Raw genomic sequence first — 119,622 nt, 5'->3', positions numbered from 1 at the left:
AGGGGTGCCTTAGTCCTCAAAATGACATCTTTGCTTTGCAACACTTTAAAGAGGTCTTTTGCAGCAGATTTGCCCAATGCAATACTTCGATTGATTTCTCGACTACTATTTCCATGGATGTTGATTGCAGATCCAGGTAAATGAAATCCTTGACAACTTCAATCTTTTCTCCATTTATCATGATGGTGTTTATTGGTCCAGGTGTGAGGATTTTTGTTTTCTTTATGATGAGGTATAGTAATGCAACCAAGGAGGAAAGCTTTACCATCCAAGTTCACAGAACCCAGGTTAAGAACAACTGCTCCAAAGTAAATAGAAATAACGAACCTATTTGGTCCAAGGCAACACAGCAAGTTTGACTCCAAAATGACCTGTTGTTTAATACATTAACCAGTCTGTGATATCTCTTCCTTGTTAGCCTTCAGTCTTAAAATGAATACTAATCCAAAGATTTCATCCTAAAAGTCTTCCAAAACAACTAGTTGACTATGTTTGCTATGCAAATCCACCACTCATCTGTCAGTTTGTTGTACTGTGCTGGCTTGAATGTTGCTGTGTTGCTGGAAGTTTACCACTGGTATTTCAAAGACCAGCAAGGTCACCCTTGGTGGAGAGATTTCAGCAGAGCTTTCAGACTAAGACAGACTAGAAAGAAGGACCTTGCAATTTACTTCTTAAAAAATTGGCCAGTGAAAACCTTATGAAAAGCAGTGGAACACTGTCTGATACAGTGCCGGGAGATAAGCCCCTCAGGTTGGAAGGCACTCAAAATACAACCAGGGAAGAGCCACCTCCTCAAAGTAGAGTTGACCTTAATGACATGGATGGAGTAAGATTTCAGGACCTTCATTTACTGATATGGCACTACTCAAAATGAGAAGAAACAGCTGCAAAGATCCATTAATAATCGGAACATGGAATATACGAAGTGTGAATCTAGGGAAATTGGAAGTTGTCAAAAATGTAATGGAATGCTTGAAGATAGATATCCTAGGCATTAGTGAGATGAAATGGACTAGTATTGGACATTTTCAATTGGACAATAAGGTGGTCTACTATGCTAAGACCGAAAAATTGAAGAGAAATGGTGTCACATTATTGTCTAAAAGAACATTTCAAGATCTATCCTGAAGTACAACACTATCAGTGGTAGGATAATATCCATACACCTACAAGGAAGACCAGTTAATATGACTACTATTCAAATTTACACACAAACTACTAATGCGAAAGATGAAGAAATTAAAGATTTTACCAACTTCTGCAGTCTGAAATCGATCAAACATGAAATCAAGATGCATTGATAATTACTGGTGATTGGAATGCAAAAGTTGGAAACAAAGAAGGATTGGTAGTTGGAAAATACGGCCTTGATGATAAAAACAACACCAGAGATCATGATAGAATTTTGCAAGACCGACAACCTATTCATTGGAAAATACCTTTTTTCAACAACATAAATGGCAACTATACATGTGGACCTCACCAGATGGAATACATGGGAATCAAATAGACTACATCTGTGGAAGGAGCTCTTCAGCCAGAACAAGGCTATGGGCTGACTGCAGAACAGACCATCAATTGCTCATATGTAAGTTCAAATCGAAGCTGAAGAAAACTAAAACTAGTCCACAGGAGCCAATATACGACCTTGAGTATATTCCACCTGAATTTAGAGATCATCTTAAGAATAGATTTGACAAGTTGAACACTAGTGACCAAAGACCAGATGAGCTGTGGGATGATATCAAGGGCATCATACATGAAAATAAAAATAAACATGAAGAAAGCAAAAAATCATTAAAAAGACAGGAAAGAAAGAAAAGACCAAAATGAATGTCAGAAGAGACTCTGAAACTTGCTCTGGAACTTAGAGTAGCTAAAGTGAATGGAAGAAATGATGAAGTAAAAGAGCTGAACAAAAGATTTCAAAGGGTAGCTCAAGAGGACAATGTAAAGTATTATAATTAAATGTGCAAAGACCTGGAATTAGAAAAGCAAAAGGGAAGAACATGCTCAGCATTTCTCAAACTGAAAGAACTGAAGAAAACATTCAAGCCTCGAGTTGCAATATTGAAGGATTCTATGGGGAAAATATTGAACGACACAGGAAGCATCAAAAGCAGCTGAAAGGAATGCACAGAGTCACTGTACCAAAAAGCAGTGGTTTATGTTCAACCATTTCAAGAAGTAGTATATGATCAAGAACTGATGGTACTGAAAGACGAAGTCCAAACTGCTCTGAAGACACTGGCAAGAAACAAGGCTCCAGGAATTGACAGAATACAAACTGATACGTTTCAACAAATGGATGCAACCCTGGAAGCCCTCACTCATCTATGCCAAGAATTTTGGAAGACAGCTACCTGGCCAACTGACTGGATCCATATTTGTGCCCATTCCAAGGAAAGTTGATCTAACAGAATGCAGAAATTATCGAACAATATCATTCATATCACATGCAAGTAAAATTTTACTGAAGATAATTCAAAAATGGTTGCAGCAGCGCATTGACAGAGAATTGCCAGAAATTCAAGGTGAATTCAGAAGAGGACGTGCAACTAGGGATATCATTGCTAATGCCAGATGCATCTCGGCTGAAAGCAAAGAGCACTAGAGATATGTTTACCTGTGTTTAACTGACTATGTAAAAACATTCAACTGAGTGGATCATAACGAATTATAGATAATATTGAGGAGAATGGGAATTCCACTGTGCTCATGAGGAACCTGTACATAAGACCAAGAGGCGGTCTTTCAGACAGAACAAGGGGATGCTGAGTGGTTTAAAGTTAGGAAAGGTGTGCATCAGGGTTGTATCCTTTCACCAGAATAATCAATCAGAATAATCAGTCTGTATGCTGAGCAAATAATCTGAGAAGCTGGACTATGAGAAGAATGTAGCATCAAGATTGAAGGAAAACTCATTGACAACCTGCAATGACTCAACTTTGCTTGCCGAAAGGGAAGACTTGAAGCACTTACTGATGAAGATCAAAGACCACAGCCTTCATTATGGATTACACCTCAACATAAAGAGGTCACTTTGAGGACGAAGGTGTGCCTGACCCGACCCATGTGTTTTTAATCGCCTCATGTGCATGGGAAAGCTGGATGATGAATAAGGAAGACTGAAGAAGAATTGACACCTTTGAATTGTGGTGTTGGAGAAGAATATTGAAGATACCTTGGACTGCCAACAGAATGAACAAATCTGTCTTGACAGAGCTACAGCCAGAATGTTCCTTAGAAGCAAGAATAGTGAGACTTCGTCTTACATACTTCGGACATGTTATCAGGAGGAATCAGTACCTGGAGAAGGACACAGTGGTTAGTAAAGTAGGGGGTCGGTGATAAATAGAAAGACCCTCAACGAGATGGATTGACACAGTGACTACGACGATCATGAGGATGGTGCAGGACTGGGCAGTGTCTGTTCTGTTGTACCACGGGTCGCTATGAGTCGGATCTGACTCGATGGCACCCAACAACAACAACAACTGAAATAGCAACTCTTTTAACTTTGATGTAGGTTTCAAACCAGAGCAGCATTTGCGATAGTGCTCAACAAAAGCCAGACATTTTCTAATCACATTGTAGTTGTTGCAGATATTTCAACACGTCATTATTTGTTCATCACAGCTTCGAAATTAGTTATCAGACCTGCTGTTAGAGCTTGTTATTTCACATAGTAGTGAAGCAATACGTATCAAGTTAAAATACATCTTATAACTCTATTTTAATATAATTGGTTTCCTTGTAATCTGGTGTATTTTACTTTATGCATTTAAGTATATTAGCCTAAGAAAGGACCCATAGGCTTCAGAAACAAGGCTGCCAAAGGGATCCACGGTGTTTTTTAAAAAAATGGTTAAGAGGGTCTCCCTTCGAGGAACGCTGTAAGGTTAAGTGAACATTTACAAAGGACTGTGGGGCCTTGAGGACAAGAAAAGCAGAAAGGTGAGCTCAAGGAGCAGCGTTATGACCACGATGGGGAACGACTGACAAAGTAGCTATGGGGAGCTTAAAGGGCTTGATCTTGTGGTGAAACCCTAAAATTATGTATATTCAAAGCAGCGGTGCACCAGCTGTAAATAAGTCCCCCGCTGGCTCTGCTGGAGTCCCTGAGTGGCACAAACAGTTAAGTCCTGGGCTACTAACCAAAAGGTTGGAGGTTTGCATCCACCCAGAATTGCCTCTGAAGAAAGGCCTGGCATCTACTTCTGAAAGATCACAGCCTTGAAAACCCTATGGAGCACAGTTCTCCTCTGACACACATCCGGTCACCATGAGTCATAGTCGGCTCAACTGCAACTGTTTTTTTGCCTTTGCTGGCAGACCTGGATGTCATGTCGGTCCCCTACTCAGTGACTCTGAATGCCTCAGCCCGTTCCACAAGGTCACAGGAAGTCAGCTTTTGTGCAGCCCCTTCCTGATCCTCACCCCTAAACACACTTAGGCTCCTGGTTCTTGTTGCTGTGTCTTGCTGCCTGTCGTGCACATACATTTTCATTTTGTGATCTTTAAGAGAGATGTCACCTCGTGGACAAGTCCGTGTAGGACCTATTTTAATGAAAAGCACCAGGGCTGCCTTGAAAGGCCTGTGTCTCGTGAAGTTCACTGAGGGCGTGTGAAGGAAACGCTTCACGGCCTGAGAAGGCAGTCTTTACAGCACTAAGGACGTGGAGCCTAACGGCCCGGTGCTTGTGACATGCTACTCCTGGGTGAGAACAGATGGGCCGTGGGGACCACCCTGTTCAAATAGTTCATGTACAGAGGGCTAGCAGGGAAACCCTGGTGATGTAGTGGTTAAGTGCTACAGCTGCTAATCAAAAGGTTGGCAGTTCAAATCCACCAGGTGCTCCTCAGAAACCCTATGGGCCAGTTCTACTCTGTCCTATAGGTCACTATGAGTCGGAATTGACTCCATGACAACAGGTTTGGTTTTGGTTTAGCAGCCCCTGGGTGGTGTAAACAGTGAACATGCTTGGCTGCATGGTCTACTCTGAGGCTACACAGAAGAAAGACCTGGAAATCTACTTCCAAAACATCAGCCGATGAAAACCCGACAGAGCACAATTCAACCCTGACACACTTGTGGCTTTAGAGAAGTTCAGGGATTTGCTCCCAGTCCCTACTGGCAAGGAGGACAGAAATCCAAGCCTCCTTCCTCTCAGGCACAGGGGCTTTTCCTTAACTTCTGGCAGCCTTTGGAGGGTGTCTCCTGTGGCGTTTTGGTGGTGTGGAGTCTGGAGACTGGGCCCCTGATCTTGGTCACGGATTTTTCTCCAAACCCTGGTTTCTTCATCTAGAAGATGGAGATATAATTGTATTTCTGTACAAAGTTGTCAGGAAGATTAAGTAAAATGATGCCTGTTGACAGGGCTTGTAAACTAAAGCTCACCATCATCACTGTGCTCACACACACACACAGAGGCCCAGGCTCCCACTGGCAGCAGACACAGCACGGTCCTCCTTGGCAGAGGGAGCCCTGCCTGAGGGACTTCGGACCGCTGCCCGTACCTCTGCATCTGCTACAGGCCCCGGCTCTGGACTAGCGGAGTTTCCATGGACTGAAGTTGGTACTTGGACTGAAGACAAGGAAATTCTCCGAATGGGACAGGACTTTTCTGGAGTCCTCACTTATAAGGGGTATCCAATCACCCTACAACTGACAGATGTCAGAATGGCGGGCACCATTGCAGACTCTGACACTGTTGCTAATAATGATCTACTTTGGCCTGAGACCTTCTGAGAACCCAGCTGAGAAGGGTGGGAGCTGAAACCGTAACACGCTGCCAAGTTCACAATACGTTCCCAACGCTGATATCACATACAAGATCCCACTATAGAAACTCATCACGGGTGGAAGCCGAAACCGTAACACGCTGGCAAGTTCACAATACGTTCCCAACGCTGATATCACATACAAGATCCCACTATAGAAACTCATCACAGTATTGTCTACAATAATAAAAAAATTAGAAATAATCTAAATGACCTAATATACGGTGTTAAGTAAATTGGACGTAATACATGAAAGAAAGACGTTGCAGCCGTGAAAATCTGTGTTGTAGAAAAATACTGAATGGCATGAAAACAAACTCACAATACGTTAAGTAAAAGGGCAACTCATATACAGCAGGGAAGTATAGTCTAATTTTTATTAAAAATATGTAAATATCTCTGGGTGAAGGGATTCGGGAAAATTTTTATTTTATTTTTAAATCCGGATTTTCTAAATATACATCTTTCTTTTTATTTTTAAGAAAAATGTAGTTAAAAAAAAATCCCAGCTATAGAGGCTGCATCGCCCGTTTCCTGGGTGGGGACAGACTGAAGGGGCTAAGGGTCACCACGGCCCTCTCAGCCTGGGCTTTCTCTGGAATGAAGTGGATGGAGGACCGAGAGTTTCCGGCAACGTCCCGCCATGGGCCCAACATCACCCTGCTACATACAGGAAGAGTGGGGGACAAGGGGTGAGGAAAGAGCCACGGAGAATGTCCTAGCAGCTTACATCTCCAGCCACTGGAGTAGGGAGATTCTCAGATGATCCTGAACGTGGGTCTTCTGGTGTGAACGGGGAAGAAGAATCAGAAATGCCCACACAGTGGACACGAGGCTTACAAACCCAGCCAACTTATACACCCACAGGCCAAGATGACAAGCTCCATGCAGCGAAATCTTGATACAATAAAATCCAGCTGACCAAGGACATTGATGATCAGTTCAATGTTGAAAAACAAAGTGACAGAAGTGCAACCTGGCCACGACCATTTAATTTGATACACACACATACCTAAATACAGAAAAATTCCTAAACTGGTCAAGGAGATTTGTTATGCCCTGTTCGCCTGCAGCAGTGTAAGAATCTAAGTCAGCAGATTCAAATGAAGCGATTTCCTCTCTGCTGAAAATTAGCAAAAATAGATTTAAAAAGTTTACAGTGAGGGTTTATGTTTAGCTTGAAATTCAGTGAATCCCCACTCTCCAAGCATTGCGGGCAGTTTTACTACGGCCCAAACAGCGTTTCCTCTGGCGTGTCCAGATCTGTTTAGTCGCCATCCAGCTCCGAGAGTGGCCCCTCAGAGTGCAGACAGTGGAAGGACCAAGGAGGGCTGGGGGCTCCCAACAGTCTTGCCAGTCTGAGATCAGGAAAATTCTTCTGTCAGAGGCACAAGAAAACACATAGTAACTTTTGGCCCAGGACAAAGCGGAACTGGGGAGGAGCATTTCACAAAGGCATTCAGGATCTTAAGTAAGTGGCTTGGAGGGAGGATCCCACCTCGGTCAAGACCCAGCACTCCCAGCAGGTGCAGTGTCTTTCTGATCTCACCACTCCATGATCTCCACTTCTTAGTTCCGAGAATGAGAGGGGCCGAGAGTTTTCTTTATTTTTCTTATAGCATTAGATTTCTCAGCGTGTGTTCCTTCCTTCATTCCAACCAAAGATCACTGACCAGAGAACAAATTCTACAAATTAAAAATCTCTTCTCGGCCGTGTTTTGTGTAGCATTTCTTTCTTACCAACAGCACGTGTCTTATCTCTGCTATTCTCAGCACTGAAAACTGGTTTCAAAGGGAGGCGTTACACACAGGAAGAGTTGGCACGTCTAACAAACATAAGGAGAGCACCATCTTTTACCTTAAAAACCCTTGCCGTGTCCTTCTCTCTCCAAGGCTCTCTCCCCTCCCACTGCAGATTTCGTTTGACAGATGTGTCGCATCCACTCTGAACTGGAAGGTTCCTCTGCCCCACAATCCCCACCTCGTGTTCCCGCTCCCATTCCTCATACCCCTCAGCACCCACCACAGGGCTTCACAATAAAGAGGTGTTTAATGAGTATTTGCTCATTTGATTTGTACCCTGAGCACATAACCAAACAGAATAACTGCAGGTTGGTGGCAAATCCACGTGTTTTAACAAAAGTGTGCACTTCAGCTCTCTTAGGCAGCTGGGCATTTGTGAGGGGTCAGGGGGTTCTGTGTGGGAAGGATTTAAAAAGGAAGAAAATGTAAAAAGGGGGCCACGGTTACTGTAAAACCATCAGCTGCTACCAAACACAGCCATGCGAGATCCCAGATACTCTGTCGTCATCTAAAGACTGGTGGCGAGGCTGCCGGCTGAGACCACCTTGAGCTTTCTACCAGCCTTTTCTCATGATTCGGCAAGACTGGTTCTATTAAGATAACTTGGAGGGGGACACGTTTTTCCAGTTGGGCACATTGATAACTGAGATCTGAATATGAAGCTCAGATTCAACCAGCCTACCCAAGAGAAGAGCCCTGAGCAAAGCTTTCTGAGGTACAAATCAATTTTAAAACAAATGAAAAGGGAAGGCAGTCAGCCCATCCCCTCCTCCCTTAGATAATGCTTCGTCTGAGCCTCACTGGCCAGTGAGGTGTTTGCTCCTCTGGGATCCATATTCACCAAGATAAGTGGAAGGGCGGCCTGTGCTCAAGGGCAGGGGCTGATCGAAGCAGGGACTCGAGCAGCGCAGGGATCCAAACACCAAAGAAATGAACAAAGAGACTGCCAACCTGGGCGGTGCTCTCACCTGACATGCCAGCTCTAGTGGGAGTGCCGGCTGCCCTGGGGCTCTGCCCATGCCAGCAGAGCGTGGGGTGGGACCATGTGACTGCTCTTCCCAAAGGAAGGGGCACCCTAGAGTGGTGAGTGACCTCATCCCACTGCTTTCTGCCCCGAGTGAGGGGGCATGACTACCGGTGCTCAACAGTGTGTCAGTGCGAGGGCAAACTTCCATTGCTCGAGAATAAGTCACCAGAAACTAGAAGGGAAGCACACGAACAGAGAAACTAAGATTTGCAGGATTTGAGGCTGAGCCATCAGGTAGAAGAAGCATTTCATATATACACACGCACACACAACAGAACATGTTATTTTCTTTCTTAAGCCTCAAGTATATCATACCCATTAGTACGGAAAACCAGCATCTTTCACTTGACTTTATTGTAAGTGTTTTATTTTGACACCAGTGTGGCTCAGAATTACCTAGCCCTTTCTTCTGATGCTGTTGTGTGAACCTCTCTGCAGAAGGCTCTTTATACAGCATTAGTGGTGATCACAATGACCGTTGAGCGTTTTGTGGTTTAGCAAGAGGGAATCACACCCACCTACAGGCATAGGTGGTCTGAGCCCAGGCACGGTTATTCAGATCCTTGGCATCAAGCAGGGTTTTCAATGGGGCTTTCACTCTCAAAATTGGTTGAGGTTTTAGCATCCACAAAGCAAACAAAGTGTAGCTAACCGGCAACATCTCCTGTTCAATACTTAGGGGTATTGCTTTTAAAACACACACACACACACATTCAAGTGACCCTTTAATCTTAAGGTGTTAATATTTAATCATGGATTTGATTGCATATGAAGGCAATTCAAGAGTATATTTTCACCTAAAGGTCTAATAATTTAATAACATTTATTGAGCCTGCATTTGTATTAGATTTTGCTCTATTTTAATACCACGTTGCTTTAAATAGGGACCATTTTAATGGGGACCAAATAGTCTATTTTTTGGTTCTCTGCTTTCTTCTACAAATCACAGGGCATGAAGGTGCTTAATCAGTGCTCTTTGATGAAGAACAACAAAGCCATAAAGATTTATTTCTATCAGACAATGAAAACCACCTGATTGAAATCTTCTCTCCCTCTGTTGACAATGGTGTCATCTCAAGGATTACCATCATCCTTTGTAGGCTGATATCAGAGAATATGCTGCAGGAAAAGTCCCAGCTGTTCAGAAAGCTGCTGTAAGGCAAACCCTTAACATGAAATGTCAGGAGTGCATTCCAACTCTTCAGGTGCCAACCCAGCTATTCATAAAGTTCAAAATTGGTATTAATATTTTAACTTATCACTTACAGGATCTCTGAGTTTCAGCCATGTTTAATTAGCTGACATCGGGCATCCAATGTTCCATTATAGAACTTGCATTCCTTAGACATTGGTTTATTAATATTCTCAAAAGGAAAAGGAAGTTACTAGAGTCTTTGTCAGCTCTAAGGTAAGGTTAACTACACCTCTGAGTAGCATTATAGGTCAAACAAGGTTGCAATTCAGGAGTTGGGTTTGGGAGACAAGATTCTATCTACTTGATACCTAGCCTTGCTCTGCTGAGCTTGTATATGGTGCTGTTATGTTTTAGGGGACACGGTTTGACCTGCGGTTTCTTGAAATCTACATTCCAGAATAATAAGCCATAGTATGCTAAGATTCTAATACATGTCCGACGTAACCACATACCATTTCTGTTTTCCAGTAACTTTTTAACAGATTAAATGTTTTGTGAATATCTTGCTATTGTGGGGTAAATTTTTTCCATGTGTGTTGTAATTTAAAGTATTTTTTCATTTCTTGAAAATCTTGAGATTATATGAACGATTTTTTTTTCTATAAGGAATGAACTTACTTCCAGATACTCTCTTCTGAAATCTCCACCCTTGAGCAAAGCTTCAGCTGACTTCTTTACATCCCGATTTTACTTACAGCTACGCACATATGCTTGTATGTATGTATGTACGTATCTATCTATCTATCATTTATCCATCCGTCCATCTCCTGGCTTTCCCAGAGAACCCAGAAAGTCTGGAGGGCTGTATCTGACTTTGCAGACCCCACTTCCACAAACTGTCTTTCTGAAGCAGAGCTTCATTTTTCTGGTAATTGCCCCTGCAGGCAAATGAACTAATATTACATTAAATAGAATCGCTATTTCCTTCACTCAGGGCAGAGCCTGAGGAACTGAGTGTAAGAGTGGGCCCTTCCTTTGCAGTAAATATACTTTTAGGGGGACAGACAACAAGTAACTTTTCAAGAGAGCAGCAGCAATCACCACGTGGTTTAAAGACAACGAGTTTTTACAACTTCTACATTGCATTTTCATTTTCTGTATTCGATATTTTTTCTATTTAATTTCTTGTTCTAAAAGCAAATAATCTGAGGAATTTCAGATACTTTTAAAGAGGAATTAAATGATAAAGAACCACAGTAAAAATGCTCTGTATCTAGCAGGTATATTTTTATTGTTCTCATTGAATATCATTGTTAATTGCATTTTGTTATGAAACTACAGAATATGCTATAGAATTTGCTTCGAGGCATTTAAGATTAGTTCACAAATTTGTATCAAATTTAAAACCACATGAAAGAATGTCTTTTTCTCATATTCCATTATAATCTGAATTGTAAGGTGACAGTTTAAAACTTTTTATTTAGATAAAGCTATTACATATATAAATAAATATCAACCTAGGCAGAGAAATAGGCATAAAAATTATGACCAGCTATTGACTTTTCTTTTGGTTAGGGCTTGTCTTAGTAAATAAAGTATTGATCTTTCCCATTTGGGACTGACTCAATTCCACTCTCCGCTCCTCAGTGAAATGGATTCATTGGTCTTGGCTTATTCTTAGAAAATAGTAATTCACATAACAAAAATAAACTGCTCATCGCAGCTTATTTGGTCTTTTCTTTATGAGAACCGGTTCATGCAAGTCTTCCATGGAGACCCAAATAAACCATCTCATAAAAGTGTAATTTGAACCCATCCACTCCAAACATGGTTTCTCTGCATTATTTTAATACGCATTACATTCTGGCCCCGCTCCTCCAATGTTACTCCAGGAATTTTTTTGACTTAGAATTAAGTCACCTTTCACTTTACTCTGCTCAGGTTTTCTTTCACACCCCAAGTGTTTTTGTTTTATTTGGTTTTTTTTTTTTTTTTTTTGCTTTCCTTTGTTTTTGGTCAATATATGTCATTAAAAAGGCAGAAAAGTGGTTAGGAAGAATGCTAACGAGAGTGGCTACTTGTCCCATTATCGTTCATGAGCAAAAGCAGAGCAGCCTCACAATGACCCAGATGGAAACTTAAGAGTCACTGTAGCCACAAGAAACACAGTGCTTTGTGTATTGTCACTTAACTGTAATTTTAATCACTAATTTGGTAGCTACACATATTTACATGAGTTTAACAAGTTTGATCTGGAAAATTTTTCTGAAGAGAAAAAAATATGCGAGTCATGCGATATCAAAAATCTTGTAAGATACAAAGCCATCTTTACTGGGACACCCAAAAATAAACTGAAAAGTTATATTTAGCAAAACTTAACATATTAGGTATAAGAGTCAAGATCTGTGGTCCTCCCCTTTCAAAGCAAAAATCATCCACACCAATGAAAAACATCCATCCATTCATGCGAACAAGGCGTAACTCTCCCTGTTCATTTAGGCTACAGACAAGAGCCTAAATTTTCTTAAATTCTGTGTTTAGCATTAGAATTGATTCTATTTCAGACTTTTTAATAATTACGCATTAGGGTGAGAAAACAACTGCCATAACACTTGTACAACTTACAGACGCTACATTTTCAGTGGAAGTTTATTTACTACCGCGGTCTCCACCCTCTCCTCGTGAAAGACACTTAGGTTTTAAGAAATAATATTCCTGTTTAGTGCATTTACTAAGAAAGACTAATTTAGGAAAATGTTGATGACTTTCTACTTTAAATGCTACATTAATTTTAAACAGACAAGTTTCTAAAAAGATACAGGGATCATGTTTTAAGTAACAATTTTACTATCCTACTAGAAAATGGTGTTACCAAAAACCAACCAAATACATTCCTGTGGAGTTGATTGCAACTCATAGTGACCTTATAGGACAGAGTAGAACTGCCCCATATGGCTTCCAAGGCTGTAGTCTTTATAGAAGCAGACTGCCGCATCTTCCTCCTCCGGAGCGGCTAGCGGGTTCGAACCTACGGCCTTTCTTTACCAGTCAAGCTGTTTAACCACTGCACCACTGGGGCTCCTTGAGAATAGTGTCAATTACTCTTTAATCCTATTTCCATTTTATATCAACTATAGTGCAGGTTCACTGAGTCACACTGTAGTACCCATACTACTTAACTGGCTATAAAACCCAAAACCAAACCCAGTGCCATCCAGTCGATTCCGACTCATAGTGACCCTATAGGACAGAGTAGAACTGCCCCATAGAGTTTCCAAGGAGCACCTGGTGGATTCGAACTGCAGACCCTTTGGTTAGCAGCCGTAGCACTTAACCACTACGCCACCAGGGTTTTCAACCGGCTATAGACCCCCCCAAAAAGCACACATGATGTTTTCCCAAATAAATAAAAGACATTAACTTAGAAATCTGACTCTTAATAAGAGCTGGGGTAAGGAGAAGAAAATGGCAGTCTCATCCTCTTAATTTTGGTAAATTTTCCTGAATTTAAGAATGGTTTAAATAGTGTGCTTTCTAAGCAATTAGATAACATGGCAAAAAGTTTTGTCTCAGCTCTTTGGGGGCAGGCTGCGCATTATCTTGCCACTAAATTCTCACCAACAACGAGTTTCCTTTTTTAAACCAGTATAGAATATGCCCTGACGTTTTAAATAATTAAGGTCAGATTCCGCTGAATGCCAAAGCAACTAAAACAATGGAATATCCATGAGTGATAATGGGACCACGCTCCAGCATTAAGTGTGGCCAAAGGTAGTTTCTCACCAGGTCCCCAACTCCTCTTCCACCTCCATGCCTCCAAAATACACTCAGGTAGAAGAATGGTTGTAACCAAATCCACACACTAAATGTCAGCTGAAAAATCTTTTTTAAAAAATAGGAGAATTTTCAGTAAAACAGAACATCACCACTGATATCATCTTTTAAGAACATGTGATGTAATAAAAAAAAATCGACTTCCAAAATCCTTTGACTCCAGAATGTATTTTTCATAAAGGCCAATATAATTATTGTTCACTATAAAAAGTATCTGTTATTTTTTGTGCATTCAACCAAATTTTAGAGATTTAAAACTTCTAAATATATGACTTCTAAGGATTTAAATCTCATTTCTGACAAAAAGTGGTTTGTTTCGCCAATAACCATTTATAAGCCCAAAGACCTAATTCAGAATTTGTTGCAATATCTCCTTAACTCTGTGACCACTCAAGTATTTAAGAAATCAAATCAAGTCCTTGTCAAGTAGAAGACTTTACACATGTATAGATATTTGTTACAGAATATATAGTACACATTATTAAATCCCTGCTTCTTTATAAAATGTCTTCACTTTTTTTCCCTATTACTGAATTGAATGTTTTATTGCCAAGTCTGTTTATATCAAAACCTGCGAAAGTAATTTAAAAGTTTTTTGGACTCCTCAACTTTACCTACAGAAAAAGTAAGCGTTTGTCATGATGCCAAACAACAGATTTTCAATAAAAAACAAACATTAGACAAACAGTATACACAAGAAACATACAATTTCTTATCACAAAAGGCAGCACGCGAACAGAGCGTGTGGGCATTGACCTTGTGGGGAGCTGGCTTTACTCCTCTTTATTACTAGTAGCACAGTCACTCCTAGAGTTCAGTGTGATTCGTGGAAGGAGGTTCACACAGACCTGGGGAAAAAAGTTAGAGGACATCACGATCACATTAAATACTGGCCGGTTAAGTCATTCCCATAAAGTACGTTCCTGCGGAAGGACATTTTCTAAACTTTTAATTATAGAAAATTTCAAGTAGACACAAAAGGAGAAAGAAAGGCATAACCTGTGCCCATGCACCCTGCACCCCGGCTCAACAACGATCAACATTGTGTTGTTCCTGTTTTATCTTCTGCTCTTCTTTGGCTGGAGTATCTTAAAACAAATCCAAGGTTTGGATCATTTACCCACAGACACGGAAGCATTTAGAAATGATCCACGCTGAACCATTTCCCAGCTTACTAAAGGGTACAGTACACTGGGCACTTAAGCCAAGGAGCAGAGAGGCAACTAGATACTTTGATATATACTACTGTTCCAGCTGGAAGCAATTAATGCAACTCTATTGAGAAAGGCTATGGATTGTTTTATTTGAAATAGGCAATATGCTAGTCTCTGAAAGTAATGACTTTGTGTATGAGAAATTAACACCTCTATTAGAATTGGGAAGTCTACACAGAAAGCGAAAAGTGCTTTTACCGTGCACGTAGGCTAAACATTCCTAGATACTTGATGCCTCGCTCCATATGCTGCATTCAAAATCTTTACATGACAAATTTATCCGTCATGATGGTTTTAAATGAGATCTGTATCAAAGCAGAGTGATATGTATACAGGAGATATCTGTATATTTACATCTACACCCCCACACACTCTGCCACAAGTACCTCCGTGGACATAAGCGTATCCGTTCATCCCTCATCTGCAGCAATATGCTCCCTACCTTTAAGTGGAACATTCCTGTACTTTTAATCATGTCCCTAAGCCATATTATTGCCGTCATATATACTCATTCATTTTTTTTTTCAAGATTTTTAAGATTTGAAAAGGTCATTTTGACCTCCAGACATCAAAATAACAATCTGGAGAAGCCTAGGTTATATGCCACAAAATATCCCACCAGGAAAATTTCATAAACTTACTTTTATTTTTTCTTAGGAAAAAAACCAGAAAAATGTGAGGAATAAACTCCGTACTGCTCTGTCTCACACTCAGAGAATGGGTTTATTTGATAACTTTAATTCTATCAGTGAATGAAAGTGTACTGGCATCCATGGACCCATCCGCACTGAGATTTTTCCTGGCGATTTTTTCACACATCCGAAAGATGGCACGTAATATTTATGAAAATCTCACTGATGTTAATCCAAACACAGTCAGATTAAATCTGACATAAGATATAGTTTCTCTCTTATTCTCCATTTATTTTTATGGGAGTGAGCCTAAGAAACTTAATATTTTAAGAGTCTATGAATGTACCATCGTCTGCTCATGTGGAATTATCAAAAATAAAGTGAAATGATCTACCTGAAGTAGAAAAAATAAAATTCATATATATGTACTGTGTATATAAAGTACAGAGACTGACTAACCTTTCAATCAAATCTCTAGCTATAGAAATATCTGTTTTTAAGTAATTATTTATCTGTCTAAAAGTGACATGTAGACATTTTTAACAGTTCTCAGTTCAGTGTCCTGTACATAGTATATGCTCAGTAAATAGTTTTGGGTTTATGTATAGTTTCATAACCTCCAATACACACACACACACACACACAATCATATTGCTTAGATCACGGAGATCACGTCTTAGCAACGCTGTCGCGTAATAGAACAAGCTCAAGTAGTGCTTGCACAAATGAGTATGAAGGTCATGCTATGGTGGGATGCTTACTGCACTTGTATTTTAGATTGTATTTGACAGCTTCTGGAGTTCTACGACATGAGAGTCTCACGTTTTACACAGTTGTCTGAAACTATCTCACTATGTTGAAACGTACTACTTCTTTGTTGCTACACTCATTAATTAGAATTTTTCTTATTAATGTTTTGTTTGAGCTTCTTCTGGCATTAATGTTTAAGTCTGAAAAGTCTCTGCCTCACCACTGTGGTGCTAACTTATCTCAATAATAGGGTGTGGGGAATTCTTTTGGGAGGGGGTATTTAATCTCTTTTTAAATTTATGTTATTCTCGGTTCTTAATTTATGAATATTTTAGGATATCCATAAAAATGTTTCATAGAGAAACATAACCTGGAAAAAAAATCATACAACTTCACCATGTAAGCAGCCACATGTAAGCTGACTCTTTTGAGAGATTACCTTTTACTCTCAATAGCTCTGAGGCGCTCATATTTATGTTTATAGTGGTAAATCAATCTATTTTTTAGTCAAATTTTATTAATAATTATCTAAGCATGTTTCATTTTATTTCAGTAATATTGCACATCCTTATCCTTCAAGCTTGCATCTTCTCAAGTTTAACGCTTAATTTTTATTTCCAATTATAAATATCTAAAAGAAATGAAAAGGTGATGGTTAATATCACTGAAATTAAATCAAATTGCTCAACCTCGGAGTAGACTCTTAGCCCAGAATCTTACTTGGTGGAGACAGTGGTGGGAAACAGGTGGTAAAACTTTCTCAAGTCGTTCTGCAATATCTGAACAAGTCTTCATATAGCTAAGTGTTTAAATGGGTCACAGACAGTTATAACTACAAACCCTTTACCCACAAAAAATAGGAGAACCAATATTTCAAATATTGTTCATCATGATTTTGCTTATATTTTAATGCACACATGTATCTCTGAATTATTTGAAAAATTTCAAAAATACTTTCTTTGGGAAGTTGCAGCTATGAACTTATTTCTGTGAATTTCACAGATTACACTATCCAAAATCAATGACAAAAAATTTTCAAACTCCTTAACAATCCTGACTATGTAATTTCACTGCACTCTTCTGCAAGCTCCAACACAAACTTGATCTTAAACGGAAAACAACCCAATTAGGTACTTAGAGTAAGAACACTTTGTCTTGTTAATAGAGATTTATAAACTTCTCATTGAATAACTTTTGATGACATAAATATTTATTTAAAAATATTCAGTAACTATTACATTAAGGATTTTGGTACTAAATTTTAAGTACCAAAGTGTATCGTAGTGCACACAGGTGTACTGTACTTTATTATAAACAACTCCCAAGCACTAAATATTTCAAGCCCCCATGTTGCAGAAAAGTACTCTGCTGGCATTAAAAATCATTGTCTTCATAAATCATAAATACTCATTCTTTTTTTTTTTCAGAAGATACCTGAAAAGAAAACACAACTTGTACTACCTTCTTGTAAATGCATTAAGCATGGACCAAAATGATACGTGACTAGAGATGTATGTTCAGTCAACCAGACTGGAGGGCCAGTGGTCGTGTTTCAACTTTGCGTGTAGTAAATAAAGTTCTGGTCATTTTTCCTAGCTTCTGAGGGTATTTAAGAATATGAGTCAAGCATTACTTTTCATCCTCTCCACCAAAAAAAAAATATATATATATATATATTATGTAAGAAGTAGATATTCTGGGGAAAAAACCTGGGGTGGGGGGAATCAAGCAACCCACCCCCAAACACACATACGCGCACACACACAAAAAAAAATTGGAGAATTTTTCCTTAAATAAAGACCCTACCTTCTGCAGGTGTAGCAAAGTAAAGTTACAAAGACTTTTCTCTCACAGTTCAGGATGGAGAATCCAATCTCCAAAAGTTAAGAACAAAACAAAACAAAAACTTGCTCTGGACTCACTAATCCTGATGATTGTGGTCTCTAACATTCAGAATTCAGGTGCTTTTGAACTCATTAAAATGGAGAAGTTAGGTAAGGACAAGAGTCAAACACTAGCCCCGTGGTCTGGTCTGCTGGTCTGCTCTCGCATGGCGTCCTTTCTGACTCGGAGGAGAACCTCTCAGGATGTCTGGTGCAGCCAGGCAGTGAGGCTCCATTTTAAAAAGGGGGGCTGAAGTGCCGAGTGGGAGCAGAGGGGGAGAAGGAGGGAGTGAGCACATGTTACAACACACACTACCTGATTTCTCACTGCACAGCTTGTCAGCTAGATCGTCTGCCTCCTGGGCGATAAGGGAGAATATTTCATCTTCATACTCTTCTATTATCGTTTCACACTGTAGAAATATAATAACAACATATGTGGATATATATACACTCACCGGGTACATTGTTAGGAGGGACTTAATCAAAATTTTATTAGCTAAAAATATAAAATCGTGTTATCAAGGTGGTCCATTTTTCTTAGCCCTTTCAGTTTAATACATCATTGTATGGGATTAACCCTCTTCCCAGAATGTTAATTGCATCATTTTCCTGGGACTTAACTAAATGATTAGCCACGTTGAAAGATGTGGACTGAGGATGAGGAAGGAAGAGGGGCTCTTTGCATTTGTTTCTTTTCCTGAAATTGGAATGCTGAAGTGATAGTAAGAAAAGGGCCAACTACTCACAGAGCTCCAAAGTCTTAATTAAAAAAAAAAAAAAAACTTTTTTAAAGGAGACAACTCCTTGAAATGGTTAAATCAGGTTCCTTCATATTTAACATAATAATCTACTTTATGGTTTTAAAACAATCTGAAGTAGGAAAACAATTAAGCCTTCTTAGCAATCAGAACAAATGCACTTAAATTTCACTGTGGGTAACATGCTTCACAGTTACTTAGCGAAGTTTCTCTTCATAACATGTAGAGATCTATCCAGAATTTCACGTTACAAAACAAGCCAGCATATCAGAGAAGCGGGAGCGCGCGAACTTGCCCCTGCATTTGAAAAGCTTACATGCTAAGCGGAGTACATGAAAGGACTACAGTGGACACTTTCAGGAAATGAGAAGTTGCTCAAGGACGTTCACCAGAGACTTGTAAGTCATCTTCTGAGTTCATTAAGTAGGACTCTAAAATATTTAAATGACATTTAAAAATATTTAAATTCCACTCTTATGTGTTTATGGAAAACCTAAGAAATCCAAGCATACGGTTACTCACTGCCATTCCTATTCCACAGTGCTTTGCTCTTTAATGAAAATGAAATCTTCACATGTCAGCTAAAGTGCTTTCGGAGTTTCAGCATGCCTGACATTTTGGCCAACGCCTAAACATAATACATTTTTTAAACAGACTTCCCCGATCACTTTGATTCAACAGTGTTAAGTAAGGTGAAATAAATAGCAATATATTTTGCCAGACACATTCAAGCAAGACAGAGACCAGCATTCACAGAAATAAAGGCTATGATGGGAAGGAAATGTGGCATTAAGCCAACTACCATACCTAACCTTTGCTTAACTTAGTTTGTGCTAGAAGACTTGAATTGACTCAGGAAGAAATTTCTTTCTATTCCTGAAGCCTTTGGAGGAACCATGATGTACCTCACTTCCCTCCTGTAATTTGGCTATAGGTATTTGAAAACATTAGTTCTAATTTGGGTTTTAGCCTGGCAACTGCAGCCCCTGATTCCTTAAGTGGAAATCTGAGAGGGACCTGCCTTGGTGACTGAGTTCCCTGAAACCATTTCCCAAATGGCCACCCGAACAAAACGATTTGAGCAAAGCAAGGTGCAAACTGTGTCTTAAAGTCCCTGGAATTTGCCAGCAGCACTTTCTGAAAAATACCACCTAAATGTCTCCATCATGAAATATCACAGCCCCTTAGGGGCTCAAAAGGCAAGTTGCTAAATGCATGATTTAACATTTTAAAAGCAACAGGACGACAGTAAATTTCTAAACATTTGAATGTGCATTTTAATATGCAGTTTCTTGAAACCCTACAGCAACCAAAACCAACACACATAAAAGCAGCAGAAAGATTTTCATGGGTCATATGATTCATCCGCCAAGATGAGAGCTTACCGCGAACTTCAAAGGTCTATAGGCATCAGAATAAAAATAGAATTTTTTAAATTCTTTGTATATTTTGTCTCCTTTCCTTGGAGCAAATCTCTTGAAAGTTCTCTCCTTAGTTACAGGGTCTTCTTCAAGTTTGTAGTCATTCATTCGCTCACACACTTTATCCAGAAGGTCTGTTAAGAATGCCTCGGACTGAGCTAAGGAAATCTATTAAGAAACAAATGAGAGGAAAGTTGTCTTAATTTTAGCCTTATTTAAAGATATTCAAATGAATACTGATGGAAACATACACAACCTCCCATTAATGCAACCATGTATTAATTTCCTAATAATAGCAATTTATATAACTATTAACATAATTTCAGAGGTTAGCTTAAATTATAGTAAGAGAAAGTGCACATCTTGAGAGTTGACAGAAAAAAACTTTACATTCAAACCGCAAATCACACATACACATGTAATAATTTTTAAAAGCCATTCCACATGCATAACGAACCACTGAGCGCAGGGAATGGCTGTTACCCGTCCGCGCGCTTCGGAGCCCTCCAGAGGAGACGCTGACTCCCCGAGAACTCAGGGAGGGCCCAAGTTTTGCAAGGTGGCTTCTCCTCGGAGCTTCTCGTCAGCTCCGCTGCAGCCGTGTGATGCCCACGGGAAAGGTGGGGAAGAGGAGGAAGGGTGGCTCACGGAAGTTCACGTCGCCCAGCTCCCATTCGGGCTGCATTTTGGAACAGCTGGCCCACGTCTTTGTGCGGCCCTCTCCCTTCAGAATTCAGCAGCTTCGGCAGGACCGTTTAGACACCACCTCCGCCCCGAGAGAGGGTGTCATCGCCCAAGCGCCAAGGGTCAAAGAGCACCCCTCGCCCTTGGTAACCGAGACAAAAAGGCCCTGTGCAGTCTAGACAGGTCAAGGTGCAGGATGCGGCGTCCCCGGCGCTCCTTCCGGAAGGGGGCGTGAACCCCAGCCAAGTGCAGCGCGCACAGCAGCGCGGCGTCCCTCGGCCTTTAGAAGGTTTTTTTCCTCTCCACCCTCTGCTGATCAAAGTAGGAAGTTTTCATGACAACCATAGTGAAAGGGGCTGAATCACAAATGAACTCGATTTCTGCAATGTTGATATATCCAGTCTCTATTGTCCCTTTTCAGACGCAGTATGAACCCTTCCGGTCCCCACGAGGACATTACAGAAGCGCGTTCGCCTGTGGGCCTCATTGACACAAAGGGTTTCCTTGCTTCGCCGCCATCTGGCCACAAACCAGATAAATAAGAGCTGGAGAATTAAAATTAAAGCTCGGTTTTGTTGTGTGTGCATGTTTTTTTTTCTTCCTGCTTAAATCTAGGTGCCATTATGGACCACCACAATCACCACAACCGCCCCTACCCCCCGTTTCAATAAGAATCAACTTTAAAATTTTTTTTAAGAAACATAGGAAAAGAGTAAATGAAACAGCACTAATTAATTACCAACTGTGCCCCATGACGTGCACATGTGATATTTCTCCCCTTACCCCCCCAAAACTTGATTTGACTTCGTTTGATTTTAAAATGCATTCATTTTGCGGTTAGTTTATGAAGCTAGGATGTACCACAATATTTGTCAAATCACTAAAATATCAAGTTTTTAAAAACTCAAAACTTAATTTTCAAAAAAAATCTACAGTAAAAAGTCGTTTAAAGCATACATTTCCACCATAATTTCATTCTACTTATGCCTTAATGATGCCTTTCAATCACCGCAAGTTGTCTTTTTTTTAAAAAAAAAAAAAAAAACAAGCAATACATAGGTTAACAAGCAAAATTGAAAATGTTTTATTAATTTATAGAAACAAAGAATGAAGTACGTATTAGTCACTGAAAAAAGTTAGGAAATGCAGAGAAAAATTCTTAAATTACAACTCATGAAGGCAGATGAACAGAGTGACTGCGTTTTTTTCTGTGACAGATGCTCCTTAAGTGTTATTTCCCCCTCTGAGACACGTAAAGTATATTCACAGCACTTGCTCAGTGCCGGCAAGGCAGCCTTTTACTTTAAAGTGAAGAGTAGTCTTTCATTTAAAATATGTAACTGTAATTAAGAAATTCATTCTCTCCCTCCCTTCCTGCTTCCCTTGTCTTTCCCCAAACAGAAAAGTAAACATATTTGCATACTTGGGGGCGGGATGGCAGCACAGGGGGCAGGGACCTGAGCCTGGAGAGTGCCTTTGGACACTGAGACCCAGGTACTAGGACGCTGACCTCCTTACCAATACACGGAAGGGTCCCACGTTGGGTAGAGCACTCCCGAAGCCAGGTTTTAAACTGGCCTGTGTGCAAATACTGACCATAATATTAATGTGTGAAAGGCGGTTCATGAGTTACTTTTGAGAGTTATTTTATTCATTTACCGAGTTGCACTTTTTAAAAACTGGCCCCCACATGAAAAGATTCCACCTGGGAGTGGGTTGCTTTTCCCGCTTGGGCAGTGTCATTTTCCGGGCCACATATGGTAGTATTGTGCCTGTTTCAACACGGTTATGTCATAGGAAGGGATCGACCTGCGAATTTTGATTATTTTGTAAGCCTGTGAAGGCTAACCGGCTTTCTGATGTAAGTAGTTGGCCTTTTTTTGGTAAACATTTCTTTGAAAGTAGAGAATATTTGCTGGTAGGTACCTCAGAAGAGGTTACATTATAATGTTGACTAAAAACAGGAATGGAAAAAGCAAAACAAATAAACAAAACCTGAGACTAACAGTTCATTTTACACAGCATAAAGTAGTATTTTGATCTTAAAAACCCAATGAAAGCACCGAATTTTTGCAAACAATAACAAATATGATTATGCACTGCAGTTCTCTCGACACTTATTAAAACTTACGTGATTAGAGTTTATGATTATTTCATTCAGCTGAACGACCCTCAGGAAATCAAAGTGCCGTCCATAGAATAACTGAGCCTTTCCCCCTCCCGATGACCACTCTCTCTTCCCCCCCTCAAACTGTTTTGATAACAACGGTGCCGAACTTACGGGGACAAGTGGACTAAAACGAAGCCTTTCTACCCGGTGAAGGTTTTGAATAGTACGTGTCAAGAAAGCAACTCCTATTGTAACCTTCCGGGAGCCTCGCCTCGCCCTGGGAGGACGGTCTCAGAGATACTAACCTCATTAAAATATGAATGCGCGGGCCGCCATCATTGTATCGGGAGAAAGCCAGTGCACTAGGCCACCATTTTCTTATCTTCCATTGCTTCTGTACGGGGACTCATTGGGGGACAAGTTACACCTACAAACAGGCTCCGTTAGCATTTCATTGCTGTCTTGAAGTCTCGCACTCAGAGTGGGTCCCAACTTTTCCCACTTTTGACATCCGCCTACCACGGTGAAGCACTGTGAGTAGGCAGAGGCTCTCCTCCTCCCCGGGAGCTCCCTTGGGCTGGCCTCTAACCGGGTTTGTTCTGTGAGCGGCCGGCGGGGTGCGGGCAGGGGAGGGCGCAGAGCGCGCCAGACGCCAATTTTAAAAGTAGTTGGAAGTTTTGTCTTTGGTTTCTCCAGAAAACGGGAGCTGGAGAATTTATCCCAGACCGCTACGACGACACTTTAATAAAAGTCAATTACAGGACGCTTCCCGTGTTTGTTCATTACTGTGTCTCTGTTAATCTCGTCGTAAATTTCTTGCTTGATAGCTATCACCATCAGGCGGGAATACAATTATGTTAGAGCGTACAACTGGACCTCGAGCCTGCCAGTGCCGTGTATCCGTCTTCTCCGTACCAGTGCTGACAATCTCAAATCCATTTTAACTCATTTTTAGAGTTATTCTAGTGTGCTTCAGATATGAAACCAGTACTCAACCTGTTTTGTGACCTATAATTAATTTGACATTGTTGCGAAGATTTTCTTTCTAGAGGTTTGGTTACTGTAGAATTTTAATTGCATTATAGCAAATATTACATCTAGTTTAATCATTAACTTTTCACTCATAAAAATGTTAGTTAAAAGTCAATATTTAGACGTGAAAATTCAAACCCCCCTTGCTCTAGGCTACTCAGAGGAAACGTGAATTCAGACACTCTTATAAGTTGATGAAATATATAATTAGCTTTTATGCTAATTGACTATGAGTTTGTTGCATGACACTTCTTCATATAATATGCAAATAGCACTGATTGTTTAGTTTTAATAGACAATATAATTAGAAATCTAAAGAAACTCATTTCAGTGAGGAATACTAAAGGCTGATAAATTTCCAGTGTTCTATATATCAGAAAAAAAAAAAAAAAAAAGAATTCTATCTGGACTTCATCAATAAGAGAGATTTTAGGCAGCCTTTGTTTAAAGATTAAAAACCAGACCACATATCACAGAGTTAGTATTATTGCTTCTAATTACCATAAACTCTATGTTAAAACAGATGAATTTGTGCTATCAATAAAACCCTGGGGACAAAAGTATAAAGGTTTCAGTTTAATTCAATATAAATAACACAGTAAATTCATAAACGTAAAAACTAAGTTTTTCCTCTGTTAATTTGAATAATGGAAATAAGTCATTATTTAAAATAAAGTACTTTGCAATATAGTTTTCTGTTCTTATTATTCAGGGATATATATACCTATAACATGAGGTACATGCTCTGGCTGTAAACAAAAAAATAGCAATAATAAAATAAGAACCATGTGAATTTGGCAAAAATTTTCCCAGGATTTATGTAACACTATTAAAATCTCAATCACAATTTTTAGTTCAGAGCCTATTTTCAACTTAACAGTGGCAAATCAAACTTAGAGAAAACAGCATAATGGATCACCATTAATGGTCTCAGAATGGGGTCACCTAACTCAATTTTTTCTTCTGAAGTTAAAAAACACACATTTTTCTTTCATTACTAAATATAAAACTGGCACTGCCATTTCGTTTCTCATTTTAAAAAGTATTCTGTTTGTCTTAAATTTTTTTTTTCAAAAATTTTAGGTAAAAATAAAAACAACTATCCACATGAATTTTGTTACATTTTTTTCAACCTCTGTTAAAAATCACTATAAGCAAGGACTTTGAGAATCCTTTTCACCCTCTGGCCTGTATACCTCACAAAGGTTTTGTTGGGTCAAAAAAAAACCTCTAAACAAACAAATAACAACAAAAAACAATAGAAAAAGTGAGTGTCTCAAAGAGCAAAGGCAGCACTATTGCAACATTAATACAGTATGACGTGAATTTGTTTATTCATTCAACAAATATTCATTGAACTCCATCTTCATGCCAGATGAATACACTTCTTTAATTCAGACTTTAAAAAAAAAAGATAAAAACTCTTACATGATTCTGAATAAAAATTAAATGAAATTCTTGAAAAAGACCATGTGCCCAGTAGAGGTTCGGTAAATATTATTGATGATAATATGGCCTTTTGTCTATCAATTGAGCTAAAAATTACATAAATACAATGTTTTCTTATTTTACAATTGGCAGCCCAACACAGATCTGTATCTTTCGCCATGTTGTTACCTAAAACATAATGGTAGACTAGTTGTTACCCGGTTATAACCACCTCTGCAAAACACTTTCCCAAACAGAAAAAACTGAATGGTCACAGTTTTAGAATCTGTTATTCCAACTTCACCATCTGTATGCTCGTGGGCAAAGGGTAAGATTTCCTGATAAAACATTAGAGGACTAAGAGGAAAAGGAACAAATGAATTGGATGGTAAGTTAAAAAACTTTTGGTGCTTCTTTTTGACAGATGTGGACACACACACACAAGGATTATGCAGAAGGGACCAGTTGGCCACATAGCTGAGGAGCAAACCAGAAAACTTTGCATGGCTTCTGGGTAAGGACAGACACAAGTTGAAAGCAGAGGGACTGAAAGGTTCCCTGACATTCTCTCAACCTTATGCATTGTTTGTTCGTGAGAAGTAATTCCAGATGCAGTAGCTCTGGATCCCACCTCCTTACAGTCTGATCTCCACCTGAGCTCAGGTGAGGTGTAGTTGTCATGTCCCATCTCTCCCCAGTCTCCCATCACCTTGCCCTTGTCTCTAACCCCAGGGTCCACCGATCCTTTCACATCATTAAGAGCAGGTTTAGGTGACTTGGGGAGTCCCTGCTAATGACTAAGTGTTTGGCTGCTAAATGAAAGGTTGGAGGTTTGAGTTCACACAGAGGTGCCTCAGAAGAAAGGCCTGGTGATCCCCTTCCAAAAAAACCAGCCATTGAAAGTCCTGTGGAGCACAGTTCTACTCTGACACACATGGGGTTGCCATGAGTCTGAGCCAACTCGATGGCAAGTGGTACTGATACTAGGTGACTTGAAGGAGAGGTAGTCCCCCCACCTCCCAGATCACAGAGGCACGGCCTGAAGACTCCCCTGGAGAGTTGGTATAAGGCATTCTGACACCACATCTGTGTGATGTCGACCAAGTCATTGCCCCACTCACTCAAAACGACACCTTTCATCTTCCCAGCTCAAGGTGACACTGCTGCCATGAGCACAAACTCCCCCAGGTAGCCTCGGACTTCCCTAGGATTTTGCCTTTGTACGTTTCAGACACCTGACTTCAGTCCCTGGTGTCACACCACAGGGCGGCTTCCCTGAACAGGCCAGGGACCTGAGGGGGATGGGGATGGGGACCAAAAGGCTTAAGGAGTCAGTTGAAGAAAGGAGGAGATTCCACGATTTCTTCAACATATAGTCTTTCCAGGAAAGTTTGTATCATAACTAATAATGCTAGGAAAAAAGAGAAGAGATCGTGACTCTGTTGAAGAGAGACATTTTCTACAGTGGTGAGGGGTATAGCCTCTATCCCAAGAGATGTTTCCCATTTCCTGGTTCCTACTGGTTATAAAGAAAGTTCTTTCCTTCTATAACATATTTTTTTTATGGAAAAAGTAATATTTTCACTTGATTTTTTAAAAAATCAGGAATTCTGGAAATATGGTGGTGTAAACAAACATTGTTCCCACCCTCCCCCACAAATACAACAAGGAAATAGTGCTCAGCTTTGAGGGATTCTGAATCAGGGAGCAGAGGAAAGCAGCGGGGAACTGCAAACAGGCAAGAAAATCACTTCTCCCACCATCCCTGCCCCTCCCCCAGCTACATGAGCCTCTGGCTGCTGTGAACTGGGGTAGTGGCCACAGAAAAAGAGCCTGCTTCCCTAATCACCACAGCCCCTGCCTGTACAAACATACAGGACCCCAAGCTTCTGCCCTCATTTCAACAAGGCAGACCTCCCTGGGGCCCATTTGGAGTGTGTCAGCACTTCCCTCACCCAGACACTGCTGGTTGCAAGCCTACTGCGAATTGCTACAGAAGGCCCATGCAGTGGAGTCTCTGCTCTCAGAGTCAACACTCTACCTGTCCCCTGCACACCCCATAGCTCAAGCCTCTGAAACCAACAGATCAGACCTCACAGGAAGTCAATTCAGGTATGCCTGCTCCTCCTTTTGGTCAGTGCTGAGGACTGCTGACTGAAGCTGCTGTGTGCTAAGAAGCAGGCATCTTTAGTGGAGGCTACACTCATAGCCAACATACTATGTGGCAGGCTCTGATAACACCAAGGCAGACCTCCCTGGGGATCCATTTAGAGTGTGACTACCCTCCGCCAGCCAGTCACTGTCAGCTGCTGGGCTGAAATGAACTCCTACAGAAGGTTCCCTATAGTGGAGTCAGGAGGTGGGTTACCTAAGTGGAGACTGCTGCCCCAACTACCACAGGGCCACTGGGGCTCTGAAACGAGGAAGAAAACTATCTCAGAGGTGCTTCTGGGGAGTGCCAACCCCTCCTCTTCCTAAAATGGAGGAAAGCCTGCTTATGCTTCTTCGGAAAGCCAGCTCAGATATAAGCAGACCCTACAGAGCAGGCAAAGAAACCTCAGGCAAAACCAGAGGGAAACACCCAGCCCCAAAAGGCACTTGTTGGATATGGGTTTTCCAACTAAAAATGTGACTGCCAAAGCAGAGAAGGGAGTAATAACCAGAGAGAGGGGACTGTGCCCCCTGGTAAAAAAAAAAAAAAAAAAGTAGATTAATTAGTACAAGATATCTTGCCTGAGTCGTGATGCCCACCGGTAGACACACTGACCATAGCTGGTGTGACTGAGAGATACTGAAAGTTGAAATACAAGATCTGGAACTTTTGAATCCCAATTAAACCAGGGAAGGAGAAGGAACTATCACAAAGAGAGAGAGATGAGACAGTAAGCAAAGGCCAAGGGCTCTGCCCACCAAATAGTTTCTTGCAGAAAGTAATACAGGCAAAAACACTAAATACTGGGGGAAACTTAAGAAAGCTAACACCTCTGAAACTTCCAATGCCCCAACAAAAAATCACAAGATGCACAAAGAACATAGAAACTATACCCATCCAAATGAACATGACAAAGGGAGTGAAAGTGCACCTAGGGATGACCAAATAATGAAAAAAAAGAAAGAATATAATACAACATTAAATATAATTAAAGAACTAAGGGAAAACATAAACAAAGAGTTAAAAGAAATAAGGAATGCAATGCAAGAACAAAATGAGGATCTAAAAAAAATATTGCTACTGAAAGGGATAATAAATGAAATGAGGAACACAGTAGAAGCACTTACCAACAGATTTAATCAGGAAAAAGAATCAGAGGATACAATAGTTAAAATTACAGACGCTGAAGAGCAACAAGAACAGAAGCTCAAGAAGGCTGAGCACAGTTTAATGGAATTATAGTACTACAAGAGACCTAATATAGGCATCATGGGAATTCCAGAAGGAGATGAGAGAGAGAAAAGGACAGAAAGAATATTTGAAGAAACAATGACAGAAAATTTCTCCAATCTAATGAAGGATCAAAAAAAAAAAAAACCCATGAATCTACAATTCCAAGAAGCTCAAAGAACCCCAAGCAGGATAAACCCAAAGAGATCTACCCAAGACACATCATGGTTAGGCTTTCAAAAATTAAAGATGAAGAACCCTGAAAGCAGTGAGAGAGAAGCAAACAGTTATATACAAAAGATTCCCAATAAAATTAAGTACTGATTTTTCCTCAGAAACATTGGAGGCCAGAAGTTGATGGAATAATATATTTAAAGTGCTGAAAGAAAAAAAAAAAACTTTTAACCAAGAATACTATACCCAGCAAAACTATCCTTCAAGAATGAGGGTGAAATTAAAACATTCTCAGACAAACAAAAGCCTAGAGAGTTCATATCTACCAGACTAGCCCTACTAAAAATATTAATGGAAGTTCTGTAGATGGAGGAGAAAGGACACTAGAAAGTAATTCAAGCTATACATAAACAGAGAGATCCCTAAAAAAAGGGAAAAGAATGAATAAGTATAAGGACTAGGAATAAAGCATGCATGCTTGATAATTGTAAATGTTTTCTCCTTCATGTCTTTAAGTGACAAACATAAAAGGAAAGGATAAAATTATGTTACAGGCAGATAAAATATAAAGATGTAATTAGTGATAACAACAACAAAACAGGGGAAGAGGAATGGTATATAGAATTCCTTGTATGTTACTGAAGTTAAGTTGGTAGCAATTTATCCTAGAATGCTATAAATACAAGCTCTTAAATGTAATATTCATGGTAACCACTAATAAAATACATTAAAAAACACACAAAAGGAAAGGAAAAGGGAACCAAAAAGGCTCACTATAAAAAAACAACACAACACAAAAGCAACCAGTACTAAAAGACAAAGACAAAGAAGGCTTAAGACACACAAAAAACAACAAAATGACAAGTAAGTAACTTCTTATCTGTAATTACAGTGACCGTAAATGGACTAAATGCTCCAAAGATGGAGAGTGGCAGAATGGATAAAGAAACAAGATCCAACCATGGGCTGTTTATAAGAAACACGCCTTAAACCCAAGGACACAAATAGTGCGGAAGTGAAAGGATGGAAAAAAATATTCCATACAAATAGTAACCAAAGGAGAGCTAGGGTGGCAATCTTAATATCAGACAAAGTAGACTTTAAGACAAAATCTGTCAGAAGAGATAAAGATGGACATTACATAGTGATAAAAGGGTCAATTAATCAAGAAGATTTAACAATCATAAATACATATGCATCCAACATCCTGACACCTAAATATATAAAGCAAACATTGATAGAATTGAAGGGTGAAATAGTACTACGATAATAGTTGGAAACTTCAATACACCACTGTTATGATTGAATTATGTTCCCCAAAAACTGTGTGTATAAATTGGGCTAGGCCATGATTCCCCACATTGCGTGATTTTCCTATATGTTGTAAATCCTGCCCCTATGATGTTAATGAGGAAGGATGGGCAGCAGTTGTGTTAGCGAGGCAGGACTCAACCTACAGGATTGGATTGTGTCTTGAGGCTCTCTCTTGAGATAGAAAAGAGAGAAGCAAGCAGAGAGATATGGGGACCTCCTACCACCAAGAAAGCAGCACCAGGAGCAGAGCATGTCCTTTGGACCCAGGGTCCCTGCGCCTGAGAAGCTCCTCCACCATGGGAAGATTGAGGACAAGGACCTTCTTCCAGAGCCAACAAAGAGAGAAAACCTTCCCCTGGAGCTGACACTTTGAATTTGGACTTTTAGCCTACTTTATTGTGAGTAAATAAATTTTTCTTTGGTATTTCTGTTCTGGCAGCACTAGACGACTAAGATAACCACTTTCACTACTGGACAGAAAATCCAGAAAGAAGATCAATGAGGGAACAGAGAATCTGAATGACACTATAAATCAACTAGACTTAACAGGCATACACAGAACCAAACCCTAAACCCACTGCCGTCAAGTCAATTCCAATTCATAGCAACCCTATAGGGCAGGGTAGAACTGCCCCTTGGAGTTTCCAAGGAGCACCTGGAGAATTTGAACTGCTGACCTTTTGATTAGCAGCTGTAACACTTAACCCCTACATCATCAGGGTTTCCATATACAGAACAGTCCACCTGAAATGAGCACAGTATACATTCTACTCCAGTGCACATGGATCATTCTCCAGGATAAACCACATATTAAGTCACAAAAGCAAGTCTTGATAAATTTTAAAAGGATGAAATCAAACAAAGCATTTTTTCTGACCACAAAAGAGTAAAGCTAGAAATCAATAACAGAAGAAACCTGGAAAATGCACAAACATATGGAAATTAAACAACACACTATTAAACTACCAGTGGGCCAAGGAAGAAATCAAAAGAGAAACTACAAATGTCTTAGAGGCAAATGAAAATGAAATGAATGAATCAAATGAAAGCACAACATACCAAAACTTATGGGATGCAGTAAAGGCAGTACGCAGAGGAAAACTTATAGCAATAAATACCTATATAAAGAAAGAAGATCTCAAGTTAACAGCCTAACTTGACAACTCCAGGAACTAGAAAGAGAAGAGCAAACTAAGCCTAAACCTACCAGAAGAAAGGAAATACAGGCAGTCCCATGGCTATGAAAGAGATCCATTCTTTTTTTTGTTTGTTTGTTTTAATAATTTTTATTGAGCTTTAAGTGAACGTTTACAAATCAAGTCAGTCTAACACATATAAGCTTATATACACCTTACTCCATACTCCGAGATCCATTCTTAACTGTATCTTTAAGTCGAATTTGTAGGTAAGTTGGAACAGGCACATACCGTTTTATTTTACCTTCTTTAGTGCAAGAAAAGACTCGAAGACTTTTCAGTGATTTAAAAACTGCACATGCAGCAAGTGAAGGTGATTGTGAGGAATTTTTTAAAAATTTTATTGTGTTTTTTTTAGGTGAAAGTTTACAGCACAAATAAGTTTCTCATTCAAAAATTCATACACACCACAACTGCTACAGCCACTGAGTCCAGCATAACTAGATGGTGCCCAGCTACCACTGACTGCTCTGACAGGGATCACAACAGAGGGTCCCGAACAGAACTGGAGAAAAATGTAGAACAAAATTCTAATTCACAGAAAAAGACCAGACTTACCGGCCTGATGAAGACTGGAGAAACCCCGAGAGTATGGCCCCAGGATGCTCTTTTAGCTCAGTAATGAAGTCATTCCTGAGGTTCACGCTTCAGCCAAAGATTAGACAGGCCCATAAAACAAAACAAGACTAAAGGGATGCAACAAACCAGGTGCAAGGACTAGAAGGCAGGAGGGGACAGGAAAGCTGTTAATAGTGAACCCAAGGTCGAGAAGGGAGAGTGTTGACACGCCGCGGGGTTGGTAACCAATGTCACAAAATAATATGTATGCTAATTGTTTAATGAGAAACTGTTTTGTTCTGTAAACCTTCATCTAAAGTACAATTAAAAAAAAGGAAAAATACATATATACACAAATTGTTTTGGGACATTGGTTACAGTCCCCGCAATGTGTTAGCACTCCCACCTCTCCCCCTTTTCCTTTCTACCCTGGGTTCTTCATGTACATGCATCCAGTTTTCCTGTCCTTTCCTGGCTTCTTCCCTTCGCTTGTGAGCAGGTGTTAGCCATTTGGACTTGTATACTTGATTACATCAAGAAGCACATTTCTCACATTTGTTATTGTGTGTTTTACAGGCTTGTCTAATCTTTGGTTGAAAGGTAGGCTTTGGGAATGGCTTCAGCTCTAAGTTAGAAGGGTGTCCAGGGAACATAGTCCTGGGGGTTCCTCTAGCCTCTGACAGACCAGTAAGTCTGGTCTTTTTTTGTGAGTTTGAATTTTGTCTTACATTTTTTTCCTGCTCTCCCTGGGACCTTCTATTGCAATCCCTGTCAGATTGGTCAGTGGTGGTAGCTGGGCACTATCTAGTTCTTCTGGGCTCAGGCTTCTGGAGGCTCTGATTCATGTGGTCTATTAGTCCTTTGGACTACTATTTTCCTTGTGTCTTTAGTTTTCTTCATTCTCCTTTGCTCCAAACGTAATGAGACCAAGAGATGTATTTTAGATGGTTGATCAGGAGATTTTAAGACCCCAGATGCCATTCTTCGCTAAAGTAGGATTAGAACATTTTCTTTATGAACTACATTATGCCAGTTGATCTAGATGTTCCCACTACCCCACCCCCCACCCTGCCACCAAGACCATGGTCCCCAGCCCTCAGCCCCAGTAACTCAGTCCCTAAAGGTGTTTGGATATGTCTAGGAAGCTCCTATGGCTTTGCCTTGGTCATGTTGGGCTGACTTCTCTTACATGGTGTGTTATCTTTCCCTTCAAATACCAAAGTTAACAATTCTCTACTATCTAGTTAGTGGTTTCCCATTGCCACCCTTCTTCTCCCTTGTAACCATCAAAGATTTTTTTTTTTCTGTGTGTAAACCTTTTCTTGGGTTTTTATAATACTGGTTTCGTATATTTGCCCTTTTGTGATTGATTTACTTCACTCAACATAATGCTCTCCAGATTCATCCATGTTGTGAGATGTTTCATGGGTTCATCATTGTTGTTTATCATTGAGCAGTACTCCATTGTGTTTATGTACCGTAATTTGTTTACCCATTCATCTGTTGGGGTCCTGGTGGCACAGTGGTTAAGTGTTAGGCTGCTGACCAAAAGGATGGCAGTCAGAATCTACCAGCTGCTCCTTGGAAACACTATGGGGCAGTTCTACTCTGTCCTATAGGGCTGCTATGAGTTGGAATCAACTCTATGGCAATGAGTTTGGTTTTGGTTTTAATCATCCGTTGATGGGCTCTTAGGTTGTTTCCATCTTTTTGCTATTAGGAATAATGCTGCAGTGAACATGGATGTGCACATGTCTATTCATATGACAGCTCTTATTTCTCTAGGATATGTTCCCAGGAGTGGGTTTGCTGATTGTATGGTATTTCCATTTCTAGTTTTTTAAGGAAGTGCCATATCATTTTTCCATTGCAGTTGTACCATTTTACATTCCCGCCAGCAATGCATAAGGGTTCCAATCTCCCCGAAACTGCTCTAACGTTTGTTATTTTCTGTTTTTTTTGATTAATACCAATGATGTTGGGGTGAGATTGTATCTCATTGTAGTCTTGATTTGTATTTCTCTAATGACTAATGATCAAGAGCATTTCCTCATGTGTCTGTTAGCTGCCTGAATATCTTCTTTGGTGAAGTGTCTGTTCATATCCTTTGACCATTTTTTTAAGTGGCTTATTTGTCTTTTCGTTGTTGAGATGCTGAAGTATTCTATACAGTTTAGACCCTTGTCAGATATGTCATAGCTAAAAAGTTTCCCCAGCCTGTAGGCTATCTTTTTACTCTTTTGGTGAAGTCTTTTGACGAAGATACAAGTTTAATTTTTAGAAGCGCCCAGTTATTTATTTTATCTTCTGGTGTCTGTGCATTGTTAGGTATGGTTTGTATTCTCTCTATGCCATGTATTAGGGCCCCTAGTGTTGTCCCTATTTTTCCTTCCATAATCTTAGTTTTAATCTTGATCGCTTTATATTTAGGTCTTTGATCCATTTTGAGATAGCTTTTGTGTATGGTGTGAGGTATGGGTCCTCACAGATGGACATCCAGTTTTGCCAGCACCATTTGTTAAATACTATCTTTCCCCCATTTAATGGAATTTGGTTCTCTGCCAAAGATCAGCTGACCATAAGTAGATGGATTTAAGTCTGAGTTCTCAATTCTGTTCCATTGGTCTATGTGTCTATTATTGTACCAGTACCAGGGTATTTTAACTACCGTGGCTGTATAGTAGGTTCTGAGATTGGGTAGTGTGAGGTCTTGTATTTTGTTCTTTTTCTTCAATAATGCTTTGCTTATCCAGGGCCTTTCCTTTCCATATAATGTTCATGATTAGTTTTTCCATCTCGTTAAAGAATGCCGTTGGTATTTGGATCGGGATTGCATTATGTCTGTAGATAATCTGAGTAGAAGTGACATTTTCCCAATGTTGAATCTTCCTATCCATAAGTGTGGCTTTTTTTTCCATTTATGTAGGTCTATTTTGGTTTCTTGCAATAGTGCTTTGTAGTTTTCTTTGTATAGGGATGAGTCAGAATCGACTCGACAGCAGTGGTTTTTTTTTTTTTTATGTCCCTGGTTAGATTTATTCCTAAGTATTTCATCTTTTTAGAGGCTATTATAAAAAACTCAAGCCTCGAGTTACAATAGTGAAGGATCCTATGGGGAAAATATTAAACGATGCAGGAAGCATCAAAAGAAGATGGAAGGAATACACAGAGTCATTATACCAAAAAGAATTGGTCGATGTTCAACTATTTCAAGAGGTAGCATATGATCAGGAACCGATGGTACTGAAGGAAGAAGTCCAGCCTGCTCTGGAGTCATTCGCAGAAAACAAGGCTTCAGGAATTGACGGAATATCAATTGAGATGTTTTAACAAACGGATGCATCACTGGAGGTGCTCACTCGTCTATGCCAAGAAATGTGGAAGACAGCTTCCTGGCCAACTGACTGGAAGAGATCCATATTTATGGCTATTCCCAAGAAAGGTGATCCAACCGAATGTGGAAATTATAGAACACTGTCATTAATATCACACGCAAGCAAAATTTTGCTGAAGATTATTCAAAAACGGCTGCAGCGGTATATCGACAGGGTACTGCAAGAAATTCAGGCTGGTTTCTGAAGTGGACGTGGAACCAGGGATAGCATTGCTGATGTCAGATGGATCCTGGCTGAAAGCAGAGAATGCCAGAAGGATGTTTACCTGTATTTTAATGACTATTCAAAGGCATTTGACTATGTGGATCATAACAAATTATGGATAACATTTCAAAGAATGGGAATTCCAAAGCACTTAATTGTGCTCATGAGGAAACTTTACATAGATCAAGAGGCAGCTATTCAGACAGAACAAGGAGATACTGATTGGTTTAAACTCAGGAAAGGTGTGTGTCAAGGTTGTGTCCTTTCACCATACCTATTCAATCTATATGCTGAGCAAATAATCCCAGAAGCTGGACTATATGAAGGAGAACGAGGCATCAGGATTGGAAGAAGATTCATTAACAACCTGCTTTATGGAGATGGCACAACCTTGCTTGCTGAAAGTGAAGAGGACTTGAAGCACTTGCTAATGAAGATCAAAGACCACAGCCTTCAGTAAGGATTGCACCTAAACATAAAGAAAACAAAATCCTCACAACTGGACCAATGAGCAACATCATGATAAATGGAGAAAAGATTGAAGTTGTCAAGGATTTCATTTTACTTGGATCCACAATCAACAGCCATGGAAGCAGCAGTCAAGAAATCAAAAGACGCATTACATTGGGTAAATCTGCTGCAAAGGACCTCTTGAAAGTGTTGAAGAGCAAAGATGTCACCTTGAAGACTAAGGTGCACCTGACCCAAGCCATGGCATTTTCAATCGCATCATATGCATGTGAAAGCTGAACAATGAATAAGGAAGACTGAAGAAGAACTGATGCCTTTGAATTGTGGCATTGGTGAAGAATAGTGAATATACCATGGACTGCCAAAAGAACGAACAAGTCTGTCTTGGAAGAAGTACATCCAGAATGCTCCTTAGAAGCAAGAATGGTGAGACTGCATCTTACATACTTTGGACATGTTTTCAGGAGGGATCAGTCCCTGGAGAAGGACATCATGCTTGGCAAAGTACAGGGGCAGAGGAGAAGAGGAAGACCCTCAACGAGTGACACAGTGGCTGCAACAATGAGCACAAGCATAACAACGATTATAAGGATGGTGCAGGACCAGGCAGTGTTTCTTCCTGTTGTGCATAGGGTCGCTATGAGTCAGAGCCAGCTTGACGGCACCTAACAACAACAACATAAATGAGTGCAGAGCCCTGGTGGTGCAGTGGTTAAACATTAGCCTGCTAACCAAAAAGTCAACGGTTTTCCACCAGTGGCTTCTTGGAAACTCTGTGGGGCAGTTCTACTTTGTTCTGTAGGGTCACTATGAGTCAGAATCATTCCAACATAACAAGTTTTTAGTTTTGGTATTATAAATGGTATTGTTTTCCTGGTTTCCTTTTTGAATTTCTTTTTGTTGGTATATAGGAATCCAAATGATTTGTGTATGTTGATGTTGTATCCTGCTACTCCACTGAATCTTTCTATTAGTTCCAGTAGTTTTGTTGTGGAATCTTTGGGGTTCTCTATGTATAGGGTCATATCATCTGTGATTAGAGATAGTTTTATTTCTTACTAATTTGGATGTCACTTATTTCTTTTTCTTGCCTTATTGCTCTAGCTAGGACTTAAAGCACAATGTTAAATAGGAGTGGTGATAAAGAGCATCCTTGTCTTGTTCCTGTTCTCAGGGGGAATGCTTTTAGTCTCTCCATTGCGAATGATGTTGGTTGTTGGTTTTGTATAGATGCCCTTTATTATGTTGAGAAATTTCCCTTCTGTTCCTATTTTATTGAGAGTTTTTATCAGGAATGGGTGTTGTACTTTATCACATGCCTTTTCTACATCAATTGAGATGATCATGTGATTTTTTCTTTTGTTCTCTTTATGTGGTGGATTACATTGATTGATTTTCTCATGTTGGACCATCCTGTGTAGCTGGTATGAATCCTGCTTGGTTGTGATGTATTATTTTTTTTTAATACGATGCTGAATTCTATTGCTAGAATTTTGTTGAGAATTCCCCACAATGTGTCAGCACTCTCCCCATTTCCATCCCAGGTTTCCTATTTCCTTTCCTCCTGATTTTCTATCTCTTCTTGTATTCTCATCTTTGCTTTTGGGCAAATGTTGCCCTTTTGATCCTGTGTTACTGTTATTGTTCATTTTATGGCCCTGTCTATGGTTTGGATGAAAGGCGATCTCCAGGAATGACTTCAGTTCCAGTTCAGAACAGTGTCTTGGGCCATAGTCTTGGGGGTTCCTCCAGCCTCTGTCATACCAGTAAGTCTGGTCTTTGTCATGAATTTGACTTTTTGTTCTACAATTTTTCTCCTGTTCTGTCCAGGACCCTCTGTTGTGATCCCGGTCAGAGTGGTTAGTAGTGGTAGCCAGGCACCATCTAGTTCTTTTGGTCCCGGGGTCGTGTAGGCTGTGGTTCATGTGGTCCATTAGTCCTTTGGACTAATTGCTCCCTTGAGTCTTTGGTTTTCTTCACTCTCCATTGCTTCAGATGGTAAGAGACCAATAGATGTATTTTAGATGGCCTCTCGTAAGCTTTTAAGATCCCAGATGCTACTCACCAAAGTAAGATGCAAAACTTTGTCTTTATGAAATATGTTGTGCCAATTGACATAGATGTCCCCCAAATCTTTGCCTTCTAGCCCAGGAACTTCATCACACAAGGTGTTTGGCTATGTCTAAGAAGTTGCCCTGACTGTGGCCCTTGTGTTCTCTATTGTCTATATTAATATATAAGCAGCATCTACAGTTATGTATGTAGACATATCCACCACCAAACCTGTATCTGCCTTTGGTATGTTCCCTTACACCCTGCCACACCTCTTGGCCTACCTATCTACCTATGTATCCATTTGTAAATTAGTGTTTGTTAATACTATTGTTGGCAAAGAATATTGAATATACCATGGACTGACAAAGAATGAACAAATCTGTCTTTGAAGAAATACAGTCAGAATGTTTCTTAGAAGCAAGGATGGCGAGACTTCGTCTCACATACTTTGGACATGTTATCAGGAGGGACCAGTCCCTGGAGAAGGACATCATGCTTGGCAAAATACAGGGTAAATGAAAGAGAGGAAGACCCTCAATGAGATAGATTGGCACAGCAACTGCAATAATGGGCTCAAGCATAACAACAATTGTGAGCATGGCGCAGGCCAGGGCAGTGTTTTGTTCTGTTGTACATAGGGTCAGTATGATTTGGAATCAACTCAATGGCACCTAACAACAACAGTACTATTGTAGGATTGTCTATGCTATAGTAATTACTGTTGTTGCGCTTTGTTTTTACGTTCTTCTTAATGTCCTCCCATGCCTTAGTCATGTTTTGCTGACTTCCTCCATATTGTGTATTGTTTCCCTTCACCAATATTGGCATGTGTCATCTCTCTATTTTGTAGTTTTCTCTCCCTCTCCCTCCCATCCCTGGTAACCATCAAAGAACTTTTTTTTCTGTGTGTAAACATTTTCTTGTTTCTTTATAACGGTAGTCTCATACAATATTTGCCCAAATGTTTTGAGTGATGGCAGAATATCTCTAGAATATTTATGAAAATTTAATATTGTTGTTTTAGTAACATTTTTCCAAAGGCTTAGGGTCGCTATGAGTCGGAATCGACTCGACGGCACTGGGTTTGGTTTGGTTTTTGGTTTGGATAAACCTTATCTTCTATCCCCAAACATTATTTTTCACTAAGGTAGGGCCAGCATTTTTAGTCCCCACTTCACAGATGAGGAGCCTGGGATGTTAAACGACCTGCCCATGATGGGTAGCACGTTATAAAAGATAGGAGGTTGTCACCTAGGCACCTTGAGATTCTCCCTTCATGTGCTACCTTATGCTACCTTGTGATCTCTCCCTGCATTCTCCTCCATGCCAGTACATGAGGACATAGCAACACAGACACTAAGAGCTAGAAAGAACACTGGAGAACCCATAGTAAAATGCCCTCATTTTCAGACGAGGAGAAGTTGAAACCCAGCATGGTGGGTACCTGGCTCCAGCCTGTGGCTGACCCTGGGGCTCTGGAATGCTTTATCAACCTGGATGATGTGACAACCAGGCAGGGCCCCTTCCTCAAGTCAGAGTGCTCAAACCAAATGTGCCATATCCAGGTACGTCCTGGTCACAGTATGATGGTGTGATCATTATCTTGGTCCTCATTAGCAGCTCTGCTTGCTCTCTTAGAACACCAACAGCCTCCATGGAGGTCCTTAGGGATGGGGTGTCAGCAGGCATCACATCTGTGGCCAAGTTTGAAGATGGGCTGAAACCCTCTGTGAGACCAGGGTGTCCGAGGCCTCCACCATGCACAGGAGGACCTGTCACTCTTGCCTTTAGGTGTGAGACGTAACCTTGACTCCCTGAGACACTTTTTCCTGACCAGCTTCGGCAGCAGCTGCTGCCTGACATATCTTCAATCAAATAACTAGGCAGGGCCACAGAGCACAAAGTCCTACACCCTCAAGTTTTGCTGTTACAACCCAAGCCCATTAGACTGAATATTCACAAAGAGATGATTGTAGGCTGCTAAAGCCCAAAAGGAGCCCTGGTGGCACAACAGGCTTGGCTGCTAACCAAGACTGGTGGTTCTACATGGCAGCCACACACGAGAAAGGCCTGTCAATCTGAGTGACTGGTAGATTCCAACTGCCAGCCTTTTGGTTAGCAGCCACAGCACTTAACTACTGTACCACCAGGGCTCTCCCAAAGGGATTAAAAAACCCAACTCATTGCTATCGAGTCGATTCCAACTCATAGCGACCCCATAGGACAGAGTAGAACGGCCCTAGAGGGTGTCCAAGGAGTGGCCGGTAGATTTGAATGCCAAGCTTTTGGTTAGCAGCCAAGCTCTTAACCATTGCACCGTCAGTGCTCCCTATAGAGATTAAACCTATTGTTTTGAGTTGATTTTCACCTAGGAGATCCTATGGAGCAGTCCTGCTCTCTCACATGGGGCTGCTGTGAGTCAAAATCAACTTGACAGCACCTAACAACAACAACAACAACAGAAGTTCCAAGCATCACAAAGGGGGTGAGTTTAAAAATTAGGTGGCTGGCAAGGCAGATCCCAAACCCCTGAACAGTACAAAGATACTGATCTGAACCAATGCACTGACTTGTACAATGATCTGCTCATGTACATTTTCATGGCAACATGGTTGAGTAGTGACAGCACTGGGCTCAGGGTCTATGCAGAGACCTGCATTCTCGTTCTCACTTCAGTTCCCCACTGACTGTGGACAAAGACAGTCTTCTCAGCCTCTCCACGTCCTGTTCTGTAAAACTGGGGCAAGAATAACCCCAATTCCAGTGACGTTACAAATGTGATCTAATCAATACACAGAAAATACAGGATAAATACATGTAAAGCATTGTTCTTACTTTCTCTCTGATGGGTGTTAATTGTTTTGGGTTTTGTTGTTTTTGTTGTTACGTGCCATTGAGTCAGTTCTAACTCATCGCGGTCCCACGTACAACAGAACAAAACACTGCCTGGTCCTGTGTCATCCTCAAAATCATTGTTATGCCTGAGCTCTGTCTTGGTCATCTAGTGCTGCCGTAACAGAAATACCACAAGTGGATGGCTTTAACAAAGAGAAATTTATTTACTCACAGTATAGTAGGTTAAAAGTCCAAATTCAGGGTGTCAGCTCCAGGGGAAGGCTTTCTCTCTCTGTTGGCTCTGGAGGAATTTCCTTGTCCTCAATCTTCCCCTGGTGGAGGAGCTTCTCAGGCATAGGGACCCCATGTCCAAAGGATGCACTCTGCTCCTGGTGCTGCTTTCTTGGTGGTACGAGGTCCCCTTGTCTCTCTGCTCGCTTCTTTCTGTTATATCTCAAGAGATTGCCTCAAGACACAACCTAATTTTGAGTCCTGCCTCACTAACACAACTGCCGCCTGTCCTCCCTCACTAACATCAAACAGGCAGGATTTACAACATTTAGGAAAATCACACAATACCAGGAATAATGGCCCAGCCCAACTGACACACACATTTTGGGGGGGGACATAATTCAATCCATGACAAGTTCATTGTTGCAGCCACTGTGTCAGTCCACTTCATTAAGGATCTTCCTCTTTTTCACTGACCCTCTACCAAGCATGATGTCCTTCTCCAGGGACTGATCCCTCCTGATAACATGTCCAAAGTATGTGAGACGAAATCTTGCCATCCTTGCTTCTAAGGAGCATTCTGGCTATACTTCTTCAAAGACAGATTTGTTTGTTCTTTTGGCAGTCCATAGTACATTCAATATTCTCCGCCGACACCATAATAGGGTGTCAATTCTTCTTCAGTCTTCCTTATTCAACATCGAGCTTTCACATCCATATGAGGCAATTGAAAACACCATGGCTTGGGTCAGGTGCACCTTAGTCCTTAAAGTGACATCTTCGCTTTTTAACACTTCAAAGAGGTCTTTTCAGGCAGATTTTCCCAATGCAACGTGTTGTTTGATTTCTTGGTTCCTGCTTCCATGAGTGTTGATTGTGGGTCCAAGTAAAATGTAATCCTTGACAACCTCGGCCTTTTCTCTGTTTATCATGATATGCTTATTGATCCAGTTGTGAGGATTTTTGTTTTCTTTATGTTGAGGTGTAATCCATACTGAAGGCTATGGTCTTTGATCTTCATCAGTAAGCGCTTCAACTCCTCTTCACTTTCAGCAAGGAAGGTTGTGTCATCTGCATAACACAGGTTGTTAATGAGTCTTCCTCCAATCCAGACACCTCATTCTTCTTCATGTAGTCCAGCTTCTGGGATTATTTGCTCAGCATACAGATTGAATAAGTATGATGAAAGGATACAACCCTGACACACACCTTTCCTGCCTTTAACCCATGCGATATCCCCTTGTTCTGTTCGAATGACTGCCTCTTGGTCCAGGTCCAGGTCCAGGTTCCTCATGAGCACAATTAAGTGTTCTGGAATTCCCATCCTTCGCAATGTTATCCATAATTTGCTATGATCTACACACTTGAATGCCTTTTTATAGTCACTAAAACACAGGTAAACACCCTTCTGGTATCCTTTGCTTCCAGCCAGGATCTACCTGACATCAGCAATGAAATCCCTCATTCCATGTTCTCTTCTGAATCCTGCTTGAATTTCTGGTAGTACCCTGTCAATGTACTGCTGCAACTGCTTTTGAATGATCTTCAGCAAAATTTTGCTTGTGTATGATATGAATGATATTGTTTGATAATTTCTGCATTTGGTTGGATCATCTTTCTTTGGGATAGGCATAAATATGGTTCTCTTCTAGTCAGTTGACCAGGTATCAGACTTCCGAATTTTTTGGCATAGGCAAGTGAGCACTTCCAGCACTGCACCTGTTTGTTGAAACATCTCAATTGGCATTCCATCAATACCTGGAGCTTTGTTTTTCACTAATGTCTTTAGTGAAGCTTGGACTTCTTCCTTCAGTACCATTGGTTTCTGATCACATGCTACCTTCTGAAATGATTGGACATTGACCAATTCTTTTTGGTACAGAGACTCTGTGTATTCCTTCCATTTTCTTTTGATGCTTCCTCCAAAGTTCAGTATTTTGCCCACAGAATCCTTCACTATTGCAATTTGAGGCTTGAATTTTTTCTTCAGTTCTTTCTGCTTGAGAAATGCAGAGCACTTTCTTCCCTTTTGGTTTTCTAACTCCAGATCTTTGTACATGTCATTATAATACTTTATTTTGTCTTCTCAAGCTACCCTTTGAAGTCTTCTGTTCAGCTCTTTTACTTCATCATTTCTTCCTTTCGCTTTAGGTACTTGATGTTCAATAGCAAGTTTCAGAGCCTCTTTTGACATCCACTTTGGCCTTTTCTTTCTTTCCTGTCTTTTTAATGGCCTCTTGCTTTCTTCATGTGTGGAGTCCTTCCACAACTTGTCTGGTATTAGGTCATTAGTGTTCAGTGCATCATATCTATTCTTGAGATGGTCTCTAAATTCAGGTGGGATATAGTCACAGTCATGCTTTGGCTCTCGTGGACTTGTTCTAATTTTCTTTAGCTTCAATTTGAACTTGTATATGAGCAATTGATGGTCTGTTTTGCAGTCAACCCCTGATCTTGTTCTGACTGAAGATATTGAGCTTCTCCATCATCTCTTTCCACAGATGTAGTCGATTTGATTCCTGTGTATTCCATTCGGAGAGTCCAACCTTGTGTTGTTTATGTTGTTGAAAAAGGTATTTGCAATGAAGTCATTGGTCTTGAAAAATTCTATCATTCAACCTCCAGCAACATTTCTATCGCCAAGGCTGTATTTTCCAACAACTGATTCTTCTTCTTTGTTATCAACTTTCGCATTCCAATCACCAGTCATTATCAATGCATCCTGATTGCATGTTCGACCTATTTCAGACTGCAGAAGTTGGTAAAAATCTTCAGTTTCTTCATCTTTGGCCTTACTGGTTGGTCTTCCTTGTAGGCGTATGGCTATCATCCTATCACTGACAGCGTTGTACTTCAGGATAGATCCTGAAATGTTCTTTTTGACGATGAATGCAATGCAAGTCCTCTTCAAATTTGTCATTCCCGGCATAGTAGACCATATAATTGTTCTATTCAAAATGTCCAATACCAATCCATTTCCAGCTCACTCCTCAAGTGTTCCATTATGTTTTTGACAACTTCCAATTTTCCTAGATTCATATTCCGTACATTCCATGTTCTGATTATCAATGGATGTTTGCAGCTATTTCTTCTCATTTTGAGTCGTGCCACATCAGCAAATGAAGGTCCCAAAAACTTGACTCCATCCATGTCACTAAGGCTGACTCTGCTTTCAGGAAGCAGCTCTTCCCCAATCATTTTTGTGCCTTCCAACCTGGGGGACTCTTCTTCCAGCACTATATCAGACAATGTTCTGCTGCTATTCATAAGGTTTTCACTGGCTAATTTTTTTTCAGAAGTAGACTGCCGGGTCCTTCTTCCTAACCTGTCTTAGTCTGGAAGCTCAGCTGAAACCTGCCAATGATGGGTGACCCTGCTGGTATTTGAATACCAGTGGCATAGCTTCCAGCATCGCAGCAACACACAAGCCCCCACAGTACAACAAACTGACAGATGCGTGGGAGTTTTAGGTTTTAAGCACTTCTAAGGTGAAATAAATTTAACAGGGATAGGCTGGTATTTGTAGTCTCCACATTGATGGGTGAGAGGGAGGGGAGACAACTTCATTTCTATAACTGAGAAGTAAGACAAACAGGAAACCACCACTTACTGTGCTTTGAAAAGTCTGTCTCTGAATCTCTTGCTGTGGTCCCCTGTTCCCCTTCTCATCTTCTCCCAATCTGAGAGCTGCTAGGATGGGTCTCTACATGTTCGGTACTCAAAGTGTGGTCTTGGGACCCAGCAGCATCAGCTTCCCCTAGGAGCTTGTTAGAGGCCCTGGTGGCACAGTAGTTAAGTGCTCGGCTGCTAACCAAAAGGTCGGTGGTTCGAACCCACCAGCTGCTCTGTGGGAGAAGGATGTGGCCATCTGCTTCCATAAAGATTTATAGCCTTGGAAACCCTTTGGGGCAGTTCTACTCTGTCCTATAGGGTCACTATGAATCAGAATCAACTGGTCACAACTGATTTGGAGCTTGGTAGTAATGCAGAATGTAGCCCCACCAGATCTATGGAATCCAAATCTGCATTTTAACAAGATCCCAGGTGATTTGTACGCACAGTAACGTCTGAGCAGTGCTGGCTTAGAATCTAGATGATGATGCTGTGTGTGAATAGCTACCTGAGTTGACTTTTGTTTGTTTGTTTGTTTGTTTTTGCACTCTATCTAGAAAGAGCACACCATTAGAGACAGGAAGAAAGGCCACTTAGTACAGAGTGGTACTGCTTCAAAGGCTTATCCTTAGAAACACCATGTTGGAATGAGCTAGAAAGATGCCTCAGTTCTCAGACCCAAGTGGCACAAACAAACCTTTGGGAGAACTAAACACCCCCAATATCTTGATGAATGCTGAGTTTAAAGAGACCCCATATTGCTAATTAGAAAACAAAGTTCAAGACTAGAGATCTGCCATTGATGCTTAAAGAAAACAGAGAAGCGAAATAAAACGATAAATGGTTATCTCCGCATAGTTCCTCGGCATCTGTCTTAAGAACAAGGCCTTTCATTGCATTACATTTTTAAACATTGTCCAGCTCATTCTCCAAGCCCTTATTTTTCTCTCACACATTTCTGATCTCCCCTCTGTCCTCCAGAACCCACACCAGAGAGTGAGTTGTGACCAAAGTTCAATTATGCTAGGACTGTATTCCATTCCTCAGCAGCTGGAGGGGCTACTCTGAGCTTTGAGACTCCATGTCTGTACACACTCCGACACCAGTCCCTATATGCCTGGGGCATTGGAAAATTAGAAGGATATGAATAGAAAGGGGTAGTATTTTCTCTGATTCGTCAAATCCCAGTCATTCTAGAACCATTTTGATAGTGGCTTTGCAACTGCTATTTAAGATGTTGTATCTCCTGCCTTAGAAGTTTCTTTGTCTCAGATACACCAACTTTTGATCAGATTGAACCTAAACTCACTGAATCATGGTGTGTTGAGCAAACATGTTACAATTTCAAGTGGAAAAGGGATAGGTCATTAGCAAGTTCTTGAAGTGTTCAAGGACATTCTCGTATCTCATGCAACAGAAGGAAAGGGTCATTGTGTCTTCTTTTCTTTCCTAATGACTTCTTGGGTTCCACTTCCATATTTTCTCTTTTAGCCTCAAAAGGGTAAGCTGCAAAAATAACTGACTAAGACCAAAACAACAACAAAAAAACCAAATCTGTTGCCGTCAGATTGATTCTGACTCACGGCGGCCCCATGTGTTAGAGAGTAAAACTGCTCCAAAGGGTTTTCTTAGCTGTGCTCTTTATGGACGGAGATCTCCAAGCCATTCTTCTGCAGTACCACTGGGTGGGTTTGAACTGCCAACCTTTAGGTTAGCAGTCAAGCGTAACATGTTTGCACCACCCAGGGACCTCTATTAAGACTAAATCCAACCTATGTCAGTAACAGAGAAAAACAAACTCTTAATAAATTACCAACTTTGTTCTTGTTAAATAAAAGATTTTTGTTTTACTTTGTTTACCTGATTTAGGGCCATAGTGACCATGAATTTTCATAAGCAAACATGTTCACGAGCTAAGCATTCAACAAAATTCTTTTTTTTTTTCACTCAAGCAATGGAACTCAAAAATGAAGGGGAAAAATCTACTCATAACCTTAGCATCCTGACAAACCAAGCCTCCTGTCTGTGTCCTTCTCCAGTCCTCATCCACACGTAACTCCAATTTTATATCTTCCTCTCCACGTTAGCACTAAATTACAGACGTTTTGCTTGCGTTATGTAGTCTCCTAGTTGATATTTAGTGGTAGCAGAATTGTCCGTAAGAATTTACACTGCATCTTATAGTCCTTGGCTTTTGAACATTTAGGGTGTAACACTCTCGGCTGCTCATGAAAAGGCTGGAGGTTTGAGTCCACCCAGTGGTGCCTCAGAAGAGGCCTGGCGACCTACTACTGAAAAAAATCAGTCACTGAAAACCCTATGGAGCACAGCTCTACTCTGACACACATGGGGTCGCCATGTCAGGGCTCACGCGACAGCCACTGGTTATTACTCTAGCTCTTCTGCAGGTGTCAGGGTGCCTGAGGGAATAAACACCCTCCCAGCCTTGGTGGATGTGCTCTGACCTCTTTGCAGCCTCCATGAGAGATAGGGGCTCTCTCCAGGTGTCTGCACCCCTGTGCACCTCTCTGGGCTCCTCTTTGTGGCACACCAGTCACACCCAGCACCAGGCATGTGCCACTTTTCTCCACAGGATGAAATGCCACCACGGTCATTGTTTGTGCAGTAGTTACAGTCATGGAACTCAGTGACCCTTCTCAAAGACAATCAATGAGCCACTTTCCTCCCTAAGGTTCTATGGGAAGAGCCATTTGGAAGCAGCCCTATGTAGCGCCATAGCGCGTGCAATCTAACTGCCCTCTCAGGAGCAGCTCGCCTCATGCCTATTGTCAGTCTTACCATTCCTTTTGTTCTGGGGGAGAAACAGTGGCAATCCTTTAAATGCATCCACGTTATCCAGCCATTCTTTACCCGATTTGTGGAATTTAAACAATCTTATTCAGTGGAATAAGGAGTAATTAACAGGACTAGGGATTTATTAAGGATAAGTCATGCCAGACAGTTTTGACAGCTTGTTTTGAGTGTAACAGAATTACCAAATCCGAGGGCAGACGCATTTTGTATTTGGACTCTAGTGCAGCATCTCACACCAGGCTTGGGAAATTATTCCTGCCAAATGGTCCGAACCAGTCAGAAGCAGAAAAGTCTCATGGACGTTTTTGGAAGTAGATCACCATCACTTTATACCCTCTGATAATTATTATTTCTATCTGTCCAAGAGTATTAAATCACCTGTTTGATTTCATCTCCCTGAGGACAGTATAGCATTTAATCTTCCTGTTCATCTTAACTGGAATATTTGATTAATCAGAACACTGTGCCTCCACCTCTATTACATACATTATTATCGCTCTTCAAGTTCTTCCCAGCCAGTACAGTAGGCCCACCAGGGTACATGTGGCAGCAGATAGAAGGTGATGCTGGCGAGCACCAGGGCCCAGCACAGGCCCACATTGCAGATAAACATTCCAGATAAAGGGTTTAAGACACTGTTTCTTGTCTATGAAACTCCAAGCCTGATCTCAGATAGGTCTTTTATATCAAACTAGGCTTAATCAGCTAAAACCTGGCATCACAGACACTTCTGTTGTTGTTGTTAGCTGCCATCGAGTTGGCCCCAAACCACTGCCTGGTCCTGCACCATACCCATGTTTGTTTGTGGGTTGGACCATAGTGGTTTTCGTTGTCTGATTTTCAGAAGTAGATCAGCAGGCCTTTCTTCCTAGTCTTAAAAAAAAAAAAATCTAGAAGCTCCACTGAAACCTGCTCAGCATCATAGCAACACGAAAGTCTCCACTGACAGACGGGTGGTGGCTGTACCTGCATTGGTCAGGTATTGTACAAGGGTCTCCAGCATAGAAGGCGAGAATTCTACAACTGAACACCATTGCACTACAGACTCTTATAATGTTATTAAATATCCAGTAGAGAAACAAGTGACTAATTCTTCTTTTTTTCTTAACATTCTGTATCAGTTTCTTATAGCCTTAAGAAATAGTGGAAGTAGCTCCCAAAACACCTCAGAGAACCAATAGAGAAGAAGTGGCACAGCTATAAATCAAACATTTATTCTTTCATTTCACAGAACTGCCGATCATACTATGGGCAAAATGCTGTGCTACGTGTTGCAGGGGGTGGGGGTACAAGATAAAAAGCACAATTCAGGATACAGGTGTATTACGGCCTACAGATAAGAAGAATAAAATGTAGACATTAACAAATAACCTTTAAAAGACACAAAAATACTTTTGATGTTCAGGATCTGTGAGGGAATGTCTGATATTCTGTTTCCCCATAAATTCATTTTTCATATATTCTGGATACTAGACACTTATCAGATATCTGGTTTCCAAATGTTTTCTCCCACTCTGTAGCCTGTTGCTTCATTTTGTTTGATAAAGTTCTTTGATGCACTAAAGTTTTTAATTTTTATGAAGTGTATTTTATCTATTTTTTCTTTTGTTGCTCATGCTTTTGGTGCCCTATCTAAGAATCCACTGTCCAAAACAAGGTCCTGAAGACTTACCCCCATGGTTTCTTCTAAGAGTTTTGTGGTTTTAATTCCTATATTTAAGTCATTGATCAATTTTGAGTTAATTTTCGTACGGTGTGAGGTAAGGATCCAACTCCATTCTTTTGCATGTAAATCCAGTTGTCCCAGCACAATTTGTTAAAGAGCCTATTCATTCCCCATTGAATAGACTTGGCACCCTCGACAAAAATCAATTGGCCATAAATGCATAGGTTTATTTCTGGACTCTGAATTCTATTTCATTGGTCTATATGTCTATGCTTATACCAGCACTAGTCTGTTTTGATCACCTGTAGCTTTATAGTATGCTTTGAAATTGGGAAGTATGAGTCCTCCTTCTTTGTTCTTCTTTTCAAGACTTTTTGCCTATTCAGGGCCCTTATGCAGTGTCATATGAATTTGAGGACTGGCTTTTCCATTTCTGCAACAACAACAACAACAAAAAACCTGTTGGAATTTTGGTAGGTATTGCATTGACTCTGTAGATCATTTGGGGTAATATCGACACCTTAACAGTATGCCCTCCAATTCATGAATACAGCATGCCTTTCCATTATTTAGGTATTCTTTAGTACTTTTCCAGTGTTTTATAGTTTTCAGGGTACATGGATTTCACCTCCCTGGTTAAATTTATTTTATTCTTTTGGATGTACAAACTCATCTTTTAAAACAGCTGACAAAGTGTCATTCCAATTCAGTGGAGGGGTGGAGGATGGTTTCTTTAATAAATGGTCTAGTACATGTGACTTAACTCTTCATCTGGAGGGGAAAAAATCTGAACCCGTATCTCATACCATATTGTAAAAACACATTCTATATAGATTAAATACTTAAACATAAAACTACTGGAAGAAAATTCAGAAGACAATTTGTATAACAAAGGGTGGGGGAGACCTTAAACCAGATAGGACACTCAAAACCATAATGGAAAAGGGACAAAGGGACATCTATGTGGCAAAAGAAACAAAGCCAAAGACATATAATAAAAAATATAATAGCCTAGGAAAATACATTTGCAGAGCACATGCCAGACAGAGGGTTACTAACCTTACAATTGATTTTCAAAAAAGTAACAATATAAAAGATAAGCAGCCCAATAGAAAAATGGGTAAAGGATAAACAGAGGAAATTTAAATGAACAATAAGCTTGTGAAAATATGCTTTAATCACACCAGTAGTCAATGAAAGGGAAATTAAAACAACAATGAAACACCACTTTCCATTTAACAGATTAACAAAAATTGGAAGTGTGCTATTATCCAGTGCTGGCAAGACTGTGAGAAAGCAGGCTCTCTCCTACACAGCCGGTGGGAAATGAAGTGCCGCAACCTTTGAGGAAAGTAATCTGGCAATAGGAATTCACTAAAATGCACATATCCTTTGACCCATGCATTTGGAGGCACCTGTCCTTTTTTTTTTTTTTGTCCTACAGAAAGCAAGTGAACAATACATAAGGACGTATAATCAAAGGGGTTTGTTGCAGCATTGCTCTGCAGTGGTTTAAGCCTGGAAACTACCTGAATGGCCGTCTATAGGAGAATGGCAGAATTAACCATTAAAAAAATAAGTTGTATCTCTGTCCATGGTTTTATTATTCTTTAAAAATGACAAAAAGACAAAACCAAAAAAAAAAAATAAAAATATGTTTATATGAGTTTGAATGAACAAGGAGAAAGGTAGGAAAAATGTGCTTTAACACTGATTATGAGAATGGGGTAGGAATGGAGCAGGGTAGGGGAGGGTGGATTACTAACTTTTCCTCTATGTATCGCTAGTTTAAATGTTATGTACTACTTTTGTAATTTAAAATTTTTAATGAAGAAAATTTTGAAAACCCAAAGTAGGCTCATTAGAAACAGGAGTATTCCACTAGCCCAGCTGTGTACTACCTGGAAATCCCTCAGTATTAATCAAGGGTCCCCGCCCACCATTGTTAGACACTGACTTGGAATTACCCAGAAGCCCACGGTGAGCAGCCTCTCGGCCCTGCCACCACCACCTCTGTCAGGAACTCTGGCTCCTTCCGGAAACATCAGGACAGTTTGAGACCTGTCTTGCTAAATAGACAACCTTATTAGTGGAACCAGAAACCCTCTGAAACATTAGAGAAGACCCCTTAATTCTACATTTTCTTTTAGAAGGGAGAGTAGAACTCCCAGACTGACAAAACTTGGATAATTCCAATGTGGCCAGACAGTCCTTTTTCCCTCTGTGTCTTCAGAAAGTTTAGAAAAAAGGGCACGAGAAGAGCCCAAAGAGCCTAATTATTTTTCAACTTGACTTAAACAATGGTCAGGAGAATAAGACCCCTTATAATATAAATTTTAAAATCTCTCAATTGGAGCTTTGTCCATACAAACACTTCCTTTAATCGGTTTAAAATTCATATGACTGGGCCTTGCAGGATTGCTGAGGTGCCAGGTCCCTGAGCCTCAGACTAAGTTCTTGAACGGTTGGGTTTACACAACTCTCTCAGTCACAAGTCACTTTTCCTTCGCCATGGTACAATAAACTACAGGGGGAGGGCTGGGCAAAGGAGAAAACTCTGGGTGGCTGCGGTAACCAAAGCAGAGGCTGAGTTGTAACTCTTTTCGGTTACTTTCTACTAAGAGAAGGGAGAGAGGGCAGACATGAAAAGTGAATTGGCTCCCTCCTACCTCCACACCAGGCAGTGTAGACTAAGGCAACTCTTCATCTAGAGTCAAACTCTCAAGGTCCTGAGGTTGTCTTTATTGTACAAAGAACCATGCACTTACCCATTTTTCTGGAAACAGGCAGCCATCTTGGCCTTTTTCAATTTACTCTCTTTTGTTAGAGTGCTGGTTATAGAGAAAGATTCTCCACCCATGGCAGGGCAGGGGGGAATCTGTGTACAAGCAAAGAAGACTGGGCCTGGGAACCTGGAGATTATAGGGAGGGCTGTAAACCGTGGAGTACCACAAAGAAAGCACTGGGTCTAAAGGACAAGGCAACACTCAAGTGTCACCAGAAGGATAGGAGAGGCCCAGGATGGCCGGGTGGCCTGGCTTTTTAAGAGAAACCGGAAATACAACCCTTTCAGTGAAGTCTTTTGATACATAACTGGTGGCTCGTGTTTTCTTACATTGCGTGGGCTGGATTTGGCCCTTGAGCTTCTAGTCTTCTGCTGTTGCTTGACTCTCTTGCAGTCTTCCTCTGGAAGGCTCCTGGCAGCATCCAAACCAGATTTAGCTAAAGCTCACCACGCTGGATCTGACTGCAGCCAGAGATTCAGAACTGGCGGCACAGGGTTTCCAGTGTGAGAGACCAACTGCAGCAGTGTCATTCTCTGTACAGTTACAGCCACGACTTCCAAACACTCAGCTCCAGGGCTGAGTCTACAAAGTCTCCGATTTTCACAAAACAGGCTTTCTCAGCCACAGCACTACTGACATTTGGGTTGAATAATTCTTTGTTGCGGGGGACTGTTCTGTAAATTGTAGGATGTTTTGCAGTGTCCCTGGTCTCTACCCACTAGATGCAGCTTCCAAGTTGTGACAATTTAAAATGTCTCCAGACACTGCAAATGTTGCCTGGGGGGCAAAGTTGTCCCCAGTTGAGAAGCACCTTCCGTAGAACTGATTCCAGAGGCATAAACCTCTACTCAGTTACTCTAATAGGGCGGAAGGCTCTCTGGGCACCAAGCTGCTGGCCTCCACTCTACATGGCTTTCTCCATCAAATCCTCTGATCGGTATGTTGTGGCGTCCATGGGTTACAAACCTAGCACAGAACACATCTGACCACCCCCAGGCCCAGCCTCCCTGGCCTCATCAGGCACACACGCCCCGTGTTCTGCCACCCTGAGTTGCTGGCCTCTGCTGGTCTCTGTACTGCAAACTCTGAGGCTGTTTACTCTTCACACTACTTGTTCACAGGCTTTTAGTTCTAGTTAGATTTTTTTTTTAAGGAAAAATTGGATTCATGCTATGCCAAAAATCTTCACAACTTGACAATTTCTCTTCTCCGCCTTCTGTGCTAAATGTTTATTTTTTATAACTGAAGTTCCAAAACTAGGGTCGATATTTGGTGCTAACCCCTGGTGCGCGATCCTCAGCTAAATTAAAGGATTCCTTCTCCCTAAAGCTGTGTGAATTTAACATATAGATAATTGGACCAGCCAGGACATTTAAATTTGGGAGGCTTAGATAGCGTTCAGAAGTTTAAAAAGTGTTCACACAGTCTGAGAGGCCCTCAGATCTTAGACAGAGGATCTGTATACGGTCATACGCTGGGGCACTGGCAGACCTTTAAGTGGCTGGCCCCAATTGTTATCAAGCTGCTTAAATCCTGTCTTTCTCTCTGCTCCCTCGGCAGTGCAGGATGTGGGCGTTCTGGTTGTCAGGCAGAGGTGTGCTGAATGAGACCGCATCCAAAAAAAAGGGATGGGGTAATTCCTCATTTGTATTTCCGCTTCCTAAGAGCTGCTCAGCTGACCCTTTGGGGTTTCTCACTGCTTTCCCCTTCACATGCTCAAAGCCAGCAGGCAGTGAAGAGGAAGTCCCAGGAAGAATGTCAGGCCAAGTGGGGGACAGTCGGGAAAAGAAAGCTGCTAGGGCAAATTTCCAGGGAAACACCCTGACGCATCTTGTTTTATCAGTTCCGTAAGGCCTGAGCCTGGAGCTCCTGACCACTATCCACCTGGAATATCTCGAAACTTTAGAAAGAACCTCAGAGAGAATGAGTCACCTCTGTACGCTGTGCATTTTGGGCTTGAAGTGTAAGGATCCAATCAACTCTGACTCCAAGCTGACAGCATAAGCAAACAAAACAGACCATGTGTAAACATCTGTTCAAAATCATAAATGTGATTTCACTGAGATCAAGGATACTCCATAACTAAAAATGATATTAAAACTTAGAGAGAGGGAAAAGCCACACACACAAATAATTCCAAAAATTCTGCTCCAATTTTTTTGTAATAGCTGATCCATAATGCAGAAAGTTCCATCTGTTGTGCTACAGAAGAGAGCTGTCGCTATGTGTGGTCCTGCCAGGCTGGGTTTCTTTCTCTGCCATTGTCTTTTTCAACTGTCCTTTGATCATGGTTCTCCATCTTTTTGGAATCTGAACACCTTATTACCCCTTGTTTTATTTTATGATACCTACCACCTAACACCTTAAAATGTTGCCAGAATTTTTTTTCAATCAAATCCAACTGAAAAGAATTTGAATTTAAAAATCTCCCAATGCCTCTATAAAAATGATCCCTCCTGTATCATAAATTTTACCACCTAACACCTTAAAATGTTGCCAGAATTTTTTTTCAATCAAATCCAACTGAAAAGAATTTGAATTTAAAAATCTCCCAATGCCTCTATAAAAATGATCCCTCCTGTATCATAAAAATGGGCAAATAGTCATTGCTCCTGGGGTATCTTTCAGTCTGGTGACAAGCAGTTCCTTTATCTTCTCCTGGCTCTGGGTGTTTAGAGTCCTCGGGAAACATTGTAAATAAAATTCAATTTGCAAATCAGATATGAGAATTCATTCCCTCCGAAATGCAAATCAAAACCACAATGAGATAATACTTCACACCCAATAGGGTGGTTAGATTAGCAAAATGGAAAACAACAAGTGTTGGTGAGGATATGAAAAAATTGGAACCCTCATGCGTTGCTGGTTGGAATATAAAATGGTACACACTGTGTGGAGAACATTTTGGCAGTTCCTCAAAAAGTTAAACATAGAATTAACATATATGCCAGCAATTCCACTCTGAGGTGTATACCCAAAGAACTGAAAGGAGGGACTCAAACAGATACCTGTACATCAGTGTTCTTTGCAGCGCTATTTACAATAGCCAAAAGGTGAAAACAACTCAAGTGTCCATCAACAGACGAATGGGTAAGCAAAATGTGATACATACACACAATGGAATATTATTCAGCCATAAAAAGAAAGAAGTTCTGACACATCCACCCACATGGATGAACTTCGAAGTAAAATAATTCAGTCACAAACGAACCAGTACTGTGTGATTCCACTTAAAATAATTCAGTCACAAACGGACCAGTACTGTGTGACTCCACTTACGTACAGTATCTAGAACAGGAAATGCAGAGACAAAGTTTATCAGTCGTCACCGAAGGCTGGGAGCATGGACCAACAGGGAGCCACTGCTTAAGGTACTGGGAGCTAACAACAGCATGGTCAACGTGGTCAATGCCACTGAATTGTATGCTTAAGACTGGTGGAAACAGCAAATTTTTTGTTAAATATATTGCAACACAATTTTTTTTAAAGTATCAAAAAATTATTCAAATACCTCCTGCCTCAGTCTATAGTCAGAAAACAAAATAAACTAATATCTCTTTTATCACTCAATAACAACCAAAACAACAAAAAAATTTTTTCTGGTTGATAGACGCTCAAGCCTGCCTACTTACAGATGAAAGATAGGACATCTCCAGGGAGCCTCCAATTTCAGTTAGTGTACCTAAGAACAAACCCTACCGAGAAAGCCTGTGTGGTGTCTTGAATAAGCTCCCACGCCCAAGTACAGGCAGCTTTGGAAACAAGGCTTTTCGAATGGCTTTGCCTCACTGCAGTCATCCTCAGTTTGAGGACCTGAAAACACGCTAAATCCCAGACAGAACTTCTGGGCTTCTCTTTCCCAGCTTCCCTCCACACCTCTAAGAGAGAAAGTGGTAGGAGGCGAGGGCTGAACTCTCAGCAGTTCCGAACCTGGCGGTTTTCGTTGGCTCTGAGACTGCTCTGATGTTTGACTTGGAATGTGCCCCTCACTCTAAAGGGAAGGGGGAAAACAAGGGCGTTTGAGCCATTTTCAAAAAGATTCTCAGACCAGAGTCAATGTTTGTTCACGTTATTTTTAAGTATATGCCCAGGTGAGGGGATGAGAGGGACGGCAGAATCAAGCAGTAACAACAAAGCAGAGAGGTCCCCAAAGCGTGAGGGTCCCGCTCCAGCGCATGAAGAGACCTTTTAGGAGCACCACTCTGCCGAGGCCCTTGAGGAACCGGAGGCTCACAGCCCTCGGGTCCCAAAGGCCAAAACTGATAGCGTTTGCACCCCACCCTGTTCTGAGCCAAGTGCTACGAAACCCGAGCACCTTTGACCTGAGAAGCAATATCTCTGGGATTAAGGCGATTTTCTTATTCAGACGAGAAAAACAGAGAGTTTACAATTACCTGCTCCCGGTGGCAACGTCTGTCATTCACGCCTCAATCTAATGGAGCAAACTTTTAGCATCTTTGCCCTCCGTCATTGTTTCAACAGCCACCAAGAAGATTAAAATAATCTCTCTTCCTTTTAATTTTCTTTCACCCCTCCTCCCCACATCCTCTGGGGACAGCATGAATTTTTAATCCTCTTCTTGGTTTGTGGTTTGGAGAAGGGGGTGGGCTGGAATCCCAGTCCAGGCAGGTTGTTAACCCCTTGTGGAGGCAGAGGGCCGGGAGAAGGGAAAGCCCTGGGGAAAGGGGCCCCCTGCTGGCCGGGCCTTGAAGAGCACCGAGTCGTCCCGGCTCCAGCAGGGGATGTCCCCCCATCGGTGCACGGGCCCGCAGCAGGTCAGGGGCAAGCCTGCTAAGGGGGAGAAAGTGCCTCTCAGTTTCCCTCTCTCCAGCACCCGTGGCTCTCAAGCAGTCAGCCTCCTGGCTGCACCAGGTAGCTCTGTGTCAAACTTCGTTGGCCTGTGTGTCACGGTCTCTCCCTGCTCTGCGACTGTGAGCCAGTAAGTGTGCGCAGACACATACATGTGGCAAAGCCCTTCCCCTGTCCCCCTGAGCTGCTTCCTTCCCTGGTCTTTCTGGAGATGTGCCAGGTAGATGGAACCCCTGGGTGAGGCAAACAGTTAACACACTTAGCTGCAAACCAAAAGGTTGGAGGGTTAAGTCCACCCAGGGCACCTCGGCAGAAAGGCCTGGTGATCTTACAAAAAAATCAGCCGTTGAAACCCCTGTGGAGCAGTTCCACTCTGACATACACTGGGTCGCCATGAGTCAAGGTCGACTGACAACAACTGGGTGGGCCAGGCAGGTGAGGGATTTGGCTGCAGGGGGAGTGTTTCAGACCTGCTCAAATCAGATCATGTGGGTAGCTGCCAATTGCACTTATACCTGACACAGTGCTGGCGGCCAGTCCTGGGCAAGTCAGAGGGGATGCTCCCTCTAGCAGGACTGGGTGGAAGTGGAAAAGGGGGTGGGGCTCCCACCTCAGGTAAAGAAGAAAGCCACAGGGCCCCACAGGTCACAGGTCACACAGGTCATGGGAACCCCATACAACAAAAATGCCCAGCTTGTCAGGGTGGGTCAGTAACTTAAGCCATACAGACCATGCTAAGGAATCGGAACCTTCAGCCTTTGTCCAAATGTCAGGAGGCCAGGGAAGCTGGATTCTGTCACCTTTATGTGTTCAAGGAGGATGTAACTGAGCATGTTATCACTCAAAGAGGATGACATATTTTTTTGGGTCGGGTGGACAGATAGCAACAGCCTGGTGAAGGGACCCAGATGGCTGGGGTAACACTGGCTGCTGTGCGTAAGATTGGGGCTGTTTTTAAACAAATTGTGGTTGCATAGACAGCACGTATGTGAAAGGTCTCAGGGAGACGCCTCCCACTCAAAAACTAAAAACGGATCAAGTGGAAAAGATCTCCCTACAGCCCACGCTCCCCTACAGCCAAACTCAATGTTTAAAGGGTTCCTGCACCACGCACAGATTCTGGGAAAGACCTACATTTATGACAGGATAAACTACTGAGACACAATCGCACTTTCTTTTCCTGTGTTTCCTCCACTGCTGTCCATTGCCAGTGGCCAGGCCCTTTCGATCTCTCTTCCTGCTTCTAGGTCAACAGCAGAAGTTTCAGGCAAGACCCCTTTCTCTCCTGGCTCCTGTTTGTCAGAGCCCAACCCTTTGGGAGGGGAAAAAGGAAGGCACTTTTGACAAAAGAGGAACAATTATCCAAAGATGGGGCAGAGTTAAAAAGCCCAAAAATTATCAACAATTATCCAACAACTATCCAAAGATGGGAGAAGTCCAAAAATTCAATCACAACAGCAACCAAAAACATACCATGTGTAAAGATGAACTTAAGAAATTTCCAGGATCTTGAGAGAGGCGGAGCCAAGACAGCAGAGTAGTCAGATGCTTCCGGTGGTCCTTCTTACAACAAAGACCCCCCCCCCCAAAAAAAGTGAATCGATTATATATGACAATCTAGGAGCCCTGAACATCAAAGGCAAAGCTGAGGAATTGGACTTAGTGGGAGGAGAAGGGAGAGATGGTTCAGAAGCTGCAAGGGGTTGCCAGACGTGACCCAGTGGGAACCGGCACCCGGCAGGCCAGATCCACTGGCGTGAGCACAGTGAGACAAGCGATGGTGTCCGGGACACATTATCCACATCATGAGACGCTCATGCCTCCAAAATCAGGGAAAAGCAGCACTCAATCAGCAAAAGGTAAGTACCTGCATCTAACCTATCGCACAGATCAAAAAACACCCTTTTAGGAAAAACCTCTCTGGCATTTACCTGCCCCCTTCCCGCTCTGCACGGAGTCTGAGCAGGCTAGAGACTGTCCTGTTCCCTGGGCCGGAAGCAGGACACACCATTGGCCCTGAGCCATTTTCCCAGCCTTGGAGAGGGAACAAATTAACAAACAGGAAGAAACTACCTGCCAGCTCCCCAAGCTTGGAACTTAGGGGAGAAACAGTGCCTTTGCCTGGGCACAGGCACAAGGGATCCAGGGACTTTTTTTTTTTTTGATGGCGGTGCCTTGGAAAAGACTGACCGTTAGTTCCTGCTCCTTAGATTCCCTAACGTTGTCCCGATGGACTGTCCGTTCCAGAGGCCTGCCCTGTGAAATCTTCCTCAGTACCATAAGCTATTCGACACTTTGTTTTCATTTTCTACTCTTTTTAAAATTTAGCGGGAGCCAATTTTTGCCTAAATGGGATTAGTGTATGCACTTTGCTTTCTCGTTCCAACTTCCACCCATAGCGTTAAGGTCCAGGGATGGACAGACTCAAAATGACCATGACTGTGGAAGTCTGTGAGAAGCATGGGTGACATCACTAACGCCTCTCAAAACGCTGGTTTCAGTATATTTGATATCAGAGAAAGGAAAGGTAAACAAAGAGGCCAAGGGAACAATCCTCTCTTAACAGGGAAAGTAAAACAGATTGCTACAGCCGTCGCCATTAAATTTTGGTACCCTGTGTCTCAGGACAAACACCTGCTATTTCCAATTCCACTAACCAAGGAAAAAATCATTCTGCCCCAGAAGTCATGTGTCAGGCTTCTGAGCTGGAAACAAATAAATAGGAGGTATTGCTGTTGTGTGGTTACTTTCTGGATTAGGTAACCAAGAGGACAAAAGCTAGCTGCATTACAGTTCTGAGCCCACTCTCCTCCTCCCATCAACTGATCAAATTGTTCTTCAGTGACAAAGCCTGATGGGCTCTCAACTTCAGGCCATGGATTCTGGGCTTGATATTACAGGCACAGTTGTTGTTGTCCGGTGCCGTCGAGTAAGTTCAGATTCACAGTGACCCTACATGCAACACAACAAAACACTGCCCAGTCCAGTGCCATCCTCACAATTGTTGTTTTGCTTGAGCCCAATGTTGCAGCCATTGTATCAGTCCATATTGTTGAGGGTCTTCCTCTTTTTTTGCTGACCCTCTGCTTTACCAAGCATGATGTCCTTCTCCAGGGGCTGGTTCCTCCTGATAATATGTCCAAAGCACGTGAGATGAAGTATCATCATCCTTGCATCTAAGGAGCATTCTGGCTGTACTTCTTCAGAGACAGATTTGTGTGTTCTTCTGGCAGTCCATGATGTATTCAATATTCTTCACCAACACCATAATTCAAAGGTGGCAATTCTTCTTCAGTCTTCCTAATTCATTATTCAGCTTTCACATGCACACAAGGCTAGAGAAAATACTACGGCTTGGGTCAGCTGCACCTTAGTCCTCAAAACCACATCTTTGCTTTTTAACACTTTAAAGCGGTCTTTGGCAGTAGAATTGCTCAATGCAACACGCTGTTCGATTTCTTGACTGCTGCTTCGATGGATGTTGCTTGTGGATCCAAGTAAAATGAAATCCTTGACAACTTCACTCATTGCCGTGGCGGTTCCCTGTCCATGTACTGCTGCTACGGCTTTTGAATGATCTTTGGCATAATTTTACTTGTGCGTGGTAGCACAGACTTCCTGGAATTTAATTACACAATTCATTAAAAATAGTGTATTATAAAATTCCTTTTTATAAAATCCCAGGTCCTTTACTGGCTCTGAGTCACAGGCACTAGGGAGCCATTGAAGAACTGGGATTTTGTGGTAAGAGGTTTTATAATCCACTGTTTTAAAAAAAATGTGTAAGTAAATCCCAGGAAGTTCGTGTTATCAACAACATCAAATATAGTACAAGGAATCTTGAGAACAGCCCACTGGATTTGATAAGAGAAAAAGCTCTAGTAGAAGGATGGGGACAGAATCACATTTATATGAGCGAAAGGGAAATGGGTGGGTAGAAAACAGAGGTTTCACAGAGAATAGAAGAGTGATGGAAAAGTAACCGAAAGGATCAAGCAAATAGTCTTTTTGTACGCAATCTAGGGAAGATGTTACATGTGTTATGGATTGCATTCTGTCCCCAAAATATGTGTGTCAACTTGGCTAGGCTATGATTCCCAGTATTGTGTGATTGTCCTCCAATTTGTGATAGGCTGTATTGTAAATCCTAACCTTTATGATGTTAATGAGGCAGGATTAGAGGCAGTTATGTTAATGAGGCAGGACACAATTTACAGGGTTAGGATTATTAGGATTATCTCTTTTGAGATATGAAAAAAGTGAGCAGAAAGGAGAGGGATCTCATACTACCAAGAAAGAAGAGCCAGGAGAAGAGTGCATCCTTTGGACCAGGGGTCCCTGCGCTGAGAAGCTCCTAGACCCAAGGGAAGATTGGTGACAAGAATCTTCTCCCACAGCCAACAGAGAGAAAAGGTCTTCCCCTGGTGTTGGTGCCCAGAATTCAGACTTCTAACCTCCTAAACTGTGAGAGAATACATTTCTGTTTGTTAAAGCCAAAAAAAAAACAGAAAGAAATTTACAGAATCCACAGGAATAAGACCAAAAAAAAAAAAAAAACTTGACCAAGAGACAATAAAAAAGACGAATAAACAGAGCCCAAAAAATAGCAGCAATGAGTTGCGTACCCAGTATCTATTCCCTCTTCCTTCCTCGGAAACCCTGGTGGTGTGTGGTTAAGAGCTCCGCCTGCTAGCCAAAAGGTCAGCGGTTTGAATTCACCAGATGTTCCTTGGAAACCCTATGAGGCGGTTCTCCTCTGTTCTATAGGGTCTCTGTGAGTCTGAATTGACTCGAAGGCAACGGATTTTTACTTCCCTCCTTGCAAACAGGCCCAGTTTTAGAAGATGGGTGAAATGGAGGATGGACATTCAACATCCATTCCCTGCCATCCACTGTGTGCTGCAAAGATTGGAACACAAAATCCTACATTTTCAAGACTCATTTGCACAAGGGGCTCTATATGGAATTTAGGTCTTGCCAGTTAGATGCATTCATATGTGATTAGAAAGGCAGAGGAAGGCCGAGGCCATCTTTGTTCTGCTTCTGCCATTTTCTTCCGGTAACCCTGTCTGGAGTCGCTGGGCTTTTCTGGAGCAGCTCCCAGTCCCCAGTTGTGGGTTGTGGGTGTGAAGAGGGTACTTGTGAGTATGGGAAAGCAGGGCACAGGACTTCCAGGTTTTTGCTAGTGCAGCTCCAGCTGGCACATGGGCGGCTCTACAGCCAAAGCTGCAACAACAGCATGTCCTGCCCCCCAATCACAGCAAATGCCGAGTGGTGGTGAACAGTGCCGGCTGTGGCCTCCTGATTTGCCTCTTTGCTGTTGGTGGCAGAGGTAGCTGCTCCCTTGGCAGCCCAGCTGTGCTGGGGTGAAGCATCTTAGTCCCTGTATTAAATGCCTTTCTGTTGAAAACAGCTGGAATGATTCTTATATTTGCAATTGGACCCTGACTGATAGGTTATTTGGTAAAGAATTGGCTGTAGGCAGTAAGCCCCAAAGATGAGAATTTGGGTGAAGTTATTCATACTTGGAGGTGTTTAGAGGCAGTGAGGATCGGGTTACCATTTAAAATGGGACACTGCTAATCCGTGGCATGCAATGGCAAAAAGTGGCTTAAGCGATCATCTGCAGCCACCTGGAAAGAGGTATCTGTGGAAGGAAGGCTTTGGAGGACCAACTGCAATGGACAAGGACTGTGGGCTGGCCTGGCTATTTCTGCTGCACTGGGAGGATAAGAAGCTCATGGGCTGTTCCATACTTGGTATCCAGAGTAAGAGGTTTGAGGATACTTCACTCAGGTCACCAAATGTATGAAATGACACACCGAGGTGACCTTCCTTTGTCTCATGTCACCAAGCTCCTCCCCAGTGACCAGGGAGGCAGAAATTGCTGTATGTTCCTCACACCCCGTTTCTTTCTCTTCTTAGGCTCACACACAGCTGGACTGGTCCCAGTCACACTTGCAGTTAGGTGAGGACATGTGACTGAGAGCCAGCAATGGAATGCGGACAGCTGTAGGGTATCCCACTTTTAGGTCTGCCCATAAAAACTTCCCAAAGACCCCTCCATGCTCTGTCTTCCCCACCCGCTTGCTGAATGAAGAGGGCTCTGAGGACCTGGTGGAGGTGGAGCCACAAGATGGAAGGAGACTGGGTCCCTGAATGACTAAGTAGAACAGACACCCCGCCAACACACAGCGGACTATGACATGAGCAAAAAAATAATCTTTCACTGGGGGAAGCCACTGAAGTTATCGGATCATTACAGCAATTACCTACTCTGATAAATGCGATTAGTAAAGAATTATACTACCATTTTAAATAAAAGCTTGACTGATAATGTTTCTCTTTTCTAATAAGAAGGAAAGATAGTCTAGAAGATGACATACAATAAAAGTCGCTAAACACATTAAATAAAAATGTATAGGACTCCAAGTTTTATGGTCTTGAGGACCAGAACTATTCATTCACTCTTATTTTTCTTCTTTGAGAGGAAAGAAGAGTGTAAGTAAGGGAATCAGGATTATTTACTATTGAACAGACTAATATCTGTTCATTTTCTTGTAGACTGTTAAGAGAGATGAGATCAATTTGTTTCAAAAGAGTAGGTCCTTCGCCAAGCAGAGTTATGGAGAAAAGACAGGGTAGTTTCAGAGACAAAGATGAAAGCCACCTCCCCTCCACCCCCAGCTTCCTATGAATCTTAAAAAATCTAAAGGACGAAAGCATTTTAGCAAAAATAGAATATTGCTCAAGTTATCGATGATGATAAAAGTCTCAGCATGACCACCAGCAATAGAAGTTGAACAAATTAAGAGGGAGCCACTTCACAGCTTTTTGTCAAATATTTTGAACAAAAGAAAATTCCTCATCCATATATGGCTTTCCATCTTATTAAGAGTGAGGAGTCCCTGGGTGGTACTAATGGTTAACCTCTTGAATACTAGCCGAAAGGTGGGTGGTTCGAACCCACCCATAGGTGTCTCAGAAGACAGGCATGGCCATCTGCCTCTGAAAGGTCACAGCCTTGAAAGCCCTATGGGGCAGTTCTACTCTACACACATGGGGTTGCCATGATTGGAGCTGATGGCAACTAACAGCAACAAGTAAGAGCAATGGTATTTATTACAACTGGAATGCTTGCAATAAAATGGAGTTCCTTTGAGCTGTCAAAAAACTTGCTGTGATTATGTTTTTTTATTACATAAGTATATGTTCATTAAAAAAAAATTAAAAGATAAGCAAAAAGAAAAGAAACTCAGTAGTGATATCAGAGACGACCACTATTAACAGTGCAGTGTATATTATGCCAAGTTTATGAGCACATACAGATACATTCAGGGGTCATCTGTACATACGGCTTAACACCTCTTTTTTACACTTGATACTGGGAAACACTTTCAAGATTTTTTTCACATGGCAATGTATACAGGTTCCTGTAAACATAGTTTTATTCACAATGGTTAACAAAGCAATTTATTTATTCAGGTGGCTTCCAGGGACCAACAACCCCCACAAAAAAAAATTGGGGTCAGTCCCTGAAATTCCAGGTTGCAAGGTTTAGTTACCAGCACTGCAACCATCCTTACACGCTCCTTCCTCTGGCTTATTAAAAAAAAAAGGTAAGAGCTGGAGGATGAGGCAATTGACACCAATATAGCTGAAGAAAAATCAGATAAAAGAATTAAAATAAATGAAGAAACCCTAAGAATCATGTGGGACTCTATCAAGAAGAAGAACTTGCGTGTGATTGGAGTTCCAGAACGGGGCGGGGGGGGATAACAGAAAATACAGAGAGAATAGTTGAAGATCTGTTGGCAGAAAACTTCCCTGACATCATGAAAGACGAAAGGATATCTATCCAAGATGCTCATCGAACCCCATATAAGACTGATCCAAAAAGAAAATCACCAAGACATATTATCATCAAACTTGCCAAAACAAAAGATAAAGAGAAAATTTTAAAAGCAGCCAGGGATAAAAGAAAGGTCTCCGACAAAGGAGAATCAATAAGAATAGGTTTGGACTACTCAGCAGAAACCATGCAGTCAAGAAGGGAATGGGACGACATATATAGAGCACTGAAGGAGAAAAACTGCCAGCCAAGGATCATATATCCAGCAAAACTCTCTCTCAAATATGAAGGTGAAATTAAAACATTTACAGATAAACACAAGCTTAGAGAATTTGCAAAAACCAAACCAAAGCTACAAGAAATACTAAAGGAAATTGTTTGGTCAGAAAATCAATAATATCAGATACCAACACAATACAAGGTCACAGAACAGAACATCCTGATTTCAACTCAAATAGAGAAATCACAAAAACAAATTAAGATTAATTTTAAAAAGAAAAAAATGCTCAAAACAGGGAATCACTGAAGTCATTATGTAAAAGATCACAATAATCAAAAAGAAGGACTAAATACAGGAGGCATAGAACTGCCATATGGAGAGGAAAACAAGGCTATATAGGACAATACAAGTTAGGTTTTTACTTAGAAAAATAGGGGTAAATATTAAGGTAACCACAAAGAGGTCTAACAATTCCATAACTCAAAATAAAAACCAAGAAACACATAATGACTCAGCAAACATAAATTCAACTACTATGAAAATGAGGAACACACAATTTACAAAGAAAAACGTCTCAGCACAAAAAAGTAAGTGGAAAAATGAAATTGTCAACACACACAAAAAGGCATCAAAATGACAGCACTAAACTCATACTTATCTATAATTACGCTGAATGTAAATGGACTAAATGCACCAATAAAGAGACAGAGAGTCTCAGACTGGATAAGAAACACGATCCATCTATATGCTGCCTATAAGAGACACACCTTAGACTTAGAGACACAAACTAAAACTCCAAGGATGGAAAAAAAAATCAAGCAAACAACAAGCAAAAAAGAGCATGAGTAGCAATATTAACTTCTGACAAAATAGACTTTAAACTTAAATCCACCACAAAGGATAAAGAAGGACACTACATAATGATTAAAGGCACAATTAACCAGGAAGATATAACCATATTAAATATTTATGCACCCAATGAGGGGCCGCAAGATACATAAAACAAACTTTAACAGAACTGAAAAGTGAGACAGACATCTCCACAATTATAGTAGGAGACTTCAACACACCATGTTCGGACAAGGACAGGACTTCCAGTAAGAAGCTCAACAGAGACACGGAAGACCTAATTGATACAATCAAACAACTTGACCTCATAGACTTATACAGAACACTCCACGCAACTGCTGCAAAGTATACTTTTTTTTCTAGTGCTCATGGAACACTCTCTAGAATAGATCACATATTAGGTCATAAAACAAACCTTTGCAGAATCCAAAACATCGAAATATTACAAAGCATCTTCTCAGACCACAAGGCCATAAAAGTGGAAATCAATAACAGAAAAATCAGGGAAAAGAAATCAAATACTTAGAAAATGAACAATACCCTGCTGAAAAAAGACTGGATTATAGAAGACATTAAGGAGGGAATAAAGAAATTCACAGAATGCAACGAGAATGAAAACACTGCCTATCAAAACCTCTGGGACATAGCAAAAGCAGTGCTCAGAGGTCAATTTACATCGATATATGCACACGTACAAAAAGAAGAAAGAGCCAAAATCAGAGAACTGTCCCTACAACTTGAACAAATAGAAAGTGAGCAACAAAAGAATCCATCAGGCACCAGAAGAAAACAAATAATAAAAATTAGAGCTGGACTAAATGAATTAGAGAACAGAAAAACAATTGAAAGAATTAACAAAGCCAAAGGCTGGTTCTTTGAAAAAATTAATAAAATTGATAAACCATTGGCCAGACTGACTAAAGAAATACAGGAAAGAAAACAAATAACCCAAATAAGAGACGAGATGGGCCATATCACAACAGACCCAACTGAAATTAAAAGAATCATATCCGATTATTATGAAAAATTGTACTCTAACAAATTTGAAAACCTAGAAGAAATGGATGAATTCCTAGGAAAGTACTACCTACCTAAACTAACACAATCAGCAGTAGAACAACTAAATAGACCCATAACAAAAAAAGAGATTGAGAAGGTAATCCAAAAACTCCCAACAAAAAAAAAGCCCCGGCCGGGATGGCTTCACCGCAGAATTCTACCAAACTTTCAGAGAAGAGTTAACACCACTACTACTAAAGGTATTTCAAAGCATAGAAAACCATGGAATACTACCTAACTCATTCTATGAAGCCACCATATCCCTGATACCAAAACCAGGTAAAGACACCACAAAAAAAGAAAATTACAGACCTATATCCCTCATGAACATAGATGCAAAAATCCTCAACAAAATTCTAGCCAATAGAATTCAACAACACATCAAAAAAATAATCCACCACGACCAAGTGCGATTTATACGAGGTATGCAAGGTTGGTTTAATATTAGAAAAACCATTAATGTAATCCACCATATAAATAAAACAAAAGACAAAAACCACAGGATCTTATCAATTGATGCAGAAAAGGCATTTGACAAAGTCCAACACCCATTCATGATAAAAACTCTCAGCAAAATAGGAATTGAAGGAAAATTCCTCAACACAATAAAGGGCATCTATACAAAGCCAACAGCAAACATCATTCTAAATGGAGAGAGCCTGAAAGCACTTCCCTTGAGAACGGGAACCAGACAAGGATGCCCTTTATCACCGCTCTTATTCAACATTGTGCTAGAGGTCCTAGCCAGAGCAATTAGGGTAGACAAAGAAATAAAGGGCATTTGGATTGGCAAAGAAGAAGTAAAATTATCTCTATTTGCAGATGACATGATCTTATACACAGAAAACCCTAAGGAATCCTCCAGAAAACTATTGAAACTAATAGAAGAGTTCAGCAGAGTCTCAGGTTATAAGATAAACATACAAAAATCACTTGGATTCCTCTACATCAACAAAAAGAACATCGAAGAGGAAATCACCAAATCAATACCATTCACAGTAGCCCCCAAGAAGATAAAATACTTAGGAATAAATCTTACCAAGGATGTAAAAGACCTATACAAAGAAAACTACAAAGTACTAGTGCAAGAAACTAAAAGGGACCTACATAAGTGGAAAAACATACCTTGCTCATGGACAGGAAGACTTAACATAGTAAAAATGTCTATTCTACCAAAAGCCATTTATACATACAATGCACTTCCAATCCAAATTCCAATGTCATTTTTTAAGGTGATAGAGAAACAAATCACCAATTTCATATGGAAAGGAAAGAAGCCTCGGATAAGCAAAGCATTACTGAAAAAGAAGAAGAAAGTGGGAGGCCTCACTCTACCTGATTTCAGAAGCTATTATACAGCCACAGTAGTCAAAACAGCCTGGTACTGGTACAACAACAGGCACATAGACCAATGGAACAGAATTGAGAACCCAGATATAAATCCATCCACGTATGAGCAGCTGATATTTGACAAAGGCCCAGTGTCAGTTCACTGGGGAAAAGACAGTCTTTTTAACCAATGGTGCTGGCATAACTGGATATCCATTTGCAAAAAAATGAAACAGGACCCATACCTCAAACCATGCACAAAAACTAACTCCAAGTGGATCAAAGACCTAAACATAAAGACGAAAACAAAAAAGATCACGGAAGAAAAAATAGGGACAATGTTAGGAGCCCTAATACAAGGCATAAACAGAATACAAAACATTACTAAAAATGACGAAGAGAAACTGGATAACTGGGAGCTCGTAAAAATCAAACACCTATGCTCATCTAAAGACTTCACCAAAAGAGTAAAAAGACCACCTACAGACTAGGAAAGAATTTTCAGCTATGACATCTCCGACCAGCGTCTGATCTCTAAAATCTATATGATTCTGTTAAAACTCAACCACAAAAAGACAAACAACCCAATCAAGAAGTGGGCAAAGGATATGAACACACACTTCACTAAAGAAGATATTCAGGCAGCTAACAGATACATGAGAAAATGCTCTCGATCAGTAGCCATTAGAGAAATGCAAATTAAAACTACGATGAGATTCCATCTCACTCCAACAAGGCTGGCATTAATCCAAAAAACACAAAATAATAAATGTTGGAGAGGCTGCGGAGAGATTGGAACTCTTATACACTGCTGGTGGGATTGTAAAATGGTACAACCACTTTGGAAATCTATCTGGCATTTTCTTAAAAAGTTAGAAATAGAACTACCATACAACCCAGAAATCCCACTCCTCGGAACATACCCTAGAGAAATAAGAGCCTTTACACGAACAGATACATGCACACCCATGTTTATTGCAGCACTGTTTACAATAGCAAAAAGCTGGAAGCAACCAAGGTGTCCATCAACGGATGAATGGGTAAATAAATTATGGTATATTCACACAATGGAATACTACGCATCCATAAAGAACGGTGACGAATCTGTGAAACATTTCATAACATGAAGGAACCTGGAAGGCATTATGCTGAGTGAAATTAGTCAGATGCAAAAGGACAAATATTGTATACGACCACTATTATAAGATCTTGAGAAATAGTATAAACTGAGAAGAACACATTCTTTTGTGGTTACGAGAGGGGGGAGGGAGAGAGGGTGGGAGAGGGTTATTTACTGATTAGTTAGTAGATAAGAACTGCTTTAGGTGAAGGGAAGGACAATACTCAACACAGGGAAGGTCAGCTCAACTGGACTGGACCAAAAGCAAAGAACTTTCCAGGATAAACTGAATGCTTCAAAGGTCAGCAGAGCAAGGGTAGGGGTTTGGGGACTATGGCTTAAGGGGACTTCTAAGTCAATTGGCAAAATAAATTCTATTACAAAAACATTCTGCATCCCACTTTGAAGTGTGGCGTCTGGGGTCTTAAATGCTAACAAGCGGCCATCTAAGATGCATCAATTGGTCTCAACCCACCTGGATCAAAGGAGAATGAAGAACACCGAGGTCACACGATAACTATGAGCCCAAGAGACAGAAAGGGCCACATGAACCAGAGACTTACATCATCCTGAGACCAGAAGAACTAGATGGTGCCCGGCCACAACCGATGACTGCCCTGTCAGGGAGCACAACAGAGAACCCCTGAGGGAGCAGGAGAACAGTGGGATGCAGACCCCAAATTTTCATAAAAAGGCCAGACTTAATGGTCTGACTGAGACTAGAAGAATCCCAGAGGTCATGGTCCCCAAACCTTCTGTTGGCCTAGGACAGGAACCATTCCCAAAGACAACTTATCAGACATGGAAGGGACTGGACAATGGGTTGGAGAGAGATGCTGAGGAAGAGTGAGCTACTTGTATCAGGTGGACACTTGAGACTGTGTTGGCACCTCCTGTCTGGAGGGGAGATGGGAGGGTAGAGAGGGTTAGAAACTGGCAAAATGGTCACGAAAGGAGGGACTGGAAGGAGGGAGCGAGCTGACTCATTAGGGGGAGGGTAAGTGGGAGTATGGAGTAAGGTGTATATAAGCTTATATGTGACAGACAGACTTGATTTGTAAACTTTCACTTAAAGCACAATAAGAATTCTTTTTTAAAAAATGTAAGAAAGTACTCCGGACTGTCCCTGTCAAACCTTATTCTTCCCAGTCCATTCACCCACTCTCAGGACTCTGTCGCACCCTCTCCTGACCCCTCCACGCTCACCAACGTGGGGATGATAACTACAGCAGATCTGGTGGGCATCTACCAAACAACCATTCGAAGAGAACTAGGGTCCTATACATCTGCCCTCTGTGCTCAGGGAGTGAGTCTGGGTTGATCTGAGCCTGTCACAGTAGGCTCATTCCCTTTGCCAAGTGATTGGTTTAGTCTTGGGCATGCGAGGCTTTCCTGCACTTGTGAACAAATTTTCTACTTGTTAAAAAGGAGCACAGTGCAAAGACGTCCCTTTTTCTGCTTTGAACATTGTTGCTTGCCCATGGCAGCTGGGTTCATGTGCAGCCTCCTTGGGTACATGAGGAGAACCAGCCCAAGACAACCACACCAAGAACAACAGAAAGACAAAAATCAGGTCATTCATGATGTCAACGTGCCGCTGAAATAACGAGATCTAGAACAACTCATGTAATCAAAGACATCATATTTGGTAAAGCAGAAGGTCAGCGAAAATGAGGGAAACTCTCAGTGAGACGGATTGACGCAATCCCTGCAGTAATGGATTCAAACACTCCAATGATCATGAAGATGACACAGGCCTGGGCAAGGGTTCATCGTGCTGTACAAACGGTCGCCATGAGTTGGAGCTGGCTCTGTGACAACAACAACAAGAACTACTCTATGCCCAGACTTCTTATTGTATAAAATAATCAATGCTCCGATTGCCTAAGCTGCTTTTGATTATATTTTTTTCCATCGAAGCTGAAAGCTTCCGCCTGTAACATGCGTGCGATGAGCAGTATTTATATTTAAAGCATTATTCCTGCCTCCACTTGGACTGTCTCCCCAAGCTTCTCTTCTCTCTTTCCCCACTTATGGGTGCTGCATCCTTCCAGGTGGTTTCTATCAGAGTGATTAATAACACAGGCATTCGAGCTGACAGACTGGAGTGTGGATCCCAGCTTTGCCACCAACTACTGGGTGGCCTTAAGCTGAGACTCTAAGCTTTGGCTTTTCCATTTATAACATAGGGGGAGAGTCACACTGTTTACTTACATTGTTGTGAGAATCAAATGAGGATGTTGAAAGTTCTTAGCACTATTTTCTGCATATAGAAAGTCCTGGATGAATAGTACCTGTAATTATTGCTAATACAACCCACTTACCCCATGACCTCAGCCCCACTCTTTCCCCTCTGGCCTCCTTGGCACTTAAAGTCCATGCCACTCAATTGGACAGTTACTCTCTGTCACGTGGCACTCACGCCAGGTCCAGTGGAGGTCTCTGTGGTCAGAGTGTGAAGCCGTTCGGGGTAAGAATTCCTTCTCAACTCTACACCACACCTTGCACGAGTGGACCTGCATACCTGGTGCACTGATGGACTCGGGAGGACAGGACACCCCAGGCCACTGCGCCAGAGCACACAGTTAGGAAGGCATGAGCCCTGAGTGCTGCAGCAACGGTGAGCTGAGGGACTAGGTGGCTGAGAACACCTGCAGGGTGTGGGGCCATCAGCTCTGCCCTCAGCTTCTCAGGGGCTCAGTTTCCTGGTTTGTAAAATGTATAGACCACCAAACCCTAAGCTCTTACTGCCGTAATAACTAGTCTCGCAGCTCCTGTTGCTTCTTCATAGGGCATCAGATAGGAATGACCGCAGCAGTGTTTGGGTATTGACAATCTTTCCAAGTGAAACATCTTTAGGCTACAGTCCCATGCTGGGGACAGCCATCTGCTATGCTGGCTTTCAAGGTTTTAGAACATGACCCATTTTTTACATTGCAACCCATTACATGCAAAAGTTTCACAGAACGATATTTTATTTTTATGTAAAATGCACTCTGATATTATATATATATATTTCTAAATGCTGGTTGCAAGGCACTAAATCAGTTTTATGACCCACTAATGGATTGCCACCTGCAGACTGGCTGGGTGACCGCCTTGCTGGCCGATTACACCTGCCTTTCGTTAGCAGAGTCCCCACACACAATTACTCAGGTTGCACACTGCACAACTCCAGGGTACTAGAGCCTCCCAGGGCTGTGCAGCAAGGAACAGTATGGGGTAGCCCTGTAAAATCCAGATGACTTGGAATTTGTCTAAACATACTTATCGGCAAATTAAATTAATACCAAGTTGTCATAATAAGGTGAGTCATAAAAAGCTCTTTTGACTCACCCTCTGCAGTTCTAAATGAAGCTGATTAAAGCGGCCCTATTTCCCTTCCAAAGTTATTAGGAGAATTTAACAAAAGGCATCACGTGCTAATCTAAACAAGATATTGGTATTATAATCGTTACTGATTGGCGGTCCTTTTTCTGTTTGAACTTTTATGGTTTTATAGAGAACTTGGCATATTTTGCACACTTAACCAAGGCAAGGAACCCATTTCATGACGGGCGCTTTAATTTCCCACTTAGCAAATGTTTACTGGGCTCCCACTAGGTACCGAGCACATCTAACTGGCCATCCTGTACCCAGTGGATAGATTTCAGAGTTTGGATATGCAAAAGCCAACACGAGCCCAAATTTCAGCTCCAGATGGGATCCTGTCTTCAGAACAGCCATTAGTTTATACCCTCATTCCTGGAGGTCTGGCTTTCATCGTTTTTAGGACAGGTGAATAAATACTTGCTTGAAATGTAAACAAAATAACTGGCTGCTAATAGTGTGGTGCTGTGTTGCTGTTTTAGTAAAACTGCCATTAATCCAATTTGTTAAAAAATTTTAAAAAAGAAGTATACTTGGTGCTGAAATGCTGGCAGTATTTTGCTGAACAGACAGGTCTTTGTAACAACGCAGGGGAAATGTCAAGCGGGACATTCACGTGGAAGGCAGCCCGCAGGAATGGCTTCTCACCTGTCACCAAAGACCCGGGCACCACGTGGCGCTGGCTCTGAGCCCTCGACTGCAATGAGCGCGCTCAGCAGAGCGCCTGTTCCCGCCCGCTGGCCGGAGCCATCTTTGAAAGCGGAGGACAAGAATTCCGCATTTCATAAAGCAACATTGAGCGAAAGGTTGCAGCCTGAGAATTTAATTTCTTCTTAAAAAAAAAATGAGAACGGCACCAAACACCTTGGCTAAGGAGGATATTTACAACAAACCCAGGTGGTAAATCTCTGGGAATTTGAGGTTCACACACATTGTGTGTCACTAACTAGCTGCTACTTCCATCATCTCTACTTTTATGGGCTGTCACATAAAGTGGACAATATTGCAGACTCTAAGCTACCTTGAGGATGATGTCAATTAAAATCAATGAGACTTATTTCCTAACAATTTCCAGTACCACTGGGCCCTTTTCCTTGCTCCCCTGTAGCCCACTCGGCAGGGCCAGCCCCAGGTGAGGAGAAGGAGGCTAGGTTTGGCTTTGAGGGCCTTGCCCCTCAGGACTCAGAGGAAACTGGCCTGTATGGGGCCTCCCCCAGTGCTAAGCCCACTCCCAGTCTGTGACTGCTGATACCAGCGTGTGGGCTCTCCAGCTTGGGAAAATGTATGGTTGAGTGGGTGTCTCTAAAGTCACAGCTCAAAGGAGGCAGGAGTATCACCAGTGACTTGGAAACCATGTCAGACCCACAGAGGGAAGAGTGGGACCTTGCAGCTACTGTCCTGGTTTGGGTTCTCCCAGGGTGGTTTATGTGTGAGAGTGAGGAAACACTGTGGGGGAGGGGAAATGCTCCAGAGATGGGAAGGCAGCCAGTCAAGGGCGTGGTCAAGCCGGTGGCCACTGTGGGCACCATGGCACCCTGGAAACCAGTGAATGGCACACTTCAAGACATTCCCACCCAAGGGATGTTTATGAACCCCGCCCCCAGGGCTGCTCGCAAAGGGAGTTTATTCCCTCCCCTGAGAAGTTAGAGAAAGTTGTCAAGAGAGCAAGGCGTGGCAGCTGGAAGCCAGTGGGAGTGTGCTGATGCCCCAGGGCAATAAGCTCAGGGCACCTGCCACAGTTATTCACCCCCCATCCTGTACACCTACCCTCCCCCATCTGAGTCCTACCCAGTCTCCCTGAAGGCCAGTTCTGCCCACGGTCCTTGCGTGCTAGCACTCAGCAGGTGCCTGTGCTCATCCCTGCACCTTGGGCTGGGGAGTCTCTGGGGCATGCGACAAGGAAGAAAAGACTGGAAAAGCAACCCCAAGGCAAGGCGGCTCAGAGCCAGGTAGAGATGACAAGATGGAATGGCCAAGCCAAAGTGGGGCCCAGGGGTAAGGCCAAGTAGGTGGGAACACGCAAGAGGAGAGGGCCCGGTGGGTGAAGCCATGTAGGTGGGAACATGTGGGAGTGGGAGGAGAGGGGTCAGGGGTAAAGCCAAGTAGGTGGGAACTTGTGGGAGGAGAACAGCCTGAAAACCTTCTACCCTAAGGGGCAGAAGCTATGGGACTCTGATCCTCCAGCCCTGAGTGTAGGCACCATGTCAGCACTTCCCCTGGGGGTCTCTGAGCACCCAGGAGGGACTTCCCCAGGGCTGATTGGCTGAGAGGGGCTTAGTTACTAGGATGGACAGGTAAAGAGTCATTGAAAGAAGGGAAAGGGCCAGACAGGAGAGGAGCGCAAGAGGAGGACAAGAATGGTGCATGTGAGCTGCCTTTGTCATGGCTGGTTTGAAGGGACATGCATGGGACAGGGGTGTGTGCAAGGATTCATACTAGTTGTAGTGTCAGCTCCAACTCATGGTGCATCTATGTGTCAGAGTGAACTGTGCTCCATAGGGTTTTCAATAGCTGATTTTTCAGAAGTAGGTTGCCAGGCATTTCTTCCAAGGTGCCTCAGAGGGCCTCTAACCTCCAGACTTTCAGTTAACAGCCGAGTGTGTTACCTGTTTGCCCCACCCAGGGACTCTGCAAGGATTCATACACGTATTACATGCTTCTTCAGCACATGGAGACCAGGAACCTAGGCCATGCTGGGGAGACTTTTAGAAGGTGACAGGCACCTGCCCTGCCATCTCGTTTGTCTCGGAACCCACGTTGATGCAGGTGAGACAGTGAGGCTGGCACCGCTGCACAGAACAGGTCTCCCCCCGGGGAGCCCTCTGGGGATGCGCTGTGTAACATGAGCCCCATTTAAACCTTCTTCTCGCCAAGGGAGGAAGGCCTGGAGAACCTGACCCCACCCTGCGCTCCTGTCCACCTGGGCTCCTCCCTGGGACTTACGAGGCATCAGGCACAGAGTCACCCAGCGAGCAGGGCCCCCCAGCACCCGGCACGCTGGCCGTCTAGAGTCCACAGCGAGCTTAAGAGGTGACTCCATTCCATGCCGGTCCCTCGCCTTCAGCACAGGGGTTCTCAGAACGGACGCTCGCCCCTCCGTGAGGAACAGTAACCCCAGCAACTTCTATCCCCTCACAGAGAAAACAGCATGCTGATGGACATTTCATTCCATCCTCAGAGAAGCGCAGAATTTCAAGAGAAAAGAAAGGGGTGCAGGGAAATAAATACTGCCGTCCTTTGGCCAGCGTGTCCTTGGGCCGGGTCTCAGGAAAGGGCTCTTGAGCTCCTGCGGGCCAGGCTGCGTTTGCCCAAAGTGCCCCTTAGTATTTGGTATGCAGCTAAACACCCCTTTGTTCTCCGCTGAGCACCAAGCTACATGCACGCATTCCGGCCCTCGGCCCCACAGAAAACAAGAAACAGACCCAGATGCTAACACCCATTATGACCGCTGCCTATGGTTCTGGGCCTCCCCCCGCACGTCGGCGCAGGGCGCACGCTGCCAGCCTCTGCCCTCCTGCCTCGGCCCAGTAGGATCAATGGTCGGGTAGGCCCAGTAAGACCCCCACGGCCCAGGGGGCTGAGTCACAACGCGGGGCGGGGCGGGGCTGGGGGGGCTCTTGGTGGGAGGAAAGTTAGACCATCCGGGCGGCCCGGGGGAGCGCACAGGGTTCCTTACAGCGCAGGCGGCCTTGGGGTCACATGGCTGAGAGCGAGCCAGAGGCAGAAAGCCACGCCCCCACAGTCCGAACAGTCCGCAAAGTGGGGGTTTGCCAAGGAGCCTTCTCCGGGGGGCACAGGCAGTGAACACGGTGGGGACCCCGCGCCCAGCGTCGAGGGAGGAGAGCCGGCTCCCGCAGGGAGGCCTCGGCCCCTTCCGACTGGGCCACAGCTGGGGTGGAAAGATCCCCAGGCCGGAAGCAGGTCACGGGGGCTGTTCCCCGAGATTACTCAGGTACCACGGGTGAAGGTAGCAGAAGTGTCTCCTTCACATTGCTTTACAGAGCAAGTGCGGGTGCTGGAATTGAGAAAGTTATTTCACCTTGATCCCCTCTGTCGGGGGACAGCCCCAGCAAGGAAGGACCCTCACTGTGCGTCCTGGCAGAGAGCCCTTCCCAGATTCATGCCTTCAGGGAGACTTACACGGTCAAGCAGCTGCTCTCCAGTGGCAGCCGGCTGGAGCATTTTCCGCAACCACCTAGTAAGGGACCCAAGCTTATATACCATTCCAATTGGGACCAAGGCTCATCGTTTCTCTCCCACATCCTTGGGCAGTCAGTGTTCCCAGGGACTTCATGTCCAGGCCCAGATGTTTTCCTTCTTGTTGCTAAGGCATTTTTTGGCCTTGGCTGCTGGCCCAGTCATGCCACTCCTGGCCTAGTGCCTTAGCCCGAGTCCATCCCGCATTCACCCCCAGCATGCTTCGGGGAAAGAGATAAGCTGACTCCACTAGGGAGGGGATGCATATAGCTGAATAGCATTAGCCTACACCCTCCAAGTGGAATATCCTCAGTGACACCCAAAGGCAGGTGAGAGTGGTGGACCGTTTTCTCCAGGTGAATGTATGTTTATTTTGGAATTATGCGACTGGCAACATTCTGGGCACCTAGATGTGCACCCAAAGGATGCAGTATGAAAGCCCACGTTAGCACTACCCAGATCCCAGCGCCCAGATCCCAGAGGAGCCGTTAATTCACAGGGGGGCCTTAGGCTCCTCTCTTACCTGCTGTGAATGTTCTTATCAGTACAACAGAAAGAGGAGTTATTTCGCAGGGTCGTGGTCAGGGTCAGAAATCATTTAAAAGCTGTCACACAGCAGGGACTCCTTAGTTTCCTGGTGCCATGGCTTGGACAGCCCTGGCCCCGCCAGCTCTGCCACCTGTGCCTCGCCTTTCCGGACTTTGCTGCCCTTCACTTCTTAGTCCTCTGCTTTTAACCCTCTCCCTCACCGGATGGAACTCCCTTCTCCTGCTCCATGGGCACGAACAATGCATCAGATAACCCATACCTTTTGTTTGTGTGTGTGGTAAAGTATATATATCAAAACATTTGGGATTTTAACCATCTTTAAGCATACAGCTCAGTGGCGTTAATTACATTCACCATGTTGTGCAAGCATCGCTGCGATCTGCTTCCAAAACCGTTTCCATCGCCCGACTAGAAACCTGTGCCCAGGAAGCAGGTGCTGCCGCTCCTCCCTCCCCCTGCCACCCTCGGTAACCTCCCACCCAATTTCTGGCTCTGCCGTTTTGCCTGTTCTAGGTATTTCCTATAAGTGGGGTCATATAATGTTTGTCATTTTGTGTGTGATTTATTTCACTCAGCATAGAATTTGCAAGGAGATAACCCCTATTTTAAGCTATTAAAATATTAACTTTCCATTTGATTTTGAAGCAAAGGCACGTGTGCACACAGACACACAAACACACGCACACTCTGGCACAGCTTTGCCAGCCCTGCCTGACAGTACCACCCCCTGTGGGGCTGGGGTCCGGGGCAGCACTGCACCCTTGGCTCCAGGAGAGGACACAGGTCATGCATCAAGTGACCGCACAGGATCTCCGGATCCATGGTCAGATCTGCGGCAGGGCCGCCAGTGACCCCACACAGCTGCTCTCCAGTTATCGTGATCATTCTGTTCAGTTATCTGGAAGATGCACGTTTACAAGTCTGTGCTTGTATTTACCCTTGAGAGGCAATGACTCCAAGGAAGACACTGAGTTCCTACTTGTCTTCTGTGGGAGATGCACTGACTTGTGGATGAAATCTACTGGCCTGAAAACTTCCTCCCTCATTCAGGAAGTCCCTCAAAACTTAGACAAGTTACAGATAAACCACACTGGTGGTTTCTCTAAGCGAATACGTGACTCATGCAATCTAACACATCGCAGCATACTCTGCAGGTCTTTCTTTGCCCCTACCACCACCCTCTACGGCTGGAAACACCATTTCAGAAAAAGGTGGAAAAAAGTACAGACAGCTGACTATTTTAGAGCCAGTTTGCTCTAAAACAGAGTATAGTATGCTTGGACGGAGCCCTCATGGCACAGTGGTTAACAGCTACAGTGAGCTATGGCTGCTAACCAAAACGTCAGCAGTTCGAACCCACCAGCCATTCCTTGGAAACACTATGGGGCAGTTCTACCCTGACCTATAGGGTTGCTATGAGTTGGAATCCACTCGATGGCAATGGGTTTGTTTGTTTATGCTAGGACAAGAAACATCAAGAAACCCAAGACTGATTTCTAGTTAGCTTTGAGCGAGTTAGATGATACTGTGAAACAACTTTCTAATTACATTTTGCTTAAACCAAAACTAGCTGTTGTCAAGGTGACTCCAACTCACAGTGGCCCCGTGTGTGTCGGAGTAGAACTGCGCTCCATAGGGGTTTCAATGGCTGATTTTTCCAAAGTAGGTTGCCAGGCCTTTCTGCGAAAGTGCCTTTGAATGGACTCAAACTTCCAACCTCTTGGTTAGCAGCCGAGAGCATTAACTATTTGCACCATTTAGCACCTGAGTGCCCAAGGAAAGGTGATTCCTGAAATGCTGGAGGCAGAAGCCAGCATTCAGGTTTGGTCCCCACCCCTCCAGGCTTCTCAGAGTCCATCCCTGCAGCATCGGTGGGTAGCTACCACCCCCACCCACATACAGACCCTCAGGGTGTGAGCCCCTCTTTGGGTGGTCTTTGTGGAGAGAGAACATTTCTTCTTTCCCCTTAGCTGAGTCAGAGCCTCCCAGGGGAAATGGGGCTCCTGCTGCGTGCCTCCTGCGTTTGTCATAGGAATTGCTGCAACTCTTGGCCACGGAGAAGACAGCGGGGGTTATCTGTGGGAGAGGTACTCGACCTTTGAGTAATCCTAGTAAGCCCCCCCCCGCTGCCGCCCTGGGTCCCCTGCTGGCCTTGCCCAAGAACCACGGAAGCGCTATTTTTATCCTGCTGAACCATAGTGCTGAAATGTCTTCCGACTCGACAAGACAAAATTTAGGTGCTAGGAGAGATACTTCAATTTCAAGCTTAAAGATTACTTTGGGTCCCCCAGGACTCAGAAGCAATTTAGAGCTGATACCCTGAACAAGAGAAAGGTTAGAAGATTAGGACCAACTGCTGTTTGGATAAATGGTTGGTAATTGCCCATATCCGCAATTATACACTGGCACATAATTTCTTTTCCGCTACCTTTCTCCTCTCCTGCGTCCCATCAGGATTTATTCGGAAGGAGCCCACCTTGGTCTTCTTCTGCCGAGCCTTGGTGACGTCATACTCCACCTCATCCATCAGGGCCCTGCATGCTAAACAAGACACAAAACATGCTGGTATCAGGGTGGGAGAAAGGGAGGCGAGCAGAGGCCAGAGGAACTGGCTCCCTTCAGCCCCGTCTCTAGCCTTGACCATCAGCAACTTCTACGCTCTCCACAAACGGGAAGGAACTCCTGTCCTCTGGCTGCTGGGTCACCAGCAACAGCGTGCAGAGTTCTTGAAGATAGCCACACTGATAGTATGTCTCTTCTTATACCCTTTTTGTACTTTGTATATTTTTTAAACCCGCAACCATGTTTTACATTCTCATTTAAAATATGTTTTTTTAAAGAATAAAAAGATGGACTGGACAATGGGATAGAAAATGATACTGGTAAAGAATGGGCTTCTTGGATCAAGTAGCACATGAGACTATGTGGGCATCTCCTGACTGGAGGGGAGGTGAGAGGGCAGAGGGGGTCAGAAGCTGGCGGAATGGACAGGAAAAGAGAGAGAGGAGGGAAGGAGTGGGCTGTCTCATTAGAGGGAGAGCAATTAGGAGTATATAGCAAAAAAAAAAAAGGTGTATATAAATTTTTGTATGAGAGACTGACTTGATTTGTAAACTTTCACTTAAAGCACAATAAAAAAAATGTGGTAAAAAAAAAAAAAGAGCTATGTTCTGAGTCTGTCTGCGTTGATTATATCATCCTGTGGTGGCTTACGTGCTGCTGTGATGCTGGAAGCCATGCCACCAGTATTACAATACCAGCAGGATCACCCATGGTGGACAGGTTTCAGGGACACTTCCAGACTAAGACGGAAGAAAGGCCTGGTGATCTGCTTCCAAAAAATCAGCTAACAATAACGACACAGCATTGTCCAATGTGGAGCTGGAAGATGAGTCCCCTAGAACGGAAAGCACTCAAAACACGCCGTAGCCTCAAAAGTGGACCCAAGCATACCCATGCCCATGGCGACGGTGCAGAACTGGGCAAGGTTTCGTTTTGTTGTACGTGGGGTCACTGTGAGCTGGAGTCAACTCGATGACAGCTAACAACAACAATTATACCCAAGTGGCCTCTGCATTATGGAAAAGATCTGTCAAAAACTGGGCCCTGTACCCAAAGATACATTTTTGCTAAATTTAAAATTTAAGGGCACCCTTCGAAATTCATTTCTTATGGGCTGTGAAGCTGACTGTACCCCCTAAAATCCATTCGTCTCTTCTCAGGCAGGAGGCAACAAGCTGGAGATTAGCATGTTGTTGTTGTTAGTTGCTGTCAAGTTGACTCCAGCTCATAGTGACCCCACATACAACTGAACGAAACACTGTCCAGTCCTGTCCCATCTTCACGATTGTTGGCATTTTTGAGCCCATTGTTGTTGCTGTTGTGTAGTCTCTTCCAACCTACATAGTTCATCTTCTAGCACTCTATCAGATAATGTTCTGTTGTGACCCAGGGGGTTTTCACAGGCTAATTTTAGGAAGTAGATTGCCAGGCCTTTCTTCCTAGTCCATCTTATCTGGAAGCTCCGCCAAAAACTGTCCACCATAGGTGACCCTGCTGGTATTTGAAACACCGGTGGCATAGCTTGTAGCATCACAGGAACACGCAAGCCCCCACAGTGCGACAGACAGGCGTGGTGGGGAGACTAGATGAGGTGTGGCCACAGTGACAATTCTCACAGTAAAAATGGAAGTGATGCTTCCAACATCAGTCTAATTTGCTTAGAAGGAAAAACCAGTTTTGGACATCCCAGCCTTCCCTGACTGTGGGCTAGAATGTAAGGATGCTGGGGACCTGGCTTCGACCATGCAGATGATGACAGGCCTTCAGGGGTGTTGGAGAAACAAGATGGGAGGAACCCGATTTCCTGAGTGACCCCAAGAAGCAAAGCCCCACCCCCATATTGGACTAGATGAGGCACAGGTAAGTGTCTGTCTTGTTCTAGCCACTATGTTTTGGGGTCTCTTTTTTGGAACAGCGTAATCTTTAAATGTCCAGAATATGAATTTCAGAACTCTCTATCTGACACCATTTTTAGTGCTCTTTTCTGATTCCATATCCGAATGTGATGGCCAAGGTCATAGCCTGTGTCGTTTACAGTAAAGGTTAGTCCCAGTAATGATAACAGCTAACCTTGTAGAATGCTTGCAGAGCTGCCTTCCAGGCGGTGAAGTAAGTGCTGTCTACGTATCATAACATGTCATTAAGCCCAGCGACAGCAGGCCTAGCGTTAGCCTCGCTTCACAGGTGTGGCTTAGCGAGAGGAAGCCACTTCCCCCAGGTTTCACGAGTTAAGCGACGCACGCCCATCAACGTGCACAGAGAAAGCAGAAGTCAGCCACCAGGTCAGCATACAGACCTGAGAACCAGACAAACCCGACTTCTTCCTGACTACCCCTTACTAGCAATGTGGCTTTCAGTAAATGTGTGCTGTCATTCATTATGCTGATGACTGTTACTAAGTGATGGCAGTCTTGAGCGGTACAAATGGTTAACGTGCTCGGCTGTTAACCAAAAGGCTGGTGGTTCAAGTCCCCCAGAGGTGCTTCGGAACAAAGGCCTGACGGTCCACTTCTGAAACATTAGCCATTAAAAACCCTGTAGAGCACAGTTCTACTCTGACACACATGGGGTCGTCGTGAGTTGTGGTCGACGTGATGGCAAAGAAAAAACCCTCTGCCATCGAGTTGATTCCGACTCACAACTGGTTATTATTAAATGATAAACCCAGTGTGTGCTGCTGAGTCCTTCTGCGTCCCCGAGGTCTCCGCATAAGAGCCTGCCTCTCAGAGGCCTCCATCGGTAGAAGATGGAAGGCTTGCTGGCCGTGTTGCCAGAGACATTGAAGACTTTGTCTCTGGGCCTGCCCATCCCAGAACTTAGGCACCTGAACTTACTGTAGCGGCTGAGACAGTAAAGCTGCCTCCGACAGCCAGCTTCCTCTTCTTCCATCATAAAATGACTTCAGCACGCTCTCGGCCACCCAGAACAAACACTGCGTTTGCAGCTCCCTTGCAGCTTGGCAAGGCCATGAAATGTGGTTCTAGCTCCAAGTATTGTGGGAACCTTCCCCAAGAGACAGCTGGCACTGCCCTTTGCCCCTGCTTCTCCCCTCCCCGCATCCTACTGCTGACAGCCTAGGCGTGGTGGACGTGCACTGTTATTTTAAGTTACTGCACTCAGGGATGAATGTAACCCTATGTCTCCAGGACAGGAATCTGGAAGGAAGGTTCCATTTCATTCTCTTCAATGGGGAGATCCTGACGTGATGGGGCCAGCACACCCCTTGGGACCGGGGCTTGACGGGAAGCATGCATACAAGAGTGCACAGCCTATGGGGACTTGGCACGTGTCAGATGGCCCAGCAGGCTCAGGTGAGGAGCCCTCCTTGGGAAGACTTCGAGGGTGGCCGTAGTAATGCTGAGAATGGGGACCATTTAGGATCCTGAGGACAGCCAAAACCCCGAGCAGGCATTCAAGCCAGCGCGGACTCAGGTGAGGCAGGAAGAAGGGATGGGATTTTGCCATTTTTACCCCTGGCCACTTTTTTTAGTGTTGAGAGGAAAGACATACGGAAACAGTCTCTCAGGAGCAAAGAGTGACTGGTCAGCACAGAGGAGGGCCCACTGCTGCTGGGCTGTAAGGCCGTTTCAGAAGAACAGTGTATTGGCTGGTAAGGTGACAGCAGGCTGGGTGTGAAGATTAACTGTGAGCTGGGCATTGCCAGGGGTGCTGGTAACTCTCCACTCTAGCAACAAACTCACAGTGTTATGTCTCCCCGCCCCCTGCCTGCTGCCATGAACAGAGAGCAGTGGGGTGTAATGTAGAGTGGAGACCTGGCTTCCAATCCTGCCTCTACATTTTATTAGCTTTGTTTAGCTGGCTTAACACTTAGCTTTCTCTTCCATAACATGGGAATGTGTGCCCTTCCCAGCAGGGTGAAGATCAAATAAGCCTGTAAGATACCCGGCATGTGGTAGGCCCTCAGTCACTTTTTTCCTTCCTTCTCTCCCCTCTCTGGACTCTTGGAATACCTGGCTTTGACCTGGCAATACACCCTGAATCTCCAGGGCCCCTGGGATCTTCTGATATCTACGTCCACTCTCCTCCAGACCCTGAAATCCACATGTCCCACGCCAGCCTGACTGAACCTGTCCCCGACTGCTCCCTTTGACTGGTAGATGGTTTGGGTACTCCCGGCTCTCTTACGTCTCACCAGACTGGACAAAGGCAGCGTGGCAACCCTTCTGGGGTGTGCTGCAGAGCCCCTGGGGGCTCTCCACCCCTGGATGCTGTGTGGTCTCACGTATTGCTGTCCTGTCCCTTTCAGCTCCGTCCCAGCACTTACAGAGCACCCAGACAGGCAGGGCAAAGGGGGGGCTCCTCGAAGATGCCTCCCCTGAATGACCCATTGGTAGCTGTATCCACTGAAGTCCCCAGCCCCCTGACCTGCAGCAGGTGCTGAGCAAGTGGGAAGGGTGGCGGCAGAAAGACCCAAGCACAGGCACCATCGTATGGGAAAGGAGATGGTACCCACAGAAGGGCATGGCAAGGAGCAGGAGAGAGAAGCAGGGAGTATGAACTGGAGGGCTGTGGTGGACACAGCTGTGTGCTGCCCCAATTGCCCTTTGAGGGGCACACTGCCCAGCTGCCAGCACCACTTCCAAGACCCTCTGTGGTCAGACCTCCCCCAGCTGCAGAGACCACGCCCTGCAGACAGCCATGGTAATGAGGGAGCTAGTCTAGTGTAGGGTGGCCGTTGGGGCCTAGTGGGGCCAGCTCTGTCAGGCCATTTGAGCTCCAGAGTTTCTTTGTGGAGTCAGCTGGGGCTGTTGAGTCCTCCCTGTGCCCAAGCCTGCTTCCTTCCTCTCCCTTCCACAGGTGTTGGCTGACCGCAAGGACGCTTCCTGATAAATACACTGCACACCAAACTCCATCTCACAGTCTGATTCTGTGACAGGGCTGAAGGCAGAGAACACCCAGGGGCCCCCAGAGACACCCGTGGTACCCTCAGCTGCTGCAGCGCTGAGGAGGGGTCAGGGGCTTCCAAAGAAAGTTCCTGGCCCTTCTCTCTGGTATCAGCTGCCTGGAATCTCACCCCCCAGGGCAGGGAAGGACGCACACTTGGAATGGTCAAGCCAGGTTCCTCAGGGGCCCAAGATGCTGGGAGGGCCTCCAGTACCGCAGGGTTCAAAGGCTTCCAGGCCTGCGTTGCCTGACTTCCCCACGGAGGGGTGGCTCTATGAGAAAAGATAATTTCACATTTCTGCCCCAGGTCACAGAGCAAGTTAACAGAGTCACATCAGCGACCTGGGTCTCCAGATTTCGAGTCCAGCATTAATTTAAATGTTAATCTGGAACCTTCACTTAAATCACTGGAGTTTAGAGTTTATTAGACCAGCCAGCAGGAGTGGAGCTGCAGCGCAGATTGGCAGGTCACGTCCCCGCCAGAGGGCAGGCCCTCCTCCCAGCTGGGCCTGCACCAGCCTTTCCATTCTGCCCACCCCTCTTTCCTCCTCCCGCCTTCTCTCTCTCTTTCTTGGAGGTAGATTTAGAAAGGCGAAAAGATGGCAGTAGGAGTAAAGGCCGTCTGCTGAAGCCATCTCAAACTGGCTTGCAAGAAGAGACGGTGCAGGTGTTTAGTGACATCACACAGCCAGTAAACTCACGGCAACCCACGTACGTCAGAGTAGAACTGTGCACCACAGGGTTTTCAGTGGCTGATTTTTTGGAAGTAGATCGATAGATCTTTCTTTTGAGGTACCTCTGAGTAGACCCAAACCTCCAACCTTTCGGTTAGCAGCTGAGCATATTAACCCTTTGCACCACTCAGGGGCTCCCATGACATCACATGTTGTTGTTAGCTGCCATCAAGTCCGTGATCCCATGTACAACGGAACAAAATACAACCCAGTCCTGTGTCGCCCCAAGACGGGCTGTGGGTCAGGCCACTGTGATCCATACGGTTTTCATTGCCTGATTTTCAGAAGTAGAACACCAGGCCTTTCTTCTTAGTCCATCTGGGTCTAAAAGCCCTGCTGAAACCTATTCAGCATCATAGCAACACCTGTGCCTCCAATGACAGACAGGTGGTATCTGTGCGTGAGGTGCACTGGCCAAGCACAGAACCACAGCTACCTGTGATATCACACAGGCAGCCTGAAACCGGGCCAAGGTGGAGGTGTTTACACAACAGAAATCAGCCAATGTTACAAATCAGGGCTTCCCGCCCGGCCTCCGTCCCGCCCGGCCTCCGTCCCGCCCGGCCTCCGTCCCGCCCGGCCTCCGTCCCGCCCGGCCTCCGTCCCGCCCGGCCTCCGTCCCGCCCGGCCTCCGTCCCGCCCGGCCTCCGTCCCGCCCGGCCTCCGTCCCGCCCGGCCTCCGTCCCGCCCGGCCTCCGTCCCGCCCGGCCTCCGTCCCGCCCGGCCTCCGTCCCGCGTGCTGCCGTTCACCAGTCCACCACTGCTTTCTGCACAGGCCTCCCGTGGTGCTGTATTTCACTAGAGGTTAATTTTGAGCCCTTTCTATTTTCAAGGTTATGAACAAAAGCACAAGGACATGACAGAGGTGTAAGTCATGGTGTATGCTGTCAATGGTGCTTGCATTTAACTGGGAGAGATGAGAGAATTCATTTTCATGAAAAGGAACTAATGCAGTACAGAGCTACTAAAGACAACTCGCTGGGCATCTAGATTGCTCTCGATTTCTGTAGTGGCTGGAGAAACCCGGCCGCCCAGGTCCTTAGATGATGCAGACTTTCTGCTAAAGTCCATTAGCCCACAAGCTGAGGAGACCATCACAGTCACCTGGAGAGCTGCTGAAAATATAGCTGCCTGGGTGATAGTCGTGGAGATTCTGTGTTGGGTCTGGACTGGACCCAGGGCTCTACAGGACTTTATGACACAGAACCACTGCTCTGCTCATAAGATGCACATCCTTGACCGACCTGAGTGCTCTCCCATCTCCCTGCACCTCTGTGGCGAGGTGCTGCTGGACAACAGAGAAGGGGTGTCTCAGTGTTCTGGTGCTGCCGCTACACAGATGCCTCAAGTGGGGGCTGCTTTAAAGAACCAAAATTTATTTTCTCACAGATCTGGAGGCTAGAAGTCCAAATCAGAGTCTCAGCTGTGTGGATTCCTCCCTTGTCTGTAGCCCCCAGCGTTCCTTGGTTCCTTGGCCTGTAGACAGTCCTCACGTGGCCTCTTCTTCCCCACATGTGTATCTCTCTGTCCACTCTGCTCTTTTTATAAGGCGGGAGTGATTAGATTTAGAGCCACCCCTGCCTGGGCATGATCTAATTAACATAATAAAGAAAACCTTCTTTCTCAACAGGATTATGTCCTGAGGTATGGGGGTCTAGGGTTCTAACACATGTTTTGGGGGGACACAATTTAATCCATAATAGGGACTAGGGGCCACTTTCTCTGGTACCTCAGAGAATATTTCTAAAAGAAACCATTTTTCAGCAATTTTGATGAGCTGGGCACTGGTCCAGGTATTACAGTGATGGCATTCAGAGCCCCTATGCCATTCCCACCACACACAAATGTCTGTCTCCTGCTTGATCATGCCTGAATCCCTTTAAGTGAAGAAAAGCTTTGAATCTCACAATAGAGAGAAGCCAGCAAGGCAAATGTCCTGGGGAGAGGTGTCACCACCACTGGCCCACCCCACTCATCCTCAAGCCAGTGGAAGTGCCCAAGTCTTTCTTAACGTTTTGGCCACGAGACATGCAGAAGTGCAGTGAGAGCGTTGAATGGTGCTAGGAGGGGTGAGAAATGGGCTGATACCCAAAGACAAACTGTACTTGTTTTGAAATGTGCATGATCCTGGCTGCGCGCAGATTCCCTGGGGTCGTCTTCAGGACCAGGTTGACCCAGGAGCAACCTGGACCCTCTAACAGAGATGTGAGAGCCAATGATGACCACACAATGCTCAGCAGAGCTGGGCTGAGCCCCAGTGTCTGTTGCCAGCAAGGGCAGGAAGCAGCTTGGGCTTTGAATCGAATCCAAGCTTCAGCACTCCCCAGATGGAACAGCTTCTTTCCCTCCTCCCTCCCTGCCTTCCACACCTTACTTTGTGCCAGGCACTGTGCCAGATGTTGGAGACACAACAGTGAGCAGACAGACAGCTCCTGCCCTCGTGGAGTTTAAAATCTAGCTGGGAAGACAACACGAACAAGCTAAGAGAGATGAGTGCTGGAAAGCAGGAGTAGAAAATGTTACAGGAGTACAGTAATTTGGGCCTCAGAGAAAGCCTTCCTGAGGGAGTGGTGTTTAAGCAGGAGCTCAGAGAACAGAAGAGTTAGCCAGGCTGAGACCAAGAGACCCGTCCTGGGGAGAAAGCAGCATGTGCCATCGGGAAGAGGGGAGACAGAAGATGTATTTGAGCAATGGGAAGACAGTGTTATAAAATCAAGTATTCTTTTTCTGAATCAATTGCATATTGTAAGTATTTTCCCAAGTTGCTGCATAACATCATAATTTTTAAAAATGGTTATGTGATATTCTTCAAGTAGCTATAGGGCAATTTCTTTAACTTTTCTGTCCCTGCACGTTGTTTAAAATGTTCAAGAGATGTTTAATTTATCAACAATCTTCACTTGCAATATAGCTGCCTTTTCAGGTTCATCTAGGGCATAATTGTATTTCACTTGTTCCATCATTCAACAAACATTTAAGCACTTACTTTTTTCTGGCAAGAGTCCCTGGGTAGTGCAAGTGGTTAACGTGCTCAGCTGCTACTTAAAGGTTGGAGGTTCGAGTCTACCCAGAATGGCTTTGCAAAAAAAAAGGCCTGGTGATCTACTTCTGGAAAATGAGCCATTAAAACCCCTATGGAGCACAGTTCTACTCTGACACACATTATTCTCTGGGCAGTGGATTAGGGCGCTGGAAATACAATTGTTGTTGTTAGGTGCCATTGAGTCAGTTTAGGCTCATAGCAGCCTGTGTAACAGACTAGAACTGCCCCTTAGAGTTTTCCTGACTGTAATCTTCAAGGAAGCAGATTACCAGGTCTTTCTCCCATGGAGCCACTGGGTGGATTTGAACCAATAACCTTTTAATTGGCAGCCAAACACTTAACCACTTGGGCCACCAGGGCTCAGAGTCCTTGCAAAAGTCACTTAGGCAGTACACAGATAAAAGCGTAGCAGTGATGACTTGAGGAAAGGAGAAATTCACAGTGCTGTGAGAACCTGTGTGGTTGGCATGTAGATTCAAAACAAGGACCATGGTATTTTGTCTCTCTTCCCATTACGTGGTGGAGCCCATTTCCCTAGCCTGGAGTCTCGCCTGCCCTCTGACTCGCTCTGACCAAAAGAACAAGGTAGAAGGTGATGTGCAAGATCTAGAGGCCATGTCCCATGAGGCCTTGCAGCTTCTCCATTTCCTTCTTGGAGTGCTCTGTCCACTCTGTAGAAAACCCAGACCAGACCCCTGAACAATGGGTGATCACAGAGAAAGAGAGCAAGCCGAGGCCAGCATCAAGGCCCAGACATATGAGTGAGGCCAGCCTTGAGCCCTGGCTCCATCAGGCTGCTACGTGACCATAGCTGCACGGCGAGCACAGCGAGGCCTCCAGAAGAACCACACATCAGCCACAGAAGGGTACGAACTGATCAACTGGTGTTTTAAACCACAGAGTTTTGGGGTGGGCTGCACAGCAGTTGGTAGGTGATACAGGTGGGTTGGACCTCGTCAGAGAAGAAGGGAAGGTGTCCCCAGGAAAGTGAGGCCTGAAGGATGAGTAGGTGTTAGCAGGTGAAGAAGGGAGGGAACAGGGATCTAGGGAGATGGCACAGTGTATGTAAAGACGCTGTAGTGGGAAAATGCAAGGAGACCTGAAGTCCACTTTTTAGCCAAAGATTAGACAGGTCTATAAAACAAACAATAACACACATGAGCAATGTGTTTAGTTCAATCATGTCTATGAGACCAAAAGGGCAACACCTGCCCAAAAGCAATGATGAGAAGGCAGGAAGGGACCAGAAAACTGGATGGATGGAAACGGGGAATTGGAATGTGGAAGGGGAGAGTGTGGACACGTTGCAGGGATTGCAGCCAGTGTCACAAAACAATTTGTGTATAAATTGTTGAATGAGAAACTAATTTGTAAAGTTTCATCTAAAGCACAATTTTAAAAAGAAAAGAAAAATGCAAGAAGAGTTTGAAAGAAAATTAAAAAAAATAGCCAGCATAACTGGAGAAAAAGGAGGGGAGGAGTGTGGTATGTGATGTGGCTGAAGAGGGGGACAGGGTTTGGACCAAGTAGAGCCTTGTAGACAGAAGCAAGAAATTGCATCAGTATTTTAAGTCAGCTGGAAGCCTCTGCAGTATTTTAAATGAGGTAAGACTTGAGGAGATTTACATTTTTAAGATCGCTTAGGCTCCATTAGAAGAACAGATTAGAGGGAGTCAGCTGTGTGCAGGTAAGCTGGTCAAGAGACTACTGCAAGAGTCCAGGCAGGAGAGGCTGTGGCTTGGAGTAGGAGATGAAGAGAAGTAGACAAATCCAAGAGCTATTTAGAAGGTACAAATTTAGGAGGATTGGCAATGAATTAAACACGCAGAATGTAGTGACCACCATTGGTTGCCTCCCAACCACCATTCCCACCTCACTTTCTTCTTTATTAATAAAACACTGCTTATTAATTCAGTTCTTGGCAGCCGTGTGTGTCAGAGCAGGCGGGGATCCTCCTCAGTTTAATCCAATCAGATGAATTCCATTCCCCTTAACAACTGATTAGTTTGGTATGGGCATGTCACATTATTGTGGCCAATGAGACGCAAAGAGAAGCCTGTTGTCAGGCTCCTAGACGGGAGGCTCTCCTCTCTTTTCCAAAATGGAGACAATGCAGAAACATTCCAGTCCTTCATTCCTGCCTCTGGACATTATTGTCTGCAGTTGACACCTGGAAATACAGCGGCAATCCTGGAATCACGAGGGAGTTCTTCTAAGATTCAAGCCAACAAACAGGGAATGGCAGAGAAGAAAATGGCAAGTCTGGGTCTTTGAAGACATTGTTGAGACCAGCATGGGGCTGCTTTACTCCCTGACACAATACTTGATATAATGATTTTTTTTTCCTTATTATTGAGGCCATTTTGAGTTAAGGATTTTGTTACTTGCTTTTTAAGTCCTTATTGTCTTCAGCAACAAGGGGCAAAGCTTATTTTCGCATACCAACAAGTCCACAGGTTGGCAACTTCTGTTGGCTAATTCAGCACCTCAGTGACACCCTGAGTCTCCTCTACTTCCCTGCAGTGCTCTTGGCTTTCCCCTCATGGTTGCAAGACGGCTTCATGGTTCTCAGCTTCAGGTCCTCAATCACTGACGCCCAGAGTCATGAAAGGGCTTTCCTCCCCTGTCAGCATCTATTTGTGAGGAAACAATCCCAGATGCCCCAACTGGCTTCCTCTCACTCTCGTTGGCCAGAACTATGTCACATGCCCTGGCCTAACCCAATCACTGGAAATAAAATTATTATGTTTAGCTTAAACCAATTATGATTTCCCTCTGGGGCTAGGAAAGGTCCAACCTGTCCTAGGAAGCCCTTGGCCACCGTATAGCTGAACAAAATCAGGGTTCTGTTAGCAAGGGTATGCCTGGCCCAGAGATAAAAGGTTAACGCCTCACTCTGTGATACTCAGAGTGCTGGGCAGTGATTCAGAGAGGCAGCAGGTGGGGTGGGGAAGTGCTGGAAAGAGGAGGTTCCACCAGCTGGTGCTGAGACAAAACACAACCGGAGGCTCTTACCCGTGCCATCAGGCCATATTCTCCCCCCAACACATCACCAAGGCAACCCAGCCCAGTGAGGGACTCCCCATTGAGTTTTAACCCAAATTACATTTTTTCCAGGTCTAAAATCAGAGTCACTGTAAAAAGAAAAACTCACTGTAACAATTTTAAGGTGCTCTGGATGAGGGATGGATGGCAGAAAAGAAAAAGCTCATAAATAACATTTTACAAATGAATAGCAAACCCTGGCCACTCAGAACCCACACAGCAGGAATTTTCCTTCTATCGTCTTAGGAAATGGAAGCAGTAGAGCAAACTAATATTAGGATATGGCGGTGATTGTCTGGGAATATTTGTTATACTATAATTTTATTTACCTCCAGTTTTATCCAGTAATCTTTGATGTTCAGACTAATGGCCTTCGGTCGCCAAGGGAAGAGATAATTATGATCAGCCAGCGCTATTTACTCTGGGAGAAATGTGGACAAAAGCATGGTTGAAAGGCAGACTTTAATAACCAAAAAACTAGCCATGGTCAGCCTTCAGGTAACCAGAAATCCAGTCAACCAGCACACCATTGAAACCCTGCTTCTATTCTTTCTTTTATTCACACAATTCTCATTTGAGTACTTTTTTAAAAATTTTCCCCCTCATTCCTTGAATATTAAATTTCTCTTATATAAAAATTTGATAACTTTAAGAAAATTCTGGAAAAAGCACAAAAAAAGCTATTAATCACTTACAGCTATTTCTTTACAAGGCATGGGACAGCGCCATTTTGTGTGGCTCCTGCCCCTTGGGTCCTTGTCAGCTAAAACTATCCATTAGGTCATTAAAGATAATCAAGGAGAGTCAAACCTACTGCCATTCCTGGGGAGATGGAGAGCCGCACACAGCAACAAGAGCCTTCACCTGGTAGTGCTTATTGCCTGCCAGATGGAGCCCTGGTGGTTCAGTGGTTAAGCACTCGGCTGCTCACCTACAGGTCACGGAACCTACCAGTTGCTCTGATGGAGAAAGATGTGCCAGCCTGTCTCCATAAAGATTACAGCCTTGGGTATGGGCCCCGGATACTCTTTCAGCTCAGTATTGAAGTCACTCCTGCGGCTCACCCTTCAGCCAGATTAGACAGGCCCATAAAACAAACCAAGCCTAAATGGGCACACCAGCTCAGGGCCAAGGATGAGAAGGCAGGAGGGGGCAGGAAAGCTGGTAACAGGGAACCTAAGGTCGAGACGGGGGAGAGTGTTGACATGTATGGGGTTGGCAACCGATGTCACAAAACAATATGCGTATTAATAGCTTAATGAGAAATTAATTTGCTCTGTAAACTTTCATCTACAGTACAATTTAAAAAAAAGTTTACAGCCTTGGAAACCCTATAGGGCAGTTTTACTCTGTCCTGTAAGGTCATTGGAGCCTTGGTGGCATAGTGATTAAGAGCTCGGCTGTTAACCAAAAGGTTGGCAATTCAAATCCACCAGCTGCTCCTTGGACACCCTATGGGGCCCATTCTACTCTGTCCTAGAGTTTCACTATGAGTCAGAATCGACGCAACAACAATGGGATTTGGTTCTATTTCAGGGGGATTGCCTGCCAGGTATTGTGCTAAGCACTCCCCTATGTGTCATCCTATTAAATTCTAACATGCAGATAGCACTATTTTTATAACCCCCATTCTATGGATGTGGAAACTGAGGCTTAGAAAGAAAAGCCTTGCTTCAGGTCATACAGGACTCCAAAGCCGAGATTCCAAAGCAGGTCTGTCTCAAGAGCACTTCATCATTTCACCAAAATGCCTCTGTCTAGGAGGGTATTAAGGTAGGCCTTTGAGGGATGGGGTAGTTGGCCTGAAGACTATCTCTGCAGTATAATAATGTCGGCTGCTGTTGAATCAGCTCTGACTCGTGGAGACCCCATGAGTATCAGAGGAGAACTGATCTCCACACGGTTTTCAAGACTGATTTTTTTGAAAGCAGATCACCAGGCCTTTCTTCCCAGGCACCTCTGGGTGGACTCAAACTTCCATTAGGTCATTAAAGGTAGTGACCTGGATGAGCTCAAACTTCCAACCTTTCAGTTAGCAGCTGAGCATGTTAACCGTACCACCGAAGGACTCCTCGAAGTATACAGCGGTGACAGCATATTAGCAAAACTAATCTTATGCTAGGTTTCGTACAAACTCTCACAAACACCTGAGTCATTTCCATTGAAAAAGCTTAGATTATAGAAAACAATCTTAAATGCAAAGCTTACGTGAGTTCTAATAAACAGGTTAAGAAGTAACCCAAGCTGACTTCCTCTCTCAGCCAGTGAGCACAGCTGCCGCAGTCAGTGCTCTCTGCCGTTATCAGGGACCCCTCTGTCCCGTCAGAAGGGATCTCACCTACTCTAGTGGACACGTACACTTTCTCTTTCTGGGGAGAAAATGATTTCCCAAAAAGTGTCAAAAGATGCCAGAGTCTGTTCCAACTAAGATCACGGCTCTGCTGCCTCCAGGAAGGCCTTTGGCTCCTCACTGGTGAAGCTGGGGAAGAGTAAGCATTTATCAGCTAATCCCATTCAGGTGTGAGGGAACACCGCTCTTGTTGGCGCATTAGGAAACCAGCATTTCAAGAGCAGTGACATAAACTTCTCTTGATTTCCTGTGTGGAAGGAGGCCCACCTGTAGCACCATAAAGGGAGAAGAGCCCTCGAGTCCCTGATGGCTGCTCACCAGTTTGGTGGAACGCTGGCTTCCTCACGAGTGCTGCACACTTTAATATGTCCTGGCACAGCCACACCTGCGCAGGCCTGCGTGCCTTGGGTTTCCTCACTCTTCCGCAGACCACTCAATTTCCCTGTCAGCTCTTGCATTAGCATCGCTGAAGGTGTTCACAGTTCCCCGGCCACAGCCACAGAGACTGGCTAAAAGAGGCATTTCTGGTCAAAAAGTCCCAACAGAGCCAAATCCCAACACATTCCCAGGCTTATCTCAAATGGTGTCAAAAACTAAGGCAGGGCTGAGAGAAGGAACAGGGAGAAGGCAAACAGTGAAAGATGAAAGAGCCGTACAGGCCACTGGATCAACCATTTCAGCTTAATAACCAAAGCAGCCCTGGCATGGTGCGTACCACTTATTTCAAGGACCTCACGGACACCAGCACTCATTGCAGCATTATCCACAGCAGCCAAAAGGTGGAAACCACCGAAGTGTCCACCGATGCGTGAATGGATAAACAAAGGGTGGCCTATCCACGCCACGGAATATTATTCAGCCATAAAGATGAATGAAGTTCTGACACATGCAATGACATGAATGGACATTGGAAACAGTATGCTGAGTGAAATAAACCAGACACAAAAGGACAGGTATTGTATGCTTACCCTTAGACAAAATACCTAGGAGGGGCAGATGGATGGAGACAGAAGTTTATCTATCTGTGGTTCCCAGGGGCGGGGGAGAAGGGAATGGAAGTTATTGCTGAAGGTGGGCTGGTTTCTGTTTGGGGTGACAGGAAACTTTTGCAAATGGAGAGTGCTGGATGTAATTAATGTCACTGAATTGTACAGTTAAAAAATGACTAAAATAGCAAGCTTGTTGTTATAGATATATAATTTTTTAAACCACAATAGAATTTTTTCTTCATTTAAAAAAAAAAAAAAAACTGTATGGAACCACCACCAACAACAATCTGGGCCCACCTATCCTTGAAAAAAAAAAAACCCAAAACACCAAAATTGGGTAGTTTTTGCCTTTTAACCAGAATAAATAACCATTATTGCAACTCCGTTTTTAAAATGCCATCTTTATGCATTTAAGTACAGATTAGAAGGTGAGAAAAAATACGTGAGAAGCAGGCATTTATGGCTTACATTTTAAAATCAAGCGCAGAGGACTCAGGAAACCCTACAAATTCTTATCACCACTGTAAACTTCACTGCTCGAGTGATGTACAAGACTCTCAGAACACAAAGCCAAACCTTGGTAAAAATATGTAAAATACGTCTTCCTCTGAGAGTAAACACTGAGGGAATGAGCCTGGGACCCGAGGAAAAGGCCCCTGAGCACTGGGCGGTGGAAAGGCCGTCCTGGTTATGCTTGGGGAACCCTGGTACAGCTGTCAGAGAAAGACAGCTGAGTTTGGCTCAGGGAGGAGATTCTAACCCCAAATATGAAGGAAATTGAAAGAAACAGAGAATGAATGGTATAGTACACTGGGTTATTGTCCAATTGTCACCGTTTTTCACTACCCTGGCAGTGCCCTTTGCCATGCACCTTGCAGTTCTTTCCACCACCCTGGACTTTGCACTCAGCCACGCGAGTCCAAATGCCAGTGGAATAGAGGTGGAAAGGACAACTTGCCAATTCTGAGCCTAGGCCTTATAAAACCCAAACCGGTTTCCGTTAACTTTGCCTTATGGTGACCCTACGTGCACCAGAGAAGAACGGTGCTTCGTGGAGCTTTCAGTGGCCGATTTTTTGGAAGCAGATCACCAGGTCTTTCTTCCAAGGTGCCTCTGGAGGGACCAGCACTTCTAACCTCTCGCATCATGTATTTCCACTTGCCCTCTTCCACCTTTGCCGCCACCATGAGACGTCATGCCCCAGATAGCCCCCTGGTCACAGGAGGATAAGGCACAGATGGAGCCCACCTGGACGCAGGTGGCAGCTCAGGGCTGCCTAGTAAGCCCAGCCTAGATCCCCTGTCAACTGGTAAATGTGTGAGAAACATGGCATTGAGATATTGTGGTTGTTTGTTAGGCAGCAACAGCTGACTGACACAGTGATAAAAAAATGAAAAAAAGTGTGCGGATGGGGGATGAGAGATGGGAAAGTAAGGTCATAAAAGGGAATTGGTTTATGCAATTATATCATAACTGCCCCATAATCCCACAGGCATTTCACTGGTCACATTTGAAAGTCTCCCTTTTGTAATGTCTGCCCAAATCAGTGAAAAACGTAGAACCTGGAGGTTGGGGGTTCAGGCTAGATGCTGTTTTCTCAGCTCCAGGAGCCTATATAAAACACAGGGAAAATGTACATGCAGGAAGATGCCAAAATAATTTCATTTTCTTTAAATAAATGATGGGTGTAACTCAATGTCCAAAAGAATGTCCTTTAATCACACCTGGCAGCTGGCCGTTGTGCTTGGACCTGGGTACTTCTTTAGAAACGTGGCCCCTCTTATGGAAGTCATGAATGCTGCTCAACAGGTACTCCCGACCCTCCGTTCTGCTGACACACGCTGAGATGGCACTGTCAGGCGCCACCGTGCTTGGGTGGGGCCAACACCTGGTCCTGCTGGTACATAGCGAGCAGAAGTGCTGTGTATCATTCCCAGGTTACAGCACTTGATTTCCCGTCAGTTTCCCCCAGAGCTCTCTTCCCCCTGCCTGCTGACCATCAGGGCTGCCACGGAGCGAGGAGGCTTGAAGCCGAGTGGCAGCCAGCCACGTTGAACAATGACATGGCGGCGGCCTCCGACCTCTAACTTCACAAGGTGGAAGGAGAACTATCATCAGCATCAGCAGCCCAAGGCTGATTCCTACGAGGCAGAGGTCAGACATGCCTCTACCCAGCAGCCTTTTTGTCAGCTCTGGCACCAACTGTCCACCCTCTACTTCTCCGCTGGGTTCAATAATTCGTTGCAATGGCCACACAGAACTCATGGACTATATTCACAGTTATGGGGTTCATTGGGGAAGCAGCAGGTTACAGTTCAGGTTGGGGAACGCTCAGGATACCGTTCTTCCATCACCCGTGCTGCAGGCAGGTCTCTCTCTGGCCTGTAGCCCCTCTCTCTGGCCTCTGCCCTGCTCGGACAAGTGTTACAAAGCTCTTTTAGCCCTGCCGATAAGTGCCCCGAGGCACCCCACTCCACCAGGAGCCTCTGCCCAAAGGCGCTCAACTCTAGCTCTGTGGGCTGGCAAATCTAGCCCCATCAAGTGCCTAGGTGCATTCTACTCTACCAGCAAGCCTCCTGCCCGAGGTGCTCAGCTTTCTTGCTCCTTGGGCCAGGAAGCCCAATGCGCCATCTCCTGCTGGGCTCGTGCCTCTGCTGCTACTGTTTCTCTGCTGCCCCTTCCCATCGTCTTGGGTATTACAGCTCTCTCTCTCAGTCTCCTGATTCCAGGAGCACAGGGATCCTGGGTTTAGAGGACACACTCCACTTCTGGCCCTTTTTTCTTAGTAGCAGTGAGATCCTCTCTTCCTGCCTCTGGGATGGCAAAACTGACCACTCCCCTCATCAGGGTTCCATACACCTTATTTGCATGGTCCCACCCCTACATGGGTGCCATGCACCTTATTTATGTTATTAGCAAGTTATCTGATCCCCTCGATAGGCCACAGCACCTCATTTGCATAGTCCCACCCAGTCATCTGGCAAGAGTTACAAAGACTAGAAGGGCCGCACCGCACCTCAATAGGCGTAGGGCCTAAACATTTGTTGTTATACCCCACTAAGATTGGGGGAGTTATTTGTTTCTACTGCATAGTCCAGCCTATCCTAACCGAGACACGTGTGAATTTTATCTGTTACACACACACTCACAAAGTGAGAACCACCATTCTGAAAGAATAAAAATTTAACAAAAACAACAAAACATAACTCACAGTTCACCATGCCATGGAGCTGGCAGAGGGACCAGCTGAGGCTTGGTTTTAGACCCGCCCAGTGGAAGGGACCCACCACAGCGGAGGTTGACCCATGCAAGGCATGGGTCCACAGCTGGCTTGGGCAAGTGGTAAGTGTAAGGGGCCCAAGAAGTAGCATGTCGTTGGTGAGTCCAGGCAGGGGACAGTCAGAAGTGCAGTCATGCAGACCATCTCCTCCCAGAACTACGGTTCCTGGGGTGCAGACTGACGAGGCGGAGAAGCAGAGGCCCAGGCCTCACGGGCACACAGTGAAGGACCTTGGGCTTGGTTTAATGCTCTGGTATCATCGTCTTGAAATTGTTACTAATTTTTTGAGCAAACCACGTCCTTTGCCGTGGAGTCGATGCTGACTCATGGTGACCTCATGTGTTACAGAGGAGAACAGTGTTCCATATGATTATCTTGGCTGTAATCTTTATGGAAGCAGATCACTGGGCCTTCTTTCATGGCCCACTGGGTGGATTCAAACCACCAACCTTTGAGTACAAACTGATTGTGCCACCCAGGGCCCTTCATTTTTTAACAAGGGCCTGTGTTTTCATTTTGCCCAAATTCTGTAGCCAGTCCTTTCATGGGGGTACTAAGTCCCCAACAACTGACATGGTTCACTGCAGGGATCAAAGCAGGAGCCCAGTGCTCTGGACTGGATGGCCGTGGGACCCAGGGCTCAGGAGAATAAGGCCCAGAGCCCAACGGGGCAGGGGGGGTGGTGAACCCTGGCTCTCACATGCAGGGTGGCAGTCAGACCAAAGTGATAGCTGGGGCCCCAAAGCCCAGGGCAGCCCAACAGGCCACGACACTCTGACAGTGACAGCTCCCAATCGGAAGGCTGAGCTGAGCCGGGAGAGAGAGTCTCCCTAAGCACATTCAGCGTGCCAGGCACCCTGTGAGGGCTGTCCGCACCTTACCTCGTTTAATAACCCACGGCCCCCTGTGAAGCCAGCAGCATGGCCCAGACTACGTGTGAGGACACTGGGACACAGAAGTGTCAGGGTACAAGCTGAGGGCAGGAAGAGGCAGGAAACTAGGCAGCAATGACTGAGCTCCCAGTGCAGACCAGGAGGAGACAGCTGAGGGAGCAGTAACTTTGCATGGGAAATGGGGAGGGGGAGAAAGAAGGAGGGCCCTGAGGAGAGGGACAATTGGAAATAGAAGGAGCCTATCTTATCACCACAGCCATACTGTGAAGGGCACTCCTTTGTACTTCTACATCAAAAGGCCTGACCATGAAGGGGAGGGGCCTTGGAGCCGAGACTCTGAGCCCTTCTGGTCTCCTTCAGGGAAGGCACCATGCAGAATAAGGCTGCGCAAGTCGATGTGGGAGAGTACCTCTGATTCTGGAAGGACCCCATAACCACCCTCCTTTAGGGAAACGATCGGGACCTGAGCAGATCTTCACCATCAGCTAATTCCGAATAAACTTGTTAAAGCATTTTTAGTGTAATGAAAACATTAGATCAATTCCGAGCAGTGATGGCTGTCATTAAATCAATAGCCTATGTGGTCCATTGTGCTGATGGCTGACACAGCACTGGAAGGCCTGCTAACAATGAGCCCACAAAAATGCCCTCTACCAGTGACTGGGGTTGAGAGGAGAGAAGGGGGGAGGGCAGAGACAGGACAAAAAGATAAAAATCTGTGCTGTCTACTAATCTGAAATGCATTGAAAAGAGAGAAAAGGTGCGACTGTCTAAATGTTACCGGCATCCTCGAGACCAGCAGGGCACCAGAGACGCTTCCTGAAGAGAAGCACCAGCGCGGTTACCCTTCTCCTTGGACAAGAGCAGCCTTTCAGCATGTTTGCATGGTCACACCTACTAAAATTCTGACTACTTCTTCCATCTTTACATCTTCTTCAAAGGAGTCGAACAGACAAGGACAGTGAGAGAAGGGGTAAAAATAGCGCAATAAAAATAGCCCAAGATGGCCCTGGAAGTGAGTGCTGATGTAAACCAGGCACAAAGGTCTGCGGTCCCTGTAGCCAATGACCTGGCCTCCCTCAGGCAGCAGCTGGCACAGCCGCTGCGAAGCAGAGGCTTCAGGAATGATCAGGCTGGGTCCCAGGCAGCACCTTTGCCAGCCTAAGAGGGGATCTGTTACTAAGAGAAAGACAGGTGGGTCTGGGACAACAAGAACCAATGCCACTCTGTATGCTGCTGTGGCCAGGGGGTCATAGCCATAAATACCCATTTCTCTCTCTCTCACACACGCACACACACACACTATGGGCTGTGTCTGGGGTAGAAGCGTGCTCACTATGAGAGACATCTCAGGAAGAGGATTCTGAGGGCAGATGAGCAGCATTCGGGCTCACTGGCTGGCACCATGGGTACCACTCCACGGCCCAAACGGTGTCCATCCAATGCCAGTTGAGAGAGGCATGCTGAGTCCCTGAAGATATGTTAGTAGTCACACAGATGCTGCCCTGCTCTGATGGGGCATGCGGGCGGGTTGGTGGGGGCACACTGGCCAGTTACTCTGCCATCAGTTTATTCAAAGAGAGAATGAGGACAGCTGCCAGTGAGGGGTGGGGCCAGGCATGGCAGGAGGGTGTCTGTGGGTGAGCCTGGAAACTCCAGTAGCTCTGGGCCACAGCAGAAATGGCTAGATGATGGTGTGAAAGTTAGGATCCAAGCCAAAGGGAAAACAGTCCAGCTGGAGAAGCAGAACAAAAGATATAAGAAAGGTATAAATATTGGAAAGAAGTAAGTGGGCAAACTTGTAATCATTTGCAGATGATACCTCGGTGATAACTGGAAAATTATCAGAAATATTTACAGAGTTCAGGAAAGTGCCTGATTACAAAATGTATTCAAAACAATAATTTTCCTATATGCAAATAATAACCAATTAGAACACAGATGGGAAAAAAGGTCTCATAAACACTACCAATAACAAAAAGACAAACTAGCTAGAAAGAAACTTAAGAAACATGCAAAAAACTTTAAACTCTACTGGGAGGTATTAAACAGATTTGAATAGAGCATCTTGTTCTAGGAAGACTTAGTATTGTGAAGATGTAAGTTCTCTGTAAATTGATCTACATATTCAATGAGATCTCAATCAAAAGAGTAACAGAATTTTCTTTTGAATTTTATAAAATAATTCAAACGTGAATACGAGATATAAGAATAATGAGGGATAGTAAGATATAAAGCTAGAAGTAAAATAGTATGGTAAACTAGCTGCTGTTGAAGCGCCTCCCACTCGTGGCAACCCCACGTGTGTCAGAGCAGAACTGTGCTCCACAGGGTTTTCCATGGCTGAGTTTTCAGAAGTAGGCTCCCCTCGGTGGGCAAGAGTCTCCAGCCTTCTGGTTAGCAGCTAAGCACGTTAGCCATTTGCACCAACAATACTGGTGGAGAAATAAATCCTTAAAAAACAGAAAAGAGCCCAGAAATAACCCTAATACATACATAAATTGATGAAAAGTTTAAAATAATAACGGTAATAATGATAATAAGCAAGCATTTATTGAACATTTTTGCCTCGATTTCTACCATAATGCTTTACATCAAAATTAATTCCAGGTGGATCCAATATAAATTTCTTATAATCTTCAAATGGGGTCTTTCTAAGCATGGCAAGAAACCAAACAATCATAAAGAAAAACATTAATAAATTTGAAATTTGATTGCATTAAAAATTTGCAGATTATATCCCACTTTGAAGTGTGGCGTCTGGGGTCTTAAATGCTAACAAGTGGCCATCAAAGATGCATCAATTGGTCTCAACCCACCTGGATTAAAGGAGAATGAAGAACACCAAGGTCACATGATAACTATGAGCCCAAGAGCCAGAAAGGGCCACATGAACTAGAGATTTACATCATCCTGAGATCAGAAGAACTAGATGGTGCCCGGCCACAACCGATGACTGCCCTGACAGGGAGCACAACAGAGAGCCCCTGAGGGAGCAGGAGAACAGTGGGATAAAAAACAGACCCCAAATTCTCATAAAAAGACCAGACTTAATGGTCTGACTGAGACTAGAAGAATCCCAGAGGTCATGGTCCCCAGACCTTCTGTTGGCCCAGGACAGGAACCATTCCCAAAGCCAACTCATCAGACATGGAAGGAACTGGACAATGGGTTGGAGAGAGATGCTGATGAAGAGTGAGCTACTTGTATCAGGTGGACACTTGAGACTGTGTTGGCATCTCCTGTCTGGAGGGGGGATGGGAGGGTAGAGCGGGTTAGAAACTGGCAAAACGGTCACGAAAGGAGAGACTGGAAGGAGGGAGCAGGCTGACTCATTAGGGGGAGAGTAAATGGGAGTACAGAGTAAGGTGTATATAAGTTTATGTGTGAGAGGCTAACTTGATTTGTAAACTTTCACTTAAAGCACAATAAAAATTATTAAAAAAAAATTTGCAGATTATACACCAATGTCCACTGCAGCACTATTCATAATAACCAAAAGACGAAAACAGCCTGAAGTCTATCAAGGGACAAATGATAAACAAAATGTGGTCTATCCTTACAATGGGCTGATCGCTCAGCCATAATAATACTTGCTATGTCATGTCATGGATGGGAGCCCTGGTGGCGTAGTGGTGAAGTGCTACTGCTGTTAACCAAAAAAGGTCGGCAGTTCAAATCCACCAGGTGCTCCTTGGAAACCCTATAGGGGAGTTCTACTCTGTCCAGTTCAAATCCACCAGGTGCTCCTTGGAAACCCTATAGGGGAGTTCTACTCTGTCCTATAGGGTCGCTATGAGTCGGAATCGACTCAATGGCAACGGGCTGGTTGGTTGGTATGTAACGGACAAACCTTGAAAACATCATGCTGAGGGAAATAAGTCAGCGAGCGACAAAAGGACAAATATTACATATCCCACTTATATGAGACAGGCGAATGTGTAGCGACCAAAGTCCGTCAGTGCTTGCTGGAGGTGGGAGGGAGAGAAAGGGGGGTCTCAACCCAGGGAGCACTGCGTCTCTGTCAATGGTGGTAGAGTGACTGTTAACAGACAGGGGTGATGGTGACACAACGCGATGCATGTAGCCAGTGTCACTGAATTATACATGCAAAACACGCTGAATCAGGAAATGTTTTGTTACAGGTATTTTACTACAATAAAACAATTTTTTAAAAACAAGAATAAATCGAAAAGAAAAAGCGCCATGGACAAACTCAAAAGATAAATGAAACTCAAAGAAAATCTGCAGTTATATGGGAAGCACCATTTTAATTTTATACAGGAAGCTTTTATAAATAATTAAAGAAAACAGCCTAATAGAAAAACCAACAAAGGCAGACCATTCTTAGAATAAGAAATAACCAGTAGTCGTTAATCAGGGGAAAAATATTCACTCTTACATTTTATGAAATGCCAATAAAAATGAGTTACTATTTTTGCTTCTCAGGTTGGCAAATATTAAAAAGTTGATAATGCCCAGAGTAGATTAAGAAGTGTGCCAACAATCATCTATGGAGCCGCAGACAAGCAAACGGGTACAAAGCTTGGTAGGTGCACAAATACTGCCCCGAGAATACCTCCAAGGCCTCCTTAAGTAAAAGAACAAGTTAAAGAGCTCTGTGCTCGTTGCACAATTTGCATTCAAAACAACAAATCAAAACCAGACTGTAGCACAAACACGTGCTTGTGCTATCACAGCCGCAGCCCCAAAGGAGACTATCAAACGTTTGCCTCCTGTGGGGGAGTCAGGTGTGGGGAGAGGATGGAGAGGAGTGGTACCGTGTTTCCACAGCAAGCATGCGCGATTTTGTAAAGAAAAAGAAAAAAAAAAAAAACATGTATCTGGAATCCAAGAGAGAAGCAGGGTAGTCAGAAAGAAGTCTCAGCCAGAAGCAGGGTCTGAAAGTGAGACTGTGGGGCCGGGAGGCCAGTGTTGGCAGGAGCCCTCTGTGGGGACCAGGTTCGGCCAAGGTGCACCTGCCCACACCTGCCCCTGGAGGCACACGGGGCCACAAAGAGCAGGACCCTCAGGGGCCTGTGCCAGCAGGGAGAAAAGCCCCTGCCTGGGGCCGGCTTCCTCCCAAAGGAAGCTCAAGCCCCTGTGGACTCTCATCAAAGACTCACAGCGCTGGTGCTTAATTCCTTCTGGCTTTGATGTCAAGATTTCCATTTACGCTCTATAGTCTGCACTACTAATGCTATTCTATTAATATTCCACAATGGTACTGCTCACTGCATGCCAGGCACAGGGCTAGGCACTGAGAGTCCGCTGTGAGAGGAGACCTGTCAATGGTGGGCAAATCAGTCATCGCACATCTCAGCTCACTGCTGACAGACTGGTTGGTGGGCACTGGCTGGGGGAATCCTGAACTGAGCAGTTTGTTCCTTCTGACCGTCCCTGTTGGACTCACCTGAAGACAGCTTCAGCCCAACTCACTTCAGGGCCTCGCGGCCGTTCAGTGAGGGCCCTTGCTCCAGGAGGCAGAGGTCCCCACAGCCTCAGGTACTCTCTCCAAGGCCCACTCCCATCTCCTTGCCCCCACAAAGCGTCCTCTGGCCATTGTGCTCATTCATGCATTCAACACCCATTTCTCTGGAGCCTACCATGTACTACACTCCAATGTAAAGGCACTGAGAACATGGTGGTGACCAAGGCAAAGTTCCTGCTTATACTTACACGGAGCTCTGATGCTAGTAAACTAGTAAATAAAGAAGATCATAGCACACCGCAGTAATTGCTTTGAAGCGATTAAAAAGGTTTGGAGATAGTGATTAGGGAAACCTTTGGAAAAGATAATCATGGAAGGTATATTCATATTACTTTAGGTACTGCTAGGCAGTGGTAACAAAAAGACTCAAGATGAAAAGGCTTACATAAGACGGAAACAGCTTTCAGGGGGTCAGAGTTCAGACTTGAGTGCTCCAGGGCAGGTGGGGCAGCTCCGCCACTCAACATGGCTGCTCTGGTTGTGCCGTTTCCAGCCAGAAGAAAGGGGGAAGAGGAATTGGAAGGCAAGCAGCTTCCTTTTTAAGAAGGTGACTGAAAACTGAGGGTATCATTTCCCACATACCACATGAGCAAGCCAATGGCAAAGGAGGCTGGAAAACGTAGCCTTTAGCTGGATGGCATGCACCCTGGAAAATTTGGGTAGAGGTAAGGGTTTACTTACCAAAAGGAAAAAGAGAAGAGTGACAATCAGAGTCTCTCCCACAAAAGGTCTCTCTGAGTAGGTAATATTTGAGCTGAGACCTGAAAGATGAGAATAGGAAGAGAGAGGAGAACATTCTAGCAGAAGGGCAGAACAGAGACCCTGTGGAAAAAAGTGCTAGATCATCCAGGGCACTGAAAGGAGATCCACTCATCTAGAGACCAGTGAGCAAGGGCTCAGGGGTGCTTGCCTTGGGCCTAGGCAGGAGCCTGCCAGAGCAAAAGGTGTGGGAAATGAGGTCAAAATGGTAGCCAGAGCCAGATCACACAGGGTCTTACAGACTATAGTAAGGGGTTGATTTTAATCCTAAGAGCAATAGTAAGCCAATGCAGATTTTTAAGAATGAGAGTAAATGGTTTGATTTAGGTTTTAAAAAAAGTCACTCTCTGACTGTTGTGTGGAGAATGGACTGGAAGGATGCAAGAAAGGAAGTGGGAGACTGATTAAGGACTAAGGCAGTAGTCATGTGCCGTGTGGCGTTTCTCACCATGGTCTTGTAACTCCCACCCAAGTGACGGGGTGGGGTTATGTGATAGGGTAATTGTGGCCCACCAAGGGGATTGGTCAGTTTTGCCTTAAAAGAGAGCCAATCCCAGAGCAGAGAGAGGATCCTACCACCACCAAGGAAGAATGGCCAGGAGCAAAGAATGCATCCTTTGGACCCAGGATCCCTGTGCTGAGATTCTCCTGGAGCCAGGAGACTAAGAGAGAGAGAGAGCTGCAACCCTAAAGACTGTGAGAAGCAATGGCAGGAGACCACACAGTGGGCTTCCTGGCCCATGGAGCGAGAAAGCTGAGTGCCTGGGGTGCCTCTGAGGACTTACTGACAGGAGCTAAAACAGCTTTGTAACACTTGCCTGAGCAGGACAGAGAGGCCTAGGGCCAGAGAGGGATGTGCCTGCAAGCACAGCTGAAAAGAGGCTGCCCCAATGAAAGAACTGTATCCTGAGTAGTTCCTGAGCCTGAATTGTAACTGTTACTTCTGAAATAAACCCCATAATCCTCAGTATTGTCTACGAGTTCTGTGTGGCCATTGCAATGAATTATCGAACCCAGCAGAGAAGTAGGAAGGACATTTGGTGTCAGAATTGGGAAAGATGGTGGAGAAAGGAGGCATGTCTGACCTCTGCTTTATAGGAATCAGCCTTGGGCTGTTGATCTTGATTCTCCTCCCCTTATAAAGTTATAGGAGGTCAGACTCTGTCACATGCCATTTTTTATATCCTGCCAAGAGGTAAAGGTAGCTTCAACTAAGTTGTGGTCGCAGAGTTAAAGAGAAGAGGATGGACCTCAGATATTTCTTGGAGGTAGAACTTCTCATCAGGGCTTGGTGATGGGGTGAATTTGGGGGAGGGGGGAAGCAGTGGAAAGAATCAAAGATGATGCCTAGTTCTTTGCTTCTGCCACTGAGAAGGTAGTGCCATTGAATGAGATGGGGAAGACTTGTGGGGGGAAGCGTACTGTGGAGGCGGGGATAGTGGACAGTCCCATTTTGGACATATAATAGTTGAGATGATATTAGACACCTAGGAGGAAATAGCAAGCGGTCAATTATACATAGGATTCTAAACTCAAGGAACAAGACTGTGCAGGAGATATACATCTTGGCATGTAAGAGGCTTAGATCACCTAAGGTAAATAAATAGATGGGTTAATCAGATGAAAGACTTACTTCAAGTGTTCCAGGGTAGAGTAGAGCAGAGTCTTTCTCCTCTAAATGAGCGGATCTTTACCCATAGACACAGGCTTGTGGAGAACTGATGAAAACTTAAGCAACCTTTAAGGATGACTTCTGTTCCTCCAGACTGTTGTACTGATAGCTCAGGAAGTCGAATTCCTTCTCATGGAAGGAGAGACAGTATTTTCTTACAGGGATCAGCACAGCATGGGTCAACCATGGGTTCTGTTTCTTCAGGCCGCTCCAGAGAAAGGCCATCAGAGTCACTGCCCCACCACCCACAGGGGCCAGTTGTGTATAGTCGGACCTTTATCCAGAGTGGTCAGGCAAGAGGGGCAAGGGCTTAATCACAGCCAGAGTGGCCAGATGTTCCGGGTTGGGCTGCCCAAGCTTATCAACCATGGCCTGATCTTCACCAGCTGGGTAACCTCAGCCAAAACTTAATCACTAAATCTTAAAAAAAAAAAAAAACCCAGGTTTCAAATAGCTGTATTACAGTAAAATTGCATCAGCCAATTTTAGACCTAAGGCCTACAGGCTCCAACTACTCTAGAGGACTGTCTGGTAAACAAAGAAGTAAAGTCTCCAATGTAGCTTTTGCTTATAGGGGCCCAGGCACCATTAGAGGGATTATGCCAGGGATCTTGTACCTAGACAATGGAGAAAAGAAGGGGCTCATCCATGGTGTAGCCCTGAGCCTTCCAACACTTAGAAGTGGACAGAAGCGGAAGAACGAGCAAAAGCAATTAGAAACGGAACAGTCAGTGAGTTACAAGAAACCAGGAGAGCATGGTACCCAAGAAGCCAACAGAGTGTTTGCAGAAGTCAGGAGTGGTCAGCTCTGCCAGCTACAGCTGAGAGGTCAAGTATAACAAGGACAGGAGCATGCTCACTGGATTTGGCAACATGGAAGTCATTGGGGTGGGTGAGGCAGATTTTCCCCTCTTCTGATGTCAAGCATTTTTGTTTCCTCCATTCATCTGACAATTGTCAATGTGTTGTTCGTGTACCTCGTCTTTGTCTGCGACTTCCCTCCTCAACCGTTTAAAGTTTTCTATCTCCATGGCACCTAGAGGTGCTCAAAGGTACAAATGTTTGTTGGTTGACTGAATCATTAGAGACGGAATCATTAGAGACTGAATCATTACAGATGCAACATAGCATCTTGGTGAAGAATGTAGACTGTGGAGCGAGACTGCCTGGATTAGAACCTGGGCGCTGCCACTCACAGCTGTATGCGTGACCTTGGGCAAAAAAACTTTTGCTTCAATTTTTTCATCTGTAAAATGAGGATAATAATTCTATCTACTGTCTTAAGTTGAGTTTCTCAAAAAAAGTAGAAAAAGGATAAGGTAGGAGAACGGACTGGTGAGAAGGGAAAATAGGATTAATGAACGTGGGCAACAAACAAGGAACCGCTGAGTGACTGTAGAGCAGCGGTAGACAGCCTATCACCCGTGGGCCAAATCCAGCCCACCGCATGTTTTGGTAAATCAAGTTTCATTGGAACTTAAAAAAAAAAAAAGTTAACTTAGCACAGCCAATCATTTGCATCTATGGCGCTTTTGTGCTACAACGACAGAGCTCAGTAGCTGCAATAGAGACTGTATGGCCTGCAAAACCTAAGATATTTACTAGCTAACCCTTTACGAAGAAAATTTGCTGACCCCTGTGTATGTTTCAGACTCATCCCATCCAAGGTAGGGGGAGGGGGAGTAAGCTGGGGTATCTAGCTACCAACTTTTGTCCATGGTTGGTTGAGGGCTGTTCTTGGGGGCATTAATTCCTGGTGTGCCCAGCCTTGCCCACACACAGCAAGCAGGCCAAACATTTTCTCTCCTGAGGCCCCAGAATGCTCACAGGTAGAGAGTCACAGGTGCTTGCACTAGGAAGCAGGTGTGTGCTGCGGAATATCAGCGGGGCCCCAGCAGGTTGGCTGCACTAGCTCACAGAGTTAAAGTAGTAAAGCACCTAAACCCACAGCAAGTGCTAGATAAATGTTAGATAGTATGTCAGTTAGCAACCAGACGAGCCTCTTCTCATAGGACCTGCTAAGAACAGCCTAACTCAGCAGAAAGGTCTCAGCTTTAACGTCTCCAACCTCAATAATGCAGAAAGGGAAGCCACGTCCAGAGCCGTCTGCTTTGCAAATAGCTGTCTCTCAGGGAAAAAATCAATCATTACTGGGAAAATGATAAAGAATGCTGATCTCATGCATTTTGTTTCTAATATTACTCCTAGAATGAGGGCAGGTAGGTTGCTAACTTTTCCCCCCAGGTAGGTAAAGTTTTCTGTATTCTACCTGTTTGTGAGGCAGAATTAGAACTGCTTCAGGACACAGAGCAGCGACATTGCTGTCCAACTTGCAATTTTATCTGCTGTCAGAACTCAGAACTGTTTGTGCCAGAGAGACTGGGATTTAACAAAACAGAAGGAGACATCCCCTTCTAGGTTTTCCTAAATGGGTTTGCTTCAAATGGAAGGAAACATTTAGAGAGATTTAAAAAGAGCAATACAGAATGAAAAAAAAAGAGAGAGAGAAATCCGCAAGCAAGAAGGATCTCCCCAGGAGAGGGAGGGCTGACCGGGGAAAGAGTGATGCTGCAGAGGGGTCCTCAGTGATCCACCCTCACGCTCTTTTCTTGCTGTCTCAGGTTCTCTTTTCAGCCCACCCTCTCCACCTCTCCACCATCCAACTTCCCATCCCACTTCTCAGAGCTCCTTGCTTTTACACCCGTTTGGTGTACCCGCAGCTCTAGAGAAATAGCCTTCAAACTTTTTTGATCAAAACTCATCAGTAATAGCAAATTTTGAACACTCTCATGTATGTATATATTTCAATTTTTTACACCTGTTATAAAACACTGTCATACACTATGTCTCTTTTTCAGATAACATAAACATAAGCAGGAGTCCTCCACTTCCTGCCCACACCCCTGGGGTCTTCCAGCGCAGGCCTGCAGCACACAGCTCACTGGGGACTGAGGGACAAGACCAGCGCAGCCCTGCTTTTCATCTGCTTTGCATGTTGGGCTTCTTTTGTAAGGTTTCACTTGGATGAGAGGCTTCTATTGCCAAAAAGGGTTTTTGAGAACCATACCTCTAGACCTTTCCAGATCTTCCTTCTTTTTGTCAAAATTCGCTCTCCCATGTCTCATTCCCACAGCACCGTGCTGTGCCCCAGAGAACCTGGGGGCTAGTCTTTGTCTCTCCTGGGAGGAGCTACGGGGTTTCCCAGTCTGGGTTACATGTTTCATTTCAACTTTGTGGAGTTGATGTTTCAGAATGAAGAACTGGCTGTCGGGCTCCAGGTTGGAAAAAGGAGAATATATTTTTGTCCATGGTTGGTTGAGGGCTGTTCTTGGGGGCATTGACTCCTGGCACGCCCAGCCTTGCCCACACACAGCAAGCAGGCCAAACATCTTCTCTCCTGAGTCAGAGAATGCTCATAGGTAGAGAGTCACAGGCGCTGTCTTTCAGGTCAGGAGGATTTTTGCTTTGTCTCAAATCACCCCATATCAGGGGGTCAGATGATTATGTGTTTGAGTGGGCTGGGGCCACCCCCTAGCCAGGCCCTCTTCAGTTCAGTCAAACGACAACTCCAAGTGAGACAACAGCCCCCTGCAAAGAGGGTCTGATTCCACACACTGTTCCATCACCACCCCTTCCCGCCTCCTCCGTGGCTCAGTCCAGCTCTCACTCCTCATCACCAGCTCAATAGTCCCCTCTCTGCAAGTGTTCGGCTGCTAACCAAAAGGCTGGCAGTTTGAATCTAGCAGCTGCTCCTTGGAAACCATTTGGGGGTAGCTCCACTCTGTCCTATAAGGTCACTATGAGTCAGCATCAACTCGATGCCAACAGGCTTGGGGTTTTTTTTGTTTGTTTACCATCTCCATTGGATGGATACTTGGTTCAGATTGTCTCCATGGGTCCCCAGTCCCACCTTCCCCTCAGTCCCCAGACCCTCTGCTCCACACAGTATTCCTGTAGGCCCACCCGTCCCATCCCTGGTCCTAGACTGGGCAGAGAATTGGCCCTGTAACTGCCCCAACAGGCACAGCTGACTCACACAATCTCTCCTGCCTCCAAATCAAGGACCCAATGGCCACTTGGTGGGAGGCCAAAGAATGCTGAGGCACAAACAGTAAGTGTTCCATCAAGGCTGCTTGTTGCCCACCTGGTCTCTCAATGGTGACCCCAGAGCTCACAGCATCCAGGTGCTGCTGTCCGAGTTTTTAGCCTCTTCTTTGCATGTGCCCAGTTCCCTACCACAATCTAATGGACAGTCTGAAGGACAACCCATTTTTTATTTCATTCTTATCCCATTTCACCCTAATCTCCCTGAATCTTTTAAGGCTCTTAGTAAATAAAAACTAGTTGCTGTCAAGCTGACTCTGACTTGTGGCGACCCCGCACGTGTCAGAGTAGAACTGTGCTCCACAGGGTTTTCAAAGTAGACCACCAGGCCTTTCGTCCAAGGTGCCTCTGTGTAGACTCAAACATCCATCCTTTTCGTTAGCAGCCAAGCTGTTAACTGTATACACCACCCAGGGACTCCTCTTAGTAACCGTTGTTGTTGTGTGCCAATGAGTGGATTCCAACTAACAGCCACCCTATAGGACTGAGTAGGATCTTCCAAGCTGTAATCTTTATTGGAGCAGATCACCGTCTTTTCTCCCAAGGAGCCACTGGGTGGGTTTGAACCATGGACCTTTCAGTTAGCAGCTGAGCACTTAACCACTGTGCCACCACAGCTCCCTAGGACCATTATAATTGGTATGGCTGAAAGAACACCGTTTGCCTTTTGCCTCTAAACAACCAAACCATCTACAAATTCTGTTAGTCCAAAAAGCAGATTTACATCAAGAAAGCCTGAGTGCGTGCATTTAAATCAATGGTAACTAAATGGTGCCCTGTGCCCCACAGCCATATGAGAAGAGTGCCTGTCCTGGACCCCGTGGCCAGCCAGACCCCCACAGAGCTTCCCGCAAGGCCACCCCTCTTGAGGGCTAAGAGTGAGCATTGGTCGGTCTCCAGGGCCCACAGGCCGAGCCGGGAAGCCGGCAGGGCTTCTCGTGGGGGTAAAGAATGGGGGCAGGGCGGGGCGACAGAAGCCTGGCAGGGAGTGGGTCAGGTAGGGGGCATGGCGGGGCGGCCGGTCTCGGCGGGAGAGTGCGGTCCGGTGTGGAGGAGGAGGGGACTGGCGGACCCCCGCCGCCCCGGGCACTCACCTCCGCACAGCACCTCGCGGTCCCGGGCGCCTCCGGCCGGCGCCGGCCCCAGCAGCAGGGGCAGCAGCGCCACTGGGAACAGCGCGGGCCCCATGCCTCGGTCACCAGCGCTCGCGGAGGCCGGGGCCGTGGGCACAGAAATGGCACGCCAAGGCCCGGCCCCTGCCAGCGCGGGCGGCTGCATCACCTAGGAGACCAGCTCCCCGCCCGCCCCGCGGGCCGCACCTGGTCCCCGGCTTCCCCGAGCCTGCCAGGTACGCGCGCAGCCGCTCCCGCCAGGCGGGTCACCGCCCCTCGGTCCCCACCTCCAGTCCGGTCTCCTCCAGGGGTGTCTCCAGCCTCCTCCGGCGAGACGCCCTTGCTCTCCCCGCCTCTAACGTCGGTGGGGAGAATACCCTCCTTGGGGGTTCCGGGAATCCAGGCTTGGCACAGAGCCTGGCGGGCAGCCCTGCTCCCTGCCCTGGCCCTGCCCAGCAGGTCTTCTGCCCAGGTCCCTGTCCAGACTCCACCTTCTCCCCTGGCTAAAGCTTACCTGCCCCTGTGGTTTCTCCATCAGTCTCATTCCTCCCCCACCCCTCCACACCCTACTCTATGAACTGTGTAAAATGAAAGGAACTAATAGGTTATTTACATCTTAAAAAATCAGCAGGGTACCCCTTTTCAAACAATTCTTCTGAAAAAAGCCCAATTATAAAGCAAGGAAGTATCAGGGCTGCTCCGCTTAAACCTTTGTGCGAGTGTGCTGGGGTTGAGAGAGCATTGCACCTCCACCGTGACACCACTTCTTCGCCATGTGGGTTCACTGCTCTGGGTCCAGTTGGGAAACTGTTGTGCTCCTATCCACATTACAGCGCCCACACTTTGGGTCTGAGCTGGGGGATGGGCACTGCAGGCTGAAGGGGTTAGAATTTTGGTGGAGAATGAAGGATAATTACTTTGGTACATTGAGGAAGATATGTCTTTTGTTTTTTTTAATCTGAATAATTTCTTCCAAATTCATCTAGTCTCTATTTTCTGTGGGTTCCTGGGAGGTACTAAACTCATTCAGTCTTGTTTGATTTTGAGCTCCTGGCTCCTAAACAGATGACCAGGAAGAGTTAGAAAGAAAAGAGGGTTAAAGGAGATGGAAGGAAGGAAAGAGGAAGGTAGAGAGTGAGGGAGGGAAGAAGGAAGGAAGGAAGGCTCTGATCAGAGCTATTGGTAGTGGTAGCTGGGCACCATCTAGTTCTTCTAGTCTCAGGGTAGATGAGGCCATGGTTTGTATAGACAGTCCTGTGTGTCTTAGGTTTCCTTCTATCTCTTTTGTTCCAGATGAATAGAATAGAGAACAATAGTGGTATCTTGGATGGCAACTTGCAAGCTTTTAAGACCCTAGACACTACTCACCAGACTAGGATGTAGAATATAAAATTTATTAACTATATTATATCAATTGGCGAAGTTGTCCCATAAAACTATGGTCCTGATCCTTCAAACTCAGAAAACCAATCCCACGAGGTGTCTGTTTATGTCTAAATACCAAAAAAAAAAAAAAAAACCCATTGCCATCAAGTCAATTCAGACTCACAGTGACCCTATAGGACAGAGTTTCCTAGGAGCAACTTGTGGATTTGAACTGCCGACATTTTGGTTAGCAGCTGAGCTCTTAACCACTGTGCCACCAAGGCTCCATGCCTAAGTAAAAAACAGTAGTTAATAAATGTTTTGTGGGGAGACGCTCTGAACCTGCCCCAATATCCTGGTTCTCATCAAAAGTCCCCCACCTGCCATAGCATTCACTGTGGTGGTTCTCAGACAGTGACGTTCTATTCCCACCACTCTTTCTACATTAATTTGCTGTCATTCTGCTAGAAGGAAGAGTTTCCTTTCTCCCCATTTATTTATTAGTGGTGGACTCATGGATTCCTATTTTATTGAATGGATGATTATCCTTTTCTGTCATTACTTATTTTGATGCTCAGATTGTTCTGATTTGGCTACTGGGAGCCCCTTCCAGATGGGTCCGGTGTCCTTTGACTTGTCTTCTTCACTCTTTGAACACTTCATATGTTCTGGTACAAACAACGCTCCAGAACCATCGTATAAGCGTTGCTTAGTCCTGGATTAGTCATTTCTCTAAGGAGCTTTGGTGCTTTTTAGTGGAAAATGGTATTTGGAAACCAAGTTTGGGATGCTCACCGAGTTCATTGCTACTGCGGTGCTACTGCTCCCAGGTGCCCTCAGCAGACAGACTATGAAATATATGTATATGCTGATATCCACAGACACACTCGCCCCACACACATACACACTACTCTACAGCTATTTTTGTATCTATGTATACATATTAACAAACCGAGGAGTTGACGCCAATACTTCCAATTTCAGTCTAGTGCCTCAAGATTCTTTTCAGCCTTCACACTTTGCAATATTAGTAAATCCCTTCCCTGACAGCAAGAAACCTGGCTCCCATTCTCCTCAAAAAATGTTTACGTGGTCACTGTCTTCATCTCCTAGGGCTGCCATAGCAAGGCCCCACACACGGGTGCCTTAGAAGAACAGAAATTCATTGTCCCACAGCCCTGAAGGCTACCTTTCGGATTTCAGGGTGTGGGCAGGGCCATGCTCTCAGGCAGCTAAAGGGGAAGATCCTTTCTCCTCTCCCAGCTCTGGTAGCCCCAGGCATTCCTTGGCGTGCAGCCACAGCAGGACTCCAATCTCTGCCTCCATCATCAGGTGGCCGTCTTTCTCTGTATCTGTCTCTGTCTCTTCTCCTCTTTTATGAGGACACCACTCATATAGGATTAGAGCCCACCCTACTCCAGTATGACCTCATGTTAACTGATAACACCTCCAAAGACCCAGTGTTTCATTCTGTTATACTTAGGGTCACTATGAGCTGGAACCGACTTGCTTGCACCTAAGGACAACATTTCCAAACAAGGTCACACTCAAACGGTACCGGGGTTAGGACTTCATCTCTTTCAGGGGACACAATTCAATCCACAACACTCCCTAACATGCCAGTCACCTTTGTGGCCCTGCTGCTTCCTCACTTGGCCCCTCAGCTCTATCATGTTCCCAAGGATAAAAGAATGTGTCTCAATTTTAATAAATAATAACATACCATTGTTTGCTTTTATTTTTAACAGTATATTGAGTAACATGATACGGTGCAAGTAACTGCTTTTATATGGCTTTTCTAGCCATTGTGTTGTAACTCAAGGGATTGGTCAATTTACTTTGCAAATAGTGGCTTGAAAAATCCATCCAATAGGATTGGGTCCCTTACTGTCCAGCTAGGGGATTGGTATATTTTGCCATCCTGCTAGGCTTATGTAAGGGTCAATCCCACAGAGGTTTGGGGGGACCTCACTACCAAGGAGAAGAGCACGTCCTTTGGACCGGGGGTCCCTGCACTGAGGATCTTCTAGACCCAGAGAGACGGTGGGCTGGTTGGCCCGTGGAGAGAGACAGCAGCCGCAGTAGGGCTGCCGGCCCATGGAGGCAGAGCTGTGTACCTCCATGCAGGAGCTTTGCCTGCTCCTGAAGAGTTGTAACACTTGCCCGTGTAGGGCAGAGGCCTTAGTGTGCCCCAGGCAACACCTCCCCCCACCCCGGGCAGCGTAGTGGGAGCCAGCAGCAGAGGCCTAGAAGGGCCCAGACGGATGGTGGTAGTTGGAGGCAGGGGTGATGTGAACACAGCCCCGGACCTGAACCACGGTGTGCCTGCCCAGCTATAAAAGAATAAAAAAACTACAATAGACGTGAGTAATTTGGGGTAGGGTAAGCATTTCCCCTTTGAGAATCTGTTGTTACTGTTTACTGTTTGCTCACTGTAAATAATAATAATGGCTTTCACTTTGCCAACACTGTGTAAAGGTTTTGAACAAAAAGCCTAGCAAAATTTTTTTTACAGTTGACACTACAGTGTGTTGGTATCCTATGATGACAAAGTCAGTCTGCATACATCTGGTAGGAGTGTAAGTTGGTACAACCCTCAAGAGGGTAAGCTGGTGATAGCCACACATGCAGGAAATTTACAAGTACACACACTGTTTGACCCAGTGATTCCATTTCTAGCCACTTCCCCTACAGGTATAAGTGCACCTGTGCTGAACAACTTGTGCATAAAGTTACTCATGGCAGCATTGTTTGTAACAGTCTAAGAGGGACACAATCTAGCCATCAGTAGAAGCCCAGTTACAGAATGGTGTAATTGACAACTATGTCATGGCAAAAGAAGGGAAGTCTTTTTATGTACCATTTTATTTGGACATTCTGCAAAATACGTTTTTAATTAAAAAAAAAAAAAAAGGTTCTGAACAGTGTTAATAGTGTAGTATGGCACCCTTTGGGTAAAATTAAGTACCTTTAGAAAGATACCAAAATACTAATAACATTGGTCTCCTCTGGTTAGAAAAGCTGAGTGGCTAGGTGTGGTGCAGTGAATTACTTAATATGGCCCTTCTAGCCACCGTCTTTGTAATTCCCACCAAATGATTGGGTGGGGCTATGCAAATGAAGTGCTTGTGGCCCACTAAGGGGATTGGATAGCTTGCTAATAATATAAATAAGGTGCATAGCACCCTTGTGGGGTGAGGCTATGCAAATAAGGTATATGAAGCCCTAACAAGGGGATTGGTCAGTTTTGCTATCCTGCTAGGCTTAAAGGGAGACACGGAGAGACAGAGACAGGAGCTGTGAGAGGGAAGACAGCGAGAGACAGCGGTGTGAGGCAGGAGGAACCAGGAAACCAGCTGCTGTGGGGCCTGCCACAGAGCTAAGAGTCGAAACACTTGCCCAAGAAGGCCCCCAGCAGGGGCCAGAGGCAGCGGGCAAGAAGCAGCTGTCCTGATCGAGGAACTGCATCCTGAGTTATTCGTGTTACTTCCAAGTTGATCCCAGTCCCGAGTTGTACCCCGTTACTTCCCTAACCTTAATTGTAAGTACATCTTGTGAGTTCTGTGAGATGTTGCAGCGAGTTACTGAACCCAGAGGTGAGGGGGGAGTGGTGAGGGGAGGAGGAGTAGTTGACGTTAGAGATGTTGGAGTGGGTCAGCAGCTTGGAAAAGTCGGACACCGGGACATCTCTAACATCTGCCTCATAGGAACCAGCCTTGTGCTGATCCTTATAAAAGAAATCATTCATTTACAAGGGGGGGAAGATCTTTTTTTTTTTTTTTGCTTTAACCAAATATGTTTTCTACTTACAAATAAAGACATAAAATTAAAAGAAACAGCTAAGGGCTCCATTGCCGGATGAAGAGTTGTTGTTCAGACCCACCCAGAGGCACTGGGAAGGCAGGGCTAGCACCCTGCTCCCTAAAGGTCGTTTTTAATATAGGGAAAAGCCAATCATTGTGAGTGACAGTCATGGTCAAAAAATATGAAGAAAACCAAAATGTGGCATAATTTGGAGAAGCTGATGGAGCTTAAGAAAAAGACTTCTTTCACCAGCGACACTGGAGCATTCTCCTCGGAGAGGAGGGTCTAATACTTTTTACTTGCTTCACGCATCTTTAGCAACTTTTTGTTTCTCCCTGTTTGTTCCAGTTCACTGACTAACCTTGAGGGCAGAGACCTTCAGACTTGAAATCAGGAACCTGTAGAGTCTACCCAGTAAAGCCCAGTGGCCTGGGCAGAGCTGCTCAGGTAGAGAAAGGACTTTCGTGTTTTAGAAGTTATATTCCAGCCTGAAGACTCAGCCTTTGGCATGTTTGATTTCACTCCAGAAAGAAAAGGCTCGTTAAGACGCTCTGCAGGAGCTCAGAGAAGCAGCCTGGGCAGGAGCAAGGGCATGCAAAAACGTTTTCCGCTTAGTCCTTGGGGCAGTGCTCTTCTTGGTAATCTTCCAGCTTGTTGGGGTTTTTCCTTCTCTTTGCAGCTTCATTTCTCCTCTGGGCTTTTCTATTGCACAAACCAGAAAAAGAGAAGAAAAGCGCTTAGCAGTTTATTTTTTCTGTGACAGTAGGAAATCACAGAGTGTTAGAGATGAAGGGAGTCTTAGTGAGGAAAGAATTGCGGAGCAAGTTAGTAAATAAAGCAAACAAACAAAAAACAGTGTTTACAATGAACACTGCTGAAGCTGGGCTTGAATCTCACTCCACTGCTCACCTGTGGTTGAACCTGGGCAATTCCCCTGAGCCCATTTCCCTGAGTAAAATGAGTGTGAGGGTTGGGCCTACCCTGGATGTGGCACTTGGCACTCTGGACCCTTGCCCATCTGTTCATGCAGACTGTGAGCCCCTCTCCCCTCTCCGGAGACACGCTTGTTCCTGCCTGCAGGGGCCAGTGCTGCCACCACTAGGTGGTGTCTGTCACCCCCTGCCTCAGCCCCCTCAGGGAAGTTGACGGACCAGAAGCAGCAGGAAAGCCTGGGTAGACCCTATACAAGAGTAGATGCTATCCCAGGGTCCATCAGGAGCAGCCATGAACCGCCCCCCCCCCACCGCCACTCCCACCCTCTAAGGAGAGTTACCAGTGTGCGCTGTGCCTCAGTGCTGCTCTGGAGGCAACCAGTACAGGCCGAAGGCTTGCGAAGTTGGCTGTATCCAACCATGCTGGGTAGAAATGGTAGGCTGCCCCTAAGCTATTAGACCACTTCACCTGTGCCTCGAACAACACTGATTGTTTTAAGTTTTTTTTAAAAAAAAGTTCTGAACAGTGTTAATAGTGTAGTATGGTACCCTGTGGCATTTGGTTAGGGGCAGCAAGGAGATTATTTGGTGGGGTGCGTGGGATGTTGGAGGAGGCTGTAAATCTTTGGGGGGTACAGAAAGAAAGATATTGAAAGACTGATTCCAAGATTGGGAAGGGGCCTGAGATCTAATATCCCTGCTCAGGATGTCAGGACTCCCAGGGACTCTCGGGATACCTCAGGGGTGTCAGGACTCCCAAGGAAGCCACTTCTGAAGCATGAAGAACCTCAGGGCTCCTGCACCCTGCTTGGCAAAGACACACTAGGACCGGCCACCTTCTGAGGCTAAAACAGTAACTAGTATGCAGCGAAGGCTCAAGAAATATACATCAAATAAATACATTCTCATATATACAAGTTTGTGGATATAAATTCATAATCTCTATACTTTCAAAGGAGCCCTGGTGGCACAGTGGTTAAGATCTTGGCTGCTAACCAAAAGATCGGCAGTTCGAATCTACCAGCTGCTCTTTGG

General features: G+C 44.2%; 1 protein-coding gene across 1 annotated transcript; it reads right to left on the bottom strand.

Annotated features, from left to right (window-relative positions):
• Window positions 1-14,031: 14,031 nt before the first annotated feature.
• Window positions 14,032-112,616, bottom strand: CNPY1 (canopy FGF signaling regulator 1). Its single transcript, XM_049863172.1, has 5 exons — window positions 112,469-112,616; window positions 79,976-80,088; window positions 20,212-20,415; window positions 18,382-18,478; window positions 14,032-14,434 (listed from the first exon to the last, which is right to left on the bottom strand). The coding sequence occupies exons 1-5, from the start codon at window positions 112,560-112,562 to the stop codon at window positions 14,394-14,396; spliced, it is 549 nt and encodes a 182-aa protein (XP_049719129.1). The 5' UTR covers window positions 112,563-112,616; the 3' UTR covers window positions 14,032-14,393.
• Window positions 112,617-119,622: the final 7,006 nt, after the last annotated feature.

Source organism: Elephas maximus, chromosome 20 (genome assembly GCF_024166365.1).
Source record: "Elephas maximus indicus isolate mEleMax1 chromosome 20, mEleMax1 primary haplotype, whole genome shotgun sequence".
NCBI lineage: Eukaryota > Metazoa > Chordata > Mammalia > Proboscidea > Elephantidae > Elephas > Elephas maximus.
The sequence above is the reverse complement of the archived record's forward strand: the minus strand, read 5'-3'. Positions and strand labels throughout refer to the sequence as shown.

What these genes read in the sequence shown, in the direction of transcription:
- CNPY1 (XM_049863172.1), bottom strand. Translation starts at nt 112,562, where the DNA reads ATGGGGCCCGCGCTGTTCCCAGTGGCGCTGCTGCCCCTGCTGCTGGGG. An exon ending in GGACGCAGGAGAGGAGAAAG is followed by an intron (nt 20,416 to 79,975) that starts GTAGCGGAAAAG and finishes GTTTCTTAATAG; the next exon opens with ATTTCCTTAGCTCAGTCCGA. An exon ending in GCTGTGCAGTGAGAAATCAG is followed by an intron (nt 14,435 to 18,381) that starts GTAGTGTGTGTT and finishes TTTTTTCCCCAG; the next exon opens with GTCTGTGTGAACCTCCTTCC.